The sequence below is a fragment of the Ylistrum balloti genome, unplaced genomic scaffold (genome assembly GCF_031769215.1).
Source record: "Ylistrum balloti isolate Yb309-2 unplaced genomic scaffold, AGI_CSIRO_Ybal_v1 Utg370242, whole genome shotgun sequence".
Classification (NCBI taxonomy): domain Eukaryota; kingdom Metazoa; phylum Mollusca; class Bivalvia; order Pectinida; family Pectinidae; genus Ylistrum; species Ylistrum balloti.
In genome coordinates, this window is record NW_026782196.1 from 1517085 (window position 1) to 1661263 (window position 144179).

The 144179-nt window shown below is 35.4% G+C and overlaps 7 protein-coding genes across 7 annotated transcripts; 3 read left to right on the forward strand and 4 right to left on the reverse strand.

Moving 5' to 3' along the window:
* Positions 1 to 19997: 19997 nt before the first annotated feature.
* On the reverse strand, positions 19998 to 31945 carry LOC132552225 (Fanconi anemia group E protein-like). Its single transcript, XM_060216371.1, has 12 exons — positions 31731 to 31945; positions 31213 to 31396; positions 30335 to 30485; positions 29811 to 30026; positions 28283 to 28338; positions 27288 to 27377; positions 26670 to 26813; positions 26188 to 26308; positions 25935 to 26010; positions 24958 to 25030; positions 24528 to 24653; positions 19998 to 20099 (listed from the first exon to the last, which is right to left on the reverse strand). Exons 1-12 carry the CDS (start codon positions 31943 to 31945, stop codon positions 19998 to 20000), a joined length of 1554 nt encoding a protein of 517 aa, XP_060072354.1.
* A 21571-nt stretch (positions 31946 to 53516) lies between these two features.
* Positions 53517 to 61360, reverse strand: LOC132552301 (N-acetylglucosamine-6-sulfatase-like). The gene is made up of 12 exons (XM_060216462.1): positions 61226 to 61360; positions 60863 to 60922; positions 60372 to 60575; positions 59818 to 59883; positions 59546 to 59644; positions 57664 to 57828; positions 56945 to 57027; positions 55813 to 55931; positions 55088 to 55191; positions 54555 to 54761; positions 54238 to 54348; positions 53517 to 53771 (listed from the first exon to the last, which is right to left on the reverse strand). The coding sequence occupies exons 1-12, from the start codon at positions 61358 to 61360 to the stop codon at positions 53517 to 53519; spliced, it is 1608 nt and encodes a 535-aa protein (XP_060072445.1).
* Positions 61361 to 63502: 2142 nt separating this feature from the next.
* On the forward strand, positions 63503 to 74909 carry LOC132552302 (BLOC-2 complex member HPS5-like). Its single transcript, XM_060216463.1, has 17 exons — positions 63503 to 63595; positions 64015 to 64128; positions 64460 to 64524; positions 64908 to 65085; positions 65295 to 65425; positions 66873 to 66963; positions 67159 to 67241; positions 67873 to 67950; positions 68410 to 68501; positions 69030 to 69926; positions 70806 to 70943; positions 71429 to 71500; positions 72014 to 72236; positions 72607 to 72954; positions 73769 to 73934; positions 74351 to 74806; positions 74898 to 74909. The coding sequence occupies exons 1-17, from the start codon at positions 63503 to 63505 to the stop codon at positions 74907 to 74909; spliced, it is 3237 nt and encodes a 1078-aa protein (XP_060072446.1).
* Positions 74910 to 74941: 32 nt separating this feature from the next.
* Positions 74942 to 89265, forward strand: LOC132552277 (BLOC-2 complex member HPS5-like). Its single transcript, XM_060216440.1, has 14 exons — positions 74942 to 75395; positions 76162 to 76279; positions 76540 to 76704; positions 77811 to 77921; positions 78801 to 78914; positions 80996 to 81102; positions 82723 to 82902; positions 83134 to 83242; positions 83342 to 83497; positions 84010 to 84085; positions 84620 to 84685; positions 87439 to 87527; positions 87842 to 87918; positions 88561 to 89265. Exons 1-14 carry the CDS (start codon positions 74942 to 74944, stop codon positions 88644 to 88646), a joined length of 1908 nt encoding a protein of 635 aa, XP_060072423.1. The 3' UTR covers positions 88647 to 89265.
* A 3638-nt stretch (positions 89266 to 92903) lies between these two features.
* On the reverse strand, positions 92904 to 104385 carry LOC132552237 (cytochrome P450 3A8-like). The gene is made up of 14 exons (XM_060216386.1): positions 104315 to 104385; positions 100758 to 100854; positions 100445 to 100497; positions 99820 to 99919; positions 99087 to 99203; positions 98448 to 98539; positions 97800 to 97948; positions 96700 to 96824; positions 96170 to 96299; positions 95523 to 95680; positions 94996 to 95084; positions 94359 to 94496; positions 93821 to 93977; positions 92904 to 93483 (listed from the first exon to the last, which is right to left on the reverse strand). Exons 1-14 carry the CDS (start codon positions 104383 to 104385, stop codon positions 93409 to 93411), a joined length of 1551 nt encoding a protein of 516 aa, XP_060072369.1. The 3' UTR covers positions 92904 to 93408.
* A 2010-nt stretch (positions 104386 to 106395) lies between these two features.
* On the reverse strand, positions 106396 to 127247 carry LOC132552255 (cytochrome P450 3A8-like). The gene is made up of 15 exons (XM_060216409.1): positions 127171 to 127247; positions 126285 to 126372; positions 116948 to 117044; positions 116159 to 116211; positions 115184 to 115283; positions 114797 to 114913; positions 113311 to 113402; positions 112041 to 112189; positions 111267 to 111391; positions 109991 to 110114; positions 109419 to 109576; positions 109042 to 109130; positions 108451 to 108588; positions 107580 to 107730; positions 106396 to 107296 (listed from the first exon to the last, which is right to left on the reverse strand). Exons 2-15 carry the CDS (start codon positions 126353 to 126355, stop codon positions 107225 to 107227), a joined length of 1536 nt encoding a protein of 511 aa, XP_060072392.1. The 5' UTR covers positions 126356 to 126372; positions 127171 to 127247; the 3' UTR covers positions 106396 to 107224.
* A 1-nt stretch (position 127248) lies between these two features.
* LOC132552256 (cytochrome P450 3A8-like) lies at positions 127249 to 141697 on the forward strand. Its single transcript, XM_060216410.1, has 14 exons — positions 127249 to 127319; positions 131615 to 131711; positions 132785 to 132837; positions 133946 to 134045; positions 134356 to 134472; positions 135292 to 135383; positions 137025 to 137173; positions 137390 to 137514; positions 137728 to 137857; positions 139649 to 139806; positions 140045 to 140133; positions 140277 to 140414; positions 140746 to 140896; positions 141567 to 141697. The coding sequence occupies exons 1-14, from the start codon at positions 127249 to 127251 to the stop codon at positions 141642 to 141644; spliced, it is 1548 nt and encodes a 515-aa protein (XP_060072393.1). The 3' UTR covers positions 141645 to 141697.
* The last annotated feature ends 2482 nt before the right edge of the window (positions 141698 to 144179 follow it).

Consider the following 144179-nt stretch of genomic DNA (forward strand, 5'->3'; position numbering starts at 1 on the left):
AATATCTCAAACACGTTAACATCAAAGAAACAACAGACCATGTAATATCTCAAACACATTAACATCAAAGAAACAGCAGACCATGTAATATCTCAAACACATGTACGTCGAAGGAACAGCGTAACATTTCATCAGGCGACTTACAATTTAAAAACTTGGTTAACGTAAAGCGATTTTACAAAATCTTAAACTCATTTGCATTTAAACAACATTAGAAAATGTGACTTTTCATTTTCCCCATTAAACGAGTTGTAGAAAACGTGTCGTCTTGGATACTTGTATCAGCATAAACATGACAAAAAGACTCATTCAAATAAAACAACTTGAGATGCGGTCATAATGTTAAAGCTGTTTCGTGACAATGTCAGCGGTATTCACAAAAATGGTTAAATCGTTACATCAGACAACCCAGCAGTGTTACTCATCATCATGAGAAACGAAAGGTTGCACTGTGTTAATCGACTTAAACTAATGGTTTGTTGTAGTTTACACAATTCACGTTTTTTCTGTTTTTTGGTCACACTTTTTTTCCGTAATCAGGATAAGTCTGCTTCAAGGTATACCATATTTACTGTGAACGTCTCCGTGACACTTGTAAAGGTCTGTAGTTTATCAGCGTTAAATATAGTTAAAATTTAATGAGACGTCTACAGCAAAATTAAAAACTTGTGTCACAAGCGCTCGTGAAAACATTAACTCAGTGTAATTGTTCTGAAAAATCACCTCGAATAGAAAACATGTTAATGAAATCTAACACACACCCTCCCCCTTCAACATACAAACTTTCACCTGTACTTCTGTTACACAAACACCCTCCCCTTCAACATACCAACATACACCTGTACTTCTATACACAAACACCCTCCCCCGTCAACATACCAACATACACCTGTACTTCTATTACACAAACACCCTCCCCTTCAACATACCAACATACACCTGTACTTCTATTACACAAACACCCTCCCCTTCAACATACCAACATACACCTGTACTTCTATTACACAGACACCCTCCCCTTCAACATACCACCATACACCTGTACTTCTATTACACAAAAACCCTCCCCTTCAACATACCAGCTTACATCTGTACTTTTATAACACAAACGCCCTCCCCTTCAACATACCAACATACACACATACTTCTAACACACACACACATACACACACACACACACACACACACACACATACCACTACCACACACCCACACACTTACACATTTAACATACCAACAGAATTCATTATTCGTTATTTACCTTGACATATACCTGAAGTTGGGTTCAGAAATTACCGATTTGTCGATTTCTAAATAGGGAAGGTCTCGGAAAGAAGTGACTTTAAGTGTTAACCTAGATTAGGACAAAACATTCACGCTTAACAGAGGAAATAAACGACTTTTCCCATTTTGTAAAGATCATAAAGGGATTCTCTTTGATTGTCCATGTGTTGACCGCCTTTCCTAGGAAGGTGATGGTAAAAACAGGAGAGTGACAAAGCGAGTGTCAAGATGTTAGTGTGCGTGGTGACACAGTGCGAAAGGGCTTTGGTCAAGGTCAAATTGGAATTCTGGGTTTTACAATATACAATCATCCGAAAAAAATACTCCAATCGGTGCAAATCATGATGTATGACATTTGTTCAGCACGATCTGCGTTCTGTTCTGATTATCACCAAGAAAAGGAACAAAGTAAACGACATATGTTTGCAAAAATGATTGATTGTTCAGTTCTAAAGATAATAATTTTGTCATTAACTGACTAGTAGTTTTTAATGTATCAAAAATCAATATGGTCTAACAAAAACATCACACTCACGACTGGTTTATACTAAAGGTACCACGGAGTAAGTAACCTTTACCTCGTGTCACGACTGGTTTATACTAAAGGTACCACGGAGTAAGTAACCTTTACCTCGTGTCACGACTGGTTTATACTAAAGGTACCACGGAGTAAGTAATCTTTACCTCGTGTCACGACTGGTTTATACTAAAGGTACCAAGTACTTTAAGTAACCTTTACCTCGTGCCACGACTGGTTTATACTAAAGGTACCACGGAGTAAGTAACCTTTACCTCGTGCCACGACTGGTTTATACTAAAGGTACCACGGAGTCAGAATCCTTTATCTTGTGTCACGACTGGTTTACACTAAAGGTACCACGGAGTAAGTAACCTTTACTCGTGCCACGACTGGTTTATACTAAAGGTACCACGGAGTAAGTAATCTTTACCTCGTGCCACGACTGGTTTATACTAAAGGTACCACGGAGTAAGTAACCTTTACCTCGTGCCACGACTGGTTTATACTAAAGGTACCACGGAGTAAGTAACCTTTACCTCGTGCCACGACTGGTTTATACTAAAGGTACCACGGAGTAAGTAACCTTTACCTCGTGACACGACTGGTTTATACTAAAGGTACCACGGAGTAAGTAACCTTTACCTCGTGCCACGACTGGTTTATACTAAAGGTACCACGGAGTAAGTAACCTTTACCTCGTGCCACGACTGGTTTATACTAAAGGTACCACGGAGTAAGTAATCTTTACCTCGAGCCACGACTGGTTTATACTAAAGGTACCACGGAGTAAGTAACCTTTACCTCGTGCCACGACTGGTTTATACTAAAGGTACCACGGAGTACTAAAGGTACCACGGAGTAAGAAATCTTAACCTCGTGCCACGACTGGTTTATACTAAAGGTACCACGGAGTAAGTATCCTTTACCTCGTGCCACGACTGGTTTATACTAAAGGTACCACGGAGTAAGTAACCTTTACCTCGTGCCACGACTGGTTTATACTAAAGGTACCACGGAGTAAGTAACCTTTACCTCGTGCCACGACTGGTTTATACTAAAGGTACCACGGAGTAAGTAACCTTTACCTCGTGCCACGACTGGTTTATACTAAAGGTACCACGGAGTAAGTAACCTTTACCTCGTGCCACGACTGGTTTATACTAAAGGTACCACGGAGTAAGTAACCTTTACCTGGTGCCACGACTGGTTTATACTAAAGGAACCACTGGTTTATACTAAAGGTACCACGGAGTAAGTAACCTTTACCTCGTGCCACGACTGGTTTATACTAAAGGTACCACTGGTTTATACTAAAGGTACCACGGAGTAAGTAACCTTTACCTCGTGCCACGACTGGTTTATACTAAAGGTACCACGGAGTAAGTAACCTTTACCTCGTGCCACGACTGGTTTATACTAAAGGTACCACTGGTTTATACTAAAGGTACCACGGAGTCAGAATCCTTTATCTCGTGCCACGACTGGTTTATACTAAAGGTACCACGGAGTAAGTAACCTTTACCTCGTGCCACGACTGGTTTATACTAAAGGTACCACGGAGTAAGTAACCTTTACCTCGTGCCACGACTGGTTTATACTAAAGGTACCACGGAGTAAGTAACCTTTACCTCGTGCCACGACTGGTTTATACTAAAGGTACCACGGAGTAAGTAACCTTTACTCGTGCCACGACTGGTTTATACTGCCACGACTGGTTTATACTAAAGGTACCACGGAGTAAGTAACCTTTACTCGTGCCACGACTGGTTTATACTAAAGGTACCACTGGTTTATACTAAAGGTACCACGGAGTAAGTAACCTTTACTCGTGCCACGACTGGTTTATACTAAAGGTACCACTGGTTTATACTAAAGGTACCACTGGTTTATACTAAAGGTACCACGGAGTAAGTAACCTTTACCTCGTGCCACGACTGGTTTATACTAAAGGTACCACGGAGTAAGTAACCTTTACCTTGAGCCACGACTGGTTTATACTAAAGGTACCACGGAGTAAGTAACCTTTACCTCGTGCCACGACTGGTTTATACTAAAGGTACCACGGAGTAAGTAACCTTTACCTTGTGCCACGACTGGTTTATACTAAAGGTACCACGGAGTAAGTAACCTTTACCTCGTGCCACGACTGGTTTATACTAAAGGTACCACGGAGTAAGTAACCTTTACCTCGTGCCACGACTGGTTTATACTAAAGGTACCACGGAGTAAGTAATCTTTACCTCGTGTCACGACTGGTTTATACTAAAGGTACCACGGAGTAAGTAACCTTTACCTCGTGCCACGACTGGTTTATACTAAAGGTACCACGGAGTAAGTATATACTAGAGGTTCCACGGAGTTAGTAATCTTTACCTCGTGCCACGACTGGTTTATACTAAAGGTTTACCTTTACCTCGTGCCACGATATACTAAAGGTAACGGAGTAAGTAACCTTTACCTCGTGCCACGACTGGTTTATACTAAAGGTACCACGGAGTAAGTAACCTTTACCTCGTGCCACGACTGGTTTATACTAAAGGTACCACGGAGTAAGTAACCTTTACCTCGTGCCACGACTGGTTTATACTAAAGGTACCACGGAGTAAGTAACCTTTACTCGTGCCACGACTGGTTTATACTAAAGGTACCACGGAGTAAGTAACCTTTACCTCGTGCCACGACTGGTTTATACTAAAGGTACCACGGAGTAAGTAACCTTTACCTCGTGTCACGACTGGTTTATACTAAAGGTACCACGGAGTAAGTAACCTTTACCTCGTGCCACGACTGGTTTATACTAAAGGTACCACGGAGTAAGTAACCTTTACCTCGTGCCACGACTGGTTTATACTAAAGGTACCACGGAGTAAGTAATCTTTACCTCGTGCCACGACTGGTTTATACTAAAGGTACCACGGAGTAAGTAACCTTTACCTCGTGCCACGACTGGTTTATACTAAAGGTACCACGGAGTCAGAATCCTTTATCACGTGCCACGACTGGTTTATACTAAAGGTACCACGGAGTAAGTAACCTTTACCTCGTGCCACGACTGGTTTATACTAAAGGTACCACGGAGTAAGGAACCTTTACCTCGTGCCACGACTGGTTTATACTAAAGGTACCACGGAGTAAGTAACCTTTACCTCGTGCCACGACTTTACCTCGTGCCACGACTGGTTTATACTAAAGGTACCACGGAGTAAGTAACCTTTACCTCGTGCCACGACTGGTTTATACTAAAGGTACCACGGAGTAAGTAACCTTTACCTCGTGCCACGACTGGTTTATACTAAAGGTACCACGGAGTAAGTAACCTTTACCTCGTGCCACGACTGGTTTATACTAAAGGTACCACGGAGTAAGTAATCTTTACCTCGTGCCACGACTGGTTTATACTAAAGGTACCACGGAGTAAGTAACCTTTACCTCGTGCCACGACTGGTTTATACTAAAGGTACCACGGAGTAAGGAACCTTTACCTCGTGCCACGACTGGTTTATACTAAAGGTACCACGGAGTAAGTAACCTTTACTCGTGCCACGACTGGTTTATACTAAAGGTACCACGGAGTAAGTAACCTTTACCTCGTGCCACGACTGGTTTATACTAAAGGTACCACGGAGTAAGTAACCTTTACCTCGTGCCACGACTGGTTTATACTAAAGGTACCACGGAGTAAGTAACCTTTACCTCGTGCCACGACTGGTTTATACTAAAGGTACCACGGAGTAAGTATATACTAGAGGTTCCACGGAGTTAGTAATCTTTACCTCGTGCCACGAATAGCTTTAGGAGACAAAGAGAGGACAGATTAATTAAGTGTGTTTGTAAGAGACTATGATAGACTCATTCTTTTCTAATTCTCATATGGAAATCAGTGTATTTAAGTATGTTTCTCTATAATTATATAATCTGTGTATACTGCCTCTGTGTAATCTATCCGGTTTGACCCTATAGATATTGTATTTTTAACTTCACCCCTAGACACGTCGCCTGACAGTTTGACGACGTTGGTTGTGATTTAGATAGATATGTAAGCAATAACACTGTGTAACACCATATACAAACTTAATATGTCATTTGTCTTAGGATAATTGAATAATAATGAAAGAATTTGTCACTGTAAGTAATGGATATGACCGATCTGTTTTACATGTATTACACTGTGTATTTCCTGGTGAACTTACTACCTTTATCATACAGACACTCATGATTCTCTACAAAGCGATCTTAGTGAAAGATACGTGTTACAGAGTGCGGGAGGTTCAAGTCGGATTAGTTGTGTATTACAGGAAACTATGATCACGGATCGTTCTGTGTTGTTGTGTTCACTAGAAAGACATTTTAACATAATTTCATTGATAGTAAGTGATGGGTCTTCTATATGATGTACAGTGAGGTGACCATCAGCTAGAACATGGTGAATAAAATGCTGCAAATAGGTCAATAACACCAGTTCAAAAAGGATGTATTTACGAATCAGCGACATCTTGAAAGTAAAATAAACCAGAATAATGGCAATCTATTACAGACGATGTTATATTGATTATAAAAATGTCGCATAAGTAAATTAACGAATATAACTGTTTCTTTCTGTGTACAGATAACAATAAGCAAGGCTGTTATTAAGTTATCATGTTCTATGTTTCCTTAGTCTATCTGAATATAACATATAAAGACACATTGCTATCGACTTAAGTTTAGGTTTTTCACTTTCATTTGACAAATGGTGACGATGGGTGTTCGAGAAATTTAAACAAGATTGATTCTGCAATAATAAAAGTTAATTCTGTACACCATCCTTTTATCAAAATATAAACAAAGGAAATGTTCCCACGGAAATCATTTGAAACGTACATCAGGAATAAGACCAGGTGTTGGAGAAGTGCAAGCCTTTTCAGTTTCATCAACCATACTTCTAGAGCAAATCTTCGCCAGTACGTTGTCTCATTTGAATACTAGTGACCATCACAAATAGATAAATTTACATCGCACAAGTTTCCCTATGAGAACAATGAGACGGCAACAGTAAAACACTCCAATAATTTTTTCAATAATCTAATTATCTCGACACCCTTTCGAACTAACAATGGCATGTCAACAGGTTTTGGAAGTAGGAATGTCACTATCTAGAAAAGAAAATCTTTACAATACTGTATAATGAAATCCCCCCATACTTACCATACACTCCAAGACAATAGAGTTTAAAGACTGGTGAAGTTGGTTTTAGGCTCTTTAGGAGTATATTCCCTTAACAAACTGAAGATTATACAAAATAAATAACAGCGAATAGCACTTTTTAATGCAAACAATGAATAAATCTGCATCATACAACTGTTTCATCCTTCTAGGACTCGTCAGTGATGCTATATCATACAGCTGTGTGGTCCTTCTAGGACTCGTCAGTGATGCTATATCATACAGCTGTGTGGTCCTTCTAGGACTCGTCAGTGATGCTACGTCATACAACTGTTTCATCCTTCTAGGACTCGTCAGTGATGCTATATCATACAGCTGTGTGGTCCTTCTAGGACTCGTCAGTGATGCTACATCATACAGTTGTGTGGTCCTTCTAGGACTCGTCAGTGATGCTACATCATACAGCTGTGTGGTCCTTCTAGGACTCGTCAGTGATGCTACATCATACAGCTGTGTGGTCCTTCTAGGACTCGTCAGTGATGCTACATCACACAGCTGTGTGGCCTTCTATGACTCGTCAGTGATGCTACATCATATAGCTGTTTGGTCTTTCTATGAATCGTCAGTGATGCTACATCATACAACTGTTTCATCCTTCTAGGACTCGTCAGTGATGCTACATCATACAACTGTGTGGTCCTTCTGTGACTCGTCAGTGATGCTACATCATACAGCTGTTTGGTCTTTCTATGACTCGTCAGTGATGCTACATCATACAACTGTTTCATCCTTCTAGGACTCGTCTATGATGCTACATCATACAACTGTGTACTACAGTGATCATATACAAACTACTCGTCTATGATACTACATCATAAAAACTATTTCGTCCCTCTAGGACTCGTCAGTGATGTCAAGGAACTAAATTTTGAAGCATGGAAGGAAAATCTGAAGCAATGAAAGAAATAAAAAAAAAATCCTCATGGGGAGGTGCACTCGTCCTTTATTTCAGTAAATTTAGTGCTATTTAAAGGCAGGATGTATTCATTATACTATAAACGTGAATTCAGTAGACATGTCAATTTTTTGTTACCTGGTATGAAAGGCTCAAACCGGCTCAGAAATGGACAAAGTTCGTACCCATGGTACTGCAAATAGTCTGTTACAAGGTACCGCTACTCAGCTCATCGAAACAATTGTCAACCTGCAAATGCAATTTTCCCATGATTAAAAGAAATGGTTCCAGTGTTATACTCTTAAATTTACCAACGTTACAATGTAGTACTTCCTTTAATTTGTAATGGGGTAAGGTATTTATCGACAAGGAAAATTATCAAACGTTCATATGGTAGGGAAGTGTTTGATGTCGCAACAACCACTATTTCTGATGCTACGTGTCTTTACATCCTGAATGATTTCTCCCAAAACATGTTTTCGGCAATGAAAGGCTAGCAACTAGGTCATCTTGTGTATTTTTTTCTGTAATCTTTTTACCATTCCGTCACACCTTTTTCGGCTTTAGTGTATATAGGATTATAGTACAGCCGAAAAAGTTGGTCTCATACACTACAAACATCAGTGCTAGTACGACTTACACAGGTCATCTTCTACTGGTTATGTTATAAAATGTAGGTGATTGTAGTCATCGAAATGTCACACTCTAATCTTCTACTGGCTGTGTTATAAGAATGTGTATTCTACTGACATTACCAACCCGAAGAAAATGTTCCAAAATATCAGAGTTAGTCTAGGTAATATATATATACATGTCGATTGTTGACAGCGATGATAACAGTGGATTCAAGTGTACTAATCATGTCTAAAAAATCCATAATATTTATATGTTATCAGTTGTATTCAGCACTCAAACACGTGGAAGGATCATTGTAATACCTAACATGGTCGACATGCTCCATTACTGTAACCACATACTGAAGATTTCAGGATTTAAAGAATCAAAGGCGGAGCACCAGAGTCAGAGGTTGTAGCGACATGAATCATCGCATGTACAACACGTGACCTTCTCGTCCGAAAAGCTCTACATCAAGTAACGATGTGATCCCAACTAGGGCGGACAAAATTATTGCTCATAATGCATCGAACGAAAAACATTTAGGTTTTTTGTCGGAGAAAAAGTCCGGGGAATCACCGGAAATTACACTACGATTTGTACATCCGTGTGGAGAGACATTTCCGGTAACGTTTATTTAGTTGTATTGATGAGGTTACACGAACTATAACACAGGAGATACCTAGAAATGTCAACTCGATTCATACATTACAAACAAGCCAACTTCCTGCCACACTTGTTGAAAGGGAGTGACAGTGTTAATCTTGATACTAAACAATCGGTACTTTTTAAAAAAAATATTTTGTATGCAACGCTTCCATAATTATTTATCATTTATCTGTATTCAAATTGTTTTACTCATCCCATACCCCTACACTTCATGTCATCTAGCACTTGGACTCATTTTATCAACACATTCAAATACGAGCGCTGAATTTGTGAGCTTTTTATTGAAGAAGTTAAGCAGGGGTGCCCTTTTTCAGCTCTACTATTTCCGGATTATTTAATGCTGCATACCCGAAAATCGGTGTCATTTGGTCAGTTTATGTCGAAGAGGTAGCACTCTAAAGTAAACAAAGCGAGTGACTTGCAAACCGGTGAAAGAGCTGTGATTCAGTATTTGCATTAGAATAGTCTTTACACCTAAGGATATCCATACTGATATGGTATCAACACTAGGGAATGATGCGCCTTGTATGCTACAGAAAAAGGGTGGCGGGATTTAAGCGTGGCAGGGAGAACCGTGGGGATGTCGCCGTCCTGGAAGGCCTGTCACTGTTGCTATCCACGGAAATGGTCGACAAATTCGATCATATTATTATGGCTGACAGGCGAGTTACAGAGGTATATATAGCCAGTACAGTTGGGATTTCACAGGGAAGAGTACAGTCCATTCTTACGGAAGATCTTGCAATGAGAAAGCTTTCAGACCGTTGGTTACCAGTCGATCTAAAGCACTCTATCGGACTTTTTTCACCCCAGAGACCAGACAACAGCCTAAACAATGGAAGGACTATGCTTCATCCTCGCAAAAGAAGGCAAAGACAGTTCAATCGGCTGGAAAGGTAATGCTTTTTTCTTGGATGCTGATTGTATTCTGAGTGTAACTTATCTGCAAAAGGGAAAACAATTAATGACACATATTATGCTTCCCTTCTTAGGCAGTTAATAGAAATTCAAGCGCCAGAAAAAAAAAAAAAAAAACACCGTTAAATGTGTGGTGTTTCAACATGACAGTGCCCCTGTTAACAAGTATGTCATTTGCATGGCTGCCATTAACGAATGTGGCCTTATCCGCCTGATATCGCTCCATCATACTTTCATTTATTTCCAAAATTGAAAACGGCCATTTCCGATAGCCACTCTTGGTCAGATGATGAAGTCATACATGCAGTGGCCTTATTAAAAGTGGCATTGAGGCCCTTGAACATCGCTGCCAAAAGTGGGTAGATACTAAACGGGATTATATTGAAAAATAATGTTCCCCCAAAAGTCAAACACATAAATATGAGGCTCACAACTTAACAATAAGCGATCGTACATAGTGGGGCTCAATTTAATAGCAGGAACAGGATTATTTATCTGTCACTCAAATTAGAATCATTTCAATTGTATTCTACCAGTCTTAAAAGTATTTTAATATTGAAACCCAATTACCTGTATTTCTTACATATTTAATAGCGTATAAAGTGATATATCTGAAATATGGGGTTCCATAAAGGAGTTCATCAGTAATAATAGTGTCATAATAATAATGATAATTGTCTGTTAACAAGATGGAGTTTTTATATACATAAACAAATCAGTTTAAAGATAGCTCCAAACGGATAATTGAACTGATTTACTTGAACAAATATGATTTCGTGATGATAAAATTATAACAAAAATGTATTGAAAAGTGTTAGTGTATTATCTCATCTAACTGGTTTTTACTTTTCCCATCTAAGCATCACTGGCGACTCCTCAGCATCACTGGCGACTCCTTAGCATCACTTGCGACTCCTCAGCATCACTGGCGACTCCTATTTAACTCACTTTTGGCTCAATCGCAAGGTGTTTCTCTCCTAACCTTTAGAAGAGGTATCAAAACAAAGCTTATTTTCATCTTATTTGTTCACTGTCAAAGATGTTAATTTCAGTTTTTACCGAAGCTAAACGTCGACATTTAAAAAATGCTTACATGTATATGATTTAGCTGAATTGACAGTATTCCTGTGGTCTATATGTAGGTTATCTGTAAATCACTGAAAACATTTACCACATCTATTCTTATTAAAACCACAATGTCTTATAGGTGTGAATTCTGTTCCAAATGTTTTCATGTTCATTTTTATACTTCGGGTTTGAATATTAAACAATATGGAATGCGTCATACTATAATTTATTTCTGCTCAAAACGTCATTTCTCAATTTCAATTTTAAATTGTCTCCATATCACTGAGTTATTTATGTGTGGATATTAATTGCATATGATACAAAACACATGCTACACTAGATATTATAACGTAAGTAGTATGACGCACTCTCCCGTCATTTCTGACAAATATGTTTCTTATACATGCAGCTTGCTGTTAAAAAGCCATGGTTTTGTCTAGCAAAGCATCGAGAGAGACGGTCGATTGTGTCCTCCCAGACGCGATGTCCTTAGATGACAGTAGAGGACTAACACTAGACATTGCCAACAGTCCGGAGGAACACGACGGGGACACCAGCTGACAGCTAAGGACAGCGCGTGTTTTAAAAAATGATGATAGTTTCTGGCACTTTGATTTGCATGTTTTCTGAACTCTGTTAACCATATTTATGTGTTTGCATCTCTTCCTATATATCTTCTTTAATTTTGTTAGTAAATGTGTCATTATTCCAGAACTCGTATATTCCGTGTCAAATGAATTATTTGCTTGATGTATTCAAACACCATCGGATTATCACAAACGACAAAGCTGGTTTATGAATGACGTTTCCATGTCTTTACCTAGTTACACCAGACAAATATGTCCCCACGTCATTTGGAAAGTTATTTTCATTCGTTAAGGTCGAGACTGCTTACTTAGTACATAAAACATTTGTAGAATTATATATGAAACAATGCAATGTCAGGAAGTATGGATTTTATGGAAGCAGTTTAGGACAATGTTTAATTTATGTACACTATTCAAAACACATCTGTTCCATTATTCTAATTTCAGTCAAATCTGAATGTTACAGCCCCTTATTTAAATTACATTTAGTTAGCAGATCGATTTGTAAAAACGCACTAAGTTAAGAACATATAGTGGCATGGTTTGGATAATCCTTTAGTAGGTTGGACATTGTACTGGTGGATTTTAGTCCTGAGGTTTGTCATGTTTTATTTCATTAAAGAGAGGCATGGTTCGGAGTATATACATGTACACGACATGGATGGTTTCTGATTGGCCCCTAGCATCACTGACCATTCCTAGGTGGTTTCTGATTGGCCCCTGACATCACTGACCAGTCCTGGGTGGTTTCTGATTGGCCCCTGACATCACTGACCAGTCCTGTGTGGTTTCTGATCGGCCCCTGACATCACTGACCAGTCCTGGATGGTTTCTTATTGGCCCCTGGCATCACCGACGTGTCCTGAGCTATCTCTGTAGACCTCTTGCATCATCGACGAGTCCCAGAATAGCAACACAGCTGTAGGATGTTTTTTTCATTCGTGTTTGGCTTTTATGATATACTAATTACTAAATTTTTTTATGGTGTTTCTTTACACTGTCTTTACAAACGAATAATATTAACTTATTATTAACTGATGGATAAGAAACGGGTTTTTAATCATTTGTAAATAATTAATAATTTCCACAAAACCGATCATTATTGTATGTCACATGATTAATAATTCACAGGTCACACATGTATCTTCATAGCTTTCATTTTCATCGTATGTGACACTTAATTGTACATTGTATCTAAAGTACTTTGCATTGTTGCATTAAACAGATCAGTCTTTATCTTCGGTAATACAGTAAATGGTTTCTTACGTTGTTGGTTTCCAGCAGAAATAATCGCTGTATGATGTGGTAGTTCTCTTAGAATGACAGGAATCACGTTAATAATGATCCCTACAATGGCATGAGAATGATATATGGAAAGTAATATATTACTCGTGTGTCTAACGCCCACATCACATCATAATCCTGAGGTGTGTCCTACCATAATTTATATCTATACCCAGCGGACAGCATCTGGTTTAGTCTTTGAGACAGACCGCGCACCAGTGTCAAAGGTATGAACATATTTGTCAGCTTGACATGAGAATTTACAAACGTTTATAACTCCGTGGAGATTTCATTTTACAATTAATCAAGCACCTGTATCTATGTTTGGAAATGATAAAATTAATACTGCTATATCGAAAATATTGCTGGGAATTGTTTATTTTTCGTTCTTGGACTTCAATCAGGTTGAGGTTTTCGCGGTTTTATACATTACACTTGTATGTATATGTCTTCCATGTACCTGATCAATAAAAACTAAAACATATATACACCACTAAGATTAAAAATTTATATCCAAATTTTATAATGAAATACCAGTTAGTTAAATTCCTACAAAGGGGTTGCTGCTAAAACCGGACACGATGAAGTGACTTCTAGTGTCTAACAAGGAAATAAAAAACTTGATAAATAGAACACAACTTTGTGGTCAAAATGATGTTCGTCATTGTTCGGACGCACGTTCGTCACGTACGCTGTTTTATTAATTTTGTACCCAATGCAATGACATTTCACATCATCGACGTTCAATCAAAGTAGATATAAATCAAGAATTCAAACACCTTCAGAATGTAGTTGTATTTTGTACATTTACGATGACATTAACTTCAGCCAACGGTAGGTGTATCAAAAGGAACACCAAGATAAAATCGTAGACAGGAAAGAAACGACATAAATATTTCACGTGGTAGACAGCAGGGAAACGTAAAACATAAATATTCCTAATTGTCACCAGGAAATCTATTTTTAGTCTTTAATGGACCTTAAATAGAGATCACAGAAATACCGTTTAATGTGCAGTGACATTTATATCCCACGGAGAGAGACCTAATTCACTATTTTGGTAGGCTTACGTAATCCGAAAAGACCGTCTAGATAATTTCTACATAGCCTTCAGTTTACTATGTATTTTATTTTAAAATATATCAACAAATCTTCAAAAAAAAATTCTTAATGTCTACATGTTTACACTTACAAATCCGGTACGAATTGTGCTTTTAAACCATCAAAATTATTCAACAACATTCAGTTTTCAAACATTAAGTAAGTGGTGTTCACTTCAATGTTTTGTTTTATACAATTCAAAATATTCATATAATTAAATCTGTGGTTACATGTGAAAGTGAACGTCTTTAGCAATCCGCTGGTGAGGATTATGAATAATATCGTCTGGACTAACAAGAGATAAAACCGCAGAAAACTTACTCCTACATTTTATACACACAATAAATCTATGGTGACTTGAATATGTAATTTTCATCATATGCAACTAATGTATCATTTTATTAATGTAAAGGTTCGTATTGCTGTGACAATCTAGCTTGATACACGCTAACGTACTCCTCAGTACCTGACGGACATGATTTACATCCAGGGAAATGTGTGCATTTCCTTAATTTATTGTCGTGTCAACTAAGATATGTGTATTTATATACATACAGTGTCACTTCAATCACTCCCAAATTTGCAATTTCCAACATTACCTAGTGATATTTAACGTTGTATACGAAGTGTTGGCATTATTCCTGAGGACAAAAGATTGTGCAGCTTTCAAAACTTGTCCGGAATAATTAATATACAAAATGTGTGCATTTCCTTCAGAATTTATCTTGATGTCAAGCATGACATACATTTCCATATCATTACTGTCATTTCTAGGATATTATATTTATGTCGGGTTGTTATAGCATTCAGTTATCTACTACGCATAATATATACGTCTATGCAGAAACCAGATTAGCCTACGTTCATATACTGTGTTTAAATTTTGTATCATACAGTAATGATGCATGTTTTCTCTCAGTTATTAAACGAAAAAACTGAAATATTTTTATTGATGACGTTTTCATCAATGCATTAACAAGATGCCCAGGGGGCAAAAACGGATATTAATGCATGCAACTGTTAACGCTTTGGTTAAACGTAGTGATCTCGTTGAGAATATTCTATTTATTTATGCGATATGAAGATGAGCGTACTTGATGCTCGTTGGTTTGCCTATTGGTTCCATTGTCGTATACCGCGCTCATTTGAAGACGTGACATTACTTACTTGGATTGACCAAGATTTACATGACGGGTGTGTCGTCCATGAAGAATACGCTTACTTTTGGGAACACTTGTCTTACTCTTGTACTTTGTCAATGCTTTCCATGTAAATCTGTATTTTGTTTTATCAGATTTGAGTTTGGATTATGATTATGTTGACATAATGTTATTTTCATGTTTTTTTTGTTTTTGTTTTTTTCATTGGGTAGTGTAGAGATTTAATAGCTAAAGGCCATTTTGAATCACTCTTCAACAGCACAATGAAGCTGCTTCTTCACAATAAGAATTTATTTCAATAGTTTCTTCCTTAAAAATGCCATTAATCCCGCCAAGAACCTACTGAATGAAAAATCACTTATTATAAAGCCGAAATTCAAAACGAAGAAACTATGAAGTCCGAAACAGAATCAGGACATGTTTCATGTTAAAGTTACTATCAAAGACTGAGTTCGGAAACCTACCTCTTTAACACCTCCACTGGCACAATCGATTAAGTTACAATCAAAGACTGAGTTTTAAAATCTACCTCTTCAACACCTCCACTGGCACAATCGTTAAAGTTACAATCAAAGACTGAATTTGAAACCTTCTCTTTAACACCTCCACTGGTACAATCATTAAAGTTACAATCAAATACTGCGTATAGAAATCTACCTCTTTAACACCTCCACTGGCGCAATCGTTTAAGTTACAATCAAAGACCGAGTTTGGAAACCTACCTCTTTAACACCTCCACTGTCACAATCGTTAAAGTTACAATCAAAGACTGAGTTTAGAAACCTACCTCTTTAACACCTTCACTGGTAAAATCGTTCTATACGACTAATTGAAAATGATATTTCTATTGAACAACCTCGGTTCGCGAAGTTGCCCTTGTGAGGAATCTCCCATGAAAAAGCATAGAATGATATATCTTATTCATAAATCAACTTTAGTTTATTCGGATCCAGTGTCCATACTAGGCTTTTCTGTCCTTATTGCTTTTATGCATCTCTATTACAAAATAAAAAAAAAAGGCTTTCTTAAGTATCAAACAGAAACGCTAGATACTGTGAACCTCCGGTCTACTATACAAAAGTTAATTAATTAAGGTTAATTCCAGTTGAAAGGATTTATAAAATGTGTATATGTTTTTATCTTAGCGGTCTATAACTATGGTGACAGGGAAAGTGTACGAACGCCACCTATCCCTGTAGCTCCGACGCCTGTGTCAACTCGTACCATGACGACGCGTCGGGGGAGACATGACCTCAACACAGTATCATCCACATCGGAGTAAAGGAACATGACAGTAACGAGGCTTTTCACAGAGCAGTATAAATGAAGAAAATAGTGCTGTTGTATAATCAGAATTAATGTCAACTTTTTTTCGCCAAAGGTAAAGTGATTTAGATATGACGTTTCTATTTTTCATTTCCCTTAATAAATAATCGCTGACAGAAGACAATCGACGAGACAGCAGTACATATGACTAGATTCATTAATGTATGACTCATTTATTCATACATCCGGTGATTAAAGTATGTATATAAATATAACTTGCAATCAATATTACACAAGGAATATTTATACAGTAGGGAAAGATATGCTGAAGATTCAAAATCAATTAAAGATATTTATTCACTCCTAGCACGAAACAAAGGCAAAATAAATCAATTCTATGAGGCAAGTCTTCATGCAAAGGATGGATGGTGGCAAGTTATCTATAAATACACTATCTTTTTAAAACCAGGAGACGATTTAAAATCGCCCAATCCTAATCCAATCGGCTGATTAATAGTGACATACTGCTTAAACATGGCGAAAGAATCATTCGGCCTCCTTCGGTCATGAATGATTGTTCCGACTGTGTCTTGCAGCCCTACAATGTTATTTAGAACAGAATAGCTTTCTTCCTTTTCTCTATTATGTAATGACGAAATGGAGTATGGAATGAAATGGTTATACATGTAACATTGTTTCAGTCAACGCAAAGGAGTGAAAAGTATCATTATTTCCAGCCGTCAAACAGGAGATTATGTGATAAAGAGTCTATTTTCTTCAATATCTTGATCAGTATTGTATAGTGGTTTTTTTTTCTACAAACTTTGGATCAGTGTAGTTTTCGGATTGCCGTACCTTATGGTGTGCTAATATGCTTCGCAAATTGTCAGACAGAATCTTCTTATTGTTCTTTGATACTACGGTGGTTACGATCACTTTCGCTCTCTGTACCCCTGGAACATGTCATGGCAAAACTGAAGGCACAAGCGAAGTAATTGTATAGGTTCTAGGAGAAAAAACGACCAACAACAGGCTGACACTCTCCTTCTGAAGATTACAAAGAAGCGAGAACAACAAACGTGGAAGCCATTACAATATACCGATAGCAACCCCGAGATTCATTTGTATATCAAAGGATCAACCTAGTCTTTACGTCTTGTCCACCAGGTGTCGCACTTGGAACCTCCAATTTTGCCATGACATGTTCCTAGAGTATAGAGAATGATAGTGAGTGTAAGTCATGGAGTATCGGGGATGTTGCTCTCTTTAAAACAGGAAGACCCGGCCAACATATGTAAAGTTTGAGCAAAAGATATATAAATACCATCTTCCAATGCATATTTAGAACTAGTGTAACTAAAAGCATGCCACTGAATTATCATGCATCTGTTTCGTCATTCTGACTCGTCAGTGATGTCAAGGGTACGAATTTTAAAAAAAAAAAAAGTATATACCAACATGTCTACATAATCATAATCCAAACTCAACGTCAACCAAAACTAGAGCAAATCATGAACAAAAGAAAGATTTACATGGAGACTCCTGAAAAACTACAAGGAGAATAAGACAAGGTGTTCCGAAGAGTAACCCATCTTCTGATCCATCGGTACATACAAGAAAACCATCGCAGAAAATTGCAATCTTACTCAGGAACTCTGTGTTCTTTTGAAATCATTATTAACAATTATGAAACAAAAAAGCAAGCTAGGTCACTGAGAACACTGAATTGGTCGAAATAAATTTTGAAATCCACTTATAAAAAATTCACTTTGTTTCGTAATTGTCAATAACAAAAAGAATGCAAAGTTCTTGAGTAAAATGAAGACATCTTTGCGAGGATTTGTCGTATGTCTGTCGTCAGAATAATTACCCAGGTTGTAACATTCACCTATTAGAATAAGGTGATGACCCAAGTCTATAGCGTTACTTTTAAGTAAGACAGGAAATATATCAAGATTAACTGGTCTATCTTTTTCACCTATTAAGCATTAAATCATTTCAGTACAAAACATTAATGACCTAATTTACGTTTATCAACCCCTGATTAATATGGAGTGCCTGGTACAATCTAATTATACCAAATACGATCAAAACTGTCAGGTAAGGCGATTTCCATATTTATATGATCTGACACTTCACATCACCTCATTTCTATCCCAAAGTCACTTTGTCTCAGGTCATGAAGATATGCCACAATAAACATGCGTCTCCCTAGTCACTGCGTACATCCCAACACTGCACGTGTTGTTCCCACGTGTTTATAGTCCATCGTACATGACCGATCATCGCGCAAACAGAAATTAACAAATTGATGGCAGTCTTCACAACGACGCATGATTTGATGAACCTATTCTCCATGTATATATAGCTAATAAGTATCAAATTTTTTTACATTAATCAACTGTTTAAAAAAATGAATATAAAAATATTTCATTTACATATTATCAATATAAACAGCGAAATCCAGTCATACAATCGCAAATAAGCATGTTTTGTATTATGAAGGAACACACTGATCAAATCTATTAAACTTCAAACCTAGCTTGAATTCACTCATCACTTTTACCAAGTTTAACAAATACATGTACATGTAATTAAGTTAACTCATCAATTGTTATACATATTACAGATACTTGAAGGTTCAACACTAGCGAATGGTTGCGGTAACATTCCATCATCATCCTAGCACAATTTGATATCTGCAAATGTACGTAAGGATAAACTTGATATTAAGGAGAACATTGCCATCACATTCCTATTCTAATCCATTCGACTACACTTCTAGACCTGCTGCACGTGTTTCAACAGGTGTCAAATATCATTACTAATGAGCAAATATGTAGTTAGGACACTACTGCAATTAAAATGTATCCGTATGACAAGAGACTTTCACTGCTGGACATTTGTGTTCATAAACCCGCCAAGTCAGATATAACTTTAACGGTTGGTTTATGAGAAAAGCTGACATACGGTCATAAACAGTATACTAGACACACTGCACGTTTTATACAATATCCTTTACATTAATGTGCAATATAATTTGCATATTATTCAGAAAAGCCATGCATTCTGCTACTTTTTTATTTTATTATAATTCTATCTGAAGATTCATACGGGCCTTCACGACATAATTCACATTCTGCTGTACCTGGCCAAAGATTTAACGTGTACATATCGAGATGTAGTCACTTTAGTTAGTGTTTTTGTACATTTAAGACATGGTCATGTGACAAACGATACACAGATGTATGAAATATACGATCTAAAGACATTGCATAACACCAGATTTTGTTTAACTCAACATTCACTAACACTCGACAATAAAACCTCATTCTTTGTGTACAGTGTGTTATTATGTCTGTCTCTTGGTAATAGAAACAGCTACATAAGTCTCGCGACATTATCTTGATCTTATATGGTGTTACCTTTCACTTCTTTAGTTTGTTTAGTGCGGCACTTAAAGCCTTTCTCAGGAATGTTCCGTTCTTCTGTACTTCTTCCTCCATGACATTGAGATTTCCACTGGTGAACTAAAAATACAAAACAAAAACCCTAGATTTCCAACACTGTGTATCAACTAAGAAGTGTAATGAATTGGTAACAATTCTTCATATTAACATTGATTACATCCACAGTATTGCAGTGTACTACCTCTGACTATTGCAATTCAATCCACTATTGTAACCCAACCCACTATTGTAGCTTCACCCACCATTGTAACACTGCTCACCATTGTAACTTCATCCATCATTGCAACATCCATCCACTATTGTATACATACACACTAATGTATCCCAACCACAATTGTAATCAAACCAACTCTTGTAATCGAAGAAATTATTGCAAACCCACCCACTATTGTAACCCACTCAATACTGTAAACCCACCCACTAATTTAACTCAACCAATATTGCAAACCCACCCAATATTGCACCCAATATTGTAAACCCATCCAATATTGTAAACCACCCACTTTTGTAACCCAACCACTCAATATTGTAAACCCACCCACTATTGTGATCCACCCACTAATGTAACCCACTCAATATTGTAAACTCACCCACTAATGTAACCCACCCACTATTGTAATCCACCCAATATTGTAAACACACCCACTAATGTAAACCCACCAAACATTGTAAACCCACCCACTAATGTATCCCAACCAATATAGTAATCTACCCAGTAATGAAACCCACCCAATATTGTAAACCACCATTTAATGTAACCCACCCAATATTGTAAACTCACCCACTAATGTATCCCACCCAATATTGTAAACCCACCCACTAATGTATCCCACCCAATATTGTAAACCCACCAACTAATGTAACCCACCCAATATTGTAAACCCACCCACTAATGTATCCCAACCAATACTGTAATCCAACCCACTATTGTAATCCAACCCACTAATGTATCCCAACCAATACTGTAATCCAACCCACTATTGTAATCCAACCCACTAATGTATCCCAACCCACTAATGTATCCCAACCCACTATTGAAGTCCAACCCACTATTTTAATCCAACCCTCTATTGTAATCCAACCCACTAATGTATCCCAACCCACTATTGTAGACCAACCCACTAATGTAGTCCAATCCACTATTGTAATTCAACCAACTATTGTAATCCAACCCACTAATGTATCCCAACCAACAATTGTAGTCCAACCCACTATTGTAACCCAACCCACTATTGTAGTCCAACCCTCTATTGTAATCCAACCCACTAATGTATCCCAACCCACTAATGTATCCCAACCCACTATTGTAGTCCAACCCACTATTGTAGTCCAACCCACTATTGTAATCCAACCCTCTATTGTAGTCCAACCCACTATTGTAATCCAATCCCATGCACTAATATAACCCCATCCCTATTGTAATACCAGTCTCTATTGTAAGACTTGTCACTATTGTAGTCACCTAATGTTACCTATTCACTATTGTAATCCAATCCACTATTGTAATACAACCCACTATTGTAATACACCCACTATTGTAATCCAACCCACTATTGTAATCCAACCCACAACCCACTATTGTAATCCAACCCACTATTGTAATCCAACCCACAACCCACTATTGTAATCCAACCTACTATTGTAATCCAACCCACAACCCACTATTGTAATCCAACCCACTATTGTAATCCAACCCACAACCCACTATTGTAATCCAACCCACTATTGTAATCCAACCCACAACCCACTATTGTAATCCAACCCACTATTGTAATCCAACCCACAACCCACTATTGTAATCCAACCCACTATTGTAATCCAACCCACAACCCACTATTGTAATCCAACCTACTATTGTAAATTAATCCCATGCACTAATATAACCCCATCCCTATTGTAAAACCAGTCTCTATTGTAAGACTTGTCACTATTGTAGTCACCTAATGTTACCTACCCACTATTGTAACCCAACCCATTATTGTAATCCACCTACTATTGTAATCCAATCCACTATTGTAGTCCAATCCCATGCACTAATATAACCCCATCCCTATTGTAATACCAGTCTCTATTGTAAGACTTGTCACTATTGTAGTCACCTAATGTTACCTACCCAATATTGTAACCACTCCCACAATACCAAAGTTTCTTTGTCAATATCCAAGATGACCACCTGCTAGCCATTTTGTTTTTCTGATCAGTCACGAAATCGAAAGGGTACAACTAGGGACAAAGGGGCACCAACTTATGAAATCTGAGAAAGCTCCGATTTTTACTTCTCAAGAAATAGTGATAAAATTTTGAGAAAGATCCAACTATTACAAGAAACATCCATAACAATCTATTATTATCATAATCAAATGTGGTCATTTGTTGGTCCTATTGTGTTCTCCTGAACATTCCAAAAGCAACTATACACTGCTAGTAGGGACCAAAGGCAAACCTATGGAAGTAATTTGAGATTGATCAATCCAGCACTTCTCCAGAAATAGGGATAACAAGAATAGTCAAATACAGATGGAGGACTAGCAAAGAGTGGACAAAGGGCAACTTGATTGACCCATCATCTGATGATTGAAGGCTAATAAATATACCAGTATATTTGTTTTTGGACATCTCACCTTCTGCTGTCAACGTAAACACCCCCAGGTGTAGGTGTAAGCCATTGCTAGTTTGCCATAACCAGCATGTCACATTTTAATTAATTAATATCATGGTTCAGAGTTCATCCTGGTAAAAAATTTATATCAAATTTTGTTATTTCCAGTCACAACTTTTCTCCTGGTATTATTGCTAATGTGTTCATACTCTGAAGTTTTCTGCTTTCTAGGATGTGTTCTGAATTGTGCTTTAGCTAATTATTCATGCCTTAGGTTCGTAAACGCTTTTGCCACACATTTTTGTTAAATTCTGTTACATCATAATTCAGATAGCACTACCACATGACACCCTCTAATTTGTTGCGAAACCCTTTTTTAGCACTTGAAAGTATTAGTTACACATGAGTTAAAGATTTAATAAGGTGACCAGTCACACCTCTCATATGATCCTGTTTTATCATGATACCTCAGGTTGACAGTGAAATATTCTACTTTAACTAGACATTATACATCATTCTATACAAAATTGAGCAAATAAAACTGTTGAAATACAAAAAAAATTAGTTGTCCGCAGTTTCACAGGTATAACATTGTTTTGTAACAGAGGTATTTACACAAGATGACACACTCAGTTCCATATCATATCAACAACTGAAACATAAACAAGAGAATTATGCTGATATCCAGGACTACTAGATAAAAATTACGAATCAATGTGACAACACTAAAAGCATATCAACTCAACTACTTGAAGGATGTTGCGAGCGGAATTTCCAGTACTTTTTTTCCCAAAAATATGAATGTCTATTATGTGTTTTGACTGGTGATACAAAAGTGTCAAAATAGTATTAGCATACACAAATTTTGATATTTACCTGTACATACAATTTTCAGAGAACAAGAGAGAATTGTTGATACAATTTATAGTTATGAAATTATCTCTGGGGGAGGGCAAACAGGCTGATTTCATCACTATATTTGCAGATAGTGTGCGAGTTGTTGTATGGGTCGAATCAATGGACCCAAAACATATTCTGCTTTAATGAATTTGTAATATTACAGGCTGATAAAAGATACAAATATCACTGAACACCTGTAGTAAATTACAAACATGAATGCTACACAATTTACATATACTGGTAATGTGTTATAATCTTCCTTCAGTTTCACCGTTGTTTGTCTGATTGAGTTCATTTGGAGAAACCAGTCACATAAAAATAAACTTTTATTCCACCACTTCCAATACCCAGGTATCAAGATAAGATTTCAGTTTGATTTGGTCATGAAATTTATTACTTTATTCATTACTGAGGACAGATTCTGAAATATGTCAAAAGTCAGTAATTTTTTCTAAGATTTCTGATTTTATCTGTTTATCATCAGTTTGATTCCCAGCTTTCGTTGAATCTATTGTGGTATTCTTATCATATTTGCTACCACAAAATTTCACACAATGAAAAAATCTTTGCTGTCATATGTCATTATGGAAACAATACATTGTGTATGGAAGTAGGTAGGTTTCACTTTCAAACGATTTTGAATGCAAATAAATAAATATATGTATGGCCTATTTAGATGGGTCTTATGAGATAAACTTAATCTTATTATTGCCATAGTAACACTTTGACCTCACATGTCACATGACCACTTTTTGCTTTCGAAGTATGAATGTTCACCAGGCTAAGCTAATGGGGATTGGACAAGATTTCACAGTTGTCTGTGTGTGGCAAGAGACAGGATACAGTGAAATACATACAGTATTGCCTTATTTTAGACCAAAATATTTAATAACAGATTGCAGCAAAAACCATTGAAGGCTCCCATCTGAAAAAGGCAAATGAGTTGTTGAGATGATTTAGTGTATAGGTCAAGGCACAGAAAAACAAACCTTTTGCCCGTGTTTATTGATAATGGCTAACAATAGTTTGCCATACTTGAGATTCTTTTCTAGACCACTAGAACTGCAGTGTAATGTGTTCAAAACATCTGTCAGAATATTCTCAGAGAGCTCCATCTGAAATTATACAAGCCTCCAATTACACTAGTTGCCTGCTTGCATGACATAAAGAATCAACTGCTGCCTGATTGCGCAATAGGAAATGATAATAGGCTAAACCTCACACAACTATGTAGAGTGAAGATCAATGTTACATGTGTCATATGTCATGTTACTCTTTAGATCAAAAGCTCAGTAGTGTTCTTTGTGAACGCCCACTCACTTTATATAGTTTTGTACTCTGTGACCTTTATGTATCTCATCTATCAACATTAAAGCTAAATACTTTTTAAGCCTTTGTAAATATGACAGTGCCTCATACCTTGGTATCAATGAGAGTTTGATAAATGCAGACAATATTATCGTCTAGACATTTGGTACATTCAGCCATCTTCCTACAATAGACAAGTTCAAGAAATTACAACAAATCCAGCACAAAAAAAATCAGTACAACCAGTCTAAAATATAACAAGAGTTTACTACAATATAAAATACTGACACAAAATTGGTTCAGAATTTGAATTGAGCAAGCTCAGTATTGAGAAGCTCTTTATTGCTCTTAACACACAAGAGATCCCAGTGGGGTCTTGGCTTCTCTTCGCTTCTCTGGTTTTGCTGTCAATGACAAGAAATTTGAACATTCCTTTGCAGACATAGCGATAATAATCTCTTAACTGCCCCATCCAAGACAGTCTCCTGTCAGCCATTTTCTTTTACCAATATGTTCCAAAATAAAATGGGCACAACTAGGAACGAACCATGTATAACCTATATATATATACCAAGGGGAACCTACATGTGAGATCTGAGAAAAAAACCATCTAGTACTCTCAAGAAATATCAATAACAAACTTTCCATATCAAAACCCAAGATGGTCACATGTCAGCCATTTTGTTGTTCTGATCAGTCCAAAATGGGCACAACTTCTGACCCAGGGGAAACAAAGTACGCAATTTGAGAAAGATCCATCCAGTACTTTTCAAGAAGTAGCGATAACAAACAGTACGACAGATGGATGATTTGAACGGCCCACCTTCATCTAAAAATACAAATATAAAATGAAAGATTATTTGCAAATTTCACTAAATGTTTCACTAATGATCTTTATAAATTGCATTCTTTTCTCTGTTATATCAACCAACCTAGGTCAACATAGTTGTTATTAAATCGTGAGAAACTGTGGATTACATTCAGGTGTGGCTTATATGTGGATCAAATCGATAAAAAATACAAATATTTTCTCTGCAGCCTATATACCAGTGTTATTGTATTACAAAATATTGTAACTTAATACATACTGTATCATCTGTATTTGTGCTGCAGCTTGAAGACCTGTCTTGATGACTTTACAAAATATATCAGTCTGGGCTGACCCTTGGATGAACAGACAAAACAATGGAGTGTAGTTAACAATTCAAGACACATAAGATGATTCATAGATAATTAAATAAATGCATCTCACACTTCAGATTAGATTCCAACATTCAAGTGTCACAGAAATCAAAACCGGCAATATTGTGTCAAGGATGCAGAGTCTCACTAAAATCATACCTAGGCCTTGCTCTAAACACTTCACAAATATTCCCTCAACCAAACCCTTGGGAAAGTGTTCTGCAGCAAGGGAGATAACTCCTAGAAGTTGACGAGATGCACTATGATTTAATTCTGCAATCTGGAAAAAAGGTCAGGATATTTAACACCTGAATTAATTTCACTGGGTTGCTTTTTATATTCAAGCTGACTGATTGAACAAATGGCATATTAATTTAAGCTACCTATATTTCATCTTACTTCACCATGATCATTTTCAAATCTTCCTTGTAAACCAAAAAAGTAAATCAACACCAAATACACCAGAATCATTAATGACTCTACAAAATTATCATTTATAGGTACCACTAAGAAATTATCTCACACTTGAAAAGTCCAGCATGAAGATATATATATATAGTATATAAGTATTAACAAGGTGGCGACTATATGCACCCCGTCAATTTTTGGAGAGCATAAAATCATCATTTATAATCATTTACCTTGGGATACACAACACTGGTCATGAATTGGATGCTTGCAGCTTCACTGAGAACACTAGCCAGAGTAGTTAAACTTTGGCATGCTGCCAAAACCTCGTTATCAGTTAAGGAATCAAACTTCAATTCCAGCGACACAGCTTTTATCTGAAAATATAATGTACATATGCTGTAATTTATATTCTAGTTTACTCAGTTTTAATCCCCTCTAATTTCTAAACTACAGAAAAAAAATCAACATCAACAGAGAAGGAAGAAAAAAGGCAAACTCAATGTTACTCTAGAAATTAAAGAAAAGGAGGAAGTGACGAGACATCAAATCTAAAATCATATATATAGGTACATGAAATCAACAGTCTTAACTCTATCCCACTCTCTCCCATCACTTCGAACGGTTCTATCACTACTCATTTTCCAATCTTTTCTCGTCTGCTGAAAGGCCGAAAAAAATAATAATGGAAGTAATATTCATCAAATAAATAAATAAATCTACAGACAAAACAAACTACACTTGTGAACTCTCCTTACAAAACATCAGCAGAGTCTGTAATGATGGGTGTAAATTTTTCATGTATTGACTGAATCCAGGAAATATTTCTGATGCATGAAAATCAGATTTACCTGATCAGCTGTGGCTACAAGGAAAAGGTCAATTTCAGGTGGTGTCTCAGATCCACTTTGCCAGCTTTCCCTCAGCTTCTCACCTTTACCCTGGACAAAAGATGAACAATATCTGTTTATCAGACTATATATACACTGAGTTCCTCTATTTTATGGTAGGATGAGGGAGGAAAAGGTAATACAAAGAGAAATGATACCAAAGTCAAAATAATTATTTACAAAATCAACAAGTGCAGCAGACCAATCTATATAGTGGTAGATAAATACACATGTATTTGTACGTCCTGATAAGGATTTTTCCAGTCTGGAACACTTATGGTCAAGCAGAGAGGTACTTTATCAATGTTATAGGCATTCAGAGGTAGATCTAAAACATTTCAATACCAAGAACCTGCAAAGTAATATTGAGTATATATCCATGATTTCTTACAGAAAATATTGGTCAGTTATTCTTACCTTATCTATCATTTACAATAGTCATATCCCTCATGTTTGTTCATATTCAATTTTCACACTTATCTTTTTTGTTGTTGATGATTTTGCAATTCATAGGCCAGTGCAAACCTTTGTTTTTTTGTTTTTTATTTTCATATTATTATTGACAGTATGGCCCAAACTTTATCAGTCAGATTAAAACCAGGTGTAAAATCTGTACAGGTGTGTACACTATGTTACAGAAATGTAGTACATTGTATATCTATATGAAGTGGAATTCAGATTTGGTTTTTATTATACTGGAACTTCACATGTATAATTTATGTGTTATGATTGGGTATTCAGTGTGAAGGGAAGTAACTCCTTTAGACTAGGCTTCACACTGGTATGTTCTTTCTCAACATTCTCAGAGCCAAGATTGAAATAAAATCAGATCATTGCAAAACAGAAAGAAAAAAAAAACAAACAAACAAAAACAAAAAAAGCAAAAACACTGAAATGTAGTAATAAAATATGATTTCATGCCAATATTTCAGATTTCACTATGAATGGATACTTACCAGCAGCACAGGATCAACATCATTGTTTAATGCTAGTTCTTCTTTTACAATCCCGTCTAGAAACAAAATAAAATCCAAAATGAAATATTTTCATTTTAAATGGAAAACAAGTCCAGTACATCTTTATCACTAATCCTTAACCATATCCAATACATAAAATATAACACAATTTTGCAGAAAGCATGTATTTGAATTTCTTGTACACGAGACAGGGAAATCCCATGCATTAACAACGGCTGAGTATTTCTGTTTCTTTCAATCTGCCTTGTACATGTACTTTAATAAACACGATATTTGGCACTAAGTGTGAAACACTATGCCCTCGGTAGCAACAAAATTTTGAAGTGGGACATTAAAACTGTACTGTGTAAGGCATGTGCTAATTGCATGCACAATTTTTCAAATATAGGTCAAAGGTCATAGTAACATGGTGAAAAATTGAAAACATTGGAAAGGTCTTGTCACAAGGAACAAATATGCCAAATATGAAAGCCATATCTCATATGGTGCAATAGTTATGGACAAAATTAAAGTAAAAACAGACAACACAAAAAAAACATGCCACTGATCTTTTGATCCAGGAGCATAAAATGTCACAAGTTGAATTTCCTCCTCCATTTTTTATTTGGGAATATTATAATTAGTAGCTGAGTATATAGGAGGCAAAGAGTTAACAAGAGGCCCAAGGGACTTGACGGTCACCTGAATCATGATGCTTCTTGTAACATGTCACATAAATGATTTTGTTAAAAAGGTAATATAACATAAACTATATTGTACACATCAAGCAAATGTAAATTGTTTATACATTAACTGTTGTCCCATGCTAAGTTTTCTAAACAAGTTTGAATTAAAAGAAATTAAACTCAAGATTTGAATTTTCCTATATAAAATCTTCCATCCAGGAACAGTAGAACATATTTAAAAATTCAGTCAAATGAACCCATTTTTGGCAATGCCTATCAGTCCCTTGGGGTCAGACGAGGTCAATTTGTGCATCTCATTAAACTGTCATCTTAAACTAATAATTCTAACCAGGTCTGAACTGTTTCCAATAGAAAATAAACAAATAATGTTCAAAAATGTCATTTTCCAATATCAACGTTACTCCCTTTCCTGGGGGAAATGTGAGACCCTGGGGTCATGAGATTTACAATTTTTGTAAAGCATCTGAAGGCCTTTCTATCCATGAAAAGTACTTGATTTTACCATACTTGGGATTTGAAAAGATGATTTTTGAAGTTTCCATCAATTTGACCCAGAGTTTTCCAGAAGAAGTGGAAAATGTTAATAGTTTATAATCCACAACTCCAGACAAAAGGGGATTGCAAAAGGTCACCTTGAGACTTTGTGACCTAAAAATGCTGAATATTAGGTATCACTCATAATGATAAATCAGTTAAGTATTGAAACTTTTGTGGAGGGCTTTAATCAAACTAACCTATCCTCTTTCTAGACTTGGAAGGGCATGTGTTTATTATGTCAAAAATAGTATATTTATCATGGCAACCCATCAGTGAAGTTCTACCTCTGATAAGTGTAGCACCAGTGACATCCATCAACTCTTCAGAGGTGTCCTCCTCACCATCACTGACAATGGTGATCACATCAGCAGACAATGCATCATTTATACACGGCGTACCGTGCTGATACATAGACGCAGGATTAGCTTCTTCTCTAGGGAAATGGGCAGTATCTACCTGAAGGTTGTCATCATATGTTTCCATTTTCTGGTGTCTTCTTTCTAGTTCTGTAACTACAAAAGTACCAAAGCTTGTGATTAAAATAATGTACAAATATAAACAGACAACAAGATGTTGAATATTTGACTTCATAGTTGCTGAACGGATCATTATTATTTATATTATATATGAATTATAAAAATATCATATATATTAATAAAATAATAAATGATAAAAAATATTATATATTATAACATTATATTTTTAAAACACATACTCAAATTACACTGGAGTATGTACTAGAATAAATATTTTTAGTTTTGATAAGATACAAAGCCATTGCTATATTTGTCTATGAGCACGGTATTACCTGCTAACTCGGTCAATGGGATCTTCTTCCATGAACAGGATTCACTTGACTTTCTCAGCCTCTCACATAACAATGAAGCCAGGTTTTGATTCCCGCTGGTAAATGTATAGTGGATTTCACACAGTTGGTTAGAGCTCTCCTGTTTTTTTACCTTCATGAAATACAGTATACAGTAAATAAAGGTGGATGTTCAATAGCATGAGAAGATACACATGGCGAGTCAACTGAAGTACTTATATGTGTGTGTGTTTTTTTTAACAGTTTTCTCTAATTATTCTGGTTGTCTCTGGCAACTGATCATTACCCATCAAATCCTAGTAGAGAATTGGTTTATATTCAGAGGGGAAAACATACCACTTAAGGAATACTACTGTTTTCCTGTTGTGATCTAGGTTAATCACTGGACATAGTCCTACGTGATACTATTGGAGACATGGTAAAATGTCTTCTCAATGTTCAATGTATCTTTATGATTATAACAGTCAAGCAGTTATTTGGCCATTGAATTCATCTGCCTTTTTTTATGTCTTTTCTTGTAAATTTCCCAGCCTTCCTTGTTATATTGACAGTGATATACACAGAATACACAACACTGTGTAAATGTACATGTTCTATGTTTAGAAATGGTGACTCCAAATGCATGTTTACCTATTGTCATTAGTCATGTTATTTTTAGATCGACAAAAGCAACGAACTGAATGATCCATCAAACGCTTCTCCAGATATAGCCATAACAAGAATCATTTTAGAACAGAAGACAGAGGTGAGTCACAAGACATTTAAATAGTACATGATCTGAAGAGGTTGGGCATAAAAATAAACCAAAGAGAAAAAAAAAAAAAACACTGAAAATTGCAGTTCCTTTTCTTTTGCATTACCTTATTGTAAGTAGCCAATGTCTTGAGTAAAACACCTTGCCATGACTCCGAAGCCCCAAAGTAAGACTGGGCATCTTCAACAAATTCTGATAAACCATCTGCTGGTATCTCATCTCGATGTCGTAAAAGAAATCGAAGAAAATGGCGCTGTATGTCACTTGGTAGCTGTACAAATCTAGACTTACTGTGAATATAGTAATGTTTAACTTTAAATTCTTCTGGAAACTGTATCATATTGTTTTATTTCTAACAATTAAATGCAACTAGTCCATATGTAACCATACAATTTCTGGGCTTTTCAACAAATAACAGTGTTTTCATTGTAGCCATATTTTCTTAAACTTTGCCCAAAACTCACATCTGCAAGTCTGTTCCATGGCCTGATACATCCAAAAACAAACACATTTCATATGGGCCAACATTAAGCAAAATAGAAACAAAAATGAAATATGTTTGAATACAATTTTAAACTGTTATTAAGGTATAAATTCAGACACTAGAGTATATCTAAGCCTTACAAGATTAGGTTGGCTCCATCACAAACTGGCTCCTTCACAACCAGACTAGCTAAAACTTCATCCCAATCTGGTCGACAACCATATTCAGATTTTGCTTCTGTCTGGTACCAAATCTCTGTAGCGTCACCATGGTGATAGTCCAGCCTCATAGCACCAAACAAACCCCACCAGGATGGAGGTAGCTTTTGAATCAATTGTGGAGTTGTAAGGGACATCATTGGGCAACTGTAACTCGGCTTGACCTACAATTGTATAAATAAAATCAAGCATAATTTTAGACCAACAATCTTCTCCACATCTCATTTTCACACTCCTACTGCAGTGATGACAGTTTTGTTACAATTTTTCATCCTGTCATGAAAAATGTTCTGATCTCCCAGGGTCACTTTCATTCACTTTGACTTTTTCAGATGGTATAGTGATAAGTTTGACAGTTGATGGGGATTCTCAATGTCGAAAATGTGAATATGATATAAGAAATGCCTAATGTAGAATGTCACTTTTTTGTTTAGTTTCCTGATAAGTTTCTATCTCTGAAAACACTTTTAATCCTTGTTGCTTCTTATATGATGGTCTTTTAGATTTGAAGAAAGTAATTCAGGATGAATGTAAGATTATTACTGACTGGTTTTCTTTTAATGGAAGAAAAGTAAATTCAAGCTCGTTTCAAGCTGTATGTATTGTAGAGAAACCCATATATAGCATGAAATATTTAGGAATTTAAGGATTTCAGGATGTTAAAATCATGTAAAACTAGTGTGAATAGATATTGACGCTAATCCCAGTTTTAATAAACACATCTCAAATTTGTGTAGAAAGGCCTCAAAGCAACTCGAAGAGTTAAAAAAAGGATAGGAAGTTCACTTTAAACAGCAAGGATGTTTTCAAATCTTTTATCCACTCAAATTTTTATTAATGCCCTTTGACATATAATTTTGTGTACTTCAACATGTACCAATATTGTAAATTAAGAGAAAAATAGAAGAACATGCTTTCAGTTTCATACAAGATGATTTTACCTCATCCGTATCGGAGCTTTTACATAAAAACAAACTTGATTTTTTACATATTGCCAGGATCAAAATGAAGCCTGTGAAGTGAACAAGATTGTCAATCATCTGGCACTTGATTTAGTTTGTGATTTCAGTGTTGAAAATTATCATTGATGCAATTTCAGGAAAGAAAATACAGTCCATGTGTCATAAAGAAAGACAACTGATTACAGGAACAAGTTCTTCAGGTCTGAGGTGTGGAGCAAACTTGTCAAACAATTTTAGAAAGCTAGATACAGGTTTACAAAACATTGTACATGACGATACATTCCTGAGATGGTCAGATCTGTAGGTGGAAATTATGTAGTGCTTAAATCTGTTCTTACCTTTTGTTTTCCTTTTCCAGTTTATCTAATCAGCCTCCTCTTTCTCTGATCACTCTTATTCTTAACCTGCTAAATGTGCATGTGCTTTTTTCTTAAAATTCTTCATTTATTGAATTTTATTTTATTTCTACACTTTTTAACATACATCATTGGGAATTAAACTATTATCTTTAATTTATTAAGTTATCTAGGTACCTTTTAACTTACGTTACTGTGTATCTAATGAATCATGATGGTTTAACTTTATTAACTGTTGACTGATAGATGATGTGATAGAAATTACATACTTCTCTGAAATCTGCTTTGATATGTTGTTTTTCTTAATCTAATGTGATAGGAATTATATACCGGTATATTAATATGCAGTGATGGCTACATTGTGGGTGTTGTTTTTTCAATCAATCTACTGTGGTCATAGAATTTATGCATACAAAAACGTAAATACATGCGTGACCTATTATTCCTGATCGATTTTCACTCTCTTCACAGACGACAACAAAACACTGGCATACGAGGGTGGATTGATTGATGATTTCATCTTATGTTTGACATGTTAAATGTGTATTAAGAAGAAAACCACAAATATGCCAATGAAATATTTACTCGGTGGTGAATGGTTTTAATAACTATATTTTATAATTCTTTCCGGAAGCGTGACATGTAAGTGCAACCACAATCATCCGAGTGGGAGGTCACGCAGGTCAATAGTGCATTTGATACGCCTCGACAAAATACCTTTCCGAAATACATATCGGTCGGGGAACCGATGACGTTCAGACGATAGATATACATGTATGTACTGTGTCACTGTTTCGCCAGTGCAATTCGGTCCTCTTGTCAATTCAATGTTAACTTTTATGGTCCTTAATTGATTTAAAAGTTCCGATTGTACAAAAATGTCCAGATATACTTACTTTTGTGATCACATTATCGACAGTTACTGAGTTAATGTCATATAAGCCAGGTTGACAGCTGGTCTGAATGGTGTTCGTGGTATAATTTAATTTCCCGCGGCAAGTGCATATTCTTCCTCTTTATTAAAGAACGCAATAGATGGTAGACAACTCTTCTGACGCTGCGACATAAATTTTCTTGATAACCAAAACTGCCCACGATCTATTCAAAACGAAGCCCGATGTGGAAATAATTCAAAAGAAGTATTAATGGGAGGCTACGGAAAACGACGAAATTCTGTTTTTTCCGCGAAAATAAGTTTCTGTGTCATTGTTCAATGAACTGAATTGGTACATTTTTGTATTTATTCAATAAAAAAATTAAACCTATGGTTTTCCACCTCCTTGACTGTCCGACTGTCTATCTCTAGGCGTGGTATCACCGACTAAGTTGTATACAGACTCGGATATGCCTATAGAAGTCTGCAGTACTTTATACATTTGTCGATAAAATAAGCATTCACCATCACAAACTGTTTGAGAAATTATTTCAGAGAAAAATGCAGTTGTCATCATGATGAGTCCAGGAACAGTGATTCCACTTAGCAATCCTAAATGTAGAAAAAAAATCGCCTTGGTTATGTCAGAGACATATATAACACATATACGTCTCTGGTTCTGTACAGCTACATTTGTTAAGTTTAAAGTTGTGATCATGTGTCCTTTCTGTCGTAACAAATGTTGATAAATTGACAGTCGGTTTTCTATGAAAGAAAAATAAATTATTTTGAAAATGACGATGATATTCCCCCTCATCATACGGTATTTTAGAGTTGGAGTTTCAGATGTTACGCTGTATGGAATATCCCTTATTAGCCTTGGGATAAGTTTGATTTCCCTTTCGTTGGACATTTTCAATTATTTAAAAGTCTTTTAGTTTATACGGATTCCATATACATGATGTATATTCCAGTGTGGCCTGACTAAATCTTTAAATAGTTGTGGGAACATCTGATTATACCAAAAATAGAATTTGCTCTGTTGATAGGACTTTGTTGGGTAAAATGAGAAATCCTTTTTTTTCCAATTTCAGTTTTCTAAAGAGTTATCACTTTGATTCTGTAGATGGTATACCTTTACATCTTATCTTGTCCTTCTATTATTCAGTGTTCTTCATTTTTGGGTCTTATCTAAATCCAATTGTAGAATATCTATATCTTGATTTTCAAGAGTTATCAATTTGTCATTTTGATTCTGTAGATGATATACGTTTATATCTTCTTCTATTATTCAGTGTCCTTTATTTGTTTGTCATCTTTTGGAGCTTATCTAGATCCAACTGTAGAATATCTATATTTTCTTGATATATAATATTGTAATAAACTTGTTCGTGTCATTGGCAAAGAGGGAACGAGGTAATAATACATTTTCCAGCATATCGTTAATATAAATAATGAATATAATGTTTATAATGAGGAGGATAATGATGATGGTAATGTTTATGATGATGATGATGATGATGATGTTTCTTTTTCTTCTGATGATGATGATGATTACGATGATGGTGTTTGTGATGATGATGATGATGATGATGATGATGATGATGATGATGATGATGATGATGATGATGATTACGATGATGGTGTTTGTGATGATGATGATGATGATGATGATTACGATGATGGTGTTTGTGATGATGATGATGATGATGATGATGATGGTGTTTGTGATGATGATGATGATGATGATGATTACGATGATGGTGTTTGTGATGATGATGATGATGATGATGATTACGATGATGGTGTTTGTGATGATGATGATTACGATGATGGTGTTTGTGATGATGATGATGATGATGATGATTACGATGATGGTGTTTGTGATGATGATGATGATGATGATGATGATGATGATGATTACGATGATGGTGTTTGTGATGATGATGATGATGATAATGATGATTACGATGATGGTGATGATGATGATGATGATGATGATTACGATGATGGTGTTTGTGATGATGATGATGATGATGATGATGATGATGTTGATGATGATGATGGTGATGATGATGATTACGATGATGGTGTTTGTGATGATGATGATGATGATGATGATGATGATGATGATGATGATGATGATGATTACGATGATGGTGTTTGTGATGATGATGTTGATGATGATGATAATGATGATTACGATGATGGTGTTTGTGATGATGATGATGATGATGATGATGATGATGATGATGATGATGATTACGATGATGGTGTTTGTGATGATGATGATGATGATAATGATGATTACGATGATGGTGTTTGTGATGATGATGATGATGATGATGATGATGATGATGATGATGATGATTACGATGATGGTGTTTGTGATGATGATGATGATGATAATGATGATTACGATGATGGTGTTTGTGATGATGATGATGATGATGATGATGATGATGATTACGATGATGGTGTTTGTGATGATGATGATGATGATGATGATGATGATTAAGATGATGATGATGATGATAATGATGATTACGATGATGGTGTTTGTGATGATGATGATGATGATGATGATGATGATGATGATTATGGTGGTGATGATGATGATGATGATGATGATACAACTTAATCAAGATTATGGTGATGTGTGAGTGAGCATATTGTATGTTGTATGTTTGATGATGTTTTGTTGATGTAATTGTTATGTACATTAAAAACTCTTGAAAAATGAAAAAATAAAAAAAAAAAATAATAATAATAATGAATATGATATGGCCAGAAGAATCACACTGAATACGTCATGTGATTTGGATGGTGATCATTCAATCAATACACTTTGGTGCCTCTTGTTAAAGAAATTTTCTTATTAAGTTTATTGTGGTCTTTCCGATTCCACAACTCTTTAGTTTGGGAATATGGAGACGATTGGGTATTTTTGTTGGCACTCCTCAATAGTAACTTACAACAGGTTTTTGACTACATTAGAAATAAATATTGTTTATAAAATAATGCAATGTTTTACTCAGTGGCAGAACATGATTTCTACTTGTTTCAAGTGTCATAAAAGATTCAAGTCCTTGTGATACTAATAGGCAAACATCATTTATTAAATAAACAACAAAAACAAAAATTTCATTTAAAAATAAATAACACATCTTATTCATATGCTTATATTGATTGATTCAAAACAAATTAAAATTGGAGTTGAGAATGTATCATTTTTTGTCCACATACACTACAATCCTCTTTCCTCTTGGAGTTTCATTTTGAATTTGGATTTCAGTCAACAAATTCTGTTTGAGATGGGTACATTTTATCACTGGTTACCTTAGGATTCCTATAGGATTATGGTCTATTAAGATACAAATGTATGGATGCACCTGAAAAAGGACTACATTATGATTCTATACACCTCCTTTCTTATTTATAAAGCAAAGGGTTCTGGTTGACAAGAAATACAATATATAATTGATGCACATTTCAAAAATTTTCAGGAAAATATTTTACAGAATTATTTACTGGGGCATTTTGCCTTTGAAGTCCTACTACATGAATTAGAATTGCTTTCCGGGAGTAAGGTTTCAAAGGATCAGCCCAATCATTCTCTGGTGACATAGAGTGTATAATTGAATATCACATGAAAACAGGAAACCCCTGTAATACCTTCTACACTACAAATATTCATCATCATACTCCAAAGTTAATTCTTTGTAACATCAAGATATTAACAATCTGCACTTAGTCTAATAAATAAATATTTTTTATTGGCAGAAACAATGTAACCAATTTAATTGTTGATACATTGTATTACAACAAAATTACATTTTATACATAATTCATCCAGGAAATCAGTACATGTATTTTGTATTAAAAAAACATACTTTTGGTATACATTCATGTATGATTACATTTTAGGTGAATTAGTTAAATCAATAAATATATCACAGACTTGCAATGATGAACATATCTGAAATTTAGATATAATTGTAACGATGGATGGAAATTATCCATACATATATATAATTACAACTCTACAGGTAGCCCAGCTAGAATAATTAGTAGGATGCCACAAGGCTTTATTAAAAGTTTTAAACTTGAACCAAACAATAATATACCCCCAAATCAGTACTCTATATCTTAATGATCTCAGCAGATATAAAGAGGATCATTGAAATGCAAGCTACATGAAATTGATTGTTTAAACAATGAACATAACACCCATATATTTTTTTTTCACTTGAAAACATCTGTATAGTGTTGTCATTCATTCTCCTAACCAAGAAACATTCAAAGACAGCAATGATTTTCGTGACATGTATGCATTGCACACAATGTATCTATATGTACATGTACACCAAGAGAGCTGGATGATTAGTCAAGAGCCACAATAGTTAACACAGCTATAACAACATAATAATCCACAACCTCAAGAGTCCAGGTCTCCATTTTTATAAGATCAAAACTGATGAACACTTAACACTAATTTAGTATTCAACTTGCAATTATTTTCACCATGCATTATTATTGATATTTTTTTGTTTTCAAAGAATTATAAACAAATATTTTCAATGTTTTCCAAATCATTTGTGTGTGACTTTCTTGTGCATGTTCCTCCACCTATTGCGGAGATCCTGCGAAGTACGCCCTTTTGAGAAGCTGAAGGAGTTAAGAATGGACTTCCAATTGTATCCATACATTTTCACTCCCCTTACCAAACGCCTCTCTTCACACATAGAGAACAATCTGCTACCTCTCTTCCTGGGATTCTTTTCAATGGCAGGTGCTTTAGCTTCTTTTGAAACATCAGATTGTGAGGCCTGCAGAAACGTGTATATCAGATGAAAATGTTCAGGATTGTTGTGATGGAATTCTAAACTTCCAGTGAAGTTTAAAGAAATAATATATAGTCTATCATTGTGACATCTAGTGATGGTGTAGATAGAAAACAGTGAGATGGCATTTTGTTGATTTTCTGCCAAATGACAAAATCAATGATGCAACTAATTGAAATGATCATGTGATCATCATTACCATGATGAAAATTTAACACACATATAGCTCTTATGTCATTACTTATGTACACACATTGTAAACATATGTTATATACTCACAATTATTCGTTTGTACTTGTCTCTGAGGTCAGTAGCTGTTCTCGAGGCGTGGAACTTAAATGTTACAAGGATCTGGTTCCAACGAGTACCAAGCTGTGTCACGCCCTTCATGATGTTGTCCACTTCTTCCTCTGTATATGGAATTCTACTGCGACGGGACATTGTACCCCTCAAAGATGCCAGATTATTCTGACAAGAGATGGTGGAATGTGGTGGTGTCACCTAAAAGCATAGATCTCTGTAGTTGAGCTTGTCCATTCACTGCAAAGTGCCTTTAGATTGAAGTCAATCAAATCGAAGATAATAGTTTAACATCTATATTCAGAGATTATTCATAAAAGAACAGAAAAAAGTTATTTCAGTTAAAAGAAAAGAGAAGTTAAATTTTAATCTCATTACTGTCTTTTTTTCCAAAAATTATTTGATTAAAGTAAATTGTATATACCCTGCCATCATCGTCAGATTCACTAGTTATGAAGTCATAAACAGATATGGTTTTCTTTGTGCATTGCAAATCCTCATTATGTGTTGATGACATGGAAATGGAAGGTAGTGGCCTGGTTTTGCTGTAAAGTGACAAGTTCTTCCTCATTTTCTGGATATATTTCCTTTCATAATTTCGGATAGCTTTGTGGTTCTCACACGTGTACAAGCTAGTCTCAAGAAGTAGGTTATAAGTTCGACTGTTCATCAACATCCTTTTGTTGTCTGATGGTGAACTAAGCCATACTGTGCAACCTGAATAGGAATAGATTTTCATCTATTGATTGCAATTAACAATTCATCTGATTCCTTGTCCAATATAGATAGAACACTTAACATATGTCGGCAGAATAAAAACGGTTTTGCTACAGATAAAAATAAAGGCTTAAAATTAAGTGTATTAGTTATGGTGATTGAAGATCTGAAAGGATGTGTGTTGTTTTTTATCTGAATTCTGGGTTTTGAGAGTTCTGTACTGAAGACAGTGTTAACACTTTTCTGTTAATATTTACCTGGGCACTTTGAGACTTTCAACTCAGAAGCAGATTTCTGATTATCAAGGCACACCAAATTCTCCTCTAATGAACTTTCAGAGCTCTCCTCATCAGATTCATCATCTGTAAAACCAGATTACTTCAAATACAATATAACAAGAGATTTGTTAACACCTACTTTAAATATTTAATCGGCAGTGACCTAATACATGGTAATCAGCCCATCCATATTTATGTGTTTAGTGGATTTACTTGTATATGAACTAGTGTTATTACAATGTATTAGCCAACCCCTAAATTTGAATAGGAAGTAATGTACATGTTGGCCCTCTACTCGTGGGATAAACATGGTACACACTAAAAACACTAAATACATAAATCTAGTTTCTAGTACTGTCCTCTTGGTCCTGAAAAACACCACTATATCATGAAGTGCTGGATACCTATGTGCTCACCTTGACAATGTTGATAGCCAAAGCACTCTCTGAATAAGCTGAAAATTGCTTTATGTATGTAATTCAAATATATTATCTGTCATTGCCCGTTATGGTCAAAAATATCTTGTATAGGATAATGCTGATGAAAACTACACGAAAATGACCAAATTATGTTTAAAAAGAATATATATATATATATATAAATTGTGTATCATTATATTATATTATCAATTATTGATTTTTTCAGTCTAACAATTAAATTAAAAACAACAAAAAAAAATTACAAACTATCAACACCTCGGCACATAAATACATACACCATATTCAAAATGATAATTGCCCAGTCTCTAATAATCGCTTCACGACTCTGAGGGTCTTTATATTAAGGTAATTACATCCATATCTGACTGCAGGACATATACCCATACATTTTGTACATAATCCAAAAACACCAACATAACACATTTTGTTTATACCAACATGAAAGGTACAGAACATGATCACTTCAATGTTGGTATGATTTCATTATCTTAAAATGTATTCTTAAAATTCTTTTTTTATTGTTTATGTTTTCAATCAATCTTGATTAAAAAAACCAACATTAAAAGTTGAGCAAAATTAGTACCTGCAACACTAGAAAATGTATCTGAGCAGCATTCATGAACGCTTTTACCATCAGAATGGTCCGTCATTTTTTTAACAGATTTGACACTGCATGGTGTGCTTCTAATGTTCGATTGAATCGGTGTTCCCATCCTGCCACTCACTCTTTGCATTCCTTTGATAAACTCTGCTTTCCATCGTATTGGAGTTACATTGTAGCATATATTTTGCGAAAAAGATTTTTTTGGAATGTTTTGATTCAATTTTTCCTTCTTTGCAGTTTCCACTAGATCAAAATCAAACTCTGATCTTGTATCTATAACAGAACTGCAGTCTGTGTCAGGATATGATTCTACAGCAGTCAGTTTTGGATGCAATGATGCTCCACACTTGACAGATGAATACAATCCATCCCTGATAGTCTGTGATGGAGTCATTCTTGTATTTCCAGGGCGTCGCACTGGTGTTTGATAGCAGCTGGTCCTTGGAGGTGGCCTTGGTTTGACAAACACATCGTTTTTCTCACTTTCAGAAACAGTACATGTCTTTGTCAGTGGAGAGGTAACTTCATAATTTGTGTGTTTTTCACTTTGGATACTTGTACTGAAAATTCTATTTTTATCATTACATGTGTTGTCAGTAAAAGCATCCGTGAAAACACTTGTTCTACTTTTCTGATTATCTACTAGGTTCTCATCAGAAGTCTCAGCATAGCGAGTTCTGGTTAGAAATTGATCATGGGAGTTTGAAGTCTTGGATATGTCTGTAGCTGAGGAGGATGTGCTCAACATATGGTTGACAGGTTGTTTCTCTTGTTCCTTTTCCTTCCTATTGATTCTCAATGATGCCATAGGTTCTTTACCCGGACAGGATAATTTTGATCCAGACAGATTGTTCGCCATTGTGGTCCTACCTGTATTTTCAAACTTACTGTTGTCCATATTAGCACCTGCCATTTGGTTAATTTCATTGAGTGTTCCTTTCCCTCCATTTCTATGGTTGTCTGTGTTATCTATGTTTCTTACAGGTTCTTCACCATGACTTTCCAGACACTGATAATCACTGTTTCTGTCTCCCTTGTGGTCTAAAATATATTGATTTGCAGGATTCTGTTCCTGAGAAAAAGCTTCAACATCAGCAGGTATATTTCGCAGATCATCATGACAATTCACATTTTCATAAACTTGAGGAGAAAATCCTCTCCTGGAATTTTGTTGTGTAGTTATGTAATTTGGCATGACTAGTCTTGCATTTCCATCTGGTCCCATGACAAAGGGTCCCTGCCCTCCCACAGAAGGACAGTCCACTCCCTGATTTCCCCATGAATATTCTGGGTAGTTATTCATACAACATATACTAGGATGTTCTACATTAAGTTTCTGAAGACACATGCTATTTGGTGTACCACAACATGTAGAGTGGCGATGGAGTCTGTCTGCCTTTACAAAAGGTGATCCCTGCACTGAGTGGATTGGCACTCTGCCATAGTGCTGAACATGAGGTGATAATGCATGCATTTGAAATGCTAATGATTCCATCTTCGTCCTTTCTTCTCTTTCCTGGAATACACATTCCAAAACCAATATAAACATTGTATCCACCATAAATTCTTGATTTAATTTCATGATTGTTATTCATGATGATTGTATCCGGTAATATCAAAATGTTAGGTGACTTTGAATGACAATAAATCAGATTACCAGGAACAACCACAATTTGTATAAAAATCAATTTACCTGTTGTAATTGAAAAAGAAGATTTTTTTCACATGATGTCACAGGAAGAGCATCTTTCCTTTGTCCTGTTTGCTGCAGAATCAAGCTTTTCTCTTCAGTCTCTTTTTCAATTGCTTTCAGTCTTTCACTTATCTCATCAATTTTCAACAACATCTTCTTCCCATTTTCTCTGAAATCAAAACCAAAATTAACGTACACACTCTTTCTGTATATTATGTCCCCACTCCCCCCACCATCCCCTAGCCCTCAAAAAAAAAAAAAAAAATAGACAAGTGTAATATGGCAAATGTGTCCCTCCTTCTACAATTGTACATCCGAGATGTTTATCTGTTGTCATGAATTAATGACTTTTTTTTTTGATTCTCTCACCTTTTCATGTGAATACCATTTTCCTGTTGCCTAATTTTGCTATCCATGTTTATTTTACCTGCCTTTTTTCGGCTTACAGTTCAAATATGTAATTACCATTTCCCTTTTAATCATACACTGATGCATGACTTTCATGCAAGACAGATCCATTCATCACAAGTGTTATCATACAAGGAGATAACTATATTCTCATGCTTGACAAAAAAAAAGTGACACCTCTAACCATCAGACAACATCTTTCTGTAACAGAGGTCATTATATATTTCAATGCCTCCATTAGGATTCGCACCCAGAACCTCTGGCATACTAGTCTGATGCTCAACTGATCGAGCTAAAGAGAGGTTCTCTTTAGCAGTGTGGTATATTGTGGATAGTATTTTACCAGGGTTACATTTCTAATAAAATTCTCTTTTTCACACCTCTTACCTCCTGACAGCATCCATACGTTCCGCCTCAGAATCCACTGAACTCTTGTCATCTATCAAAACATTTCATGGAATGAAAAATCACCAGAGATCAATGGCAAAATTAACAAGAGATCCCAGAGGGATCTTGGCGCCCACCATTTGAGGATCTGTTTTCAGTTCTTGAAGATTTGTTTATTTTTTTTTTGTGTGTTACAGGTGTTGTAAATGTTCATGAACTGGTCTTCATTGAATGTACTCAATGATGGCACAAGATATTTTTATTAAGCACCTATTAGCAAATATCATTTGAAAAAGATCCCAAAGTATTATTAGATAGCAGTCAGTTACAGGTGGATAATGGACAATATGCTTGTGCTGTATTACTGTCGACATCCAAGATGGCTGCCTGTGGGCCATCTTGATTTCAAATCAGTCCAAAAAAGGTACAATGCACAACTAGGGACCAAGGGAAACCAATATCTATGAAGTATCAGAAGGATCCATCCAGTACTTCCTCAGATATAGCAGTAACAAGATTTTACTCTCAAAATACAAGATGGCTGCCTGTCAGCCATCTTGATTTCGGATCAGTCCAAAAACGTATAACGCACAACTTGGAACCAATGGGAACCTGCATATGAAATTTGAGAAAGATCCATCTAGTACTTTCCAAGAAATAGCAGTAACAAACTTTTACATTCAAAATCCAAGATGGCCACCTGTCTGCCATCTTGAATTCGAATCAGTCCAAAAAAGGTACAATGCACAACTAGGGACCAAGGGGAACCTGCATATGAAATTTGAGAAAGATCCATCCAGTACTTTCTCAGAAATAGCGGTAAAAATCTTTTACTTCCAAAATCCAAGATGGCCACCTCTCGGCCATCTTGAATTCGAATCAGTCCAAAAAAGGTACAATGCACAACTAGGGACCAAGGGGAACCTGCATATGAAATTGGAGAAAGATCCATCTAGTACTTTCCAAGAAATAGCGATATCAAACTTTTACTTCCAAAATCCAAGATGGCCACCTGTCGGCCATCTTGAATTCGAATCAGTCCAAAAAAGGTACAATGCACAACTAGGGACCAAGGGGAACCTGCATATGAAATTTGAGAAAGATCCATCTAGTACTTTTTCAGAAATAGCGGTAACAAGAATTGTTTATGGACGGACGGACCACGGACGCAGGGCGATTTGAATAACCCACCATCTATTTGAATAGATGGTGGGCTAAAAAGCATTTAACATAATTGTAATACGTGTATTTAGAAAGTCATATGCATATTACACCTGTAGTTCATCATGCATTTTAAGGAAAAATGTGCTTGTAGAAGTACTATGACAATTATTGCAACAGGTAACAAGAGTATAGCAAAAATATGCCATGTGGTATTCAATTATTGTATATAAAGTTCAACACTTCTCTCCATAAAAGTATATTTCTTTACACTTACTTTTGGCTACACACATCTGTAGAAGATATTTAAGAGCCTTTGATAATTCTTCATCTTCTGATTCTGTGAGAAGCTTGACTAGATCTGGAAGGCCAGTGACTGCATCAATCTGTCCCCTGCTCTCACCTTGATAAATAATGTCTAAAGATTAACAATTAATGATATACTGCCATTGTAAAAATGTGAAATTTCAGGAAATGATGTTCACAGATTTCATATTTTTTTGCCTGTAATTTTGATTTCTAATCAAATACGAACCTGAAAATATCACATAACAAAATCATTACTCTATTACATGTCTGCAATGGAAGCATTCAAGTCATTCCATAAACAGCATCTATAGCAATTACAATTATTGTGACCTTGCATGATAGGTAAAACCAATTTAAGTTGGCTGATATACAAGGCATTCCAATGGTCAGAATTCACCTATCAAATTATAAAATTTCCAACAAAATCTTTCAAACATGAATAAATCATTCTTAGACAGTAAGATGGGAAACCACAAACTGATGATCGAGACCTACATTTTATTCAATAGTCATCTCTTCTAGCTGCCACCAAGAACCTAAAGCCCAAATAAATCCCTGCATCAAAGGCAGATAACACATTTACTTTCAATAAAATGTTGCAATTCATTCTGGATTTCATTCAAAGATTTACTATCAACTTCATGAAGTTCACTGTTCAAAAAGTTGCTCAATTACAGGTAATCAAAACTTGAATATTGAGTAGTTTTAATTCTACAACTACACTATCAAATATTTGTTTGTTTTCTAATGTCATGATGTTTAAGGTAGAAGAAATAGCAAATTATAACACATCAATATCTGATTGGAATTTGAAGCCAAAGCTAATCTTTGAAATCTATCTTACAGGACAGTTCCAGCATGTGTCCCAATGTCAGCACCACTTGAAGCTTGTCCTCCTGTCTCAGGGATTCTAGCCGCAATAGTTGTAGCACGGACAGAATTGCATCACCTTTACGGAGGTCTTCTGCATTCTCCACTAAAGTTATTGTTGAATAATTTTTATGAAAATTGTTATTTCAAAAAAAAGTCCAGTTATTTATTCCATTCAATTTCCAACAAAACCATATTTTCTCAATAATATGTATTAACAGTAGATTTCACTGTCACTGGCTTACAGGACAGTATCATTAAATTGATTCTTTATAATTTGAAATATATACCTGGTATACAACAGAAGTTCTGAAATTGATTCCACAGATATGAGACAACAGAGACTTATATAAATATGCTTTGACTTAAAACTTGTACAGCATAAACACTATGTAAAAGAAAATACTTGGATAAAATCATTGGCATATTTCATACAAACTGACGATATGAAAATGACGATTTCCAAGAAGGTTCCCAACTCATACATATCTATCATACAGCAATAAAATTCACAAATCCGTTGGATTAATCACTGGATATGAAAACAAATAAAATTTTGTACAAAAGGAGACAGTGTAAAATTATGTGCTGTACAACTTAATCATGTTCAGCCATACTTAAAATTCATTTAATAATTTTTTCTTTGGTAGCATATTCTTTTATCCTCAAAACAAATTTTAGAAAACATTTTAATTTCATAGTGTACCTAAGATTACATCTTCTTGAAACATTAAATCCCAAAACAAATAACTCATTAAATTTATACCTTTTCACAATTAAAAAACACATTGAAGTATGAGCTATATAATCCCAAATACACAAACCATTGTCGAGAATGCAAGAATCTATGGTCCCTGCTATAGTGACAGCCAGGTTTATCTGTGTTTGACGCAAGTCTGATTCTGAGTTCTGACGTAAAGCTAAATCCAAGGCAACCTTAAGTCGGGCAATAAGGACAGCAAGTCCTCCACACTGTCGCACTTGATTCTGAGTGTGAGCTAAAATGAAACAATGAATGTCTCTGATTAAACCTATTAAATCACCAACTGAATGCATTAAAAAGAGGAGAATCAGACTAAATTTCTGAATATTTCTCTATCATTACTTTCAAAAGTTAATCATAATCATTAAATAAAGGGCAAAAAATGGCAAAGATAAAGAGTCTTTGTTGCCATCAATACACCTACGATTGTTGTGATTGGTTGATTACAGGCTTTCTTTCTCCATTACTCTCTGAAAAATGTATGTCATTGTTCTGTGAAGTGAGAGGATGACTTGCACCCCTTTATGGGGTGGAAACATCTGTACTGATGTCTAAATATTGAATAATTTTAGAAGTCACCTCGAAGTTGTAATGGAGTCTTAATCTGTATTAATGGTGTAGATGTTAATGCTCACTGCATCCTTTCAAATATCTCCAGACCGACTTGAGAGAGGAGGGCAAAGAGATTGGGTTGAATCTTTGTTCTTTTTACTATGTATTAAAGTTTATACCTTGAAACTGACCATGTTAGGACACTTAGTTTACACATAAAAGCACTGGGACTTCTACAGAAACAAAAGAATGTTATCATACATAACAAAATTTGAAATTAATATCAAATACATTGGTTCAAGAACAAGAGAGCATCACATGCTTAATCATATAAAAGTTATTCCTTGTACATATGTTAACCACTAAGCCATCAGTCTATTTCACTAATTACAAGATAAGATACCCAATTGAGATTGTGCAGTTCTTCCATTTCTACAATTCATTCATCACATAGAACTTTTATATCTCAATAAAGGAAAAATATACGCTGTGGCTTAACCTATATGTATAATTCAATTGTGTCCTACCATTACTGGCAACTGTGAAGCCAACTAGAGATAGCAGAGGTCGCAGGACACAGGGGTTGTCACAGTTCTGAATAAGACTAAACATAAATCCCAGCTCAAGTCCACATCGGCCCTGATTTTCATCTTTAAAAGAAAACAAATGTATACTTTTTAATATTTCATAAAAAGGATGTAAATGATCTTAAAAGAAACATTCTTCCTTCCAGTCAGATACTAAATTACTAATTCACTACTTAATTATAAAGTCAATTTGGAAAACTGATATGTTTGATACAATTACATATAGAAGTTAAAGAAAATGTTTGCTAAATTTCATTTCAATTCTTAATTGAAGTGATGTTTATAGATCAAAATGGACTGGAATTTGGAAGCATATAGGGAATAAATAAAAAATTTCATTGAAATTGTTCTACAGTTTTTATTCCTAGTGATGGTAGTTACTGTACCATTGCGTGGATTGTTGACACACATGCAAAGTGTACTAGCCACACTTGACCACAGTTCCACACTGGTCAATCCTACATCCTCAAACCAGGACTCAGTGGTTCCCTGTCTGTTGAACATTTCTGTCTTCGGAAATGCTGAGCTGTAAATTGATGTTCCACCAGAATAAGTGTATTGCCTATCAGATTGTTTCAATGACACAAATAAGAAGTATTTAGTGGCGGCCTGTGAGCACAATAAATGAAAACATCATGACAGACAAAACTGGTTCTTCTCAATAGCACTTATTAAACAGAAAGATGGTCAGTACTTTTAAGATTACAGTGGGAGTGTTTTCAAATTCACATAACATAATGTTTGAAGTCAATTGGAAGCTCTTGACATTAGAAAACAAATCTTGACAGTATATCAGCATATCTATCAATATTACTTATAATTGTTGTGATAAATAAAATGATGAATGGATGTACAATTTGTGAAACTCTCTCGACACCTTTCCCTGTTTATAACTAAATGTATTACCATTTTTAATGCATGTATTTAGACATACCATAACAACTATAGTATAAATAGTGATCTAACATTTTCAACATGTCATACTTATGCAGGTTTTTATTGCATAATTGTTGGTGTCAGGCAAGTCTACAAAGCCAGCACACTTTTAAGTATGATTTCACATCAATATTCTTTTCGAAATGGTAACTTGATACCTGTAGCAACTATAATCAAACCTTAATCAACATTGGTTTACTTACCGTAGTAACTGCAATAAATCTGATAAACATCCTGTAGTTCTCACTAATGTTTGTCCTTGACCTGACAATACAGGGAAACAGATACAATGTTAGACATGTTGGGGGGAGGGGAACAAAAAGAAACAGAAAAATGTTCACTACTTGTCTTGATGTACTTAATGTACAATTTAACAATAGAATGAGTCAATCATTACTGTGTGACTGAAGGCTGTAAGATCTATATTTACACTCTGTCAAAGAGCTGTACAGACCTGGAAATCTATTGTTTCATACAAGGAAGAACGAACCTCTACCTCAAGGGGGATATCTAAGGTTTAAAACTGAGTGATAATAGGAACCTCCATTTTTTCTTTACTTGGAAATTTGTTGCTTGAGAAAACTGGTTGACATAATAAAACCCTGAAAAGTTATCAAGGCACTTAAATGCATACAGGAATCCCATATTGATTTTAGTGACCTTGTCCTTACGAACTATACACCAGTGTATCAACAAGATAAATTTTAAGAATTTTGGAATTCAGTATTCTGAAATAATCTCAAAGTGAAGAGGAAATAAAATAATACCAAAAGAGAAAGTGGGGTGGAATTCCTGACCCCATCTTTGTAACTGAAAGCAATTGGTATAGAAAGCATCGTCATGAAATGAAATTAATCAAATCATAAAACAAGCATATAGAATTGAAACATGGATGGGGAGATACTGACCCACAATGCAAGACAGAGCATCAGAGTGGGATTATGCGTGAAATGCTTTCTCACAGAGCATCTGACCAAGAGTAGCATGAAATGCTTTCTCACAGAGCAACAGACTGAGATTAGGGTGAAATGCTTTCTCACAGAGCATCAGACTGGGAATAGGAAGAAATGCTATCTCAATCCTCATGCCCTAATAACTGCACTTTTATGTGTGGTAAAAAATTATTCCAATTAAGGGCACTGTGTATAATGATACTTACCATTATTGGAAACAAGATTGAGAAGGAAGAAGTTAGCTGTTTGTTTGAGCCTGGTAGGGCCATGTGTATCACTCAGGATTCCATGAAGGTATACAAACACACTGGTAGAAGTGAGGCACTTCTGGCAAAATACTGCCATTTGTCAAAAAAGGAAATTGATAAGGTTCAAATTTTATATACATAAAATATCTAGTGTTTTACAATATGTCACAAAATAGGTATGTCCAGTAACTTTCAGGAACTACCAATCTTCTTAAAACCATGTTTTAAATTTTGTTGGCATTGTATAAAACTCACACGTTAAGATTTTATTTGGCAAAGTTGCATTGAACTATTATTTATTATTTGATTAACTATTTGTCTCCTAAATCAGTCATTTTAAAAAATATCCTAGTAACATGCATGGTGAATATTAAAGTAAAATGGCTCAATAATGAGAATTTGAGAATTTTGTATTCATAGTAATAGTGACTTAATGAGTGAAACTTAAGCACTGACAAAACTTTTTAACTTTAACCCAACACAATCAAATTTTCTGGAAAGTAGACATCCTTGAGGTTTGTCTCTTGATTGATGTGCCCCCCCTCCCACCCCCCCCCCCCCCCCACACACACACACACACACAAACAAACAAACAAAAAATGAATGCAAGAAATATCATGTGATTACCTAATACATATTTTACCTAATAAGGACAGTTATTTACCATTTACTTTTCTTCTGCTGTCCATTAAAAATAACTAACATCACATATGCATGTATGCCATGTCATATTGATTACCATTGTTTTCAATGCAACATCCTAAACAGTAGAATGCTGATTCCTGTACTTCTGAATTTGTGGTGGAAGTTATGATGCTGAAAACAAAATTAAGCCCTCCAATACTACGGAAATGATCCTTCGCTCCTTCTGCAATGTGACCAAACAACAATTCATTAAGAGTATGGAATTGTGCAATAACAGATCAAGTCTGCATTCATTTCTCATTTACCAGGGTAATATTATTGGTTTTAGAAGCGCATTCTACATGAGATAGAATACTAGTCACAAATTTTAAACATACCCGATAAAGAAAGTTTTGAAAATATATGGGTTGACATTGGCAAGGTTGTTGCACCACATCATTAATTATAATTAATATAAAAATACCATGGTTTGAGAAGATGGAGGCCAGCGTAAACAGAGCTTGTTTAGTTGCTGCAGCATTGTCAGCCTGATACTGGAGACATTCCAGTAAAAGTTTCACATCAGTCTTCACTTCTGCAACAAAATGGTTTAAGTAGTATTATAACTTGTCAAGGTGTCAGTAGCAATTTGGAATTTACATGTACTCTAACTAACTGGACCAAGGATATATGTATTTGTTTTCAGTAACAGCTAAAAATTCTGACATGACAATTAAATCACTATGATTTATATTTTTTATTGATTTTTATCAGTTTCTGATGACAAGCTCATAAATAAAGACCTGTGTGTGTACTTATTCAGCAATCTGACAAAAAAAAATGCAAAGTGAAAAAATTTCCAATCCAATTACACTATGTACCATTAGACTCCTTTTTCTTCTCCATACTCATTTCAGTTGAAGAAATTTACTATTTCCAGATTTTGTTGTCATCACCAATTTAGATCTGATGTGCCCACATCTGTGTTGGCTTCACTTCATTTTGAAAATAAATTCTTCGTTTTTGATCACCTGGGCAATGGTGAGTGCCTGTTACATCTGAAATAGATTTAATTAATAATGATACAACATGTAACACATACCACAATGTTTCACAATGCTGTATAGCAATCACATCAGAGATCTATATGTACATCTCATATTTGCGTCTCTGAAAATATGCAAATATTAATATTCCTATGATTTGTTTATGATGGATATGTATATATGCATGTGGCTTCGGAATTCTACGTGGAACTGATGACGGTGTTAAATACAAATGAAGAAGTTTTCATTTTAATTCGGGACGACTATATATAGCTAGTGTGGGATACAGTATGGGGTAATCCGTTTTAGGATTCCTCCTTGGGACTCATTTATATTGGAAGTTTGACGATGTGGACGGGACGAGGGACATTCTCAAACTTCCGATATAAATGATCTCAAGGAAGATTCCCAAAAGAGATTAAGTATGGGCAGAGACGTATATATACGTCTCTGGTATGGGGTAACAAATGATGCATCCTCGAGGACAGAAGGATGGCATTTATAAATTGTTTTGACGTGTCGAATCCCTAAATTTTCAAAAAAGCATCCATTTCATAAAATATTTATCATTTATCGAATTAATAGCAAAGCATGTCGATTCAAACTTTACAATATTTGTTAAGGACCTACTGATTAGAATTCCTCGTGTTGATTGTTTTCAAGCAGACGATCCAGTGAGCAAAGGCATGAGCGACCTTACTCTTGAAAATCTATTTACAAATTGAACAATTTTGACAGTAAATCTCAGTTTTTAACAAATGTAAAATAGTTCATTTTTTTAAAAAAAATATATCAACGCAGATATCTTATTGTCAGCAAGAATTTTCATTGATATGGGCGAAGAATCTGCCGGCACGTGACAAAAACATTACATGGCGGCTAAAATTGACTTACTTTCTTAAGTGATTCGGAGCATTACATTTCATGTGTAACATAAACTGATAACTGATTTTTTAAATTGGATGTCATGAAATAACTACTCCGTCTTCATTAATAATCAATATCAGCGATTGAAAATTCGTGGTTTTGTGGCTTTCATAAACTTGCAATTTTTAAATCCGATTTCCGTATGGAAAGAACAACTTCGATGCAGAAAGTGGATGCCATTTTGGTCTATGCACGCGTAAGTTTTTGTTCATAGAAACCTTGATCATTTTGCTGTTCGGTGAAAACATAGGCGAAATTAGACATTATCTTTATTTTGCCAAGACTGATTAAACTGAGGATGAAGAGACATCTGGGAATGCTGGTTTTCATTGAATACAGAACAGACACATGTACAATGAATCAGCCTTCTTTATCTTGAAATGAAATTATTATCAGAATAAACATAGAAATGATCTTGTTATAATAACTAAAAAAATAATCGTGGAACAGGCTTAGTCTGTTGGACAATTCAATAGCTTATATTTGTCACCATTGCAACAGATTTTTGGATTTATTTACGCCACTTTAGAAGTGTAATCTGCAATGTGACAAGTCTCAATATTAGACAGCTAAAAGTCAGTAGATTTTCTAAAAATGCCCCTACAGAGTAATACATACATGTTAAGCTATCAATGCATGTCTTAAAAGATTTTTTTACCTGAGCTCTATCAACATGTTGAACCACCCGCAATACATAACTTGTTTTTTCATACCAGACCTCTAGCAAGTGATCTCATTCTAACAATGTTAGCAAATGTTGTATTATTTCATATCCAAATTGAACGATGTACCAACCTATTCCAGCAACAGTAACTCAGAACGGTCGATTTAATTGAACTACACTGCAATAATGTGAGTTCATATACATTTCAACTACTATAAAAGACATGTTGTATTGTTTTTATAAGTTCGACTATATACATAAACACATCTAAACAGGTCTGTCTGAACTTCCAAAAGAGTTCCTTATCAGGAATATGTGAACATGAGGATCCTGTACACTGTGCTAGATGCGATAATGTTCTGGTCACGTAATTGTAAAAGGAAGCATTTTTCTTGATTACAGGTGCGATGTTGGTAAGTTCACTAGCATCAACAAGCAGGTCATAAAACTCCTCAAAATTCTGAAACGAAAAGATAATCTAAGTAATATAGCATCTAAGTAATATAACACCACATCAACAGGATCTAAACTGGATAATCTGTTATTATTGTCATAAAAAATATAAACTTATTTTTGTTTATTTTACGACAATATCGAAACAAGCTTTCAGCTTTATTAATCACTCTTGTTGGTAAAGATAAATGTGCGCGATGAGTCTTATTGTGGGAGGAAACCGGGGTTCCCAGGGAAAACCGACGTGGTCGGGTAGGCGACCCTGTACCTTTTAACCTCCGTGCCGGGAAATGAACCTCGTATGTCTTGGTGAAAGGCGATTGTGTTACCACAGCGCCACCGACCACCAAGATTTAAAGTCGTCATGTTAGACAAAGCTAGCAATATCAATGTAGACAAATATATCGAAGTAGAGCCATACATACATACAGATAATAACATATATAGATGTACATAGGCAATAATGTATGTACCTCGTCATCCTGAAGTTTACAATACTTGTAAAACTGTCCCTCCTCTCCACCCAATACACAGGTGTATGTGTTGTTCAGGGAGTCCTCGCATACACAGGCAGACTCGCAGTTCTGTAAAACGGATAAATCAGACGATATTCGTAATAAACAGAAAGTGTTTTGAAATGGAAGGTACGACAATGACTACTTCCTTGGGCAATATATGGTGTTGGAAAACCGAAGAAAATCCATATAAAGAAAAATATATTCGACTTTCACAACACAGAAACACAAAGCTTGTTAATTGCAGTTTTGCCAGACATACAAGTTGGACGTACCGCCATATTTTGGTCCTTATACTGAGGACATCCGGGTATAATAGGGGTGTGTTCTCCATGATGCTCAATCAAAAGATATTTCCGGTCCTTAGTCGGGGTATCAGAGAGAAGTCTTGGTAGAAGTGACAAACCATCCATGTCGGACGGAGGCGGGATTTTAGCAATATCCAAAAAAGTTGGAGCTAGATCAATACTTGTCACCAATTCCTGAAACCAGACGTCATGCAAGCGTAAAAATGATAACAAACAAAATACACACACGAAACAAAACAAAAACCAAAACGCGGAGAGAAATATGGATTATACTAATATGTCTGCGATAGGTTTTAAAATTCATTTCAATGGATAGTTTGTAGTTAAAACACGAAGGCAGGTAGTAATTGAATGAAGTAACTAGGAATATTAAACTGAAACACGAAAACAAAATAAAGTTACTTAGCAAAGATGTAAAGTTACACTTCTGAATCATTTTTATTTGCAAATGAAAGGTAAACATATTGGAGAATGTTTGAGACTACATTTGTTGCTCTTACTTGACTGACCGCCCCTGGAGTTACGCCCGGTCCCCGGACCATGAAAGGCACATGGATGTCAAACTGGTAGAGTTGGCGTTTATCTAACGGTAGTGAGAACTGGCCTGTAATACAACCGTATGATAAAACACCGTGAAGACTCCATGAAAAACGAAATCATATTTCCTAAACTCCCATATTTCTATTATCTAAATCAGATCGTGGAACAATTTACAGCAAATTGTCCCGTGCTTTTGTTTCTATGATATTTTCCCTCCATTTTGTTTATAAATTGACGATTTCAGTCTTATAAATGTATGATAAAGTCATATATTGACATATGTGCAAATTTAAACATCACTACAGTCTAATCAGGAACATTATCAGCTGCAACGCTGATATAGTTATTAACCTACCGACAACTGCCATTTGAGAAGATACAGATGTGGTGACACCTTTACCTACAGAGATACGGGTGTGGTGACACCTTTACCTACAGAGATACGGGTGTGGTGACACCTTTACCTACAGAGATATGGGGGTGGTGATATCTTTACATACAGAGATACAGTTGTAGTGACACCTTTACCTACAGAGTTACAGGTGTGGTGACACCTTTACCTACAGAGATACAGGTGTGGCGACACCTTTACCTACAGAATTACAAGTGTGGTGACACGTTTACATACCTACATGGTAATCATCATCAGAGGAGAATATACATGTAAAATGACATCTTTACTTACCGAGATGGTAACCGTTATCAGAGGAAAAGAAGATATATGTGTTGTCTATGAGACCTTTTGTAGTTAGTAAGTTCACCAAGTTCTCCACCATATCATCCACCGACAGTAATGTTCTCCACCTGTACGTCAAAATATCTATATACATATAGATATAGAAAATGAATCTCTGTCTATATGTACAGTTTAACCGCAATATTGCATAGTTTTATGTATATATCGCACGACAATCCATGTAAACAGGTGCCTCCTGTTACTGTTGAATTTACCACACAGTTACCCGTGTAGACAGACACCTCATTACACCGAAGTACTTACCAAACAGTTACCCGTGTATACAAGTACCTCATTACACCGTAGAAATTACCACACGGTATACAGACACCTCATTACATCACAGTAATCAATCAAACAGATACCCGTGTGCAAGTACCTTATTAAAGCGGTTACTTAAATATACCGAAATATCATGTAGTAATGTATATAAGTGCTAGTTTGTAAACCGGATTACACTGTAGTGAACAGTACAAGTAGGGCCTGTGTTTACCGGATTACACTGTAGTGTACAGTACAAGTAGTTACCTGTGTAAACCGGATTACACTGTAGTGTACAGTACAAGTAGGGCCTGTGTATACCGGATTACACTGTAGTGTACAGTATAAGTAGTTGCCTGTGAAAACCGGATGACATTGTAGTGTACAGTACAAGTAGGGCCTGTGTATACCGGATTACACTATAGTGTACAGTATAAGTAGTTGCCTGTGAAAACCGGATGACATTGTAGTGTACAGTACAAGTAGGGCCTGTGTATACCGGATTACACTGTAGTGTATAGTACAAGTAGGGCCTGTGTATACCGGATTACACTGTAGTGTACAGTACAAGTAGGGCCTGTGTATACCGGATTACACTGTAGTGTACAGTACAAGTAGGGCCTGTGTATACCGGATTACACTGTAGTGTACAGTACAAGTAGGGCCTGTGTATACCGGATTACACTGTAGTGTACAGTACAAGTAGGGCCTGTGTATACCTGATTACACTGTAGTACAGTATGAGTGCCTGTGGTTGCCTGTGTATACCGGATTACACCGTACAACAGTTTTAAGGACACTGTTGTGCAGTACATGTTACCTGTCTCTGTATATACTGTCCAGATACCGGACAGATTCTTCTAACATGGGTGTTTTAGCTTGTCGTATTAACCAATGTTTATCCTGAAACAAAAAACGAAAACAAGGGTATAATTGAAACTAATTTGCTCCCCGAAAACGACTTTATAAGCAACACAATGTTAACAAAGGGCAATAACTATGTATTCAAGGGGTTTCAGGTCCTGAATCCGACATATTGCGTATGGTCAAAGTAAGACCAATGTAAATGTATATACCACACTCAATATCATTATCCTAGCTCAAATGAAAGCAAAACTATTGTCCGGACACAAATGCTGTAATAAAGGGCAATAACTCTGTAATGAATTGGTTGCAGGCCCTGAATTTTATACACTGAGCACCGTTTAAGTATAGCAACGTATATACATAGTTTCATTATCCCAGTTTTAATGCAAACAAATTGTACTCCGGATACAAAATTTTAAGAAAGGGCTTTAACTAAGTAATTGGGAGATTTCCTGAATTTGGTTCATTGCTCATCGTCTTTAATATGACTTATGTATGCATCAAATTTCATGATCCTTGCTTGACTGCGCGCAAAGTTATACTCAGGAAAAGAAAAGACGGATGGACGGATAAAACTGGCAACTACTTGCTATTTTCTATATTATTAGTTTTATGGTTTTCACTCCGTGCCCAGTTTCCTCCATGCTGCCAGCATCGGTAGTTCTAGCTTACCGAGCCATGTTTGTTGAAGGACCCGTTTCTTGGGGCCTGTACTTGGCTGAAGCGGTTCCTGTACTGGGGAGCAGAGGTAAATGGAGCATGGGCAGAAGGTGTTGCCAGCATCATAAAGAACGGAGTAGGCGGGGCAGAGTTTAAAAAGGCTGTTGCTTTTCTGTTCTGGAAAAATAAAACAACGACCAACGATTTTAGGTATAGTTTGTTACTTATGTCTTGATAAGGGTACATTTTTATTTTCTTGTTAGATATTCATTAAATCCCTGAATAGAGACATAAATGTACATTAAAGTCATTGGCAGAGACTAAATTGTATCTGTACGTATATATCTGAAACACTATCACTGTGTCTGGACGATAACTTCTCTAGACAAACATATCTTAAACACTATCTCTGTGTCTGTACGATAACTTCTCTAGACAAACATATCTGAAACACTATCACTGTGTCTGTACGATAACTATCACTGTGTCTTTACGATCATCTCCCTAGACAAACATATCCGAAACACCAACACCGTGTCTGTACGATAACTTTTCTAGACAAACATATCTGAAACACCATCACTGTGTCTGGACGATAACTTCTCTAGACAAACATATCTTAAACACTATCTCTGTGTCTGTACGATAACTTCTCTAGACAAACATATCTGAAACACTATCACTGTGTCTGGACGATAACTTCTCTAGACAAACATATCTTAAACACTATCTCTGTGTCTGTACGATAACTTCTCTAGACAAACATATCTGAAACACTATCACTGTGTCTGTACGATAACTATCACTGTGTCTTTACGATCATCTCCCTAGACAAACATATCCAAAACACCATCACTGTGTCTGTACAATAACTTCTCTAGTCAAATATATCTGAAACACCATCACTGTGTCTGGACGATAACTTCTCTAGACAAACATATCTTAAACACTATCTCTGTGTCTGTACGATAACTTCTCTAGACAAACATATCTGAAACACTATCACTGTGTCTGTACGATAACTATCACTGTGTCTTTACGATCATCTCCCTAGACAAACATATCCAAAACACCATCACCGTGTCTGTACGATAACTTTTCTAGACAAACATATCTGAAACACCATCACTGTGTCTGGACGATAACTTCTCTAGACAAACATATCTTAAACACTATCTCTGTGTCTGTACGATAACTTCTCTAGACAAACATATCTGAAACACTATCACTGTGTCTGGACGATAACTTCTCTAGACAAACATATCTTAAACACTATCTCTGTGTCTGTACGATAACTTCTCTAGACAAACATATCTGAAACACTATCACTGTGTCTGTACGATAACTATCACTGTGTCTTTACGATCATCTCCCTAGACAAACATATCCAAAACACCATCACTGTGTCTGTACAATAACTTCTCTAGTCAAATATATCTGAAACACCATCACTGTGTCTGGACGATAACTTCTCTAGACAAACATATCTTAAACACTATCTCTGTGTCTGTACGATAACTTCTCTAGACAAACATATCTGAAACACTGTCACTGTGTCTGTACGATAACTATCACTGTGTCTTTACGATCATATCTCTAGACAAACATATCCGAAACACTATCACCGTGTCTGTACGATAACTTCTCTAGACAAACATATCCGAAACACTATCACTGTGTCTGTACGATCATCTCTCTAGACAAACATATCCAAAACACCATCGCTGTGTCTGTACGATAACTTCTCTAGTCAAATATATCTGAAACACCATCACTGTGTCTGTACGATAATTTCTTCAGACAAACATATCTGCCTATAATTTAATGTAATTTCCCAGGACATGGGCTATGGACATTAAGTTTACATACATGTAATTCTGTAGAGGCCACTTACGATAACATCAGTAAAATAATCCTTGTCGTAGTCATCGCCATGTTTCTCTTCTACGCCGTCTACAGAGAGAGTGTAGTTGTAGTATTTAGAGTTCCCAACCTGTACAAAAAATAATCACACATTTTATCTAAAAATAGTTCAAAAGTTAAGAGCAACCAAACAAAAATGAAAAGTCGGTATATATTTCTGTACGTGGGATCGTCACGTGATACATGTAAGAAGAAAGCAGCACATTATGTGTTGAAATCTTCCACTTCAAAGATGGTACTTACTAGTCCATTCCAATGTGTCCATCCCGGCGGTACATGTTGAATACCACCAGCCTTTTTGTTACCGTACTGAAACAGATTACGAGTGATTGACATTTACAATATGTTACAGTAGCTTTAGCTCCTTAGTACAGTTGTTTACCCTCGGGTATATTCAACCAGGTTAAATCTTATTACAGGTCGTGAAATGCATCGAAGAACTGCAATTTCGCAAAAAATAAATATATAAAACAAAAACAAAACAAAAACAAAAAAACTGGGAACACGTCAAAATGAGAATTACTGAAAGTATCCGGAAAAAATGCATTTTGGAATATTTCTATCCCCTCTCCCACAAAAAGGGGTTTAAAATATTGTATATAAAATCGTAATTATTTTTGGTATCATACAATTTAATCTGGATTTTTTCATCTTCAATCAATATAAGCAAATATTCCGAAGTATTCTAAATGAGGTCCATTACTCCGGATATCAGGGGAGCCGAAAAGAGGTACAAGTGTTACTGTTGGAAAGTTTTTTTCTGCTGTTACTTTGTCTGATTACTCGGACAATCGTACACGATTGAGGTATTTTCCAGCGAAAAATGTCGTATAACCATGACTGTGGAGGTAGGTCGGGAAGGCGTTCACTTCCTGGGTCTGTTGCCATGCAGGACTGCTGCAGTTTCCCTCCAGAGAATTGTTTAACGCCAAATTATTGTGCACATGTTTTCCTGTGAGGATGCTGGATCTACTCGGACAGCAAAGGGGCGTGTTCACGTACTGATGAAAACAATGAATAATATTGTTACATATTATCTGATATCTGGAGAGACGTGTTCAGGTATTGGCCTTTATAAGTTAAACACGTATTTCAGCTCTTGATTTATTTTATGAAAACGTAATTCAGTTTAAAGTTATTTAAACGTGGAATTATTGAATTAATGTTGAAAATTACATATCTTAACCGCTTGTGTATCATTACTGGTTACAACTTCATGTTTTCAGCTAAATCATTAAGGTGTGTAATAAAAAAATAAGTTGAAATAGGTTATACGCCCTAAACATACAAACTGCTGGAAAACTTTCCCGTGGCTGCCGATTAACACACGAGTTTTCTCAATGGGAATCTGGAAAATTATTAGATACATTATTGGTTCATTATACGATGTTAATTATCTTCATCAATGAATAATTGTAGTATTCGTCCATGATTTACGTTTCTATCACAATAAATTAACACAAAAATAAGTATTTTATCAAAACTTTCCTTGTAGACAAAGACCTATAAACCCTTTCGTCTCCTCTCTAATAGTTTGAAGGACCGTGGTTCGAATTCTGGGCAAACTTTTCCCTATTCTCTCTATATATATTGAAGTACAACTGGGAACACTTTATATGTGCAAATGATAATGTACATATGTTCCCCTTACCGTGCCCCCTAGCTCAATATCCTGGTCATCTGTTAAGATGAAGACGATGTTTGGTGTGGCCTCGATAGATCCGTGGCTCGTCATCGTTATAACCGTCCACATCAACACGCCAATGAATACGTCAAATGGCACCATATTCGGTCCTAGATACAATGATATTTCCACTTCTTACGAGATTTCTGGTTTAAGCAATGACAGAGTTAAACACTAGAATACTTAATTATTAATAGAAAGTTTTCGGAAACATTCCCTCCTACTATCGATGAGGGGTGAACGCACTCTGTACAGACATTTATAAACACTGTTTACAGACTACACACAGTATGCACTTGTTATCATTCTACAATTTCTCACTCGTAAATCATTATGTCAAGGTCAAAGTGTACAAAGATACCTACCTATATATATACGTATGATTGCGAGACGAAACACCCCTACTAAATAGGTAATATGAAGACTCATTAAGACTCGTGGTAAATTAGTGCTGGATGGGGTGATACATTTGGTAGGTGTGATATAATCACTATATCATTTGGTTATTCACTGGATCTGTCAGTCAGGGTTTGGTAGGGTTTGTATTAACAGTTACACCACCTTTTCCAAACTTGTTAAAACAAACCGTAATATCACCGTCATCTTCATATACATTAAATGAAATTCTGTAATTCACATTAATCATTCTTAATCTGATTTTTCATTCTATCAAAGATTTTAACGGAAGCCATACTGATTCTATGATACAATACACAAGTATGTAGATAATACATGGTCAGTGTCACAAAACCGATTTTGTATTTTGCCATAGATGGAGAAAACTTCAGAAATATAGATCCAAACATCGACTAAATAAAAATTGTTCAATCAAGTATTTAAACAGATTTTAAAATCTTAAATATATTAAAAGTAAGTAGTAATTCAATCGATCTCAACGGTTTAAGACATTTGTCAAAACTTTCATTTTTGGAAGGTATACATTTTTAGACCATTAAACCAAATCAATACATTGTATGTAGTTATATATATCTAAGTCTATTATTGTTCTTATGATAGAGGAATCCACTTTTAAGAGGTTGCATTGAAAAAAAAAATCGAAAACGGATTTTTTTTCACGAAGTAGACAGTCTACACATAGTGACACTTGTATCGGAAAAAGAGTTGCTGCAACATGAGCATGTGATGCACCCCACTGTCAAGTACAGTAGGCCGGACTTTTGCTATGAATGTAATGTTTGTCTTCTGCCTGATAAAATATTTGTTTTTAAACGTGCGATTCGTTTTTTAATCACTGAAGTGTTACATGCTATGTAGTCTGTATTTAGATGCTTAATAACAGTGTTTTGTCGTCTGCTGTTAGAGTTACCTCCCTTAGAAGAAGTTTTTTGCTTGTCATGTGATGCAGGGAGCAAAGTGAAAATAAACATCGGAGGGCGGTAGGTTATATCGGATACTAGGTACTTACTGCGAGTGGCAGTATTTTCTTAAAAGCGATGGAATTAGATATTGAAAGACGATTCAATAGGCTGTATAATATATGATATAAAAGATTTATATCTTTACATGACAATGGCTTACTAATCTTGTCTATAGTTTCGATTGACAGTTTCAGAGTAATCAACATTAGCTGCAGGTTGATTGCGCCACCAGTCATGCAGAACTAGAAAAATCTTTTTAAACGTATAGAATTTATTTAGTCATCAAAGATACGGATAGAGTCTAAAGTAGACGAAATGACTTTTATATACGCAACTTTGAACTGTTGGACTGAAACAGGAGGGGATAGGACTGCACATATATATTTCTAGTCCAACATAAACAAAACCATGTACAAATATATCAAACACGTCACATCAAATAATGTGGTGTATACTTATGTAGTGTAGCTAGTCTTGCAGATTTTATGGCATACAACTTCAGGAGAAATCTGTATAAATAATTATAAATTGATGACTTGAAAGACTTGAGAGTGGCTGGTTATAATGAATTTGAGAATGACTCTTTTTCTGACTCGTGAAGTAAAGGAGAAAAGTACTGAAACAAACCCCATTTTTATTTTGTGAAAAAATGTCATTTCATTTAGATGTAGGTCACTGTGGCAATATATTTTATCTTAAAGTCATGGATGTATAATTCTATTTAGGTATGTTGGAGAGATGGTTTAGTCAACGAGTGATATGTTTGTTTTTTATGGTTTTTCTCATTCAACAGCAAGTGTCCTTACATACAACAAGTATTGTGACTGGGTGCCAAGATGGTCAGTTGAAAAGAACAAATACAATGATGGCTGACCCTCCAGGATGGACACACCTTCTGTTGGAGTCAGGCCAACTGGACAATCTTCAATCTCCACTCCGGGGCTCAGCTCGTCTCAGGGTATGCTTGATAGTTGAATGGTCATTAAATGGGTTTTTTAGCTGAAGAATTATGTTCTATTTGTAATACATGTATGTTTGAGTTGTAACATTTGAGAAAGTCTACAGCCTACATCCTGCCATCAAAAGAAACAAAAAAGTTGACCAATTGGAATTGTTCAAGTTATGTATGAAGTATATACATGTAGTTTATTTGTGTTCAATACTTTTCTGTAACTTATCAGGAACATTGTACAGGTATAATGACACTACATAAAAATATTTTAAATATTGCCAATGTGAAGGGTCATTGAAGTACGTATACTTTGTGGTAGTTTTTGTAAGATATTCAAACTACAGTGTTGTACATGTATGTATTATTGATTTCTGTAAAAATACAATGTCATTGTATAACGATGCATTCTCTCTGTTCTGTTTCAGTTCACATGTCTTTCTGTGTCTGTCAGATTCATAGCATTGGGTAGTAACACTGGAAATGTGTATATCTTTGACAGACTTACTCAGAAACATCTTCAAGTTGTATTTCCAGAAGTGGTAAGATTATTTCTCTGCTGAAGTATAAATTTATTAAGTAGAGTTTCTATCATATAGACTATACTTTGTATTGGTTGTGGAATATCAGGGTCTCTCTTGCCTATATAAATGACTTGGGGCAAAATTTATTTATACCATCATACCTGAACATGTCACAACAGCATATTCTGTATCTTCACCTCATGGACATTTTGATGGTCATAGGTTAAGGGTTAAGGGTCAAAGGTATTAAAACTTTTGAAATCATTATAGAAGTACTACCCAGTAGTTATCATCCTTGTGGGGATGCTACAGAATATTATGTCATAGTCTGAATTCATTTTTTTTGTAGGATCCTGCTGCAGTGAATGTTGTGTCCTTATGTCCAAATGAGAAGTTGGTGGCCTTCTCAACACTGTAAGTCACATAGGCCTGAATAAGTCAATTGTGATGAAAAGGCATATTTCTCTTCACTAATGATAATTGTGATAAAACTTTAACATAATCATTTTGATGGTAGAATGTTATTCTTCAATCATTTTGCCACGTTGCTTCATCAACTGGTACATTTCTTGCTGATTTCTGAAAACATACGGGTAGGAGTACAACGGAATGACACCAGTTTTTATGTTATTTGCTGTGTTAAGAAATCAAATTCTGAAATAATTTGTTTCAATTATTACATATTATTTATTGTTCTCCACTTTTAATATCACTAAAATCTTGTAACTGATTGTTAATCTTGTTTTTTAAACAAATCAATGTGTTTAAAGGGTTGAACATTTTTTACTTGTTTAAAGTAACGGCCATGTGATAGTAATGGAGATGAATGTTGATAGACGAGCTCGGCCTGAGAGATTAAAACTTGTCACAGAGCACATGAGAACTACTGTTACCTGTATACAGTGGGAACACTCTGGTGGTAAAATCTATGTGTCTGATGTTACCGGCAAAGTTTCCATGACTGTTGTCCCCAAGGTGAGTAAAAGTTTGTGATCAGAAATATTTGATATGGTATCTGCTCTCTAGTCATTGTGAATCAGAGCAGCTGTATGAAGATTTGTTGTCCTCTCATAATCCACTGGCCTTGAAATTGTTTTCCAAGTTTTGAAGAAAGTTGGACTCTTTAACTTTTTGACCTTGAGATGTCTGTTTGATGTCTTTTTTCACATTGATCTTTTGATCAGGTGAAGAATCTGGTGGTGATGCCTGTGGATGTCATCATGCGTCTTGAATCCGCGGTCATCCAGATGGACTGGTCTGATAACAAGCTGTTGGTTTCCACTATGACAAGAGCCTACTGTTGCAACACTTTAAAGTAAGGGGTTGTTAACTCCAATAGTTAAAGGTTTGCCTAGTGAGAAAAATACGACAGTCTTCAAAGTAGACACAATAACATCTGATAATAAACCAGCCAACCAGCTGTCTATAATGTTACAGTAGCTGGGGTTATTCTGTAGAATAATCAGGTAACTTAACCCTGTTAACACAATCTGTTATGGGGAGTGATTTATTTCTGAATTAGGTGTGAAATCAGTCTTATTTGATATGTTGATATATTATCAGTAGATGATAGACTTTAATCCAATTTCTCCACTACAATTACAATTACATGTGTCCTCCACTACAATTACATGTGTCCTACACTACAATTACATATGTCCTACACTACAATTACATGTGTCCTACACTACAATTACATGTGTCCTCCACTACAATTACATGTGTCCTACACTACAATTACATGTGTCCTCCACTACAATTACATGTCCTCCACTACAATTACATGTGTCCTACACTACAATTACATGTGTCCTACACTACAATTACATGTGTCCTCCACTACAATTACATGTCCCCTACACTACAATTACATGTGTCCTACACTACAATTACATGTGTCCTACACTACAATTACATGTGTCCTCCACTACAATTACATGTCCACCACTGCAATTACATGTGTCCTTCACTACAATTACATGTGTCCTACACTACAATTACATGTGTCCTCCACTACAATTACATGTCCACCACTACAATTACATGTCCACCACTACAATTACATGTGTCCTTCACTACAATTACATGTGTCCTACACTACAATTACATGTCCACCACTACAATTACATGTCCACCACTACAATTACATGTCCTCCACTAGAATTACATGTGTCCTTCACTACAATTACATGTCCTCCACTGCAATTACATGTGTTCTACACTACAATTACATGTGTCCTACACTACAATTACATGTCCACCACTACAATTACATGTGTTCTCCACTACAATTACATGTGTCCTACACTACAATTACATGTCCACCACTACAATTACATGTGTTCTCCACTACAATTACATGTTCTCCACTAGAGGAAGAAACCAAGGTTTGTACACTTATTAAGCATTTTCTTGTTATGAAAAAATTTTGTCTAGTTTCATAGAATTACAGCAGCATGTTTATTGTTCATACTGTTATCATTATAAATATTAATTCTGTTTCAGTACTTTTTCAGTATACAATTCCATTGATTCCTCAGATTGGGCAAAGTCTTGTTAATGTATTCATTATCCATAAGCTGCTAAATGTCAACCATAGTTACCGTATGTATGAATAAAGATTCTATCACCATTTCATTGGCAAGTGCTGTTGCTTGGCCTTGTAATGTTCAGGATTTGCTACAAGGAGATGGATATGATGTTAACTATATAACAGTGGAAGTTAGGATGACTTAATTCATTGACATTTGGTTTTATTACAGGGAGGGAGAGTATGGTGCATGTTTCTACAAGCTCAGTAAGACGTCCTTTCCCATGATGTACTGTGCACGACCAAGTTCTCGGGTCTGGGAGGTGTGGCATTTTCTACACTTGAGATTTGTAAAGTTGTTTACCCCTGGTCATTTAAAAACAAAATTAATTGTAACTGTTCGTTAAAGTCTTTAAAGATTTTCTAAGAATTGTGCAAGTTAAAAAATTATCAGGTTGATTTATAGAATATGCTTTGCTGATTTAATGTTTAATAATTGAGTTGATCTCAATTTACAGGTAGACTATGAAGGCAATGTTCTCAGTACGCATCAGTTCAAACATCTACTAGCTACACCTCCCATCAAAGTGATTGACATCAAGTAAGTTCTGTCCACACCTCCCATCAAGGTGATTGATGTAAAGTAAGTTTTGTCCACACTTATCAAAGTGATTGATGTAAAGTAAGTTTTGTCCACACTTATCAAAGTGATTGATTTAAAGTAAGTCTTGTCCACACTTTGTCCTGGTAATGTGATGGACAAAAGTTGGTTGTAGTCACACGTCCTGGTAATGAGATAGACAAAAGTTGGTAGTAGTCACACGTCCTGGGAATGAGATAGACAAAAGTTGGTAGTAGTCACACATCCTGGTAATGTGATAGACAAAAGTTGGTTGTAGTCACACTTCTGGGAATGAGATAGACAAAAGTTGGTTGTAGTCACACTTCTGGGAATGAGATAGACAAAAGTTGGTTGTAGTCACACGTCCTGGGAATGAGATAGACAAAAGTCGGTTGTAGTCACACTTCTGGGAATGAGATAGACAAAAGTCGGTTGTAGTCACACTTCTGGGAATGAGATAGACAGAAGTCGGTTGTAGTCACGCCTTGTAAAGTAGTCATATCAAAGTTTTTTTCTTACCCTTCTTTTACGTAAGTGATTAACCTGACGTCAGTTTTCACATATGCTTCTTAACATATAGCTATTTTTTTTCTTGATTGCTTTTGTTCAGTGATAAAGAGTGGGTGACAACACCAACATCAGAGTGGGCTGGACAAGGAATCAACTTGCCTCGTCTGAAAATGTTTGGGTGAGTTATTCAGTATTACAAATAAACCTGTCTTTGTTCTATTGAAAGTGTAATAAGTGAAATATTATCATGCAACCCTTGAATTGAACTAATGGTGTTTACTTTCAAATGCCCAAATTGACATTTCTCTGGAATTAACATTTTTTAACCATAATTACTCTTAGGAATAGTTACTGCCTTCAGTATTTTTTGGAATAATTTAGATGTAACATTGGTAAAATACTAACAGCAATATAATGCTTGGCAAGAGAAAATTTCTCTTTAGCTTGATTGGTTGAACATCAGACTTGTAAGCCAGAGGTATGGGGTTCTCATCCTAGTGGAGGCATTGAAATAAATACCCGGTAATGGCCTCTGTTACATAGATCTGCCAGTAAGCTAAGATACCTTCACTTTGTATTTGCTAATAATTTGATTGAGCATCTTTCATCTCTATACAATCAAAATATTTTTTTGCAGGTCACAGTATTTGCTGAGCTGGAAAAATAATCGTGTATATATTCTAAACCCAGTCAAAGTAAAAGTCATTCTATGGACTGAATTAGACACGGGTAACTATTTATTGTCATGGCAGCTCATCACGGTAGGATAATGTTTAGTTAGATACTGTACGCTTCACTGAGGAGAAAACTGTTTCAGTGTTTGCTCTAAAGATGTTAAAAGTGTGGATAATAAACTGGATCTGATTCAGTTATCTGCTTTGAATATAAAGCAGGAGCAGTCCTCACATGCTTCAAAACCAGTGTCAGTATAAAAAGTGGTACTCATAAAGACAGAAATGCTGTTAAAGTGTAAATTTTAGAAAAACAGTATTGTAAACTGTATCATTTCATGAAAATGTATGATTGAATGTTGACCGCTGGAATGCATTAATTTGGTAAAGTGAAGAATGTGCCAATTTTGGAATATTGAGCTTAGTATACAGTAATTTGAATTGTAAGGCACATGTAAAATTTACAGACCAAACAATCAATGATTTTGAATAATTGATGTCGATCACTGAGCACAAAAAAAAGTTGAATAAAATGTTGAAATATTTTTTACCTTTCCACATTCCATACATAACTTTATGGTTTCAGGTATCAAAGATCTTTGCACAGTGAAAAGTGACATGTACCTGTTTATGACTAGTGGGGAGGTGCGGAGGATCCAGATGTTTGCTGTGTCACAGGTCGTCTCAATTCTCCAGAAGAAGAATGTGACATTGGCAGCAGATTTGTGTTGTAAATTTCAGCAGGTGCTTCTTAAAGGGAAGTGGAGGAAACATCTGTCTGTGGACAGGTTACAGAGCATTCAGCAGCAGATCAAAGGAACAGACTTGGAGAATGATTACAACATCTTTATGGTGGAAGCTTCAAAAAATGATGTAGAAACTATCTCAGATGAAGATGATAGTTCTGAGACTGGAAGGAGCAGGTCAAGTAGCTCAGCCTCTGTTCAGAGCTACAGCAAAGTCATTAACACAGTCAATAGGATGTCTACTGAAGAAGCCATCTTAGATTGTGATGTCACTGATCATGATTCAAACCAAGACTTTTCAGCAATTTTTTCTCCGAACGGTGAAAATTTCAGACAAACGGATGAGGTGTGTAAAGAGGATGGTGCTAATAGTTATTGTCATAGTGATGCAGACAATAAACAAGACATAAACGAACAAATAGATATTGAAAAATTACATACTGGGTCAAATTCACCTGAGTTGCAATCTAATGAAGTCATTGTGGAAAACAATATTGTCACGAAGGTGAACAGGGAAGAATTTGGAGACAGTCACCATGACAGAAGTTGTGATCTTGGCCCTAGTTGTGACACGGACATTGATAGAGAAATAAATGGGAAGCCATCATTACAGATTACAAGTGCCTTGGTTCATTCGGAACATAACAATGATGATAATGTTGCTGCATCTCCTCCTCAAGATGAGATAGACAACACCCTGCCAGTTGAATCACACAAGATCTTGCAGAATGATGAAGGTTAGTTTTTATCTGATCATTTTTATATTTTAATGAAGATTATAAATTAAAGGACGTGTGTAAGTTCCTTCCACTAAAATCTAATATTTGTATTGTCAAGAGATGTTTTAATACTATTCTAGAAACAGGAGTCATTTATGATTGGCGAAATCCTGTCTGGAATCTCCAAACATTTGGTTCTGGGAAAATGAGAAATATTTATAGTTAGGAATGATTTAAAACACAGACATTTTAAATAAATACAACTTTTTATATGTTGAATCATTTCTTAATGAATGCAAGTAAAACAGGAAAGACAAATGATTCAACCAGTAATTGATATAAAGTCACTAGTCTAAGGGAGTTAACTGCTCAAACCGTTATTTCTAGGTTTTGTGAAAAAATGTTCCAGTCAAAATCATAAATAAAAATTAAAGGCAAATATTGAATAAGTGTTTTCTTCTATATATCAAATAAGCAGATTTGTCTATCTAGATAACTTGCTAGTTTGTTGAAAATACTTTGGAAACAGAAACTGTCCTCCATGTCGATATCTATTGTGTATGTAGTATTCTCTTACTCAGAGTGATCTTTTTGTTTGTTTTATATTTTTAACTTGCATGATTGGATTTATTCTTTTGACTTGTTTGGTAATACCAGAGACGTTACGTCCCTGGTAATACTATTTTTCAAAATAGGACCTGTTTTACTGGTATACAATAACGTTCTTTGTGACCTTGACCTGCCTAGAGTAATCTCTTGTCATTAATGTGCAATGAATTTTGACAACAAAAAAGTTAATAAAACTTAAATGTCTAGTTTCTGAGGTCACATTGATTTGATGAGATATATATCACAGAATATAAGTTGATTTTGAATGTAAACTAAACATTTTTTCAGATCTTGCCCCGGTGTTAGCATTGAATCAGAGTTCGGAAGTTTCCACTTCTCCTGGCAAGGTGAAGAAAAAGAGAAGAGTGAAAACAGTGAACCTTGGAGTTCCCAGCACAGACAACAAAACTAAGCCTGTACAGAAAGGTAGGTATTAAATAGTTATAAGATATAAAGAGCAGGACAGGATTTTAAAGAGGAAATATTAAGTATTGATGGGTATTTATTAGTCAGTCTTATGTAATAGAAAACATTATTGATTTCAATGCTTCTGTTAAGATTCAAGCCCAGGATCTCTGGTTTACTAGTCTGACGCTCAACCAATCAAGCTAAAGAGAAGTTTTCCCAAGCTGAGCGGTATATTGCAGCTATTTTTTACCAGGGTCACACTTCTAATGAAGTCTGACAGATACTGATAAAGAAGATCTGTTGGAGGTTTGGAAGTTAAATCACTACTTTCATACTTTCTGTGTTCTGTATGTCATTTTTTATTGGCAGCGATGAAATTCTAAGATATTCACAACACAAAAGTTAGAGTATTGGACTTGGATTAATATAACACTCACAAAGTGCCAGGAATATTTCTTTCATTGCAAAAAAAAAAAAAATCAGTATGCAATTAATGTTTTTAGGGACCAAGTCTGGTGGAGGGATGAAACGGTCTGTGAGTACCAGCATAATTGATGGAGCATTGAAGACTACAGGTAATCATTTGAAATAAGACGGTATAATTGAAGAAACGTTTAATGCTATAGGTAATTGGAAGTAAAGCAGGTTCATTATCTATATGTGTCCTCAAATACCTTGGTTGGTTCACACCAGTTCCTACAAGGCTAACTCATCAGTACAAAATGCATTCTACAAAGATCTCTCTCCCATCAAAAAAAAAGTGCCATGACATATTTGAAGATGTAATAGTTTCACAGTTAAATTTAAGTTCTTGTAGAAGGGACGGGGGAGACACAATACTTCATTTATGGCCATTCCACAGAAGTATCTCCCTATCAGGAGGACTTCGGGTTTGTCTCACAGGGACCAGACATTAAGTGATTAACTTCAGGAAGTACCATTTAATAAGTAGAACGAACAGCTTTATTTCTCAAGTCTTCTTGTTGGATAGATATTTTAATGGAATAGGCTTTAAGAGTTTGAAGGATACTGAAAATAATCTGGAATATAGATAGTACAAGTAAATATATTTTTGTATCTATTCACAGATTTCTCACAGAGGAGATTATCACTGGATATTTATCAAGATGATATTTTTTCTGAAGAAAGAAGTCCCTCACAGAATGTAGAAAATAAGACAAATCTATTGGATGAAAGTCTGCCAGAATCTAGTTCATTGTCCTCAGAGGGTGTGACATTAACAGAGGGATGTGGCACAATATCCAGCACATCTGCTAAATCCTTGCACAATGGGACTCCAGCCGACAATAGGTTTGTTTACAAGAAATTTGTACGCTTATTTGCGAGAGGGGGCTTATTTGCGGTGAGATACGGTATAAAAAGTCACGAACCTTTGTCATTTTTTTATACGAGCACTAATGTTAAGGGTTAGGGACTTGGAATTCTTTACAGGAACGAGGAATTTCTTACATATATTTTCCCTTACTGAAAATGTGAAAGTTTTGTCTTATGTCAGTTATCATAATTAAATCTGTTTGGACTTATAATGTTCAAAAAGACAAATGAAACAGAAATTCATATCCCCGAAAATTAATTCATGATGGTTTCCTGAAACTAAATTCTAAGCTAATACTGGATTCATGGTACAAATCTTACAAAGTGTGCTTTTTTTATTGTACAGAAAGACTGGTGGCATGGTGAAGGTGAAAAGTGAATCTGACATAGCAAGCAACCTCAAAATGGCTCATTGTGCACCTCCAACCACACATACTGGTGACAGACCCCACACAATCATAAATGACAGGAGTGATGGAAAAGAGACGGAGTTCTCAAACAGTTATGAAAGGAAATCAGCTGAATTTATGAGCAGTTCAGAGAGAAAGAATGCTGACCTGACAGCAAGTCTTGACTCCAGCAGCCTTGGGTCGTCCCCCTCCCAGAGTCCACTCAGTCAGTCATGGGAGGGACCAACAGCAGGCAGTCACACAAGTTCCTCCCCTAAAGTATCACTCAGCAGTATGAAGGATAGGTAACTAGTACTTAAATCTAATACCTATGGTTTCAGTGTTGTTAACTTGTCAAATTCACACACATTTCATACCAACATTTCATGTTACCATCTTGTGTACTTTTTGACCTTGGTGTACATATGATTATAGTATTCCTTAACATCTCAGACACTACGTACGTTAGTGCTAGTACGCTCTACACTGGTCATATGTCTGATGAAGGTGACCATGTCGTCATCGAAACGTCACACTCTAATCTTCTACTGGTTGTGTTATAAGAACTACAATGTGACCATGTATTCATCAAACATCACACTTTTGATTGTTGGACTGATCAGAAAACAAAATGGTTAACATGCAGCCATTCTGGATTTGACAATGAAAGTTTGTTTTAGCTATTTCTTGAGAAGCGCTGGATGGATCTTTTTCAGATCTTAGATGTAGGTCCCCCTTGACCCTTTCAATTTTGTAACTGATTAGAAAAAAAAACAGCCTGCAAACTTGGGTTTGGACTGAGAAAGTTTGTTTTTGTTATATCATAAAACACCTAATAAGTCTTTCACAAGTTTGATACATAGATTCCCTTTTAGCTGCAATGTTCTGATTTTGGGGTTGATCTGAAAAATAAATTCGCTGACAAGCAGTCATGTAAGTTGGATTTGGCAAGAAGACAAGTAGAAAAATTAACTTTTATAAAACAAAAGAAGGAGATATTCACTTTTATTTCCATGCTTCCATTCCATGGGCCTTCACTTATTTCACATATTGTAAAGAATAAGACTTTGAATTTTTGTGATGTTAAGAGAATAATGGTATCATGATTCTGTTTGCTAGCTTACAGTCTAGGTTCTCTGTGACCAAGCGTAAGTTTTTGAAGACAATTAAGGAAAAAGCTTTGCTGACAAAGTCTCCATCACAGGAAGACTTGTCAGGGATGAACTTTCTGCCAAAGCCTCATTCTGGTGATGACCTATTAACGATGGACTCTGTAGCAAATAAGGTTTGTGTTGAATTTACTAATTAATTAGATTTTTGGTGACAATAAGCTCTACAAAGACACAGGTTCTGAATGCATGTTAACTTTATAACTGTTAGCATTGGAGTCTTCAGGAAAAAAAATGCCAAAAATTGAGTTTGTATTGTTTTTTTTTTTTTTTTATTTCTCGAGGGTGGTACATTCTTACTTGTGAAGTTTGAATTGTGTGCCACCATTTAAGATGTGCAAATTTTTACATAATGTTCCCAATATCTCATTTAGCCATGCTGTATTTTTCACTGTTGAATAGAAGGAATTCAAATTATCTAAGCTAACACTTTCTCAATTGAGATTCCTCTTAAATGTTTGTCATGAAAAATTTATGGTTAAAATTCAGCCATTATATGGCCCATTATAAGGCATATTTCTCTTTATTTCAGGGAAAACCAGTCTTTGGCAGTATTGCAGAAAGTAGTGGTGAACAAGTAACAGCGAACACTGAACCACCTGTGGATTTATCAGAGTTAATGGCTAAGACTGACAGCACACTGAAGATACTGCAGGACACTAATGTAGTGCTAAATAGTGCAGCAGTAATGGACACTCTAATGAACTGGGTGACTCAGTTAAACCGAACCCTACAGGTTTTACATACTAAAGTTTACACTGACCAGCTAGCAGCAAGGACCCTAACAGACAGCAGCAATAAAGGTCAAGTTCAAAACAAAGCACTTGATAATAACACTTCAGGTGATTTGAAGGACGGGGGATCGCAGAAAGATGATGGAATAGAGAATGTAACTCTAGATCCATATAGCACGGACAAATGGACAGAGTGTTGGTCAAATACAGAAAGTGGACAGACAACAGATCATTGTGTTGAAAGTGATGCAAAAGTAGGAGATAATGATCAGTCTGAGAAAGTCGTTAGTCTAGAAGATCAGTCCACTGATAAGTGGTGCTTGGAGATGTGCTCCATGGAACTAGCCCAGCAAGTGAGTGACACTATCCATAGCCTTGACCCATTTCATATGCCTGATGACCTCTTTAACAATGTGGCTGAGCTAGCTCGGACCTGTTTCCTGGCGGGTTGTTATGGTTATGTGTCTTTGTATTCAAAGCCTTCAGATACTAAAATTGATAACATCACTGATAATAATGCTGAAGGTAAAACATGTTCTGTGAGAAACAAGGATGAAATATCATTTCAAGAGTCTGAAGAAGAACATTCAAAAGTCTGTGATATTAGTTCAGCATCCAATACTCCAAAACAACAGCCCTCATTCCAGGACTCTGGGGAGCTATGTGACAAAGATCTACCTAAGATGGACTCTGCTGAGAGGCTTAATTCATCTGATGAGGATGTGTGTACATTTATGCGGAATTATTGTTTTCTGCTTGATTTGTGCAAGATAAGGGAAAATCTACACAGTTACCAAGGAAACTTGTTCCAGTTTTGGTGTACCTACACCAGATGTTTACATGGTAAGTTGATACATAAAGTAAACAAGGTTGAATTGAACCAGTCATACATATACAGCAGTCTTACCCACATCATTCAATCAAGGAATCACTGCAGGAAGAAATAGAAAAAAGATCTGTTGTACAGGTTCAGCAGATTTAAATCCTTGATGTCTTGGTTACATCTGGCACTAAATCAGATAAATTTGTATCAAATTTGAAGCCAAGTTTCCTCAGTTAGTGGCTAAGGCAGATAAATTTGTTTTAATTTTCAACACAACAATACAAATCACAATGCAGGGAACAGCAAATATGTTACATATGACTCCAACTAGTGTACTGGATGTTCTGTGTATCAAAATCCATTACACTGTTGTAAGAGATACATTGTATTGGTGAGAAAATAAGTTTTTATCACTTATATCACACTGCTGATTTCATTGTTTCATACAATTTAATAAAATTGGAACGGAAGTATATCTGTGTGGTAACTCGGCCCACACAACATGAACACACCAAAGCTATTTTTATAAAAACATATTCTGGAGTCTAATGTATATTTTTCTATTTATTCTAAAAGAAATGTCTCACTCATTTGCTGCCAGCAGAGGAGTGTCTCATTCAATCAGACAGACACTGAATTTGACAAACATTTCATAGCTATCAGTTTTGAGATAAGCATCGTAGCAGTCAAAACTCATGTTAATTATATCAATAAATTCTGGATGGCTGCTTCTATCACTGCTCATGTTTAAGAATGAAGTATCATAACTTTTTTTAACCATTTTAGAGTTTTACAAGAAAGACATATTTTTTGTGAAGTTGATGAATAAGGAAGTCCATTATGCAGTAGACATATTGAGGACTGGAAACTACTGTACAGAAAAAGTGCTTTCCTGTGTCACCAAGTAAGTTTATTATTGGTCATCATTAGGATTGGACTCTGCTGAAAAGTTTAACAGAACAAACTGTATAAATCCTGTAACTTGTAACCAGACAGGATCATTTTATTGAAAGTCTACGTTAATTCTCTGTGAATGTTTATTTAAACTATTGGTCAGTCCTTGTTGAAAAAACATTCTGTGTTGAATTGTGGTGAAGGGCTGATTGTTCCTGCCCTCTAGGAAATAGAATTCTTGGAACAACAGTACTATTTATCATTATAAAGGTTGTTTGAGGAGAACCTAGACCGAGCCTTGGAGATCTGTCAGGACAGTCCACATATACAGCCCCTGGATGTGTACTTCATGTGTCAGTACCACAGTCAGTCTGTCAGCCAGTATTTCTATCCTTATATGTACAACAGGGTTAATGACACCATTACAACTAACAGGTGAGTGCCACACATACAACAGGGTTAATGACACCATTACAACTAACAGGTGAGTGCCACACATACAACTGGGTAAATGACACCATTACAACTAACAGGTGAGTGCCACACATACAACAGAGTTAATGACACCATGACAACTAACAGGTGAGTTCCACACATACAACAGGGTTATTGATACCACAACAACTAACAGATGAGTGCCACACATACAACTGGGTAAATGACACCATTACAACTAACAGGTGAGTGTCATACATACAACAGGGTTAATGACACCATTACAACTAACAGGTGAGTGCCACACATACAACAGGGTTATTGACACCATTACAACTAACAGGTGAGTGCCACACATAAAACAGGGTTATTGATACCACAACAACTAACAGGTGAGTGCCACACATACAACAGGGTTATTGATACCACAACAACTAACAGATGAGTGCCACACATACAACAGGGTTGTAGATCCCACAACAACTAACAGGTGAGTGTCACACATACCACAGGGTTATGGATACCACAACAACTAACAGGTGAGTGCCACACATACAACAGGGTTAATGACAACTAACAGGTGAGTGCCACACATACAACAGGGTTAATGACAACTAACAGGTGAGTGCTACACATACAACAGGGTTATAGATCCCACAACAACTAATAGACAAGTACAACATATATGCGATGTTCACATTTCACAGAGGCTAATAAAAGAACAGTAATAGTTTATGTCGGCCTGAATTTTACCATAACAACTGTAAGGTCAGAGTTATGTATACCTAAATATATTGTGGTATCAAGGTCATGGCTATTGACAGATCTTAACCATGGTTTTTGTGACAGTACCAGCTCTAGAAAGTTTTAATGCTTACATGTCTTCTGTTGTCAGTGTTTAAACCATTGATTTGGAAAATGAGTAATGAAAGTGTAAATGATAGGTTGTAAAAACGAAACCTTCAAAAATAAGGGCTCCAGCAGAAACCAGGTGTGTAAGGTAGGCTTTGTAAACAAACTTAAAAGATAGAAAAGAAGCAGGTTCTAAAACCATGTTTACAAACAGTATATTCTTTTTCTGTAGTATGATTTGTTACTCTTTTCAGACATGGTGACTCTGTGTATGGTCATTCCCTTGTTCGTTTGAAGTGGCTGGAAATGTTGTTAGTGGAGAACAGACCAGCTGATGACTTGATTGGACAGGACAATCTACCAAGGTAGCTAAATCTGACCTATATATACCACAACATTCTATCCTATTGTAACCTTCACATGTCCTTACATACTGCCACCTTCTGTCCTTTCCTGTAACCTTCACACATCCTTACCTACTTCAACCTTCTGTCCTTTCCTGTAACCTTCACACATCCTTACCTACTTCAACCTTCTGTTCTTTCCTGTAACCTTCACATGTCCTTACATACTGCCACCTTCTGTCCTTTCCTGTAACTTTCACATGTCCTTACATACTGCCACCTTCTGTCCTTTCCTGTAACTTTCACATGTCCTTACATACTGCCAACTTTTGTCCTTGTGTAACCTTCACATGTCCTTACATACTGCCACCTTTTGTCCTTGTGTAACCTTCACATGTCCTTACATACTGCCACCTTCTGTCCTTGTGTAACCTTCACATATCCTTACATACTGTCACCTTCTGTCCTTTCCTGTAACCCTTACACATCTTGGAAATTTGATATCCACTGAGAGTTGAATCCAGACAATATTTGATATTAGATGAGAATGGACATGAAATGAGATGGCATCTGATGGTAATTCACATCAGTTTGGAGGTGACATCTGGTGAGAGTAGACATTCAGTATAAGTTGAAATTAAACATCTTCAGTATGCTGTATGGAATGGTTTAGCAACAAGTAAATACAAAAAGTAAATATCACATGGTTTGAGAAAGAAATGAAGTGTGAAGCTGATAGCATTAATACATATTCAAATTTTTAGTAAAAGTTACGAAAATATCACTTAAAATTATGATTATTGAGACTTTTAGCAATCTGTAATTACTTAATGTTATGTACTATGTATCATACTGTGACTTTCCTGATATAGATTTTGGATAATCTGAAATGCATTTTAGGCCAGGAAGTCATTTAGCAGACTGGAAAAAGCCTGAGTTCATCATCCATGTCCTAAATGCTGCAGAAGATGATATGGAGAGAGAGGAATTTCTGGGACTATTGCATTCTTCCGGGTATGTCACCTGTATTTTAACTATCTGGGCTAGTATAATGTTCAGGGTATGACACCTGTATTATAACTATCTGGGGGTAGTATAATGTTCAGGGTATGTTACCTGTATTATAACTATCTGGGGGTAGTATAATGTTCAGGGTATGTCACCTGTATTATAACTATCTGGGCTAGTATAATGTTCAGGGTATGTCACCTGTATTATAACTATCTGGGACTAGTGTAATGTTCATGGTATGTCACCTGTATTATAACTATCTGGGCTAGTATAATGTACAGGGTATGTCACCTGTATTATAACTATCTGGGCTAGTATAATGTTCAGGGTATGACACCTGTATTATAACTATCTGGGGGTAGTATAATGTTCAGGGTATGTTACCTGTATTATAACTATCTGGGGGTAGTATAATGTTCAGGGTATGTCACCTGTATTATAACTATCTGGGCTAGTATAATGTTCAGGGTATGTCACCTGTATTATAACTATCTGGGACTAGTGTAATGTTCATGGTATGTCACCTGTATTATAACTATCTGGGCTAGTATAATGTACAGGGTATGTCACCTGTATTATAACTATCTGGGGTAGTATAATGTTCAGGGTATGTCACCTGTATTATAACTATCTGGGGGTAGTATAATGTTCAGGGTATGTCACTTGTATTATAACTATCTGGACTAGTATAATGTTCAGGGGATGTCACCTGTATTATAACTATCTGGGGGTAGTATAATGTTCAGGGGATGTCACCTGTATTATAACTATCTGGGGGTAGTATAATGTTCAGGGTATGTCACCTGTATTATAACTATCTGTGGGTAGTATAATGTTCAGGGTATGTCACCTGTATTATAACTATCTGGGCTAGTATAATGTTCAGGGTATGTCACCTGTATTATAACTATCTGGGGGTAGTATAATGTTCAGGGTATGTCACCTGTATTATAACTATCTGGGGTAGTATAATGTTCAGGGTATATCACCTGTATTATAACTATCTGGGGGTAGTATAATGTTCAGGGGATGTCACCTGTATTATAACTATCTGGGGTAGTATAATGTTCAGGGTATATCACCTGTATTATAACTATCTGGGGGTAGTATAATGTTCAGGGTATGTCACCTGTATTATAACTATCTGGGGGTAGTATAATGTTCAGGGTATGTCACCTGTATTATAACTATCTGGGGGTAGTATAATGTTCAGGGTATGTCACCTGTATTATAACTATCTGGGCTAGTATAATGTTCAGGGTATGTCACCTGTATTATAACTATCTTGGGTAGTATAATGTTCAGGGTATATCACCTGTATTATAACTATCTGGGGGTAGTATAATGTTCATGGTATGTCACCTGTATTATAACTATCTGGACTAGTATAATGTTCAGGGGATGTCACCTGTATTATAACTATCTGGGGGTAGTATAATGTTCATGGTATGTCACCTGTATTATAACTATCTGGGGGTAGTATAATGTTCATGGTATGTCACCTGTATTATAACTATCTGGGGGTAGTATAATGTTCAGGGTATGTCACCTGTATTATAACTATCTGGGGGTAGTATAATGTTCAGGGTATGTCACCTGTATTATAACTATCTGGACTAGTATAATGTTCAGGGGATGTCACCTGTATTATAACTATCTGGACTAGTATAATGTTCAGGGTATGTCACCTGTATTATAACTATCTGGGGGTAGTATAATGTTCAGGGTATGTCACCTGTATTATAACTATCTTGGGTAGTATAATGTTCATGGTATGTCACCTGTATTATAACTATCTGGGGGTAGTATAATGTTCAGGGTATGTCACCTGTATTATAACTATCTGGGGTAGTATAATGTTCAGGGGATGTCACCTGTATTATAACTATCTGGGGTAGTATAATGTTCAGGGTATGTCACCTGTATTATAACTATCTGGGGGTAGTATAATGATGACATTTAACAACTTCTGCAAAGTAATCAAAATATTCTGATAAGTATTTGAGGAAGGGCATTCATCTTACAGACATTTCCTGACTTTCTTTAGCCTTGGATTACATTATCATTATTTTGGTTTTGTGCAGTTTCTGGCGTGGTTACCTACAGTTGCTACAGCAACTACAAAGAAGGGAGGATATCTTTACTACCATTGTACACTTAGGTGACATCAGTCTATTTAGCAGCAAATACAGTAAGTTTGTGTCACTTCTGTGTAAGTACATGTATGCAGTAAAACTCTCTTAACTGGCCCTCTCTAATATGAAATTCTCTCTTAACCAGCTCTCTCTTATATGAAATTCTGTCAAAAATGGCCTTCTCCAATGTGTAATGCTGTCTTACCTGGCTCTCTCAAACTTAAAATATTGTCATACCTAACCCAACTCAGTCTGAAATTCTTTCTGAACTTGCCCTCTCCAGTCTGAAATTCTCTCTTAATCAGCCTCCTCTAATCTGAAATTTTGTCAGAACTGGCCTTCTCAAGATGAAATTCTCTCCTAAATGGCCATATTCAACCTGAAATTCCTTTGCCCAGCCCTCTCCAATATGAAATTCTTTCTCAACAATACCTTTTCAATCTGTTAAATTTACTCTTAGCCAATTCTTCCCAATCTGAAGTCACTCTTTAAACAAATTGGCACTGTCCAATTTTAAATCTGCTCAAAACTTAACTTCTCTGAAGATCTCTCCACTCTGAAAAATCAACTATGCTTATGAAAATGTCTTCTTCATTTAAGGTGAATCAGTTAATTTAGATTATTTCCTAATTTGTGAAAGTATTAGGTTCAATGGATATTCAGTTTAGAGAGAATTAACTGCATATCAACCTTCTGTTCATTTTAATACATGTAATCAACTTGAGCTTGAAACTTAACACATCCTGCTTATATTATCACTGTTGAACATGGGTTCCTTTTTCTCTCGAATTTAAGATTCTATTGTGTTGGTACTGTTATAGATCAATAGATACTTTAAGTATGGATAGATAGACTAAAGCCTGCATTGTTCAATCAGTGAAATAGAATAATGTATGATAATGTAATATTTAACTACTGTTTCCTTGTGTAAACATACAACTATGATTATATTGTGTAAACATAAAACTATGATTATACCATGTAAACAAAAACTATGATTATACCATGTAAACAAAAACTATGATTATACCATGTAAACAAAAACTATGATTATACTATGTAAACAAAAACTATGATTATACCATGTAAACAAAAACTATGATTATACTATGTAAATGTAACCCTGGTAAAATACTAGCCGCAATATATCACCGGCTAGAGAGAACTTCTCTTTAGCTCGATTGGTTGAGCGTGAGACTAGTAAGGCATTTTGATGAAAAATGACCTCTGTTACATTGGCACCCATGTAGGGACCCGGGAATAGTACTTAGCCATGCCCCACCAGCATCGCTGTAACCCCTGGAAACTCGAGGATGAGTTATTTCCTGGAGGGGGAGTATGTAACCCTTTAAAGTACCAGCCGCAATATACCACTCCGCTAGAGAGAAATTCTCTTTAGCTCGATTAGTTGAGCGTCAGACTAGTAAGTCAGGGGTCCCGGGTTCGATTCCTAGCGGAGACATTGAGATGAAAAATTACCTCTGTTACATAAACATAAAGCAGTGATTATACTATGTAAACATAAAACTATTATTATGCTATGTACAAATAAGTATGAATTTGAGCAGAGTTATCCTGTTAGTAGATTGCAGTAATGTTGGCTGCTAGCCTGCGATGAGATTAGTTCAGTAGTAGAGGATGACACTTTACACTAGTGTTACAACATGTATTTACAGATTATGTGCCTCAGACAAAGGAGGAGTGGACTTTTGTCGTTCATCTGTTACACAGACAGTACATGTCACTACAGTCTAGTCATAGCACTAGTGGTGCATTGTTTAAAGATCAACCAGCTACTAAAGGGGCAGTTTCAAAAGACAATAGTGAAAAGTTACAGGCCCATCCAGTGGAGAAAGGTTATGATTCAAATGGCAATGGTGAAGATATTTTAGATTATCCAACGAAAAAAGGGTCTGTTTCAGAAGGCAATAGTGAAGCTATTGAATATTATCCTTTGGAAACAGGGAATGTTTCAAAAGACAATAGTGAAGATGTTGAAGATTATCCTTTGGAAACAGGGAATGTTTCAAAAGACAATAGTGAAGAAGAGGGAGAACAAATAGACAAATATGATAGCTGTAGTGAAGTGAAAGTGTCAAATAAAAATAGTGAAAATCCGGATTTAGAAATAAAGAAGCCTAGTATGAGTGAATTTATCCCAAACACAAGTGTAAAGAGTCCTGGATATACATCTCAAGATGGGGCAAAGAACGATCTACAGGAAGCCAGCAAGCGGCCTCCAAGTTACCGCGGAGACACAAAAGATGTATGTAAGGAATATAGTTGGCCTGGTTGTATTCCTTGGGAGGACTTTGCTTCATTGATGTTGTGCCACCTTGGACCTGTTGCCACGGTGACCATTCTTCAGGAACTGGACATTCATCAGGGACAATTGTCTGCATATTTTCATCAGTCGGCCCTGATTACTATGTTACTGAACAGAACTAAACGGTCAGTATAAAATTGTTACTAACATATTTTTGTTCATCTTATCGCTCCACTTTTGACTTATGGCAACGATTTGATCATCATCTTGTCATTCCAGATATGTGTTGTTTTCATTCTGTTATTTGTATGTTTCTATCTATTAGATGTTTTAGATTTATTATACCGGTCATAACTTTTTCCAAAATCTCTAGTCAAAGCAGAATTTATTTGCTTTAATGTTACAACTTATCATTCAGTGTGTCTACTGTTTACTTTATACTGAAATATTTTCCTCTGTGCTTTGTTTTCCTCTCTTGGTGTTCCTCTTGACACTTGTCTTATGACCTTGGCTGGCACAAGGTCGTCAAACCCGATGAGACAAATTGTAGCTAATCAGTTGTTTCTGTTAGATGATCTTACATAAGCCACTTGTTTTAGAGGTACAAGTATTGTGGTTCTGTTAAATGAGTTCATTATTTTGAATTTCAAATATACCAATTTTTGTAATGAAATGTTTGGTCTTGATGATGTTGTAGCAATGTGACTCATAATTTCCTCGAGAAGTTGGACTCATACCTGTGGGCCAAGAAACCAACTACTCTAATGCCTGAGGTAGGTATACACTACCAACACTTTGAATCTGTTTCCTTGAATTAATTTATTACAATTCTTTGGTGACATTGGAATGGTTCTTTTTTTATTGTGAAATCTTACACTACAGTTAATATCACTGAAACATTTAGACACTTTGTATCATTGTATACAATTACATAATACACTAGTCAGATTTTCATGAAACGTGTCTCAGAATTATATCAAAGGACCTTTAATCGTCAATTTTCAACATGCTTTCAGTCCTACAAACTTAGTTTAATTTTCATTGTTCAAATACCTTTCAGTTATTAATGATTTCCAAGGTTTTGTAGTTACCTGAATTATAATATTAGGTGTGATATCACTCAACAGCCTATATTCTTTATTTCTTAGCTTCAATTACATTATTGAAGTACACATTAATGCCCTTTGACCTCTTGTTTAGTAAAATTTTTGAATAATTTGCTTGGTTTAACTGTTAGATAGTGTGAAATTATCATGTATTGTTTGATGTACTTGATTAACTTTGTAAAAAATTACTTCATTTCCTAGCTGCGGTACTGTGTGATGCAGGAGAAGATGGCAAAGGGTACATCACAAAGGGACAGAGATAGTTTGGTATGTTTGGAACTTTAAGTAGAATAGGCTTTATTTGTTTTGCAAAATCGTAAGAACTGGTTTTTTGAACTGTTATTACTGATGAGTACAGATACTGTGACATACAAGGCTGTATAAATATCTCACTATATTGTTGGTAGATGTGTACAGATACTGACATACAAGGCTGTATAAATATCTCACTATATTGTTGGTAGATGTGTACAGATACTGACATACAAGGCTGTATAAATATCTCACTATACAGTTGGTAGATGTGTACAGATACTGTGACATACAAGGCTGTATAAATATCTCACTATATTGTTGGTAGATGTGTACAGATACTGACATACAAGGCTGTATAAATATCTCACTATATAGTTGGTAGATGTGTACAGATACTGACATACAAGACTGTATAAATATCTCACTATATTGTTGGTAGATAAGTACAGACACTGTGACATACAAGGCTGTATAAATATCTCACTATATTGTTGGTAGATGAGTACAGATACTGTGACATACAAGGCTGTATAAATATCTCACTATATTGTTGGTAGATGTGTACAGATACTGACATACAAGGCTGTATAAATATCTCACTATATTGTTGGTAGATGTGTACATATACTGACATACAAGGCTGTATAAATATCTCACTATATTGTTGGTAGATGTGTACAGATACTGACACTGACATGTATAAATATCTCACTGTATACAAGGCTGTATAAATATCTCACTCACTATATTGTTGGTAGATGTGTACAGATACTGACATACAAGGCTGTATAAATATCTCACTATATTGTTGGTAGATGTGTACAGATACTGTGACATACAAGGCTGTATAAATATCTCACTATACAGTTGGTAGATGTGTACAGATACTGACATACAAGGCTGTATAAATATCTCACTATATAGTTGGTAGATGTGTACAGATACTGACATACAAGGCTGTATAAATATCTCACTATATTGTTGGTAGATGTGTACAGATACATACAAGGCTGTATAAATATCTCACTATATTGTTGGTAGATGTGTACAGATACAGTGACATACAAGGCTGTATAAATATCTCACTATATTGTTGGTAGATGTGTACAGATACTGACATACAAGGCTGTATAAATATCTCACTATATTGTTGGTAGATGTGTACAGATACTGTGACATACAAGGCTGTATAAATATCTCACTATATTGTTGGTAGATGTGTGATACTGACATACAAGGCTGTATAAATATCTCACTGTATGTGTACAAGTATAAATATCTCACTATATTGTTGGTAGATGTGTGACATACAAGGCTGTATAAATATCTCACTATATTGTTGGTAGATGTGTACAGACACTGACATACAAGGCTGTATAAATATCTCACTATATTGTCGGTAGATGTGTACAGATACTGACATACAAGGCTGTATAAATATCTCACTATATTGTTGGTAGATGTGTACAGATACTGACTTACAAGGCTGTATAAATATCTCACTATATTGTTGGTAGATGTGTACAGATACAGTGACATACAAGGCTGTATAAATATCTCACTATATTGTTGGTAGATAAGTACAGACACTGTGACATACAAGGCTGTATAAATATCTCACTATATTGTTGGTAGATGAGTACAGATGCTGACATACAAGGCTGTATAAATATCTCACTATATAGTTGGTAGATGTGTACAGATACTGACATACAAGACTGTATAAATATCTCACTATATTGTTGGTAGATGTGTACAGATACTGACATACAAGGCTGTATAAATATCTCACTATATTGTTGGTAGATGTGTACAGATACTGACATACAAGGCTGTATAAATATCTCACTATATTGTTGGTAGATGTGTACAGATACTGACATACAAGGCTGTATAAATATCTCACTATATTGTTGGTAGATGTGTACAGATACTGACATACAAGGCTGTATAAATATCTCACTATATTGTTGGTAGATGTGTACAGATACTGTGACATACAAGGCTGTATAAATATCTCACTATATTGTTGGTAGATGTGTACAGATACTGACATACAAGGCTGTATAAATATCTCACTATATATGTGTACAGATACTGACATACAAGGCTGTATAAATATCTCACTATATTGTTGGTAGATGTGTACAGATACTGACATACAAGGCTGTATAAATATCTCACTATATTGTTGGTAGATGTGTACAGATACTGACATACAAGGCTGTATAAATATCTCACTATATTGTTGGTAGATGTGTACAGATACTGACATACAAGGCTGTATAAATATCTCACTATATTGTTGGTAGATGTGTACAGATACTGACATACAAGGCTGTATAAATATCTCACTGTATTGTTGGTAGATGAGTACAGATACTGTGACATACAAGGCTGTATAAATATCTCACTATATTGTTGGTAGATGTGTACAGATACTGACATACAAGGCTGTATAAATATCTCACTATATTGTTGGTAGATGTGTACAGATACTGACATACAAGGCTGTATAAATATCTCACTATATTGTCGGTAGATGTGTACAGATACTGACATACAAGGCTGTATAAATATCTCACTGTATTGTTGGTAGATGAGTACAGATACTGTGACATACAAGGCTGTATAAATATCTCACTATATTGTTGGTAGATGTGTACAGATACAGTTTTTTTATTGGGTATTCTACAATGCTTAGTTCATGCTTTGAAATATGAAAGTCATTGTAGCTGTATAATTGGCTAGCTGTATCGTTACAGATTTCCTACATGCCAGAAGCTGCCCAGCCCTGTGAAAGATATCAGGAAGACAGAGAAAGTCAATGGGGCATCAGTGCTAAGTTGTCCAGGTTATTATCTAGAAATATGTAACTGTTCAGATAAATGTACTGAAATAGTTCAGAAATAGAAATGAATATTATAATTGATGCACATTATTGTGAATTCATTAGAACTATCTAAAAACAGATAATGGTTCTTATTTGTAAACATTTAAAAACTTATCACATGCTTCATTTCTTGTCAAGTCCCTGAAAGTAGTAAAAAAATAATGACACAACTATTTGAAATTTGAAATTTGATACTGAGTTGAGAAGAAGCTTTGTTTAAGTTGATACTTTATAGCATAACACACAGACTTATATTGCCATCTCTTTTTAAACAGGAGTTGCATGTGTTGTAATTTATCCCTGACTGAGGCAGTTTCCCACGTCGAGCCTGGCATCCTGACATTCCAATGTGGTATGTCCACCCTACTTTTGCAATGTATTTTGATATGTTAATTAGGCTCCCATGGAGAATCGAGGAAACTGGTTTTGTGTTGTACATGGTTCCTTCTCTTCCTCTATCATTCTGCTTTGTTGGTGAGCCGCTCTCTCCTACATGACTTGTCATTGCGTACTCAGGGTAGGGATTGACCTTTGTAAGAATGTAGGTCATTTAGACCTACATTTTGACTTTTGACCTAGATCAAGAGATGGTGCGTTGGTGGGGAACAGTAATTTGCTGTATTGTCTTGTTTTAATTCCTATTTTACCTACACAATTTAATTTCATAGAAGGTTTCACAAATATTTGTTAAATCTTCAACAATACTTTAGATTAATGATTTTTTAGAAAAAAGATAATAATGCAATGCATGTTCCGTCTTTTGAATATTGCTTTTTACATCTCAAACTAAATAAAAAAATCCAGATTAAAACTTGTGGGTGAAAAACCATAATATGCCTGTTAACTTTTGAGTGCATTAGGTAGAGTGAAAAGAAAATTTGTTTTTAAAATTATTATGACTTTCAAGGTTTCCATTCTTGTATTCTTTGAATGTACTTTATATAGAATGACTTAAAAAAATTGTGTCATTCACGATGTTGATGTTGATTTGCAGGCCATTTGTTTCACCGACTGTGTGTTCCAGAGAAGATGTGCCTCCTGTGTGGCCTTCCTTCACATCAACAGCCTACACATGTGTAATGATTATTCTGTTCTCACCTGACATGCTGTTACAGGTGTGTGACATTCACCACATTACAATGTTACCAATGTGACACTTGTTTTCCTTATTTGGGATTCATTGAGACCTATACTTTGGAGATACATTGCTTGTGAACTATTTTGACTTGTATGTCTAATGTGATAAGTATGATATATTTATGACACCACCACATATGCCAACAGTGGATAACACACTGATGAGTGACAAGCAGCTAAAGGGGAGCCTCTGGAGGCATTCTGTCTGTACATTCCATTTTGATACTAAAGATATATAAACTTGAATCATGTATGTTGTATACTACAATGTGTGTAGCTGTGATTTTCTTTGCTCCTCCTTTGAATTCTTTTCGATAGTTTGTGACTCCTGACAACACTTGTAACCTTACTGATGAGATCACAGGAAGCCGTGGTCCATCTGACATTTCACCTATCAAACCTTCTAACCCGACGACATTGCTATGGATTATAAATGTGTCCATCAGAAAAACTTTATAACATTGCCTTCTTTTCTCCTGATTAATTAGTAAACACTTGGAAGTCCATTCAATAAAATAACACAAGCATTAAGACGTAATAAGAAATGGATTTTTTGACACCCTTTGACACTAAATAGTTCAAGAAAACATACATATATCTTGTCTTGAAGTTATATCCTTTTTCAAAAAAAAAATAACATTACATTAATTGTCGATGAGTGTATTATTTAGTGCTTATACAATACAACTGGAGGTTTATGGGGAAAAACGTGTGTCTATTTTAACATCTTATTGTATGTAACAGAAACCCCTCCCTTTGGTAATAAAGATGTCATTTGTGCAACTGTATTTTTAGCCCACCATCATTAGATGGTGCATTATTCAAATCGCCCTGCGTCCGTGGTCCGTCCGTCCGTAAACAATTCTTGTTACCGCTATTTCTGGAAAAGTACAGGATGGATCTTTCTCAAATTCCATATGCAGTTTCCCCTTGGTCCCTAGTTGTGCATTGTACCTTTTTTGGACTGATTCGATTTCAAGATGGCAGACAGGTGGCCATCTTGGATTTTGAATGTAAAAGATTGTTACTGCTATTTCTTGGAAAGTACTGGATGGATCTTTCTCAAATTTCATATGCAGGTTCCCTTTGGTTCCAAGTTGTGCATTAAAAGAACCTATTTTTGGAAAGTACTGGATGGATCTTTCTCATATTTCATATGCATGGCTGACAGGCAGCCATCTTGGATTTTGAGAGTAAAATCTTGTTACTGCTATATCTGAGGAAGTACTGGATGGATCCTTCTGATATTTCATAGTTATTGGTTTCCCTTGGTCCCTAGTTGTGCATTGTACCTTTTTTGGACTGATTTGAAATCAAGGTGGCCCACAGGCAGCCATCTTGGATGTCGTAATACAGCACAAGCATATTGTCCATTATCCACCTGTAACTGACTGCTATCTAATAATACTTTGGGATCTTTTTCAAATGATATTTGCTAATAGGTGCTTAATAAAAATATCTTGTGCCATCATTGAGTACATTCAATGAAGACCAGTTCATGAACATTTACAACACCTGTAACAAACAAACAAAAATAAAAAAATCTTCAAGAACTGAAAACAGATCCTCAAATGGTGGGCGCCAAGATCCCTCTGGGATCTCTTGTTGAAAAATGCATTGAAATCCTGATCAATTTTCAACTTAAAAACCATCTCATTGATAATTTGATGAGATGCATCAGAAACTTATATGGAAATCATAACATTTTAGAATTTTTTAATGTCAGTGTAGAGCCACTTTTCCATATACCACTATCATGGTTTCCTTGATTTTAACTTGCTTCTCCTGAAAGCCAAGTGAATTCAAGGCATTTGGCACACAGTATGAATCAACTTTTCTACCAATGGTTACAAGACAAAGAACTATTTGTTTTTTTATCAGATTTGGTCTGAAGTATCATTCAGTGGAGAAGACCTATATTTGCTTAAATGGTGAGTCTTTGTCTCCAGGGGCCTGAGGAACAATGCCTAGTTTGATGTAGCACATTTGTGAAATCCTTCTTTTGTGCGAATGATATGGTGTTTTTCAACTTTGTGTCAAGGATCCTTCGGTGAAAGGATTCTGTAATAGTGGAATGTGTGGCCACTGTTGAGGTCTGAGGGATTAGGCAACAAGGGGAAATGGAGCAAAAGGTTTAATATTCTTTTTTTGTATGGATGAGGATATTTTGACCAAATTTAATCTAAAGTATCCTTTGTTGAAGTGAAAATGAATCGGTGGGTCTGAACCCCATTGGGGTTATTTGGCAAGGCCTGATGGGAAAACAAAGGCAAAGCCTTAAAATGCTTTTTTCTGTAAGAATGACATGATTTTGCCCAAATTTGGTCAGAAGCATCTCTGGGTGAAGTGTACTTGATATGGTGCAAGACAGCTTTGAATAGGAACAGGAGGTAATTTAATCTTTGAATTTTACCAAATTTTGTAAAGAACGTCAACAAATGATGTACATTTCATTTCACAGAAACTAGTTCTAGGAGTCTGACCACCTTGGGGCAGAGGGATAGGGGGAAATAAGGATGGACCTCTAAAACCCTTCTCCGCTATAACAGATGAAGCAATTTTGACGAAAATCAGGTGAATGATAACTCCCCATGGGCCTCTTGTTAATTTGTTAAATGTACAATGACTGGTGTGTATGATTATAGTTATGTTGTCAATGTATTTGATAAACTGTGATATATTTGTCTTCCGTTTCAGAAAGAAAAAAATGTGATATAATGTATAGTATATTTGGTATATAATGTTGATTCTATTTTTGTGTTCTGTCTGTGTACTGTCTACTGGGATATTCCCTGTTGTGCAACGTAACCCTTTCTAGCTCAGCCGAAAAAGATCAAATTTATTATTACCGCAGATATTTATAGATAATTTTCAATTAAGTATAACAGGCAAAACTGAAGTTGATGAAATATATGTATTACTGATGAAAAGTAAATATTTGGTAAGTGGAATGTTTGTTTATGTTCATGTATGCATTGTGATAGCCTGTAAGGAGATCAATAGACATGAAAGTTGTGCTAGCCTAGGTGGTGAAAAGTTATCACCTATATCTATGGAGACATTCAGATGTTTGGACTTGTAAATAGCTGTCATTTTGTTTGTATTCATATGTTTGTTCTGTGTATGAATATTTTTGTATAAAATCTATATGTAGGAAAGAGTATTGCTGTTGGATTTTCCACCACACTGGTCCAGGAACCTCTAAACCTGATGTCTGAAGAAACTAATAACAGCATTATTTTTATTTTTCCTTCAATATTTCCCATTTAAATCACTAAAGAGTGGAGTTAATTTTTGCCCAACTGAGTGATATATGAACAATGCTTTATTTTACCACCAGAACGATAGAGATTACTGTCCTATGTGTCAAAAGCTATACAGGCATTAGATATATTTTTGTTGAAGCATTTACCAGTGTTTTGAAATGTAAAGGAAATGTTTTAATGATGGAGCTGAATATTAAAGTGAACTTGTCCATTTTTGTTTATTAGATAAAGTGAGAACTGTTAAAATAAATAAGCTAGGGGTTACTGGCAAATTTAGTGTTTTATGTTGTGTTTGTGTATTTGTATTTCCAATGTTTGGAACAAATCACAGATCAATGGAGGATAGATGTCACTGTATACTGCAGCAATTCAGTGCATCGTCTGTTGTTCAACTTGTTTGGATTAGGGGGGATGTATGAGCAGAAAATATGAAAATTCAAATCAAATATTCATGTCACTTGTCTGTAAAGAAATATTATGTAAACATGTATGTAAATGTTGATGTATGCACAGTATTCACTAGCCAGTTCAATTGAGGTTAGTGTCTGGGCAACATGTTTATGTGGTATTCACTATAACTTGTCAGGAAATGTCTGTGTAAGCATGTAAAGTATTCACAAGAATGTATATATTCATTAAATTGTATGTCAGTGTCTGTGGTGTATTCATCATATTTACAAGTCTGTATGGAAGAAGTTTAAATGTGTCTTTATATATATACATTATACTATATTCACATGTCCAGTTTTCTGTGTATGATTCAAATGACAGGTGCTTGTGGTTGTGTTCAATGTGAATGTAAGAATTAGCATATTGAAAGTGTTATTAATTATTTGCATAACCACAGAATCTAATTCTGTTCCAATGAATATGTGATTGAGTTTGTAAAATTGTAAAAGAAGAATAAAATTTCTAAAATAATGGTTATGTAATGCTTGGTTTTAATTGATACTTTTCATGATCTAATCACTTATATACACTAATGAATTCTGACGCTAGCCCAAAAATGGCGGCCATCTTTTCCGTTGAGGCAAAGGATTGTTTCGTGGTTTTTATCACTTACTGTCTTCACGCACAGTACGTCATGAAATAGTACCAGTTTTGACTTCGAATTAAAGAAAATAAACACAGCTTAAACAATTTTCTAATCCAGAATATCACAGTTGTTCAAATAGTCGTATGTATTTTACCTTGTGTATCTTCTATTAACATAAATAGGACAATAGGTTGATACATAAAAAGTGAAATTTGAAAGTCGATAAAGATAACTTAAAAAAAATAGATAAAAACGAGTAAGATTTGCTACACCAGCTACACCATGTATAATTGTAGTTGTCGAGGATTCACCAGTGATACTAAATACCAAATGAATCCAAATTCGATGTTTGAATTGTTCCATTATAGATTTTCTAAATCGTGTTTTCCCACAGGTCAGCGCTTTACTTGATCTCTTCTAGTTTGAGTTTAGTTGATTTTGGTTTAAGCAATCCCAGCTTCATCATATCAGGGGGAATCTGGAGTGACAAAATGAGATAGAGTTAATGAAAAATATTAAATTATCAAGGTTATAAATTCCTGCATGCGTTAACTGAACGTTACATAAGTTCATTATACAGTACACTTTCGAGAATTGATGGCCACATAACAGCCCAAATTGTTAGTCTTTTTTTTTTTTTGGATTAAAAGGTACTCTTTTCTTGTGCCTATTTTGTACAACCTAAACTGAGATTGCGTTTTATTGCGATGGTTATTGTGACGGTAATGCCTGTGTTTGCAGATGTACTGTGTTACATAAGCTATAAAATTTTCACACTGTAGTTCTAGATCATTTTAAAAAGAAATAGTAGTTACCTGGGTCTCACTGCAAACGGATATCCTGAAATTACGAACAACTTTGGCAAGTGACATTTTCAACTCCATTTGGACTAGCCTCATGCCGATACAAATCCGTGGTCCGTATCCGAACGGGAGAAAGGTCAGTGGGTCGTAACTGTCATTGTCTGCAAATCTGTAATGCAGTAAGTTTGATTTAAAAAGCGAGGCAAGGAAAAGAAGTTTTTTAACATTGGCCTTGCAGAGGAATTTATGTGTATATGAAACCATGCGAGAAAGAAGAAACTTATAGTAACCCGAATACAGAAACACGTGAGAATATAACAGTTATGGGAGAGCGAGGTGTTAAATAAAATTATCCAGGAACTTTGTTACTATAACACCACACCTCTGTAACGTTAGCAATATCAGGGACGTATATAACAGAGTATCATACGTCCCTGGCGATATATTTTATTTCTAACTAAGTTGTCAAAAGATCATATTTCAAGATCTATTATATATATATATAAATGGTGAGCCTATTATAAGAGAATAAAGCTATTTACTGATGTACCTTTCTGGAATGAACTTGTCGGGATCTTCCCAGTTATCCGGGTCGTGATGGATGGCATATATAGGTACACTAATATTCATACCAGCCGGGATCTTTATACCATTGATTTCCGTATCTCTCAAACAGACTCTGTCGGTCCTACAGAAATATCATCAGTCTGACCGTGTTATATGATGGTATTAACTACGTGTGCCTACAGTGGACAACCAACATTCGTTATGATTATAGTACATATATATCACAGGTATGGCTAGACATCGATATATTCTGTCGCACGGATGAAATGATATGAATTTTTGTATCACAGTCTCCTATTTGCCAACGTTCATGCCGGGTTGAGATCACACAATCTTACCCACAAGAGACTGAAGAGGTTATGTTCGTCTATAAGTAAACTTCTTGTTGGTTCATTTCCACAAAGTGCCTCTTATTTCTTATGTTTAAATGAACTTGTGTAGATTTTCTGGTTTTATGTTACACATTTGATTATTACTACGTTTCAGTCATGAAAATAATATTTAGAGTATTAGTGATTTTGTGAAACTTGATAATTTCTGTTTGAATCATACAATGTCAAACATTTACACGAATATTATGTGATTCATATGCCTTTCGTTGTGAACAGCTTCATCCTTACCGTGTAGCGGGAGGGTTGATTCTGAGAGTCTCATTAATAATCATTTCCAGGTATTTGACCTCACGAATGTTGTCATAGGTCACCTGTTGCTGTGGAACAGAAAGTCATTAATATGCAATACTATACCATATCATGGAGGGGTGGTTGGGATGGGGTTGGAGGGGGGAGCCATCCGAAAATAAAAATCATCTATTGATAGTTGAAGAAAACCAGCTGCTTATTGATATGTTATTTAAGAAAGCAACATTACATTATTATCTTTATATTGGTCTTAAGAAAAAAGTACTTACTGAAATACATGTCAAATGAAATGATACATTGCAACAAGTTTTTTATGATGTACATTGCGAAACAGAATTTTGCAACCTGATATTTAAAATAATAAAATTTATGCATAAAGAGATATTTATAAAGAAACATGTTAGATGAACGTTTCCACTCTAGAATAAGTTATATGACATAAATGCATTCATGTATCATCACCATCATCATTGCCTGTTAAACTCAGTGACTCTCTATGTACGTACTGAACCGATTTTATCTGTCAGTTCCTGACGGAGCTTGTCCTGGTACTCTGGGTACAAGGCGAGGTAGTATGAAGCCATTGCCAGTGTTATCGTAGTGGTCTCATACCCAGCGAAGAAGAATACCTCGGCATTTCCAAGAATTTCATCGAATGTGATACCTGAAGGTGAAATAGAAGATTTATCCGTCGACGTTTCTCAGCCATTCGCGTATCTTGTGAAAATAAAGGAGAAAGTTATGAAAAGGAATGCCAGGAAGATGTTTGATATGACTTCTGCTAAAACATATTTGTCTCGACTTCTGAGACATTACCTTATCCTGGACTGTTCGTACATCTTGGTTTCTTCTTTGTTTTAAATCTTACATTATTCCTGGCTGTTGTTCGTGCTTCTTATTCTACCATAAACTTTTGTTCGTAAGACCACGTTTAAAATACAGATGCAGATGGTTTTTGTATCGATTCCATTAGACTTCATCATAAGGACACAATCCACTTCTGTGCTGAATCTCGTATCTACGACATCAGACCTTATACTATTGCATTTTGTTTTCTGTGTTGTGTATCGTATATTCTTATTATCTTCACGTGTTTAGACATACAAATTAATCCTATATAGATCGCTAGTGTTCTTCAATACCTGATACAAACCTTTCCTAGACCAGGCGGTGGACGGTTTGTTTACAGAACTGTTATCATTATTATCTTCGTCATCTTCTTTGTCGGAATCTTCATTTTCTTGCTGAGCATTTTTCATCAGCTGGAGAAAATCTACGCGATCCTGAAAAAAATAGATAAAGATATATATAGATATAAATTTGTTTATACCAACTTCCGTGCGACATTTTTACTAGAAATTTAACTGTTGAGATTTCAACATTTTACAGGGTCACGTTATTATGAGCAGACCTGATTCGTTATTTCATAATGTTAGAAAATGACAAAAGACGCCATTAAACTCGTTTTTTTTCTCTATTTATATATCAAATACATACAAAACATATTTTTGAGAATAAAATAGGCCTCCGAAAATGATCTATATTACAAGTAACAAGCCTTCCCAACGTTTTTATCCGTAAAGGCAAATTAACGTCGACCAAGTCTGAGAATTTCACGAATAATATTATATGTTGGCAATATAGAGGTAATAATAAAGAACAAATTGGGTTTTGCTGTATTACCTTGCTTCCTGCGACACGTTCCGCGAGAAGTTTAGTTGTTATCTTACGGAAAAACGCCTGAATGTCTTTATCCAAGAACGATATTCCTAAATAGGGCATCAAAAAGTGGAGCTTGGGCAAAAATACTGCAAACAAGCAAAGACAACATTTAATAAGGAAATTGACAATTATCAAAATTCCTTTCGATCACTCGTTTTACATATCAATAATGTTTCAATCAAATACATGTTTGTCATTTTAACGAAACATTCTCCAAGCTCCAAACTTTATAACAAGAGTAATCAGAAAATGCCAACAAGTTAAGAAAATCAATGGAACGAGGGCAGACCACGAACAATGGAAAGATTTGCATATAGAAGAACATGTGATCCAGAAGGCTTAACGTGTATTTTTCTCGGTAAGTTCAAGTTTGACAAGTTACGTTTTCAAATATAGCAAAGGCGCACAACAATGAAATGATTATAGATATAACGGACATTGATGAAATGAAAGATGCACAAACGAAATCGTGGTGTCGACAATGAAACTTCCCATAGTCTTCACCAAATCACATGACTCGAATTCCTGGGTTTATCCGTCATTTCTCGACATCTTTAAAGAGGATAATGATATTGGTAACAAATCCACAATTCTCACATCAAACATGTAAACATAAAGGTCAAGGAGGCAGGGGAATTGCTAAACTTGAAATGAAAAAAAATCACAACAGGAAAATGGAAATCAGCACGCCTGTAACCTGGTGGAAAGCGTTTCTGTTGGTTACGCTGTAGGAAAAGATAGAGAAAAGCGGCAGATGTAGAAGAGAGTCACGTCTTGATTTCCAATTTAAGTTGACATATACATGATCGACATAGTAAATTATAATGTTTATTAAATGACAATTCATATAAAAATACTGAAAAGTGAAACTGAAGGACATTGCATGGCACTTGCGACCTGTTTTTATAAACTCTGCTTTAACCTCAGTCTCGTATGATAACATAATCAGCCAAGAGCACAGTTTGTTTCGATAGGTTTGTCAAGCTCACCAAGATAATGTCAACTGAAACTGATCATTTTCAAGATTTCAATATGTGTCAACCTTGAAGTATATGACTTACTCAAACATAAGATGATAGGAGATGCTAACTTTAAAATCAAGAACTTCCTTGCATTGGAAACGAATTCATCATTTGGGTTGTTTTGTGAATCAATCTGAATACCGAAGGCAGTAGAACATATCACGTCCATTGTGTAGGCTCCATATACCCTGAAAACGAAGACACAAACCATTAATACCTTTGTTACCTGGGTGGTCGGGTGGCGCAGTGGTAATGCACTCGCCTTTCACCTAGCAGACCGGGGTTCGATTCCCGGAACGGACGTGAAAAGGTAAGGGGTCACCTGACCGACCACGTGGGTTTTCCACGGGGACTCCGGTTTCCTCCCACAAGAAGACCCCTCGCGCGCTTACATCCGGGCCAACAAGAGTGATTAGTATAAGTTGACATAACTTGTTTCGCAATTGTTGTAAAATAAATAAGGTTTATATTAATACCTTTGTTGGCTAGATTTGTCCTTCTTGTATCCAAATTTACACAATAAACATATTTAATGATAATTTAATTGAGCAATTTGAAATGATAAAGTGATTTCCAGATCATAACGAGCATACCTCCGGTGGTAAATGTTTATCAAATATAAGTGTTTTTGTGATATGACCGATTTTGTCCATACGTAAATGCAATAAACGTCCTTTATACACCCACTCCATCATTTCAATAACTCCATTTCCATCTTTCAGATTCTTCCTCAGAGATTTCACAAGCGTATCACTGGCATGATCTACCAATGGAACCATCTGGCGAAACAGAAAAAAAGAATTAATTTGAAATACAATGAAAGGACGTTTGTTGTGATTGAGAATCTGCATTTAAAGGTATTGATATGCAACTCATGTCCAGCTTTCCATGAAACTAAAATTCTAGCAAAATGATACAAGTATATTTTTTGTATGCTAAATATTCCATATTTGTTTCGCTAGCTCTTCTGAATAATGAAATAATGTTTGTATCTTAAACATTAAAGGGCAGCATACAATGTTATATATGTTTTTGACGAGACATTATGACTAGTGTAATAGGAGCTTTGTAAGCAAGCATTTAGAGGATTTATGAAACAGTATCTCAGATTGGGAACATTCAGGTCAAATCAACATCGTGGATAAGTCCTGCATGACAAATCAGGATATCGTAAATAAACATGTCTGCTTTAAAGTGATGTGTTCAAGAACGAGGAATTCTATTCTTACGTACACGTATATACGATATATATATATATAACCTTAGATTGTTGTCTACATCGAAATAAAAAATGTATATTTCTTGACATTGATATTAAGTACTTACTTTACGTAATTTCCCAGTAGAAAATGCAGGGGTGATCTTGCTGCGCACGTGTTTCCAATGATCCCCACTGAGGTTATTTATAGCAGCGTCAGCGTCCCCATTGAATCCTTTAAATACCTAGTAAACAAGATATATTAAAGCTGCTGTGTCATTAGCATTATAACACTAACAACATAGAGTTTTGTTATCATACATATGTATTATCACTGGATAAGTGCTGTGATTAGCTGAAGGTTTAGGTGATTTCCATTTTGACGTCATAGGATTTGTGCATTATCATTTCAAAGAAGATATAGAGGAAGAATTTTGCTACTTAAGATTTTGCTCTAGTCTTATTAGATATATCACTCATGTTTCCAGCAGTAGATCTATCCAAACCATGCCATACATAGAATCTTACATTCTTACGGAGGCTCGGTGAAATGAAATATGATCATCTTTCTTCTTTCAACCGACAACTCACCTGCTGTTAATTATAACATCCGTCAAAAATATCTTTAGTATATAACGTAACTGACACGTGTTGTAACATTATTTAAAGATACAATTAGCTGACAAAATGTTCCATACATCATACATTCTTTGGCAATCTCATCCCTATATATCAACAGCAGAAACTTGTAAAAGTCGAAATTATCAAGTTAGGAAACAAACAATTAGCAGGCGGTAAAGAAAGACATATATTAAATGTACAGTGATTACCGCGCTTATTGGTTTCACTATATCATCTTACTATTCGATCCGAAAAGTTAGCGAATTCTTTTACAAGAATCTGCCTTAGCATATCCTTGTCTCCAACTTCAAGTGTTAAAGGTGACAATCCGCCATAGAACCTACAAACGGAATAAAAAATAACTATATAATATTTCCCTGTTAGAAATAAGATTGAAAAATAATCAAATTGCATAAATCATTGATAACTGAACAAAAACAGCAACACAATACCGACATCTTAACAGAATCATAATTCAAATTTATGATTCCAACAAAAAAAATCGATGAAACTAGGGTTAAAAATGAACAAAGAAAGATTTACTCAGAGACCCATGACGAAGTAGAAAAGTGTTCCGGAAGGGTAAACGTCTTCTGCTTTATCGACGCCAACTTACCCTAACCCCCCACTGACCCCTCACCCCGCCCAAACTGCCGATGTAAACCTTGATCAATCCAAACTAAATAGTGTCAAGGAACAAAGTAACCACCAACAACAATCAGGTACCACCAGGTATACTAACGAGTATCAACCACCAGGTATACTAACGAGTATCAACCACCAACATTTGACCTCTATCTAGTATGTAATTTGTAATATCGATAACAAGCCCTGGGGTATAGGGTCACTCGTGTTGTATACATACCCGTAAACTTTTCCGTACTTTTTCATACAATCCATCTGAAACTTCTGGAAACCCTACAACACAGATCGCACAGGTTTGCAAGAGGTTTCTGAGCAACACAGACATACGATTTGTTCGTGGTGAAATAAACCTTGTAAATTACAACGTAACGTATCTGAATTAGTGACAATAAAAGAACGCACTTGTTGCCTTTCGAACATTAAATACAATGTTGAGCACGACAAAATAAATATGAAATAATCTGTGTTTAAATCAGAGTTTAAAATTCTATTTTCAAAATAATGAACAGTTCCATTTAATAAACATCACTCACCCCACTGTTGATCTCTATAAGACTACCAATGATAGGCCATGGTGCAGGACCTGGGATACCTAGCTTCTTAAAGGTACCATGGTGACGACTCATCATACTGAAATAAAGGTATGAAATATATCAGTGTTACCATGGTGACGACTCAACATAGCAAAATGCAGGTAGGAAAAATATCACTGTTACCATGGTGACGACTCAACATACTGAAATAAAGGTATGAAATATATCACTGTTACCATGGTGACGACTCAACATAGTGAAATGCAGGTAGGAAAAATATCACTGTTACCATGGTGACGACTCAACTGAAACTGAAATAAAGACGAAACATACGCTTGTTACCACGATGAAGGTTCATACTGAAATAAAGATATATATTTATCCTTGTTGCCATAGTGACGACTCATTTATAAATAAAGGCATATATTTGTCTTTGTAGCCATGGTAACGACTCCTTTAAAATAAAGGTTTAAGGTTTGTCCTTGTTGTCAGGTCCATCTATACCCTCCCATCATATAAGGTATGATAGGATACAGATAAATATTAAATACGTATTAGTAGAAAGAAACACAATACAAGAACCTTGTAGTATTAAGAGACATTTTAGCCCCCTTGCTTGGTAATTTTATGATTTTTAGAAAAGCCTTATTCATTTTATTTATCATACTCAAAGTTTAAAGTAAAATGAATATCCATTACAAACTGTTATTTTTTGTTTGTAAGAGGTTCAGAGCATGCGCGGGGAAAGGAAAACTTTAGGCCAATTTTACGATCTGTGAGACTTCCGTTTGTTAACTGTTCATCTCATGACCAAGCTTATATCAGTAGACAGTATGTAATATGTTATCACACCCAACATATATCAGCATGTTTGGCTGTATAATGATGAGTTCTCCAAAACGTGACTAACACACTTTTGTGTCAGACTCGACATATCGACATTTGTCTTGTTAAACTTCTTTGCAAATTGATAAAGATAGTAAAACAATTAAAATTTTAAGACAAAAAAGTACTACATAATGATAGATCATATGTTAAAACGTAACCTTCCCTTATATGCAATGATGAATCACACAGTTACACAACTATCTTCCGCCTATCAAACTATCAATACACATGCAGTTTACTGGTTTATACCTGAAAGAGAGCTTTCCCATACCTTAAGCTTGAAAATGCAAATCATTGAGGTGGCTATGTTATGATACTAACACGAGTGAAAATGTACAAAAATGCTGGTTTTATTGGACCATGTTATAACTAGAGGCCACGTGACTTAACAATCACATCAGTCCGATATTGTTTAGATATATCATTCAAAGGCCGGTAGAGCTTATGTCACAGTATACTCTCTACCGACGATCATTCCGTCCCTCCGTCTGCCTACCGACTATCAGTCCGCCCCTCCGTCTGTCTACCGACTACCAGTACGTCCTTCCGTGTGTCTACCGATTATCAGTCCGTCCCTCCGTCTGTCTACCGACGATCTGTTCGTCCCTCCGTCTGTCTACCGACTACCAGTCCGCCCCTCCGTCTGTCTACCGATTATCAGTCCGTCCTTCCGTGTGTCTACCGATTATCAGTCCGTCCCTCCGTCTGTCTACCGACTACCAGTCCGCCCCTCCGTCTGTCTACCGATTATCAGTCCGTCCTTTCGTGTGCCTGCCGACTATCAGTCCGTCCCTCCGTCTGTCTACCGATTATCAGTCCGTCCTTCCGTGTGTCTGCCGACTATCAGTCCGTCCCTCCGTCTGTCTACCGTTTATCAGTCCGTCCCTCCGTCACCCGTCTGTTAACAATATTGGACTGTCATTTCTTCTTCTTTAATAATAATACTGTACAAAGACGATAGAACCTCAGCATGCCACGCCCCCTCGTTGGTCTCCAAGGAAACTCTTACACAGGAAGACGACCATCATGGCTGCCATCTTGAAAATCTTGTTTTGTTACATCTCCTTAATTGACCTGATCACATTGTTGAAAATTTCAGAAAAATCCAAATCTTAGTCTGATCAACAATACAAGACTGTCTGGAACTCTGGTTTTTATCATGTAAACAGCAAAACAGTAAATATGACTTGTAATGCAAATGTAGATTTATTTAGACAGGAAAATAATATCTAAATGATGCCACACAAGGTTTTTAAAGCTGGAACTAGTCATAATTTTATAAGATGAAAACCTTGGCTGATAGATACATTGTTTAAAAAACATCACTTTTCTCCTTAAATAATCTTCAATTTCAATTTGGTTCATCAATTCAAAGTAGTTCCATTGAATATTTTGGTCTGTTTGACAAAACATTAAACAATGCTACGGGTAAAAATGCTGATTGACCTTTGACCTAAGATAGTTTGTATATGGGATCGATAACTCAAAACCTATTCCTATTCCAGTAGATGTACATGTAATATGTATCAAGCAAAGGTGTCCTATTTTGACCCTTACCGCAGGTCATTTTCATAGACGAAAAGCAGCCTTGTTGTGCTTGGTTATCTTTAACTGTTTTACTTACATCAAAGTCGGTATAATTCAACTCATTTTCATCTCTTCATTTACCTGACGCCATGTTAGGTACAGTTCTTCAATTACTTGACGCCATGTTATGTACAGTTATTCATTTACCTGACGCCATGTTATGTACAGTTATTCATTTACCTGACGCCATGTTATGTACAGTTCTTCATTTACCTGACGCTATGTTATGTACAGTTCTTCATTTACTTACTTGACGCTTTGTTATGTACAGTTCCTCATTTACCTGACGCCATGTTATGTACAGTTCTCCATTTACCTGACACTTTACTATGTACAGTTCTTCATTTACCTGACGCTGTGTTATGTACAGCTCTTCATTTACATGACGCCATGTTATGTACAGTTCTTTATTTACCTGACGCTATGTTATGTACAGTTCTTCATTTACATGACGCCATGTTATGTACAGTTCTTTATTTACCTGACGCTATGTTATGTACAGTTCTTCATTTACCTGACGCTTTGTTATGTACAGTTCATCATTAACCTGGCGCTGTGTTATGTACAGTTCTTCATTTACTTGACGCTATGTTATGTACAGTTCTTCATTTACCTGACGTCATGTTATGTACAGTTCTTCATTTACTTGACGCCATGTTATGTACAGTTCTTCATTTACTTGACGCTATGTTATGTACAGTTCTTCATTTACCTGACGCCGTGTTATGTACAGTTCTTCATTTACCTGACGCTGTGTTATGTACAGTTCTTCATTTACCTGACGCCATGTTATGTACAGTTCTTCATTTACCTGACGCCATGTTATGTACAGTTCTTCATTTACCTGACGCCATGTTATGTACAGTTCTTCATTTACTTGACGCTATGTTATGTACAGTTCTTCATTTACCTGACGCCATGTTATGTACAGTCCTCCATTTACCTGACGCCATGTTATGTACAGTTCTTCATTTACCTGACGCCATGTTATGTACAGTCCTCCATTTACCTGACGCCATGTTATGTACAGTTCTTCATTTACTTGACGCTTTGTTATGTACAGTAGGTACATTTATACTTACTATGTATACAGAGCCAGTACGGCTACGATCAACACCAGCCATAACGGGACACTAAATCCAAGCACCTCCATGTTGATTTATGCGATCGGTATACAGACTCGTCCTGTCATGGAGTTCAGACCGAATGTCAGTATATAGAACGCCGTATGTGTATTCCTGCGCATACGCGGAATGAAAGTAAACAGTCCTGATAACAGTCTGTGATATGATATCTGCCTGTGTCATTGCATGCTTTCTTTATCATTTAAGTTTAAAACACTTGCTGTTTAACTCTATAATTCGTAGCAATGTTAATGAGCACATAACACGCATAATATTTTCCAAGGTACTTGTATATATATATAATATTATCGTAAATGAAGTGATACCTTAGCAGTTACTTCTCGTTCGCCCAAAAAAACCTCTGACCATTCTTTTGACATTCAAATGTAGTTTTTGATTAAAAATATGTTTATGCAAGAGATCCACGCTCTCACACGTCGTCTCATAGAATTATTGAGAGTCTGGAAGAATACTTGGGGCAAATTGTTCCATTCCCGGAGGAGTCTCTGTTCCAGCTTTGCCAACGTCAACGGAGCTCAACCAGCAGCAATTCTTCTCCCAATTTCATTCCATGAAAGAGATGGCAAAGGGAGGGCATTTGCATTATTTTGTGCAAGGAAACCCATAGATACTCAAGCGACGACGGACGTTGTCTAAGAAGAGAAATCGTCGCTAGTCAACAAGACGTCATCGTTGATGATGACTTGCCCACTGAAGACATTGCTGTCGATGGCGTTGAGTGAGAATAAGCCCTACGTAAGGACGTCGGCAGTTAATGCCATGTTCACGTAGGCGACTCCGGACGGTCCCGGCGGACACTGGGTGTTTTCAAACTCTGAGTTAAAAGAGAGTTACCCGGATATAGCGATCTTGGGCCCGAGTTGTCACTCTTAGTCTCAGCTTCCGGGGACGATCAGAAACAGATGATCCCGTATGTTGGAGCAAGTCTGGTGATAATGCTAACATGATATCCCATGCGCTTGGCTACAATAGTGGCGGTACCCGCCTCCAAACTTCTTAATGGCATTCCTCTCTGCAATTGTGTTTCATGAGCATTATTCACTGATGTTTTTGGGACGGACCACTTTATGAAGGACACGTCTCGGTGAAAGCTCATCTGTAGTGGCAACACCTGTGATTGCACGTGAAGAACTCACGTTTTTACGCATTGCGCATGTGTCGGTGTGAACAGTGTCGTGAGTGAACAAATAACACGCTATTTCATCATTTGCGCTCACAACTTTATAACATTGATATTAACAGTAGTAAACAGAAGGTCACAACTAAAAATTATCACGTGATAATATACTTGCGTTCAGATGGGGTTCAGCGTAAATCGTTGTCAAATATTCTGGAAGTACACTATTTTGTTCTAGTAATTTATAACATCATTAGTTACTTTGTATATTGAGTTCGAGAGAGTGCTAAAAGAGTAAAAACGTTTTCCGAGGGTGAAGTTCAAAATCAATATTTATTTTCTTTGGAATGTCAGATAAATGTCTGTATACCTGTAATTCACGTGCATTTCGTGTATCTATAACAATATTTCAAAATTTCTGATCCAGCTAATAATGGCTTTATCACCAGAAAATCATGGTTTTCTGTGGAGCATTTTAATTGGACAATTCTAAGAACGTGTGTTTTCAACATTTTCATCTTGTCTGGAGATCCTCCTCCCTAGTAGTGGTTTTATAACCATGAAATCACGTTCTCCTAAATGGATTTTCCTTCAGTATTTTGGAAGTGTTATTGAAATTTGTAGTTTTGTGCTTTTTGAACTTGATCGCAGTCAACAGAATTCATTTCTTAAAATTGGTAATAAATTATAATGACACAGTTTTCTCAAAGGCATTTTTGCAACTATTGCGTCATTTTTATTTTTGTTGGTTTATTTTACTTAATTTGATTGAATTATCATACGAATATTGTTCTTGGTGATGACACATGATGGATACATGGACAGAGGTTATGTCTTGAGAATGATAAAGAGTTCAAGATTTACTTTTTATAATGATTAAAACAACACACGTGCTAAAATGTGGTAGTCATCCATGTATATATATATGTTTATTTATGTGCCGATTACATTTTATTATGTTTGATTATATGGACAATACTTCACAATAGATAAATAGTCACACTGGCATTGTCGATATACATATCCATATATGGTAAAGACGTGTTCATATCATAACAGTAATTGATAAAATCAAGCTGGCATTGTCGCTATACCTATCCATATATGGTAAAGACGTGTTCATATCATAACAGTAATTGATAAAATCAAGCTGGCATTGTCGCTATACCTATCCATATATGGTAAAGACGTGTTCATATCATAACAGTAATTGATAAAATCAAGCTGGCATTGTCGCTATACCTATCCATATATGGCAAAGACGTGTTCATATCATAACAGTAATAGATAGAATCAAGCTGGCATTGTCGATATACCTATCCATATATGGTAAAGACGTGTTCATATCATAACAGTAATAGACAGAATCACACTGGCATTGTCGATAAACCTATCCATATATGGTAAGGACGTGTTCATATCATAACAGTAATAGATAGAATCAAGCTGGCATTGTCGATATACCTATCCATATATGGTAAAGACGTGTTCATATCATAACAGTAATAGACAGAATCACACTGGCATTGTCGATAAACCTATCCATATATGGTAAGGACGTGTTCATATCATAACAGTAATAAAACGATATAATTATAGTTCTTATAAACATACAAATTCACTCTTAAATCCTATGTCAGTCCAAGTATCATCGATGTTCTGGTTCGTGTCTTCTTTTTTGTTCTTGTTTGTTTTCAAATCTGTCCCGTTTGAGACGACCCTGATGAAGATCAGATCTCCTCCAGTTTAAGTTTAAGAGATTTAACTTTCAACAGCCCAAGCTTTTCAACTTCAGGAGGAATCTAAACAAATGAAAATGATAATATGTTAAAATGACCTACGAGATAATTTAAGTAGAGCGTAATTTATATCAAATTATTATCAACAAAAAGAAACAAAACGTTACGCCATATCTGTGTGTGATATATATCATTACTGATTAAGCTGATTAATGAAGATATTGAAATAAATAAAATCCGTTTTTGAACAATCAAAAAACAAGTTTTGTCTTAACCTATTCATTAAATGTCATCGCTTCATCAAACTCAGACTCTACAAGTGTTGATTTAAAAATGAAATAGTCACCTGTGTTTCACCACAAACGGAAATCCTGAAATGACTAACGATTTTCGCTAGTGATATTTTCATCTCCAGCTGTGCAAGTCTCATTCCAACACAGTTCCTGGGTCCATACCCGAACGGGAGGAAGGTCATTGGGTCATAATTATCGGCAAATCTACAACGTTATATGAACATAACTGACACAGCATGTAGTCATGTCATTATTCATTGCACTTGATGGCTTTCTACTGATCATAATCAACGTGAGCTAAAGGAATCGACTGAAGTACAACCACAAGGAACCTAACATGCATTCTCTTGATTCATTGTTTACGTTAGTTACAATTATCTCAATTTGGTATTCCCTGAAAAGAAGGTATTAATTCTGGAGAGTTGTTTTGTACTACCAACCTCAACTAAACAATTTGTCCTTATGTGTGTCATTATTGTTACTTTAGGTATTTATGATGGACGTCTAAGGTTTTTATTCATGGAAGGTTACTACTTCAACGTATTCATAAAAGATTACTTTTTCAATGTATTCATAAAAGGTTACTTTTTCAATGTATTTATGAAATGTACTTTTTCAATGTATTCATGAACGGCTACTTTTTCAACGTATTCATAAAAGGTTACTTTTTCAATGTATTCATAAAAGGTTACTTTTTCAATGTATTTATGAAATGTACTTTTTCAATGTATTTATGAAAGGTTACTTTTTCAATGTATTCATGGAATGTTACTTTTTCAATGTATTTATGAAAGGTTTATCTTTCAATGTAATCATAAAAGGTTTATCTTTCAACGATTCATGGAAGTGTCCCCTTTCAATGTATTCATAGAAGCTTACTTTTTGGTTACAGATAGAAATATAGATAAGTAGTGAAGGAGTCACCTTTCCGGGATGAATTTTTCCGGATCTTTCCAGTTGTCGGGATCGTGATGAACGCAGTATATTGGAATATGAACATGCATGCCTGCCGGAATCCGGACACCGTTGATCACTGTTTCTTTCACACATACTCTATCTGTGCTGTAATATATAGGCCATTTTTGTTAATCTCTGTCTACGCTTGTTTCAAATGTCGCTGTCTGTATCATGTAACTCCTGCTAATGTCCCCTAAATATTATTTACGACACTTTAGTCACATGGTTTCCCGCCATTTATATTCGTTTGGCTAATATAGTGAAAATGTTCCACTTACAGATTGAATTAGCTCTGGACACTGTTTATGGAAAATATAGTCAATTTCGAAGATTTGTATGTTTCACTTTTTCAAGGATAAAATGAAATCGTGAAAATAGTTCCAAAAATGTACTTCTTAAATTGAATTAGTAAAAGAAGTAATAGGGAGTTGCATGACTTATGAGAAAAATACATCCATTTTGTTTCAAGCTTCGGTAAAACCGCGAGAATCATCATTGCTGTAATTCACCTATATTAAGACTGAATGGACTACCAACATACATTCAGAGATATCTTACTTTGCAGCTGGCGGATGGATCCGGAGCGTTTCGTTGAAAATCATCTCTAAGTATTCGACCTGACATATGTTTTCATATGTAATTGGATTCTGTAAAAATGAAAGTCAAGCAATTCAACCATACCATCTGATTAGACATCATGAAAAACAACAAATAATTTCAAATAGAAAATGAGACGACAAGCTATTTAAACGTCATGATGATAGTATTTTACACCCGACATCCGTGATAAAATATTTTTTTATTATTTAATCTCAATATAACATCATTGCACACATGTCATGTATAAGAGATCTATAAATACTTAAAGTATAAAGTCTTAAATACATTGAAAACGTCTTAACCGGTGAGACTCGCTTTGTCAAGCATCGTCATACCGAGCCAATCTTGTCGGCCAGTTCCTGACGGAGCTTGTCCTGGTACTCTGGGTACAAGGCGAGGTAGTATGAAGCCATTGTTAGTGTTATTGAAGTGGTCTCGTAACCAGCAAAGAAAAATATTTCTGCATTTCCAAGGATTTCATCAAATGAGATACCTGTTTTTCAATAGAATAAACAATGAACATTGATGCTTTAAATGAAAATTATTCCTATGATAATCCTGATGATTGTCATCGTTATGTGAGCTGTGATAAGCTGTTCAAAACCAAGGAAACAAGTACGAAAACCTGTACATGCATAATTAGGCATGATGTCCTTGATCTGATGGAAACCAGCAACAAATGGAGTATTGCGAAAACACAAACTAGCACCTGAGAGGGATTTTTACCTTGATTACAAAAAAAAAATAATACAAAGATATGACTGATAATGCGGTTATTTTATTCATTAAGCAACATTATGTATTAACATTTATATATGGTCAAAGGGCTGCATCTTTTCTGTCAATTAGAGCGTGGCGAAACATTTTATCGGTTATTAGTGATACTGAATAGATCAAATGATATTACCTTTTCTGTTCAAAGACGACGGTCTTTGAATACTACTTTTCTCATTGTCGTTATCCTCTTCTTCATCAGAATCGTCGTGGTCCTGCTGTACATTTTTCATCAACTGAAGAAAATCTGCATGTTCCTGAAAATCACAAACAAAATCAATTCAATCTTATCCTCTTCTTGTGACATGTATCATTATCCCTTTTTATCTTCCCTAAGTAGCCGATTAGTTTTAAAGATTGTGAAAAAAGACACACAAGTGAAGAGCAACTTTTCATAATTTAGAGTGAGATACAGTAGAACCAAACATTGAATTAAACTACATCATACAGCTGTTTCGTTCCTCTAGGACTCGTCAGTGATACAGTAAAGTCAAACAATTAATTAAACTACATCATACAGCTGTTTCGTTCCTCTAGGACTCGTCAGTGATACAGTAAAGTCAAACAATGAATTAAACTACATCATACAGCTGTTTCGTTCCTCTAGGACTCGTCAGTGATACAGTAAAGTCAAACAATGAATTAAACTACATCATACAGCTGTTTCGTTCCTCTAGGACTCGTCAGTGATACAGTAAAGTCAAACAATGAATTAAACTACATCATACAGCTGTTTCGTTCCTCTAGGACTCGTCAGTGATACAGTAAAGTCAAACAATGAATTAAACTACATCATACAGCTGTTTCGTTCCTCTAGGACTCGTCAGTGATACAGTAGAGTCAAACAATTAATTAAACTACATCATACAGCTGTTTCGTTCTTCTAGGACTCGTCAGTGATGCTAAAATTTTGAAGCCTAGAAGGCGACTAAGGAAAACAAAGATGCAGCAGCGCCATAATTAAAGCTAGACTGTTCCATTGCGTCATGAAACGTCTATACTTCTGTTGTACCAATGGGCATCAAATTGCATACGGAAATGGAATATTTTTGTAAACTGTAAAACGTCCCCATAACCTTCATCAAGCTGCATCGCTCGATAAATTCCTGTCTTGTGAATTTGTCAGTTGTATTTTTCCTTGAATGCTGTATATGATTATCAACTCAAACAAATAATATTCATGTAGATATATATTAGACGTTGTAACATAATCAATGAAGGAAGACTCTTGCATTGTCCGTGTCTAACGATTTACGGTGCCTGATCTCCTAGCCGAGAATTCCAGACTGCGTAACCATTATATCACAATGACGTCATCAAAACGGATATTTGGAATTTTTACTGAGAGACAGCCGGTAATTCGCGCCATTTTCATAGTGGCAAATTGTCTAATCATACACGGATATAACCTTATTCCCTGCAACACGTTCGCCAAGAAGTTTGGTTGTTACTTTCCGGAAAAACGCTTGAACGTCTTTGTCAGCAAATGACCATCCCAAGAGACGTACCAAGAATTTCAGATGGGGGAAAAACACTAAAACAAAACAAAAGAAAACAAGAATGATCTTGTTAAACAAGATTATCAGTGAAACTGGTGAATGCTTCCCGAAAACGACTTTATTTCAATAATTCTGAAATAAGTATTTATCCTAGTTTATATGAAAGCAAAGTTATCTGAATATAAACATTTAACAAATCGCAATAACTCTTTAACTGAGGGATGATGGGTCCTGACTTTGTTATACTGCACATTGACTTTGTATGATCATGTATACAGGGCAATAACTCTTTAACGAAGGTGTAGCTGGTCATGCAGTTGATATGCTGCACATCGTCTTAGCATAATCAATGCATAAACAAATTTCTTTATCCCAGTTTTAATACAAGCAAAGATATGATCTGGACAAGATTTTTATAACAAAGGGTAATGATTCTGTAGTTGAAGTATCAAGGGCCCTGGTACACTACACATTGTCTTCGGAGGACGGACGGACGGACGGACGGACGGAGGGACGGAGAAAGCGACGACTATATGCTACCCCGAAAATTGATCAATTGTTGGTGGATTGATAAAATGATCCAGATGGTAAAAGCATTCCATTTGGTCGTTGAAACAAAAGGAAATACATTGCTAACATGCAGTGCTAGTCGTGCCTTTGACACTACGTGCATGTGTGACTTACTTGCAATAACGAGGATTGGAGAAGAGAAATTCACATTCAAAAACTTCTTTGCGTTGGCAACGAATTCGTCATTAGGATCGTTTTGTGAATCCACCTGAATACCAAAAGCTGTGGAGCATATCACATCCATAGCATAGGCTCCATATATCCTGAAACACGTGTCAAATGACATCACACACATTTTCCCAGTAGTACAAGGGAGATAATCATACAAATTATACCACAACCAGCCGTAAATACTCTGAAATATCAGCCACATCACACATAACTTCCCAGTAGTACAAGGGAGATAATCATACAAATTATACCACAACCAGCCGTAAATACCCTGAAATATCAGTTACATCACACACAACCTCCCAGTCGTACAAGGGAGACAATCATACAAATTATACCACAACCAGCCGTAAATACCATGAAATATCAGTTACATCACACACATCTTCCCAGTCGTACAAGGGAGATAATCATACAAATTATACCACAACCAGCCGAAAATAACCTGAAATATCAGTTACATCACACACAACTTCCCAGTCGTACAAGGGAGATAATCATACAAATTATACCACAACCATCCGAAAATAACCTGAAATATCAGTTACATCACACACAACTTCCCAGTCGTACAAGGGAGATAATCATACAAATTATACCACAACCAGCCGAAAATAACCTGAAATATCAGTTACATCACACACAACTGCCCAGTCGTACAGTGCATTGTTGATAACCACCCTAAATCAATTCAAACGCACAATCTCCGTAGATAACCTATCAAGCAGTGAAAACCTACCAGCTCCTATCCCTCCACTCCCTCCACAACATCCACTCCATTTTGTTTTATGTTTAAAATTGATAATACTTAACTTGGTTCCATGTTGACTTTACGTCATTTATATCGAACCTATTACAAAGCCCCTAAAAAGTCTTCGCACTAACTCCACGGATCATCCAGTGTAGCAACATTATCATGATATCAACATAACTAGTCAATAGTTTACATAAATTCGTGTTTTCTTTTTATATGTCATCAGACCAAACGAAAAACTGCTGCGGAGACATTAACAGAAAATTGTATATATAGAAAAAAGCCTACCGAACATTTCATGTATGTTATACATACTGTCTGATATAACTGTGATAAAGAAATAATTAATAATTAATAATATATAAACAGTTAAATATCTAATGAGTTTTACTCTACTTTTACGACCTTTCAACGAACGAGTACATACTGAACTAAATACACGCGTGCTTTCATATTTACTCTGTCATTTCTGTCACCCCGTCTCCGTCCCTCACCTTCCTTCTTAGTGATTCCGTCAATGTATTACTGGCATGATCCATAAGTCGAAACATCTGGTAAAATCAGATCTTATTAATAATACATGTACATAATACATTTGAATGTTGAAGGGACCTAAAGATTTCTAAGACCATTTGAATGATACAAAACGATACACGCACTCGGTTATCAGTTACGGACCACCTATATATTATTAGAGTTTTTAATCTTTAAAAACAACCAACACAACAGGATATACAGGAATGTTTTAGGCACATTACGAAACTATACACGGTTGATAGAAGCATCCTCAAACAGTTAACACTGCCATCACGGAATGATGTGTCCAGAATGTAGTCTCCAAACGCGTTCCCTGCCGTCTTCTGGACGAAGTAAAAGCAACTTTCATTGGACACTTCGCCAAAACCTTATCTGATAATCACGTGCTTATTACAGTCTTGCATGTTTGTGTCTTTCAGTCATTAGAGGACTTGAAGTGGTCGGCGAGAGTGAATTCGACTGTTATTCAAACGTCTGTTGACGGTATGCCAGCTAACGCTAACATTGACGTTCTACTGGCCTCTGAGCCTGTTGGCAGTGGAACATGGTGCTCGCCTTGCCTGTTTACAAAGAGGTGTTGTTTTACTCTTTCTGTGTCTTTCAAGTTCTGTCTGATCTAGGACGCTCGGCTACATGCCCGGTTTGCAAGTATGTCATTTACTCTGCACTATTTCAGAAACTTGCCACCTTTCAGCATTTTTTGATTTTCGACGTATTAATTTTAATTTTCGGGGAGCATATATCAGCCGCACTGTCCGTCCTTCCTTTCTTTCCGGAGCTTAACTTTGCCCGCAGTCCAGCAAGGATAATTAAACTTGGTGTATGCATGGTCATAATAAGACAATGTGCTGTGTACTGAATTAAGGGCCAACAACCACTAAAATACAGAGTTATTGCCCTTTGTTTTGTCCAGAGCATGTCATTCCTTCCAATTAAAGTAGGGTAATGAACTTGGTATATACATCGGTCAAACTAAGATGGTGTGCAGTGTACAATAGTCAGGGACCACAACCCCTCAATTGCAGAGTTATTTCTCTTTGTTAAAATTTCGTAACGGGAACTTTTAATTGCTTGCATTACTATTATAATGAAGGTGTATTGCATTGGTGCATACAGCACCAAACACAAAAAGAGACACTGGAAGGAGTACCACAAGGTTTATTTTCGTCAAATGAATAATCGATTTTGACTAAAATTTTCAAACTGTAATTGATGGTCCTTAAGTTATAGTCAAGTGTATACAAATCTTTCAATGTATTTGTGTGTTAATCGATTCAATTCAGTCAATCGATAAATCAATCAACTTTATTGCATTTAGTCATCGAAATAATAGCAAAACAATTATCTAACAAAACACATGTTTATAGTAAGGAAGACAGTTACAGGACACAGAGAGGCATGGACTTACCTTTCTCAGTTTCCCAGTGGAAAATGCTGGAGTTATTTTATTACGCACATGTTTCCAGTGATCCCCACTTAAGACTAGAACAGAAGTTTCCAAGTCACCGTTTAAACCTTTCATAACCTGGTATACAAGAAAGGTTCATGATTAATAAAGGTACGAATATTACTCATGCGTCATAATCGACAATTTAGCGTTATGTTGATACAATGATTACATATAGTATGTTTCATGTAGAATAATCATACTTGTTTGTACTTCAGTAGGAAATAATAGTAGTCGTGTTTAGCATCCCCAGTAAACTAAACAAACATTATAGGTGTTTTATAGTAATCGCCTTCGATGTAACACATTCATTGTATTATATATAAATGTTCTTGTTTAAAACCTTACTATTCGGTCCGGAAAATTTGCAAAGTCTTTTACGAGAATTTGTCTTAGAATTTCCTTGTCACCAATGACGAGTGTTTGTGGTGAAAGTCCTCCATAAAATCTATAGAAAAATAAAGAAATGATATCAAAACCGAAGGTCGGAACACGAATCAAACACTAAGTTATAAATAGGCGTCACTTCAGCCGACATTTCAATCTCAGTAAGTAATGTCACGTTAAACCATGTAAAAATAGCATGACAACAGCGATAGAGTTAATCTTAATTAAGTCTCATGTCGATGGACAGTACGTGCCATTGGTTGATGTGTGACTGTAAGTAACGTGATTTGGTTGTAGACAGTACGTGCCATTGGTTGATGTGTGACTGTAAGTAACGTAATTTGGTTGTAGACAGTACGTGCCATTGGTTGATGTGTGACTGTAAGTAACGTAATTTGGTTGTAGACAGTACGTGCCATTGGTTGATGTGTGACTGTAAGTAACGTGATTTGGTTGTAGACAGTACGTGCCATTGGTTGATGTGTGACTGTAAGTAACGTAATTTGGTTGTAGACAGTACGTGCCATTGGTTGATGTGTGACTGTAAGTAACGTGATTTGGTTGTAGACAGTACGTGCCATTGGTTGATGTGTGACTGTAAGTAACGTGATTTGGTTGTAGACAGTACGTGACATTGATGTGTGACTGTAAGTAACGTGATTTGGTTGTGGACAGTACGTGTCATTAGTTGATGTGTGACTGTAAATAACGATTGTTGATTTGCTTGTGGACAGTAAGTAATAGATATAATTTAATATCTTTTTCAATTAAAAATGAAACAAAGGTGTGATTCTGAAAATGAAATGACGTTCAGTTCCATTGTTAATACACTGTATTGGCTTTATATAGAACTGCACTTTAGTGTTCGTGAATAGTCATACTATAGAAAACTATGAATAACTCTCTGTTTCATTTCAAAAATATTAAAATACATACCCGAAAACCTTTCCATATTTTTTCATGCAATCATGATGAAATTCGTGTATTCCCTGTAACAAAAGAATACATTGGTAATAAGAAATTCTAGATAGATATAAACCTCGACATTACGCCGTTACGGTATAACAGTTTGTAAAACCTTCATACTCACACCGTGTTGGTTTATGACATGATCAAAATGACGTCATTTAACATTTGCCATAACCTACATGACACGTTTTAATGCATTTCAATAGGTTCACGTTTCAGAACAATTACTATGTTCTAACGTCCAATATTTGAAAATTATACAATTAATAGAATAATGGGGCTGATGTATCGGCCTATCTAGATTTTTTTTTTATTTCTTACACATTTTTTTGTTTCTTCAGTCGGTTCAAAGTTTTCAACATTTTAGGCCAAGGCCAAATTTTCAACACTTAAGGCCATGACCGAGTTTTCAACACTTAAGACCAAGGCCAAGTTTTCAACACTTTGGGCCATGGTCAAGTTTTCAACACTTAAGGCCAAGGCCAAATTTTCAACACTTTGGGCCATGGTCAAGTTTTCAACACTTAAGGCTAAGGCCAAGTTTTCAACACTTAAGGAAATAGCCAAGTTTTCAACACTTAGGGCCAAGGCCAAGTTTTCAACATTTAATGCCAAGGCCAAGTTTTCAACACGTAAGGTCAAGACCAAGTTTTCAACACTTTAGGCCATGTCCAAGAAATATTTCTAAACGATATGAAGATTAAAACATGAACGTTAAGCCTGAAGAGTGTCATTATTTCATTTATTACAACTCACAATTTTACTCATCTCTAACAAACTTCCGATGATAGGCCAGGGTGCAGGTCCAGGGATGTTGAGCTTCTTAAAGGTGCCATGATGCCGACTCATCATACTGAAACAAAATTGAATATAGCGAAATATACAGTACAGTGATTTATATAGAACAGCGAAATATAGGGTATAGTCACATACAGTACAATGATATATACAGAACAGCGAAATATAGGGTATAGTCACATACAGTACAATGATATATACAGAACAGCGAAATATAGGGTATAGTCACATACGGTACAATGATATATACAGAACAGCGAAATATAGGGTATAGTCACATACAGTACAATGATATATACAGAACAACGAAATATAGGGTATAGTCACATACAGTACAATGATATATACAGAACAGCGAAATATAGGGTATAGTTACATACGGTACAATGATATATACAGAACAGCGAAATATAGGGTATAGTCACATACAGTACAATGATATATACAGAACAGCGAAATATAGGGTATAGTCACATACAGTACAATGATATATACAGAACAGCGAAATATAGGGTATATTCACATACAGTACAATAATTTATACAAAACAGCGAAATATAGGGTATAGTTACATACGGTACAATGATATATACTGAACAGCCAAATATAGGGTATAGTCACATACAGTACAATGATATATACAGAACAGCGAAATATAGGATACAGTGACATATACAGTAATGTGACATATACAGTACATTGACATATACAGTAATGTGACATATACAGTAATGTGACATATACCGTAATGTGACATATACAGTACTGTGACATATACAGTACTGTGACACATACAGTAATGTGACACATACAGTAATGTGACATATACAGTAATGTGACATATACAGTACTGTGACATATACAGTCCTGTGACACATACAGTAATGTGACATATACAGTAATGTGACATATACAGTACTGTGACATATACAGTACTGTGACACATACAGTAATGTGACATATACAGTAATGTGACATATATCGTACAATGACATATACAGTACAATGACATATATAGTACAGAGATATATACAGCACAGTGACATATACAGTACTGTGACATATATCGTACAATGACATATACAGTAATGTGACATATACAGTACGGTGACATATATAGTACAGAGACATATACAGTTTAGTGACATATACAGTACTGTACATATACATCTGTGACATATAAAGTACAATGACATATACAGCACATTGACATATACAGTACTGTGACATATATCGTACAATGACTTATACAGTACAATGATATATATATACAGTACAATGACATATACAGTACTGTGACATATACAGTAATGTGACATATACAGTACGGTGACATATACAGTACTGTGACATATACAGTACAATGACATATACAGTACAATGACATATACAGTACAGAGACATATACAGTACTGTGACATATACAGTACGGTGACATATACAGTACAGAGACATATACAGTTTAGTGACATATACAGTTCTGTGACATATACAGTACTGTGACACATACAGTAATGTGACACATACAGTAATGTGACATATACAGTAATGTGACATATACAGTACTGTGACATATACAGTCCTGTGACACATACAGTAATGTGACATATACAGTAATGTGACATATACAGTACTGTGACACATACAGTAATGTGACATATACAGTAATGTGACATATACAGTACTGTGACATATATCGTACAATGACATATACAGTACAATGACATATATAGTACAGAGATATATACAGCACAGTGACATATACAGTACTGTGACATATATCGTACAATGACATATACAGTACAATGACATATATAGTACAGAGACATATGCAGCACAGTGACACATACAGTACTGTGACATATATCGTACAATGACATATACAGTAATGTGACATATACAGTACGGTGACATATATAGTACAGAGACATATACAGTTTAGTGACATATACAGTACTGTACATATACAGTTCTGTGACATATAAAGTACAATGACATATACAGCACATTGACATATACAGTACTGTGACATATATCGTACAATGACTTATACAGTACAATGATATATATATACAGTACAATGACATATACAGTACTGTGACATATACAGTAATGTGACATATACAGTACGGTGACATATACAGTACTGTGACATATACAGTACTGTGACATATACAGTACAATGACATATACAGTACAGAGACATATACAGTACTGTGACATATACAGTACGGTGACATATATAGTACAGAGACATATACAGTTTAGTGACATATACAGTTCTGTGACATATAAAGTACAATGACATATACAGTACTGTGACATATACAGTAATGTGACATATACAGTACGGTGACATATACAGTACTGTGACATATACAGTACTGTGACATATACAGTACGGTGACATATACAGTACTGTGACATATACAGTACTGTGACATATACAGTACAATGACATATACAGTACTGTGACATATATCGTACATTGACATATACAGTACAATGACATATACAGTACTGTGACATATACTGTACAATGACATATACAGCACAATGACATATACAGTACTGTGACAAATATCGTACAATGACATGTGACATATACAGTACTGTGACATATACAGTACAATGACATATACAGTACAATGACATATACAGTACAGTGACATATATCGTACAGAGACATATACAGTACAGTGACATATACAGTAATGTGACATATACAGTACGGTGACATATACAGTACTGTGACATATACAGTAATTTGACATATACAGTACTGTGACATATATCGTACAATGACATATACAGTACAATGACATATATAGTACAGTGACATATACAGTACTGTGACATATACTGTACAATGACATATATAGTACAGAGACATATACAGTACAGTGACATATACAGTACAATGACATATACAGTACTGTGACATATACTGTACAATGACATATATAGTACAGAGACATATACAGTACAGTGACATATACAGTACAATGACATATACAGTACAGTGACATATACAGTACAATGACATATACAGTACTGTGATATATACAGTACTGTGACATATACAGTACAATGACATATACAGTACTGTGACATATACAGCACAGTGACATATACAGTACTGTGACATATTCTGTACAATGACATATACAGCACATTGACATATACAGTACTGTGACATATATCGTACAATGACATATACAGTACAATGACATATACAGTACAGTGACATATACAGTACTGTGACATATACTGTACAATGACATATATAGTACAGAGACATATACAGTACTGTGACATATACAGTACTGTAACCTATATAGTACAGAGACATATACAGTACAGTGACATATACAGTACAATGACATATACAGTACTGTGACATATACTGTACAATGACATATATAGTACAGAGACATATACAGTACTGTGACATATACAGTACTGTGACCTATATAGTACAGAGACATATACAGTACAGTGACATATACAGTACAATGACATATACAGTACTGTGACATATACTGTACAATGACATATATAGTACAGAGACATATACAGTACTATGACATATACAGTACTGTGACCTATATAGTACAGAGACATATACAGTACAGTGACATATACAGTACAATGACATATACAGTACTGTGACATATATATTACTGTGACCTATATAGTACAGAGACATATACAGCACATTGACATATACAGTAATGTGACATATACAGCACAGTGACATATACAGTACTGTGACATATACAGTACGGTGACATATACAGAACATTGACATATAAAGTACTGTGACATATATAGTACAATGACATATACAGTACAGTGACATATACAGTACTGTGACATATACAGTACTGTGACATATACTGTACAATGACATATATAGTAGAGAGATATATACAGTACAGTGACATATACAGTACTGTGACATATACTGTACAATGACATATATAGTACAGAGACATATACAGTACTGTGACATATACAGTACTGTAACCTATATAGTAATGTGACATATACAGTACAGTGACATATACAGTACAATGACATATACAGTACTGTGACATATATCGTACAATGACATATACAGCACATTGACATATACAGTACTGTGACATATATCGTACAATGACATCTACAGTACAGAGACATATACAGTACTGTGACATATACAGTACTGTGACATATACAGTACAATGACATATACAGTACAATGACATATAGAGCACAGTGACATATACAGTACTGTGACATATACAGTAATGTGACATATACAGTACAATGACATATTCCGTACAATGACATATACAGCACAGTGACATATAGAGTACTGTGACATATATCGTACAATGACATATACAGTACAGAGACATATACTGTACAGTGACATAAACAGTACAATGACATACACTGTACAGAGACATATACAGTAATGTGACATATATAGTAATGTGACATATACAACACAGTGACATATATAGTACAGTACAATGATTCAATAGATAAATTAATGAAACATTCATAAATATGTCTTAGAGCCAGTGTTCCTATTAAATACTAACACTAACTAAAAGTGTATGTTTTTGGTTTACAATGATAAACCCTTGTAGCAGTTTTCAATTCGGACTAGTATTAATGACAGGCTAGGACTTATGATAGAGACAATAGATCAAACCTGTAATAATTAACGTTGCTACCAAGGACTTAAATGATATCAGTCCTTACAGTGTGACATATACAGTATAATGACATATACAGTACTGTGACATATACAGTACAATGACAAATACAGCACAGTGACATATATACAGTACAATGACATATACAGTACTGTGACACATACAGTAATGTGACATATACAGTACATTGATATATTCTGTACAATGACATATACAGTACTGTGACATATACAGTACAATGTCATATACAGTACAATGACATATACAGTACAGTGACATATATCGTACAGAGACATATACAGTACAGTGACATATACAGTAATGTGACATATACAGTACGGTGACATATACAGTACTGTGACATATACAGTAATTTGACATATACATATGACATATACAGTACAATGACATATACAGTACAATGACATATACAGTACTATACAGTACTGTGACATATACAGTACAATGACATATATAGTACAGAGACATATATACAGACATATACAGTACAATGACATATACAGTACTGTGACATATACAGTACAATGACATATACAGTACAATGACATATACAGTACATGACATATAGTACAATACAGTGACATATACAGTACAATGACATATACAGTACTGTGATATATACAGTACTGTGACATATACAGTACAATGACAAATACAGCACAGTGACATATATACAGTACAATGACATATACAGTACTGTGACATATACAGTACAATGACATATACAGCACAGTGACATATACAGTACTGTGACATATACAGTACCGTGACATATACAGTACAGAGACATATACAGTACTGTGACATATATAGTAATGTGACATATACAGGACTGTGACATATATAGTACAGTGACATATACAGTATTGTGACATATACAGTTCTGTTACCTATATAGTACTGTGACATATACAGTACAGTGACATATACAGTACAATGACATATACAGTACTGTGACATATACTGTACAATGACATATATATACAGAGACATATACAGTACTGTGACATATACAGTACAATGACATATACAGTACAATGACATATACAGTACAGTGACATATATCGTACAATGACATATATCGTATAGAGACATATACAGTACAATGACATATATAGTACAGAGACATATACAGTACAGTGACATATACAGTAATGTGACATATACAGTACGGTGACATATACAGTACAGTGACATATACAGTACAATGACATATACAGTACTGTGACATATATATTACTGTGACTATATAGTACAGTGACATATACAGCACATTGTACATATACAGTAAGACATAATATAGACATACAGTGACATATACAGTACTGTGACATATACAGTAATATGACACATGACATACAGTGACATATGATATATTATATACAGTACTGTGACATACAATGACATATATAGTACAGAGACATATACAGTACAGTGACATATACAGTACAATGACATATACAGTACTGTGACATATATCGTACAATGACATATACAGTACAGAGACATATACAGTACTGTGACATATACAGTACAATGACATATACAGTACAGTGACATATACAGTACTGTGACAAGAGACATATACAGTACTGTGACATATACAGTACTGTGACATATACAGTACAGAGACATATACAGTACTGTGACATATAAAGTACAGAGACATATACAGTACTGTGACATATACAGTACTGTGACATATACAGTACAGAGACATATACAGTACAATGACATATACAGCACAGTGACATATACAGTACAATGACATATACAGTACTGTGATATATACAGTACGGTGACATATACAGTACAGAGACATATACAGTACTGTGACATTTATAGTAATGTGACATATACAGCACAGTGACATATATAGTACAGTACAATGATTCAATAGATAAATTAATGAAACATTCATAAATATGTCTTAGAGCCAGTGTTCCTATTAAATACTAACACTAACTAAAAGTGTATGTTTTTGGTTTACAATGATAAACCCTTGTAGCAGTTTTCAATTCGGACTAGTATTAATGACAGGCTAGGACTTATGATAGAGACAATAGATCAAACCTGTAATAATTAACGTTGCTACCAAGGACTTAAATGATATCAGTTCTTACAGTGTGACATATACAATATAATGACATATACAGTACAATGACATATACAGCACAGTGACATATATAGTACTGTGACATATACAGTAATGTGACATATACAGTACAATGACATATTCCATACAATGACATATACAGCACAGTGACATATACAGTACTGTGACATATATCGTACAATGACATATACAGTACAATGACATATACAGTACAATGACATATACAGAACAGCGAAATATAGCATACAGTGACATATACAGTACTGTGACACATACAGTACAATGACATATACAGTACTGTGACATATACAGTAATATGACATATACAGTACAATGACATATACAGTACAATGACATATACAGTACTGTGACATATACAGTAATATGACATATACAGTACAATGACATATTCTGTACAATGACATATACAGCACAGTAACATATACAGTACTGTGACATATATCGTACAATGACATATACAGTACAATGACATATACAGTACTGTGACATATACAGTACAATGACATATACAGTACAATGACATATACAGAACAGCGAAATATAGGATACAGTGACATATACAGTACTGTGACACATACAGTAATGTGACATATACAGTACATTGACATATTCTGTACAATGACATATACAGCACAGTGACATATACAGTAAAATGACATATACAGTACTGTGACATATACAGCACAGTGACATATACAGAACAGCGAAATATAGGATACAGTGACATATACAGTACTGTGACACATACAGTAATGTGACATAAACAGTACATTGACATATTCTGTACAATGACATATACAGCACAGTGACATATACAGTACAATGACATATACAGTACTGTGATATATACAGTGCTGTGACATATACAGTACAATGACATATACAGTACAATGACATATACAGGACTGTGATATATACAGTACTGTGACATATACAGTACAATGACATATACAGTACAATGACATATACAGTACTGTGACATATACAGTACAATGACATATACAGTACAATGACATATAGAGAACAGCGAAATATAGGATACAGTGACATATACAGTACTGTGACACATACAGTAATATGACATATACAGTACATTGATATATTCTGTACAATGACATATGCAGCACAGTGACATATACAGTACAATGACATATACAGTACTGTGATATATACAGTACTGTGACATATACAGTACAGAGACATATACAGTACTGTGACATATACAGTACTGTGACATATACAGTACTGTGACAAGAGACATATACAGTACTGTGACATATACAGTACTGTGACATATACAGTACAGAGACATATACAGTACTGTGACATATAAAGTACAGAGACATATACAGTACTGTGACATATACAGTAATATGACATATACAGTACATTGATATATTCTGTACAATGACATATACAGCACAGTGACATATACAGTACAATGACATATACAGTACTGTGATATATACAGTACGGTGACATATACAGTACAGAGACATATACAGTACTGTGACATTTATAGTAATGTGACATATACAGCACAGTGACATATATAGTACAGTACAATGATACAGTAATCAATAGATACATTGATATAAATTAATGAAACATTCATATGTCAATATGTCTTAGAGCCAGTGTTCCTATTAAATACATTGATAACACTAACTAAAAGTGTATGTTTTTGGTTTACAATGATAAACCCTTGTAGCAGTTTTCAATTGTGACTAGTATTAATGACAGGCATATATAGGTACAATATTGATAGATACAATTAATCAAACATGTAATAATTAAATATGCTACCAAGGACTTTAATGATTTCAGTTCTTACAGTGTGACATATATAGTAAAATGACATATACAGTACCATGACATATTCTGTACAATGACATATACAGTACAATGACAAATACAGCACAGTGACATATACAGTACTGTGACATATACAGTAATATGACATATACAGTACAATGACATATACAGTACAATGACATATACAGTACTGTGACATATACAGTAATGTGACATATACAGTACAATGACATATACAGTACAATGACATATACAGTACAATGACATATACAGTACAATGACAAATACAGCACAGTGACATATACAGTACTGTGACATATACAGTAATATGACATATACAGTACAATGACATATTCTGTACAATGACATATACAGCACAGTGACATATACAGTACTGTGACATATATCGTACAATGACATATACAGTACAATGACATATACAGTACTGTGACATATACAGTACAATGACATATACAGTACAATGACATATACAGAACAGCGAAATATAGGATACAGTGACATATACAGTACTGTGACACATAATTAACGTTGCTACCAAGGACTTAAATGATATTAGTTCTCACAGTGTCGACATCAGTAATATACTTACTATGTATACAGAACCAGCATGGCTAGGCTCAGTACTAGCCATAACGGAATAGTAATTCCCAGTACCTCCATTTTGTCACTCCGTCGTCCTAAATGACCCAATTTTCAGCCCTTTATATAGCTGTTATCTACACAGAGTGTTATCAGCACAGCTACTCTTGCCAATAGCCAGCTTTCCCGCGCGAGGTCGTTCCTAGTGATTTGTGTATCCTATTCTTAGCATTTTAATGTGCATTCGCTCCGCTCTTGATAGGTCACACCTTCTCTCTCTATTAATTTACTTTGTTTGATAATATATAAAAAGCACATTCTTGTCCACAAGCACGTGTGAACATTGATATTTACCAATGTGATGTAAATGACGTTACATTTACATCACTTATCTCATGAAATAACGATTTATAATTACACGTATTTAGTCTTTGTTGTCAAGGTCAAATGTATCTGTCATGTCGTGCTAGATTTTACCGCCGCGATAGTGAATACTCGAGCATTCGAATTTCTCGATCTTTTTCATCGGAGGAGTATGAGCACATCGAATTTGTCGTTCGGAAAAGAATCCGCGTGGTGCTTATTATAAATAAAATAGAAAAGATATGTATCTCATAAGTTTGTGAGAAGATCGCATGACGTGTTGATATTTCATTAACGTTATAATATTTACTTGTTGGTAGATTTGAAGTATATGATAAATTGTTCTGTGTAACATTGAACTGATTAGATGATTTACTTATATTACCTGTAACAGGGACGTATATATTAACGATATATACGTCCCTGCCTGTAAGTAAGATAGATATATTTCAAGCTGTGGTGTAATTGCCTTATCGTGCTTCCGCATTTTGACCGCTGTCTCGGCGTTCAGTGTCGCCGTGCTGATAACGTACCCTATATAAAAAGTAACTCCCCTTGAAGTCCGCCTGGATACAATAGACCCTGGCCCAGGATATTGAAGGCGAGACAACATGGATGTACTAGGATTCACTGTCCCGTTATGGCTGGTGCTAATCATAGCCGTACTTGCTCTGTATATGTAGTACGTATAATATATATACATGTTACAAAGCGTACACCATTTATTATATTTGATCGAATAACGTCTATATATTTACATTGTGTTGCACTTGCCTAAATGCAGTAAGTCTGCATACCGTTCCCATCTTTAGAAGGTAGATTTAACGAAACACGAAACAATAGAACTTATTTATTATCAAGCTCGTTAGAAGATTGCCAAGTTTTATCAACGTTATAATAATATTGCGTCACATGTATGCAAGCTCCATTGAATTAACTTTGCTAAGGTATTTCTTGTGATGATATTATGGACTATAGTCCGCGATCTTCGGCAGTTCTCGGACTTTCGTATTTTATTTTTCAGAGTTTTAAAATGTCCCGTTTGTGTTAGAAAATAAAGAATCTTATAAGTAGCTGAATTCCGGAAGTTCGATATGGATTGTAGACTTAGTTGCGTATTTTCAAATGTGACTCGTTCGACTTTCATTTTAGCTAAGGTTACACAGTTCTCGATATAATCATTATTTATTAATTTCCTGGTACGGGTATCGGTGCCGGGAACGGTGTGACAAATTTACTTCCACCCATGGACATTCATATAAATATAAACCCATCCCATCCTGTTTTGGTGAGACAAATACCATTCTGAGATCATCATACCTACCTCCTTTACTACTTCACCTTTGTGGAAAAAATTTTCAAATTTGTCATACGTAATATAATATACACTCCCTATATATAGCATGACATTCCTTAATACTCGCTGAATGTGCTTAGATATTTATTTGAACCTTTTGATTAATACAGTTTTTGAGTTTGGTATATATGCATCAGTTTCACCTAAAATAGAGATTATTTTCCTACCGTTATGTCTGATTAATAACTGGTACATTACCAACAGATGTTGAGACCAAGCAGTTATGTATTTACTAATATTAATTCCGATGTTTCTTCAAAGTTATTTTGTTTGGTGTTCCAGGGGCTGGCCGAATGGAAGAGATTTTGTCAATGTTACTTTACTAATACTTTATTCTTTAATTCCACATTATGTCATTAATATCATACCAAATAATAATGATGTATCCTAATTTGTATACCATGGAAATAATTCTTTGTTATACTTGACATTTACATAAAACCAGACAGGTATTGTATGGAACTGTACTTTGACCTCCCCATCCTATCTCAGCAACTGGCCATATACAATATTTGACGTTTACATTCAAAGACCTGTCAAGCCTTTTTAAAACTTTTTCATTTCTTTCACTACTTCACTTCTATATTTCATTTGTGATTTGTAGGTGACTTAAGTACTGATTCTCCCTTCAACATGCAAATTGCTCTTCTAATCGAATCCTCCTTCAATATCTAAAGTCTATTTCTTTGCTAATACTATACACCTTGATTAGAATTCAGTGTAGTAACTCTGTACATGTACTTCTTGCATAACTCATGCACAATTCCAAACTAATGCCACACTGGTTTCATAACACATGTCCAATGCTATACAGCTAACTCGATACCAATAAAATGTTGTATTGAAAAAGTAGAGGTTTTAATACTGTACTTTAATTTCATATAAAATTATATATTATTTGCAATGGTAGAGAATAAGCATAGAATTGATTTATTTCCTCATTTGGGTAAGTATAAAAATTGCAAACAATATCAATAACATATCTCGTCTTATTTACTAAGACAAATTATACAATATTAGCCAGTGAGGTGATCAACATATTTATATCTGACCCATAATCTTATATTCTGATAAATGATCAAAGCTTGTTGGTTTTATGTATTCTATACATGTTTATATAAAGTTTAAGCAAGATATTTAAAGGGGTTCTAGTTCAAGGTTGGGAAATATTATGACAAAAATTGTGGCCTTAACTGACTTTGACCTTGAGATGAAGGTCACAGTGACCTGACCTCTATGCACTGCTCAGTTTCATCAAGATACTTAACAGAGTTTCAAAAATACTAAACTTAAAATTTTACTACTAAAGCATTTCCACTTATCTCACCAATAAAATTGACCTTGAGGTAACATTTACTTAACTTCTAAAACAACGCAATCTTTAGTTGATCCAGTAGTCATGTGTTCATTGTTTTTGATTTATAATTATAATTACAACATCTTTACAAAGAATAATATACAGAGATAGACAATAGCAATTACATTAGCTATACAATACAAATGATGAGTGCACATGTGTAAATATACATACAGTACAAGTGGAGAGTGCACATGTGTAAATATACATACAGTACAAGTGGAGAGTGCACATGTGTAAATATACATACAGTACAAGTGATGAGTGCACATGTGTAAATATACATACAGTACAAGTGATGAGTACACATGTGTAAATATACATACAGTACAAGTGGAGAGTGCACATGTGTAAATATACATACAGTACAAGTGATGAGTGCACATGTGTAAATATACATACAGTACAAGTGATGAGTGCACATATGTAAATATACATACAGTACAAGTGGAGAGTGCACATGTGTAAATATACATACAGTACAAGTGATGAGTGCACATATGTAATTATACATACAGTACAAGTGATGAGTGCACATGTGTAAATATACATACAGTACAAGTGGAGAGTGCACATGTGTAATTATACATACAGTACAAGTGGAGAGTGCACATGTGTAAATATACATACAGTACAAGTGATGAGTACACATGTGTAAATATACATACATTACAAGTGGAGAGTGCACATGTGTAAATATATAGTACAAGTGATGAGTGCACATGTGTAAATATACATACAGTACAAGTGGAGAGTGCACATGTGTAAATATACATACAGTACAAGTGGAGAGTGCACATGTGTAAATATACATACAGTACAAGTGGAGAGTGCACATGTGTAAATATACCTACAATACAAGTGATGAGTGCACATGTGTAAATATACCTACAGTACAAGTGATGAGTACACATGTGTAAATATACCTACAGTACAAGTGATGAGTACACATGTGTAAATATACATACAGTACAAGTGATGAGTACACATGTGTAAATATACAATTGCGGTACAAAATATTAGTTGTTTAGATTACATGATATACAATAGGTAAGAATTTCCTGCTAGGTTCCGGTCAAAGATAATAAGCAATAAATGTGTATTAACTTATACAAAAGAGTGTTTCCTTTTTTAACACAGAGTCAAAAATACCAAAGACACTGTACACAGACACAGTTCTATCTTTCGGCAAAGCGAATAGAAGCTACGGAGTCCCTGGTGTTGATGCTCCTTCCTTGTCTGCTTGCTCAATATGTGTGTATTTACTCCAACTTCCATTCCAGTAACCTATACACAGAAAGTGAAAAAAGAATGATTTTTTGTTATATGCGTGACTGAACAAATCCCTCTTCTTTGATTGACTAAGAGATTTCCCACAGGTTTCAACAACATGCAACGTTAACATGCAAGCGGAAACTGCACGAGAGGTTATTAACAAAAATTGATAACCTAGTCTAAAAATAGTACCGGAATTTACATGACGCTATGTTATGATAACACAGGATAGCATTAATTCAATGTTATGACATATTTGTGACATCTAAATCTATTTAATGCTAAAATACATATGTCACGCCAGTGACAATTATTGATATCGTTAATGGCAGTAGTTATGGAAACAAATTATTGTATTTCTATCACATATCGCCAGACCATTTAAATGCAAGATGAAATTGAACTATATTCTTATTTAATAGGTTTTGTAACTGCATTTTAATACGGTATTTAAGCATCATATTGTATACAACGGCATGTGAAGGTCCTTTGAGGGTGGTACGATCCAAATTATAGGCGATTTATCTTTATTCTCAGGATGCTGAACTCGCGTCCTGATCTGTCGTGGCAATATCATTTTGCAAACCTGTTTACCCTCTAATTAACTTACATAACATGCGGTGGTCAATGAGGCAGCAATTATCTACAGTGTTCTTTATTTTAGCGTGTCCAGTCGTCATCATAGTAAAAACATGTTGTATGTCTTTATTTTAATACAATGAGTCATCACCATGGTAACATTGATATATTTCATACCTTCATTTCAGTATGATGAGTCGTCACCATGGTAACAATAATATATTTCATACCTCCATTTCAGTATGATGAGTCGTCAACATGGTAACAATAATATATTTCATACCTTTATTTCAGTATGATGAGTCGTCACCATGGTAACAATAATATATTTACAGTATATCATACCTTCATTTCAGTATGATGAGTCGTCACCATGGTAACAATGATATATTTCATACCTTTATTTCAGTATGATGAGTCGTCACCATGGTACCTTTAAGAAGATGGGTATCCCTGGTCCTGCACCTTGGCCTGTCATTGGTAGTCTACGTGACCTAAGTAAGAAGGTGTATATTTGTCAATCTTTTTTTGTTTCTAACGTTGATATGTTTTACTTATGTCGCATTGAAGATGCAATCAGTGTGTTTAGTGATATATCCTTGATTTGTCAGGTATTGAAGGCTTTTCTGTATATACTCACCATTACACACAGTACCGGGTAGTTTGTTTATCCTTCAGCTGGCACTGCCATTGTCTGAATACACCTGTCACATATAGTTTGCTGTATTCGGCAGTGACAGCTCTATTTTAGCATGCGCGGTAATGCAGAATTTACTTAAATATTACGTTTAGAAATGGAAATAGTTGTTGAACTAAGCGATTTTACAGGTGGTTATGAACAAGTTGATTGATGAAAATTAGTAAAATCGCTGTTATATCCGATGAAGGAGCATTTTTTGACGTTCATTGTCAGGCAAAAATTCAGTGGAACATCAAAGTCAAGTAAACACAGAGTGAACAAAACTGTTTTAGTTTAAATAGTCCTATGTTCAATCAATGTTTCAGGGGCTCGCCTCTTTTGTCTTCCTTCACCCGCCCCGAAATTAGACCAAATCTTATTTCTATGCTTTGGTCCAAAATCCAACTTAACTGTCTAGAACAAATAATCTGAACTTCTTCTCATGTTTCATTCTCACAAATGAGAAAAAAATATTTGAAGTTTAATTTTTTTCAAAGAAAAGACAAGAGGTGATTTGTTGTTATTTTTCAATCTGATCAAAAGTTCAATATAGTTTCAACAGTACTTATTTTGTTTGTGTAACTGTTTTTCCTGCGCAGAACCTACCATTTATGAACTTCTGATATTTTCAAGGAATGGTTCAAAATTTGAATTCATCAGGGTTGTCTGACAATCGACGAATTCTGCGGTTTGCCCATCCATTCGTCGGTTGCCAGGTAACCGTTAAGGGTCTTGGCTCTGTTGTTAGTGCTTGATTGTGTATACGTTTGTTATCTAGATTTAATCTGAATTGATGATACGATGAATAATACTTTCCGAATTATGTTTTTGAGATATATAAACATATGGATATGGATTATTGGCCCGCGTCCATTATATTCGATATGCTTTGTGTTGCAGGGAATCCACGTCTTTCAGAAAGATAACTTTGAAAAATATGGAAAGGTTTTCGGGTAAGTATATTTAGTCATTCTGTAATTATATGTACCCTTCCATCATAATTTTAAAGACGTCACTAAGAAAACCAAACTTCTGCTGTACAAAGTAGATCATTTGATTAGCTTGAGAGGAATATTTTAAGTTTCATGCTGGTATGAAAGAATAACCTTTTTGCAAACTGAATTGCGCATTTATCATTAGTTAGGCTATTCTCTCATAGCAGCATGGAACTAAAAATATTCCTATAAAAGCTTACGATGATTTCTTACTGTTACTAAAACAAACAAAAACCAAGAATAGCAGCTAAAGGCTTGAATTTGATAACGTCCCGAAGGATTATTTTGTAACAAATCACTGCGCATAACAGCTGGCGTAACATGACGTGACGACATTGACAACTAATTGGCGCCTTTTTCAGTTATTCAAAATTCATTCATTTGTGGACTTGTGCATTGTAAGATACTTGGATATTTTATGATGCTGTGTTTCTTTTTACATCATTGTGTCATAGTGATCCACACGGCAGCAGGATAACGTGAACATATATTTCAAGCATACAAAAAAAAAAAGTTCCAACAGAAATGCCGCAAGATGGCGCGTTGCCATTGACTCCTCCAATCATTACCAAGTGGGCGAGCTAGATTTTTGTTTTTTATCGAGAGATGAACAGCGAAAAATAATTATATAAAAATAATAGGAGTTATTGTGCTTTTTGTTTTTTCCCTCGTTGCCATGCTACTTACTTAAAAACCTCCATTTGTTTTTACAAAATGTATTATTTTGTTTTTGTTTTTCATTTTCTTTCCTTTTCAATGTTTTGCGTTATTGCCGAATGCGATCATTTTGTTGACATGTAACATGTAAAAGTAAAATCATAAGTAATTGTTATCAATAAATGTCTGTCTAACCAATGACAAATTATCTTTGTCATTTCACATCCCATTAGAAGTTTTACCAAAGTCTTATGCTGTATGTTGGTTTTTCGTTGTTTAAAACAGTCGTGGATTTGTCCAACAATCTGATGCTGGAATGTATATTTGCATCACACTATGCATGTAGGTGTGTGACATATACATTTAAAGTTGTGTTCACCTGCTCAATGTTCTTTTTTTTTCTTTGTAGATACTATGGAGGGTTGATACCACAGACCCTTGTCATCGGAGACAAAGAAATGCTCAGACAAATCCTCGTGAAAGAATTTAACAACTTCCCTGATCGAATAGTAAGATAGTCATCAACAAGATTATTAATATATAAAGAAGGCCTATATATGTAAAAACAATTGTGTCTGGTTATAAAATAATGAGTCACAGCGAAGTCAAGCCCTAATCTAAGTAGTATTGACTTATAAATACAAAACTCAAATGGTTTACAAGTCATAATTATTTGTGGTTGTGATTTTTTTTTGTTTTCCACTCTCAATATGTTTTGGAAACACAGTTACCAAATAAGGCCTCTGCTTATCGTTAAATTGTAAGTGGAAATGATATCATTGTCATGTCAGACGCTATTAATCTTTCGTTACTTCCTAGATATTCAAAGGATTCAATGGTGACATGGAGACGTCTCTTAACAACCTAGGTGGGGATCATTGGAAACACGTACGTAATAAGATAACTCCCGCCTTTTCTACGGGGAAGCTACGCAAGGTAGGTTCATATTTCATCCTTATAATTATAAAGTTCTTACATACACCTCAACATGCATGTCTACAGAGCACAATGATTTCAATCGTTTACTTAAATTCTTCTTCCCTACCAATCAGCATCATCATTGTAATATCTTAGTCAAAAGTGAGTAGTGAAAACTTTGAAATGTTGATAAATAAAAAAATTGGGAACATTTTTTATCATTTCACAGCTGTGAATTTGTTGAGATGGGTCTGATTAATATATTTGATATGTCTTAAACGCTCTTGTTCATCCTTTAATCTGATAATTGTACGAATGTATGTTAACTTAACATCACTTATCATAAATCAATCGTTAATATCTTTGGTTTGTTTAACTAATCAATGAACTGTTTTCATTTGGCATTCATTGACAATATGAATACTAAATATAGAAGGGCAAAATCAAAATCAAGCACTTTTGCCCTGACCTAGCTAACATTCATCTTACCTTAGATAGAAAAGAAAAACATGAGAACGACTGAAGAAACCCAACATAACATGTTCAATGCATATTTTTATCATCTTCTTTCAATTTCAAACTTGGTATAACTTCAATCTATATTTTTTTTCCGTTGGATGTTCATGGCCTAGTAATACGCAATTCGTAGGATTACACCTTAGTTAAGTCACAAATTGGTAAATATAGTTATATTGTCACAAATGCATGTGTGCATTGAATCAATTTTATGGATATTTCGTCTTTAAGCATTCAACAGATCTTACAAATTGTGAATTAAAATAAGAACTTTAAAGTTAGACCATTAATGACAAAGGAAAAGATAATCTCATTTACCAGATGTCTCGGCTGGTGGATCAGGCCAGCGACACACTTGTGGAATCACTGAGGAAGAAGATAAAAGATGGAGATGGAGTGATGGAAGTGATGGAGTGAGTATCACAGCGTTCTGTAATGACTAGATCACTGGCCCTGTTCTGTTTTGAGAGGAATGCTCATCATTCTTACCGTTCATGTTTCCAAGTGTGCAGTTTATTCTCGGTCACTGATTATTTTCACTTTATACTTTTGATATTTGCTATGCATCTTGGTAAGGTTGATTTTCGTTCGCCCTATTACCGCTTTGTTAATCACAATTTATTTTTTGTGTTAGCTTGGTATTTCACTGGATATTTTTGATGATCAAATGATTGTCGTTTCACATGAGAGTTTTAGCAGAAGGTTTAATACAAAGTTGGAACTAGATGCAGAAGGACATAATGTTGAATTAAACTGCTATGTAAGTCTCACTTACTCGCTGAACTAGTAGAGTTATCCCCTTTTTGTTCTCAGTTGTCTACTACACTAGTAGAGTTTTCCCTTGTTATCTCAGTTGTCCACTGCACTAGTAGAGTTTTCCCTTGTTATCTCAGTAGTCCACTGCACTAGTAGAGATTTTCCTTGTTATCTCAGTTGTCCACTGCACTAGTAGAGTTATCCCTTCATATCTCAGTTGTCCACTGCACTAGTAGAGTTATCCCTTCATATCTCAGTTGTCCACTGCACTAGTAGAGTTATCCCTTCATATCTCAGTTGTCCACTGCACTAGTAGAGTTATCCCTTGTTATCTCAGTTGTCCACTGCACTAGTAGAGTTATCCCTTGTTATCTCAGTTGTTCACTGTACTAGTAGAGTTATCCCTTCATATCTCAGTTGTCCACTGCACTAGTAGAGTTATCCCTTGTTATCTCAGTTGTCCACTGCACTAGTAGAGTTATCCCTTCATATCTCAGTTGTCCACTGCACTAGTAGAGTTATCCCTTGTTATCTCAGTTGTCCACTGCACTAGTAGAGTTATCCCTTGTTATCTCAGTTGTCCACTGCACTAGTAGAGTTATCCCTTCATATCTCAGTTGTCCACTGCACTAGTAGAGTTATCCCTTGTTGTTCTCAGTTGTCCACTGCACTAGTAGAGTTATCCCTTGTTATCTCAGTTGTCCACTGCACTAGAAGGTTTTTCCCTTTATATCTCAGTTGTCCACTGCACTAGTAGAGTTATCCCTTGTTATCTCAGTTGTCCACTGCACTAGTAGAGTTATCCCTTGTTATCTCAGTTGTCCACTGCACTAGTAGAGTTATCCCTTGTTATCTCAGTTGTTCACTGTACTAGTAGAGTTATCCCTTCATATCTCAGTTGTCCACTGCACTAGTAGAGTTATCCCTTGTTATCTCAGTTGTCCACTGCACTAGTAGAGTTATCCCTTGTTATCTCAGTTGTCCACTGCACTAGTAGAGTTATCCCTTCATATCTCAGTTGTCCACTGCACTAGTAGAGTTATCCCTTGTTGTTCTCAGTTGTCCACTGCACTAGTAGAGTTATCCCTTGTTATCTCAGTTGTCCACTGCACTAGAAGGTTTTTCCCTTTATATCTCAGTTGTCCACTGCACTGGTAGAGTTTTCCCTTTATATCTCAGTTGTCCACTGCACTAGTAGAGTTATCCCTTGTTATCTCAGTTGTCACTGCACTAGTAGAGTTTTCCCTTTATATATCATTTGTCCACTGCACTAGTAGAGATTTTCCTTTATATTTCAGGATATATGGAGCCTATGCTATGGATGTGATATGCTCCACAGCGTTTGGTATTCAGGTGGATTCACAAAACGATCCTAACGACGAGTTCGTGGTTAACGCAAGGAAATTTATGGATATACGGCTCTCCTCTCCAATCCTCTTGGTTTTGAGTACGTTAAAGGGGGATAACAACAAAATAGTTAACGCTGTTTTCTATTGAGAGCGGAAACACATTTCCAGAATAGACGTCAAAACTTCTGTTTTTAGTTAATCATCTACATATATAATTTTAATGGCTTGTCTTTGTTCCTTCTTAGCAATTTATTTCAATATATGTCTGTATAATACCTTTACCCCAACAACTAAACTTTCTTGTTGTTTTGTAGTGTTTTTACCTAAAATCGGTTTTCTCATGCCTCGCCTTGGATGGGCCTTTGTGAAAAAAGACGTCCAGGCATTCTTCCGCAATGTGACGACCAAACTCTTGAATGAACGTGTTGCAGGAGACAAGGTTATTAAGAGCTATCATCTGTTATTATCAATATGAAATACGAAAAAAAAACATTTTCCTCTTCAGTTTTACACAGCGAAAAAGAAAATATGATAAAATATTGTTCATTTCAGATATTAAAAAAGGAAAGACAATTGTAATAAAACATATTATAATGAATTTTAAACAACCTATATGAATGTTCTAAACGTAATTATTGGTGATTTTTATCAGGAACATGCAGATTTCCTTCAGTTAATGAAAAATGTACAGCAGGACCATGAAGATTCGGATGAAGAAGATAACGACAATGACGATGGAAATGTTCAAACAAACAAACTTCCAACAACCTGGTCTAAAAAAGGTAAATCGTGATAGCCTGACAACCACGACATTTTGCTGATCTGGCATGGTTTCCACTCGCGGATCGATAGAGAGCTCAATACCATATTTGTATTGTTCCACGATGTTATTAAAGTATTTTACGTCTGTGCTGAGGATGCAGAAGATATTCAATCTGTCGCACCTGCTTGATAAATCGTTTGCACACAAGCAACAGAGTCAGCAATACGCTGGTAGGTGCGCAATGTTTTGCACGGGTAGATCTAACCAAAATGCGTAAACTTCTGTTGTCAAATCTATAAAAATGTTTGAGAGGTGTTTCACATCTCTGGACATTGTAAATATTTTGATCTCATATTTTAGAGTTTTTGAATTCGTACAAGAAGTTTTTTGCGAGTTCAAAAAAGTAAGAAGAAAGAATACATTTTAGTGGAAATTATGGAAAGAACTATTGTTTAAGGCATTTTAACAATATATCCATTTTCAATGCTAATCAACCAAGATACACAAGTTTTACAAAATCTAGCGCATCCGTGTAACACGTAGATTGATAGAGGTTACACAACAGTAGTTGTAAAATATGGTTTTGCTTTCACTTTGTTAAATTATTTTTCAAAAGTTACAAAACCTTTTGGAAAATACATAATGATGTAAGAATACCATAAAAAACGACTTTGTGTGACCTGTTTCTACAAAGATTAAAAAAGACGTTGAACTGACAAGTTCTGCACCAACCTTACGACCAATGTCTGGCCATGTTCAGAAACCTTTATAAATATTTGCCGTAAAGTTTAGATAAATTATTATTTGGACATAAAGACTATTCAAGTAATGATAATAAGGATTTATTTATATATGTACATATTGAGTACTCGCCTGTTTTAGATAGGTCACGTTCCACATTCATGTGTCTCTTTCTGAAATCGCATAATTATTTCTTTCCAATTAGTTTAACTTGTGTCCGAATTTTCATGGCTTGCGAGAATGCTTGTGTTGTGTGATAGCATGATTCGGTTGGTGCGGTTAAATGTATAACATAGTGTAAGATATATTTAAGATGTATTTTGTAAGAATGTATTTATTTAGCAATGAAATTCAAGAACTGCGAGTACGTGAAGCGTCCCTTCGATCAAAGTTCAAAGTTCATCCTGTAAGCCAATCAAAATACGTTAATGAATAACATCTTGAGTGGTATAACATGTATCCTTCGGAGTTCGATAGCACCCACCTATTGTGTTAAAGAAGACGTTTATACTTTATGTTTAATTCGTATATCAAAACTAACCATACTACTTCTAGTTACATGTTCCGGATTATCGGACTGAGAAGAATGTTGATATATTGATGTATCTTTTAGAATATTGTTTTGGCAGTGCTAGTATGCTAGCGATAATTCCGGATTATCGGACTGAAAAGAATGTTGATATACTGATGTATCTTTTGGAATATTGTTTTGGTAGTGCTAGTATGCTAGCGATAATTCCGGATTATCGGACTGAGAAGAATATATAATGTATCTTTTGGATATACTGATGATTATCTTTTGTTGATATATTGTTTTGGCAGTGCTAGTATGCTAGCGATAATTCCGGATTATCGGACTGAGAAGAATGTTGATATACTGATGTATCTTTTGGAATATTGTTTTAGTAGTGCTAGTATGCTAGCAATAATTCCGGATTATCGGACTGAGAAGAATGTTGATATACTGATGTATCTTTTGGAATATTGTTTTGGTAGTGCTAGTATGCTAGCGATAATTCCGGATTATCGAAATGAGATCAGACCATAAGAGAACCATGTTAAATTCCAGGTATCACTTTTGACGAAATTCTTGGAAACGCAGAAATCTTTTTCTTTGCTGGCTACGAGATTTCAACTATAGCATTAGCAATGGCGTCCTATTATCTTGCCATTCATCCAGAGTACCAGGACAAACTCCGACAGGAATTGTCCGAACAGATCGGTTCGGTATGTACGCCATATATGAATCATCAATAAAACAACTGTGGAAATTTGGTATAATTTGGTATGTGCAAAAACCGAATTCTTTGTACGTAAGGAAATATTTCATACCTGATGCTGGGAGTCTTCAACTCGGACATACTACTGGCATGTCTGATTTATTCCAAACTGTTTGAAATCTTCATTTCTCTCATGATGCTTTTTTGGGGATGTCTTTTTAATACCGACTTTCCATCTCTTACAGAATCCGATAACATATGAAAATCTTCGTCGGGTAAAATACCTAGAAATGGTCATCAACGAGACACTCCGGATCAACCCTCCCGGACCTCAGTAAGATTCTATATCAATAATCAAAGCAGACGGGCGAATTAAAACATTAATTTCCCAGGAATTTACGTACAGATAAAACCCATAAACAATAGAATTTATAAAACATGTTTAGATGTATTTTGAAGACATTATATTTCTGACAGGACAGACAGGGTGTGTGTAAAAGAAACTGTTATCAACAATATCCGGATTCCAGCCGGCATGAACATCGGTATCCCAATATACTGCATTCACCATGATCCGGAAAACTGGAAAGATCCGGAAAAATTTATCCCGGAAAGGTATTTCATAATTATTTTTTTCTTTCTGTTTACCCTAAATTCACATTTCTTTGCGATATCACATGAATGCTATATCTTGTTAAGTGTGTTTTCCTTGTAAGAAAAGCGCATCCCTCGCTTACGATTATTGAACCTTGAATCAATATTTTGAAAGTCTACGTCTACGAAGCTATAGTCCCCTTTATGAGGGTCCTGGTAGTGGTTATTGTGTTTACTTTGTATTTTTCTATATGGTTCATACCCTGAATCCTGCTTTACATTCATTTGTTGTTACAGCTTAAACTATATTAGGAAAATAACCAGTAATAGCTACGTTCACACAATATTGTAGATTTGCCGATAATTATGACCCGTTGACCTTCCTCCCGTTCGGATATGGACCAAGGAACTGTGTTGGAATGAGACTTGCACAGATGGAATTGAAAATGTCACTAGCGAAAGTTGTCCGCAACTTTGAGATTTCTATTTGTTCTGAGACACAGGTGACAATTTTTGCTTTTGAATTACAACCTCTTTAATAAGCACTTAACGCCACATTGATATACAGTATTTAACAAAATATTCCGTTGTAAAACTTTTTCCGGTCGTAAAACTACAAATTTTTAGTAAATTCATAATCTTAAAGAATATCTCGGTGTTTAACTTTACTTCCTACTGTGTATTATTTAATTTTTTTTTATAAATATTTCTATCATAATATCATCGTCGCTCAGATGTTTGGCTTAACAGATTTTCATGATTATTCTTCATACCGTAAATGATGTGACGTCCTGACGTACCGTATATAACATATAACATATTTCCACGTTATTTTTAGACGTTTCACATTTCCTGAATTACATTTCACACATGGGTTCTTCCCAAAATCTCCTATAGTTTCACACATCAGGTTCCCCCTGAAATTACCTGTAATATATTGCATAGCATATAACGTTCCAATTGAAATCACTTGTAATCTATTGCATAGCATATAAGGTCCCAATTGAAATCACGTGTAATCTATTGCATACCATATAAGGTTCCAATTGAAATCACTTGTAATCTATTGCATACCATATAAGGTCCCAATTGAAATCACGTGTAATCTATTGCATACCATATAAGGTTCCAATTGAAATAATGTGTAATGTATTGTTTATTTCAATATTTTAGGTTCCTCCTGTGATTGCATCGGTTGCGTTGTTGAAACCGAAATCTATGAACCTCAAACTGGAGGAGATCCGATCGTAGTTGACCTCTGTGACGCAATATAGAATATATTCACGTTTATAATGTCACGTGAACGTACGAACACGTTTTAGAAATAAATTCGCCTTGTAACGATGGTTATGTATGGACGATCACGGAATTATCTTGTGAATGTAGTTTTACACTATTCAGTAACTATTAGTGAATATTTCTATATTCCTATTTGATCATATTTTTTTTTTCAATTTAAGTGTAAGGGCCAAGTCCTAGATGAGACCTAGAAGGACATAACAGCTGTATGATGATTGATTAATTAATTAGCTCCAATTATCTAATTCTGATTTTGTAATAAAAGGTACTATCAAATTGTGTGGCTTTTGTACTCTGAATCCTGGTGTATTTGTGATAAAGGTCCGTAAATGCTGTATTCTTTAAGTAAAATCTCTAACACATGAAGACTCAAGGATCTTAACGGTCACCTGTGTCGTAATGCTTCTTTTAACATGTCATAGAAATGATTTTGTTAAAAAGATAATGTAACTTTAACTATGTTGTACACATAATGCAAATGTATATTGTGTATACATATACTGCTGTCCCATGCTAAGGCTTCTAAACAAGTTGGAATGAAAAGAAATATCACTCAAGATTTGAATTTTCCTATAAAAAATCTTCCCTCCAGGAACAGTAAAAATATTTGAAATTTCAGTCAATTTTACCCATTTTTGGCCCCTCCCATCAGCCCCTGGGGTTCAGTCAAGGTCAATATGTGCATTTTATCAAACAGTCAGCTGATACTCCATTTACCATTTTTATAAAGCACCATAAGACACTCCCATCGATAAATGGTATCTGGTTCTATCGTGAAGAATTTTAAAGTTTCAATCAATTTGACACTTTTTGGCCCCGCCCTCAGGCCCCTGAGGCTTGAGGATCATATAATTTACAATTATATTGCGCCTTTAGCCATGAAAAGTTTTTGTAAAAATTCATTGAAATAAGTTCTGGAGTTTTCCAGAAGAATCGAAAAAGTTTACAATGCATCACATACGACGCCGGATAAAACGGGATCGCAATAACGAAAAAGAGGTGATTATATATCCAAATATGGTAAGAAAAATATGGTACCTTATTAGAGAGTGTAATTGTCTCCCGATTCTGTCCTTTGTTTAAAGAAATCATGCTTATTTTTCATCTTACTTAATATTATTTCCATATCAGGTGGATAAGACTTTATTGAATGCATCATCAAATCAATGGTCTGACCAATGAAATATCTTCTTTCAAACGGCCTTATCACATATATATGGTCAATCGTGGTTTGGCTATCGGTATACGTTAGTACACGATCATACGTTATCATATGACTCTTGATTACGTAACTTTGATCTTCCTTATTGTTGACACGCTAAATCAGGGACTATCTTAGATGATATTCGCCTACGTGTGTTTATTCTCTTCCGTTTTGGCAAAGTTTGCTTCAAAAGGGAAAAAAACAAAACAGGAAACTGGAAATTTTTTATGTTAGTCAGTAAATGTTAACATTTAAATATTACTGTACGTTTTTGTTTTTGTAATATTTGACTCAATCAGTGTTAAAATATCAACGCATAATCACACGTACGTAAATGTCATGATTTTCAATACTGGATGACTTCAAAAGAGCAATCAATGCTTCTGGATGAATAAGGGCGACTTATGCTGGACTAAAATCAACTAACCTTACTTAAAGGTTAAAGAACAGTCCTTCTATGTTTCCTCAATGATGCCTTGTGAGTTTCCGCCGGTCAGTTTTTCTTACGATATTGTATCTGTTACCTAATTTATGTATAAATATTATTCATCCTGACTAATTTTGATATTGTGTTGAGTGATGGACAATGCTCGTGAATGCTTAGTCACTGATGAGTATCGCTACCCTGCATATTTAATTCGTATAGGTCTATATATTCTAAGTTTTTCAATATTCAAAATCATTTTATCAATTTCAGTTCACTATAATCTGAAATGTATATTGAAGCGTTGGCTGTGTCCATGGCTACAGACAAACCATGACATTAAAAAAAAGAAGACTTGGGATAAATTATATGTTGTGTGGTATCAACAGAATATGCTATAGAGAGACGAAACAACTTTATGATTAGTAAAATTCATTAATGATCTCGGGTATCGTATACGATGGCTGATTGTAAGTTGTGAGCATCATATTTAAGGGTTTGACTTATGGCAACAAATTGCATTATTTTTGCCAGCGATGTTTTTAATTTCCTCAATGCCACTTTTTAAAGAAGTCCTTTTCTTGACTGTTCAAAAAGTCCACTACTACATGTATGACCGGAAGTAAATACCGGAAATGGCCTTTTTCAAAATTTAAAAAGAATGAAAGTCTGACGGAACGAGATCAGTCGAATAAGGTGGATGCTCAATCAATTCAAAGCCCCAGTCGTTAATGGCAGCCAATTGGCAAACTTGTGAACAGGGGCTCTGTCCTAGTGGAACAAGACACCTTTATTTAGCTTGAGTTTAATATTTTCTCATAGCTGCCTAAGAAGTGACGCATAATAGCATTATATGTGC

Coding starts and splice junctions, on each gene's coding strand:
- LOC132552256 (XM_060216410.1), top strand. CDS start 127,249: ATGGATGTACTAGGATTCACTGTCCCGTTATGGCTGGTGCTAATCATA. Junction 127,320..131,614: donor GTACTTGCTCTGTATATGTA/GTACGTATAATA, acceptor CCTTTATTTCAG/TATGATGAGTCGTCACCATG. Junction 131,712..132,784: donor TACGTGACCTAAGTAAGAAG/GTGTATATTTGT, acceptor TTTGTGTTGCAG/GGAATCCACGTCTTTCAGAA.
- LOC132552302 (XM_060216463.1), top strand. CDS start 63,503: ATGGCTGACCCTCCAGGATGGACACACCTTCTGTTGGAGTCAGGCCAA. Junction 67,951..68,409: donor CCTCGTCTGAAAATGTTTGG/GTGAGTTATTCA, acceptor ATTTTTTTGCAG/GTCACAGTATTTGCTGAGCT. Junction 72,237..72,606: donor GGGACTCCAGCCGACAATAG/GTTTGTTTACAA, acceptor TTTATTGTACAG/AAAGACTGGTGGCATGGTGA.
- LOC132552255 (XM_060216409.1), bottom strand. CDS start 126,355: ATGGAGGTACTGGGAATTACTATTCCGTTATGGCTAGTACTGAGCCTA. Junction 113,403..114,796: donor CCACTGGGAAACTGAGAAAG/GTAAGTCCATGC, acceptor TGATTTTACCAG/ATGTTTCGACTTATGGATCA. Junction 112,190..113,310: donor GGGGTGACAGAAATGACAGA/GTAAATATGAAA, acceptor CACGTGTTTCAG/GATATATGGAGCCTATGCTA.
- LOC132552237 (XM_060216386.1), bottom strand. CDS start 104,385: ATGGAGGTGCTTGGATTTAGTGTCCCGTTATGGCTGGTGTTGATCGTA. Junction 99,204..99,819: donor CTAACTTTTCGGATCGAATA/GTAAGATGATAT, acceptor CTTGTTTACTAG/GTATTTAAAGGATTCAATGG. Junction 96,300..96,699: donor AACGTGTCGCAGGAAGCAAG/GTAATACAGCAA, acceptor TATTTTTTTCAG/GATCGCGTAGATTTTCTCCA.
- LOC132552277 (XM_060216440.1), top strand. CDS start 74,942: ATGCCTGATGACCTCTTTAACAATGTGGCTGAGCTAGCTCGGACCTGT. Junction 84,086..84,619: donor CAACTACTCTAATGCCTGAG/GTAGGTATACAC, acceptor TTCATTTCCTAG/CTGCGGTACTGTGTGATGCA. Junction 84,686..87,438: donor AAAGGGACAGAGATAGTTTG/GTATGTTTGGAA, acceptor GTATCGTTACAG/ATTTCCTACATGCCAGAAGC.
- LOC132552225 (XM_060216371.1), bottom strand. CDS start 31,945: ATGTCCCTTACAACTCCACAATTGATTCAAAAGCTACCTCCATCCTGG. Junction 28,339..29,810: donor TGGTGCTACACTTATCAGAG/GTAGAACTTCAC, acceptor TTTTGTTTCTAG/ACGGGATTGTAAAAGAAGAA. Junction 24,654..24,957: donor AAACTCTCATTGATACCAAG/GTATGAGGCACT, acceptor GTATAATTTCAG/ATGGAGCTCTCTGAGAATAT.
- LOC132552301 (XM_060216462.1), bottom strand. CDS start 61,360: ATGGTGCCATTTGACGTATTCATTGGCGTGTTGATGTGGACGGTTATA. Junction 59,645..59,817: donor GGACACATTGGAATGGACTA/GTAAGTACCATC, acceptor TTTTTTGTACAG/GTTGGGAACTCTAAATACTA. Junction 54,762..55,087: donor CTCCAGGGGCGGTCAGTCAA/GTAAGAGCAACA, acceptor GTCTGGTTTCAG/GAATTGGTGACAAGTATTGA.